At 36.6% G+C, this 144,179-nt stretch overlaps 1 pseudogene; it reads left to right on the top strand.

Annotated features, from left to right (window-relative positions):
- Window positions 1-44,676: 44,676 nt before the first annotated feature.
- Window positions 44,677-92,255, top strand: LOC130684465 (tigger transposable element-derived protein 1-like; annotated as a pseudogene).
- Window positions 92,256-144,179: the final 51,924 nt, after the last annotated feature.

Raw genomic sequence — 144,179 nt, 5'->3', positions numbered from 1 at the left:
TCTCTTTCTAGGACAAAACTTCATTTATTTAATTGAACAACCTACTTCTCAGGACAATAGATTGCTCAAAGGGCTAAAAGTCACTCATCTGAAAATTAGTAACTCAGAAACACTTTTCTAAGAACATAACCTTGCTTTGTCCCCAGATTCTAAACCATTATATCAAAAACTGTGCCCAACCCTAATCAGATTCAGGCACTAAACCCTTGACTTCAATCACTGAAGCTTTACCCTTAGAAATAACTATTTACCATCTTCCCCCTTTAAGAAACTAAATGTCTCTTAAGGGAATGCCCTCCCTCACTGTAAAAAGTTCATAAACTGAGCCTTCCTTGATCAACATTTTACTTTCGCGTTCTGTTTAGGGAGTTGTCAGCTGTCACTACTAATGGCAAAAGGAACTTTTCTACCAAGGGAGTTGCAACTAGTGTATTATTTGGAAGATACAAACAAAAGTTCCTAATAGGAGTTTGATTTGTTCAATTTCCCATGTATCACTTATCTGTAAGATAAGAGGTTATATAAAGTATTTGTGTGAAACAAATCATCACAATCACCTTTTCTGATGAACCTTTATAGACACCAGTAAATGAAGCTGCTAAATTCTTCGCCTCTATTGAACCAAGGAGAGACAGGGCAGCTTTGCCTGGCTTACTCATCCTTCATTCACTCCTTTGCTGAAGGACTACTCTCCCCTCATAGAGCTGATGCCTCCTTTGACCTGCTCACTCTCAACTCAGCTACCTTCTTTGTGCCCTTGGGGGCATGAAGAGGTCCTGCTGACATCAAGAGAAGCTGAGAGTTCTACTGAATTTGAGCTCCATTTATGCAACTGCTGTTCAGGCTGCTGCTGTGGAGCTGGGTGAGGAGCTCTGCTAGCCCCAGTTCCAGATGTGACTGTGTATGGGGAGGAGCGTCCCCTCCCCTAGCAATTGTCTGAACCTACAGGACAAATACTGTACTTTAAGGAAGAGAAGGAAGATGATGACACACCTCTAATCAAATGCCTTCCCTAAATTTTATCTTCCTTCTTCACACAGTCCATCAGGATCAGAAAAGACAGACTCAGGGCTGGCTTCATGGACACGTGAAGTGTGGAGCTGTACAGGGCCCTACACTTGGTTTAATGCCCTATTGTTGCTGACCTGATATTCTTACTGATTTGAACAAGAGACCTGAGATTGTTATTCTGTAAATTACATGGTTGGCCGTGGGCAGACTTCTTTTTAGCTTTTTTCCTAGACACCATGTCCCTATGCAGAGCTCCATAATCCAGTATCAAATATAATATAAAGAACTCTCTAAAATCCTCTCCTGACAATCTTCCTTTCTTGATGCAAAATATTGCTACTTGTTTGCTGCAGAATAAAAAAATCCAAATTTGAGTAACAAAATTTGAACAGCTTGTTGCTGGGCAGCTGCATCTGGGAGGTCTCTCCCTGCCCACCAGGTGAAACTTCAACCTGGATGGAGGAAGATTCTTAACTCTGAACGAGAAAGAATTCTCGAGCAGGTCAGATGAGTGTAGGTAAGGAAGGAACTCAGTAAAGCAAGAGCAGCAGGGAATGGCAGCTGCTTTGCAGGCAGCAGAGAACAGGAAAGTGCAGAGGGAAAGAGGGAAAGTTCTCGGCCTAGGGCAGATTCCCTTGCCAATTCTTAAGACCTGGGTCACTTGGGGTCCATGACCACTTCGATCTGCACTATGTGGGGACTACCTCCACCGCCCGAGGATCTGGGGGAGCTGCAGAGCACAGGATGGAGTGAGACTGCTCTGAGAACTTCCCAAAAAAAGGAGATTTTCAGGCAGGCTTCTGCAGCTGCCATTCTGTCTGGGCCACCCAGGTGACAGGAATTTGCAGGCTCTAATCTGAGCTCTCAGCAGCCCCTCCCTACATATCAGGAATAAAGCAGAGAGAGTAAAAATTTGGAAATAGAATGAAATAGTAAAGAGACAAAACACAGTAATATCATCAGTGAGAAAGCTATTCAAAAGCATGAACTCAAAGGAAAGTGCGGGTGTCCTCAGAGGGGAGGCACACTGAAAGGCTGGGGATTCTGTCTTTTTAAGGCTTTCAAGAAGGGGCAAAAAGTGAAGGGGGGTTGTTGGGCATAGGCTTGACTTGTGGTCTCATGATGTCTCTCTCTAGTGAAGGGCATTATGTCCTCATCCACAGTCAGTCCTCTAGATAATTCTGTAAGATAAATTTAACACAAGGGATTTATTGATCCTGTTCTTCTCCAAGACAGTGGTTTCCCTCAAGACTGCTTGCCCTGCCTTAAGGTGGGCTGTTGGGTTACTGTCTGATTATCAGAGAATGTGTTGGGGATTTTACTTCTCAACTCTCTGCTTTTTAAAATGGAATCTTAGCCTTAAGATGGAGTTCCTCCTATTCTTTCTGTACTGCTTATATCTCTGCACTTTTCACCATAGGTAGGAAAAGTTAATCATGATGCTTGTCCCATGTCTCTGCCCTGCCTCAAACTATTCCTTTTAAAGCCTTGTTTTAATCTTTTTAACCTCCCCTCTAGCTGATCCAAAGCAGAATAAATCTTGGACTGTTTGGGGACAATGCCATGTACCTATAAATTCAAAATGGAAAATCATGTTACTATACTTTTCATTGTATACACTTTAAAAAAAATAAAATTATCAGGTTAAATATTGGTAATAAATATGACAAAGTTTCGTCTTTTGTAACAAGCACAGATAATAAAAATAATATAAATGTGACAACAGAAGAAATTGTGAAAATGTATACAAATACTCAGTTAATATAATATAGAGTAATAGTCAGGCTTGATGAAAATAAAAGAAATGCAAATTAATAAAGGGGCTATTTTATTTGCCAATCAAATATAGAATAATTTCAAAATATAAAAATCTCTTCAATATTGCCAGTATCCATCTCATCTGCTGCTGCCAGTGGAACTGATTACAGTATACATAACCCAAACCTATGTGTTATTTATTCATTTCATCCACTAATCCCACTTGCACTGTTATCCGACAGGCATGATGAAATAATCAGATGCGGTCCACAATTTATATATAAAGATGTTCACTGCAGTGTTATTCATTATAAAGACAGTTCCTACCTTTGTGTATTATGCCTTCTTGAAAATATGTGTGTATTCTGAATGTCTTTAGGATGAAAAACAGGCTTTCCTAGAACAAAGAGGTTTCTATTCCATGAGAACCAGAAATATCATAAATCTTGAATAAAACCTTGCCAAAGTTACAATTTCAGTAAAGTATTTCCAGTTATCCTGTTTTATATTCTTCATTTCCATTTTATCTTAATAATGAATTTATTAGTGTGTATTGTTTCAGTCTTATGTTTTCATATAGTAAAAAAGTGATTCTAGAATACAATAAGTTGTACAAACTCAGTTAATTGAAAATGCCTCAATTAATTGTGCAGACTTGAAGAACTAAAATCAGATAGCCTACTGTGTTTGTTCATTATGATTCACTCATATGAAAGATTCAGTTTGGTGTATGAGAGGAACTTTAGGGGAGTAGCACATATTTTATGCCTTTGGATTTTTGAAAATGAAATATATTTCTCCAGGACCTCTTGTGGTTAAAAAAATACAAGTACCCCCAAAGTACTCACATAAATTTTGAAATAGGAGAATTGAAAATACTTTACAGGAAAGACTTTCAATTCTTTGGATTTTTTGGAAGAGCTATTCCAGGTGGAGAAAATTTCAGTTACAGGCTTTCTGGACAGTATATACAATGTTGGCTTTTTTAGGAGCAACTGAACTGTCGGGGAGGAAAAAGTTTTCCTTGACTCTCAGGGTTGCTGGCTGGGTCTGAAAATTAAACTGCCAAACACAGTTTAAATGGGAGAAAGTCTACACATTTATTTACACAAGTTGCATGTGACACAGGAGCCTTCATAAAGACATGAAGACCCGAAGAAACAGTTAGGCCTTAGTATTTTTATGCTAAGTTTGATGAAGAATGGGCTGTCCTATAGAAAAGTAAAAATAGTAAAGTCAGGAATTTGGAGAGGCCTGTTTGTTAGGATCCGTCCTAGTATCTCTTTGTCTTCAGAGATAAGGATGTTCCCTTTCCTCTGATCTAGAGAAGGCACCTCTCACATGAGGACTTTGTGACCTGTTTCAGGGGAGGGGCAGAATGACCTCCTTACTTCTGCTGTAAGCTGAAATTCCTTCAGCTTAAAATATGCAATATGCCAAAGTGCCATATTTTGGGGAAGTGTATCCTGGACTCCATCAGGACCATAATGGCCATGACACCTGGACCTGGAGGCTCATGATCAGGGAGGAGAAAGTTCTACAGCTTTCCTTCTTCACTCCTTCACAGAGTTGCAGAGAAAGTGTGTGATGGAACCGGCAACCTGTGATTCAATCTGTTGGGCCAGAGTAAGGCAAATTTTTCTCCGGGGGCTGGTAAAATTAATTTATGCTGCTTTGTATTAACAACACACACTGATAAGTCTTAGATACAGATAAGAAGATGAATAATGAATATGTTTCAAATGACTGGAAGTTATCCTTGGAATCTCTATTACCGAGATACTAACATAAATATCAAGCTCTTGTATATTCCCTTGACATTTCATGTTACAAACAATACTATCAACTTTCTATAAATGTTTGTTAGTCCTTCTGATTTATTGAAAGCTCCTTAAGGGCAGGGAATTTGTGATATTTTATTTTATTCTCAGTACCTAAAAGAGTGAGAGGCACATAAAATGTGTCCAGTAAGTAGACATTAAATAAACAAATAAGTAAGTAAATATTTGCTTAGCAAATGAATGATTGCACTCCAGGCTGAGAAGATCTACAAATCTCCTTAAAACCAAATTCTATATTACAAGGTTTGCCATGCTCCACCTCATGAATTTGTCAAAACTATTATCCCTGATGCTCATGAATTACAGTTTAGTCATGCCAAACTACCACTGGTAGTTACAGCATTCTCAAAATGAATCATATTCTTTCAGACTTTTTCTTTTGTGTACTCCTAGAGTAGATAAAAGAATAAATAGAAAATAATTGTTTAATGTTGAGTTGACTTGAAATGTAAGGAAAGGAAAACTTTACCCTCATGTTTTATACTAGCGGTGTGTGAGTTAACTTGACAAAAGGCAAATTAACAGGAGAAAAAGCATACAAATTTTATTTGATGTTATCATGTTTTATATATACAGGTAGTTCACAGAAAAGAAGTGAAAAACCAGAAGAAATGGTTGTACTAGACGTCTTATAAACCATTTTAACAAAAAGGTTATAAATTGTGGTAAGGTGATTAGGAAATAAATGGCAACTAAGGGTTTCTTGAGTAGCGTTTGCTATGCAGACTCAGTCTTAGAGTCATCTCCAGTCTTCCTGGTATGGGAGAGACATCTTCATAAATGAGAGTTGTTGTCACATACACAAAGGGAAATGTATGCCCTACTTGCAGGCAGAAAAGGTCAGAGAGTTCCTGGTGTTACAGGAACAGCAGGAACTACGAACAAGGAGTCGGGACACCGAGACGCTAGGTAAGGAGCAGCATTTATTAGTGCAGGCCCTGGCTCAGCAGATTCCTATCCAAGACTGAGCCTGGAGCACAGCAGGACCATGCCTTTTATACATTTTCTACAAAGTTAGCGGGGCGTCAACACCCAGGAACCGTTGAGGTGGGACCTATTAGATCACAGTAGGTGTATTTAGGATGCTAGTTATATTTTAATCTATCTCTGTAAAGGTTACCCGGATACATATTATAAACTAATGGGCTTCCATGACTATGATCAACAAGCTGCTCCATAACAGTGAGTCCCGGTGGGCGGAATACATTGTTACATTGTTTCAATCTCAAGCACCCAAGCACCTTGTGATTCCTCTACATTCCTGAGGCCTCAACAGAAACTTTGTGTCCTTGGCTTCCTTGGCTTCCTCCCACACTCCTGTGTCTACTGTTTCTCAATTACCTTCAGCTCACAGCAATACTTACTACAAAGTGGCACATTGTGGAGTGGCTTATTCTAACCTAGTGGGAAGGAAGAAATTTCCCCAACCCCTCAATGTTCTTATAGCTAGTCTAAGGATCAAATTGACATAACACAGATTAACAGGAGAAAAAAAACAAAACAGTTTAATTACATAGTACAGGGAAGTCACAGACACAGGTTCAAAAGACAGGGACAACGAGTATATGTCATCCTGACCCAAGGTGATGAGAATAGGAGTCTGGGACTTCAAAGGAAAGGGGAAGCGTCTTAGAGGAATATGAAAAGAGTAACTGTTAATTAAATATTCACTGGGCCACACATTAACAATGAGAGGGCACAAAGAGGAATTTTAACAGATTTACCACATCCCTCCAGTCTACCAGTTTTAGTTTACATTATAATGTAGCTATCTAAGGTGCTACCCTTCTCCCTGGAGCATGTCCTATGTCTAAATTCTTTTTACACAGTTGGGGGTTGGGTGGTCAAAGTTTCTTTCTGAGTCTTTTGGCTCTGATTATTCTCAACTCTGAAATAATCTGCAAGTCATAATGGCAGCTCACCCTTTGTCCTTCCAGACCCCATAAAAAATTTCTCCTTTTTTGAACAGAGATGTAAAAAGATGTAAAACACTTGGGGTGTTAACATTTAATTGAAGCTTGTTTTTTTGAAAGATCAGAAATGAATCCTAGCATTTGATCATATACTGGTGTTATATTTGTACTTGATTGGTGTCAGTCCCACATCCTTCAAAATAAATTATAATTATAGGGACCCATTACATTTTATATTCCCAAATCTCTCATCTGTCTCTTTAGCATAATGATTACTCTTGGTCTCCATAATCCAAGAGAAAAGATTTTAGCTACTCACAAATCCTGTTCTGGAAAAATTCTGTGGATCAATAAAAATGCCTTGTTTTAGAAAAATGAAAAACAAGTATAAATCACTTTCATGGACAAATGAAGTGAGAAATGATTTGAAAATAAAATAAAATTATACCTCTAAGCTATATTGGTTTATTTTTCTCTAAACCTTACTATGTCAGTATGCTGCATTTATTTCTTGAAAATTAAATTTCTTATGAGTGTTGTACCAGTCCTTCTTCAGTTGTCCCCCAATATTTGCATATATCTGCCATTCCAGTGTATATGGGTTTTGCTTAGCAATTAATCAGCATCAGGATTCTTCCATTGTAGAAAGTAATTCACATGCAGATAAGTTTCCTTAACTTTCTCCACTGAATTCCAAAGGAAATGTATGAAGCATCCATATTTTTGACATACCTCTGTCTCAAATAACTGAAGTGATAATGTTTTCATTGAAGAGATGTAAAACACCTGGGGTGTTAACATTTAATTGAAGCTTGCTTTTTTGAAACAACAGAAATTAATTTGTACTTTGTCATAATCTATTTCCCAGAAGATGCAGTTACTCCACAGAAATCACACTATAGAACTGGTACCTCATTTCATTTTTAGCCAAATGATCAGAATGTTCATTATCTAATGAATACTAATGCTAAATTGCAAACCCTGAAAGTAAGAATAAATAATATCTTGTGATAAATGTATATTTCATTCAAAAATATATATATTACAGAATAATTTTAACTTTTATTCTCTTCACTCTATAATAACATGTGGTAATATTTAAAGACAAATGTGCCCCAAATAATATTTTCTCAGTGAATTTGGAAGAATGTAAGTTGTGCATACAGATGAAACATGTAACAGCAAAGAACAATGCAATTGGCTAAGTGTAGAAATTTTCAGGAATAATAGTTTTGGCAGATGTTACTGTTGCGGGGAGTTCGGTTCAGAGATGCTGAGAAGTCAGAGTATAAGGTGATTAGAATGAAAAAGCAAAGTAATAAAGACACTTACCATTGGTAAAGCACAGAGACAAAACGTTATAAGTTAGAGGTTTATTTAAAGCAAAAAGGTGCACCCTCAGAGAAGGGGAGTGCAGCCTACCTCAGAGAAGAGGCCTAAGGTTTTAAGGTCTGTGGTTTCATAGGCGGTTGAAGATTTTCAAAGGGTAGGGGTGTGGACTTGTTAAGTGGTCCTGAATGTTCATCCTTGAAGAGTCATTACATCTTTCTTTTCATTAGTTTTCTAGGTAATTCTGCAAAATTAACATAAGAACTTTACTGCCAATTTCTTCCCAGAATAGCAGCTTTTTGGTCTGGGGGGCCACATCAATTAAGACCACTTTCCCTTTCCCCCAGCGTGGGCTGAGTGATTATTTTTGCTAAATGTAATGTTAAGAATCTTACTTCTTAACTACTGGATATTTTAAAATGCAATTTTGGCTTTACGGTGGGATCTTCCTGTCTTTATTATGTTCTTTGTTAGCTGGGCCTTTTAGCAGGCTAAAGTAGCACATGATCTAATTGACACAATGAAGACATGGGTTATGCTGAGGTATTTCTCTTTATCTGGGGAATATGCAAACATTCAAGGCCAAGTTGCTCCTGATCTTTTGAGCTTTAACTGATTAACTCTAACTCTGAGTCTTTTCTGGTTTTCTAGTTTTAACTGGTTAACTGAATCCTTTCTAGAGGGCTTTACTGACCTTATTCTCTTTTCACCCCACTCATATCTATTTTCCTGCCTAACACTACCATTTTAAAGAAGGGGCCTCTCACATTTTAGGTTTAAAAAATAATAAAAATCTAAATTATTAGTCTTATTTTCTATCTTCTTTGTCCATGATACTAAATAAAAGCTACAAAATTGGAGGGTCTTTAAACTTAAAATGACATGTCTATGTAATAGTATGATTTTTAACAATTTTCATTGCTGATGAATATTTAGATACATATTGAAGAATTTTTTAAAGATAAAATTGTTGGTGTGAGCATTGTGTATTTTCCTCAGTCCTTGTCTCTGCCACAACAAAGAATTGAAGGACATAGACACAGTGGTGAAGCAGAGTAAAAGTTTAATTTAAAGTTACTTAAAGAGAGAAAAAGTGCAGCAGGTGACCTCAGGGAGGAGAGAAGCACCCTGAAAGGTTGGAAAAAATTAAAGTTTCACACTCAGAAAGTGCAGGTGACCTCAGAGAGAGGAACACCCTGAAAGGTTGGGGGTGCCTCCTTTTAAGGATTTTTCAGGAATGTTATGAAGAACTAGGGTTGTGGACTTGTTAGGTGGTCTCAAGATGTTTATCTTTGATAAGACATTAAGTTTCTTATCAGTCCTCTGGGTAATTCTACAAAATTAACATAAGAAATTTACTGTTCTAGTTCCCTCCCAAAATAGGGAACTAGTTTGGAATAGCTTCCTGGTTTGGGAGCATATCAATTAAGACTGCCTGCCCAGCCCCCAAGGTGGGTTGAGCTATTGTCTGTTTGCTAAAGAGTAAGTTAAGAATCTTACTTCTTAACTTCCTGGGTAGCAAAATGCAATCTTATATTGAAGATGGAATCCTTCCTGCCTTTTACTATGTTGCTTATGGCTGGGCCTGCATGCTAAATTAGTTGCTCAGGTTGCAAATTATTTGATTAAGGCTGAAGGAGAAAAAAACACAGCATGTAGGTAAAGTTAAAAAATAAGCTGGGCTTGCATAATTAACACAATAAAGACATGAGCTATGCTGAGGTACCCTCCTTTATCTGGGGAATATTCAAACATTCCAGGCCATGTTACTCTTGGCTTTTTGAGCTTCAACTGATTAATTCTGGGTCTTTTTTATTGGGCTTTCCTGGCCTTCTTCTCTTCCTGCCCCACTCATGTCTATTTTCCTGCCTAACAAAATTATGACATCGAAATATAAAGTGAACACATTTCACAGGTTTTATTCAACATAATAATTAATGAAGGAACCAGTAAGATGTAACAACTGGTTCAAAGGAAAATCAAAGGACACACATGTAGAGAGACAAATGGAAATACTGAAGTGAATTTTCAAATACATGCAAATTTAGGCAATATCCACAGGGCATCTTTCAATGGACAAAATCATTTGCATTTCTAACAAAAGTAATTATTTACATTATTATCAGTCTGCAATTTACAGAATTTTAAAATAGATTGAAGATCACAAAAGGCTAAAATAATTAGTTATTCTGAACAATATACTAGTAATCAGTTTTTTTCAAAATTTTTCAGTGTTTCTTGACATATGTCATTGTGAGATCTCATTTGAGAGGGAGAGTTATAGTGTATTACAATATGATGCAGTTTTCAAAAATGATTTATCAAATCTGAATGCTTACTATCTATTTATACAATAAGTAACTGATATTAACCTTTACCAAGAATAACTTTAATCTTGTATCCCACTTCCCATGACCACCTATGTAGGTGTTTTTAATAATTTTTCATGTAATATGAGAGAATAATATGAACTGTGTTAATTGAGGAATACACTAAATTAAGGATTCTTAACATGAGAATGCATGGGACTCTAGAAGTGTATGAACAAATTAGTTTTACCATTTATGGTGGGATTTAGACATAGAGGGCTTTATATGTAAACTGTCATGTGAATGTTCCCCTGAAATTCTGCCAAGTGGTAAACTTGGTATATTTGCCTAAAATTATATTTTAGGGATAATGTTCTAAAGATTTTATTGATTACTTAATGGGACCTACAATTCTTAAAAGGTTAAAAGCTTCTTCAGAAAAAATTATTTTGACCTACTTGCTTGCCTGGTATTACTTCATTTTGTCTTTTGGATTCTTGATAGCAGGAAGGGCAGCTGGGCTATCACAGAAACTCAAGTATGCTGGCATGACAAGCAGATTTGTCTGGAAATCATCCTGGGAGCTCACACTAGGTTGTCTGGACACTAAGCTATTTGGGAACCTTTATCTCCCCACTCACTCACACCTTATTCCATTAAAACTGTGGGTGCCTCATGATTGGGATCCTTATAGGAGAGATGCTTCTTTCCCCCAGCAGGAGGAGCCAGACTGACTCCTACTGGAGAACTGCAAAGCTTTGGCACCTTTACCCCATCTGTCTGTCATGTCAGTAGTCTGATTATTTTCCAGTTGCTCTATAAGGAGGGAGAGCACTGCCCTGATGGCACTCTTTCCTAGAAGGTGGACACACAGTGCACATCCTATAGAGGGCCCTGGCCATGACCAGCCTATGTGATGATATTAATGATCAGAAGATCTATACTTTCTTTTCTTGCTGAATCTTGGCCACCAAGTTCTTCAGTGAAGCCTATTCCTATTTCTCAACCTGTTCCATTAGTTCCTGTGGAATTTTGTTCAGCCTTAGGGAAATATAGGTGGTGATGCTAAACACTCATAATTTGATGAGAGCTGATGATCATAAGAGATCAAATGGATGCTCCAATCATCATCATAATGTATATGTATTCTCTGATTTTCATTACAGTTCTAAGTTGCTGAGAAAATATGTGAGCTTTGGGGTTCAGAGATATATAAACAAGTATGATGAACTTGGGGAGGGCAGCAAAACTAGTGGTAGGCAGGACTCCAAGGTCCCTGGGACATTATCCACTATTAGAGAAGAAGACAAAGTATGGCCATCAGGATTCAGTAACTGGGTTGAATTTAAAGAGGAGGATATTATGGTGGTATCATCTGAATACATACCTGACTCAACCAATATGGCAGCATATGCCATGGACAAGAAAAGACTCCTTATAAAACAAAAAAATTGTTTTACTTAAGCCTTGGAATGCTCGCATCTCTGGTGAGCACCCCTGTAAAATCAACGGGCTATTAAGTTATAGGAGACATTTCCCAGCAACACTAGAAAACTCAGCACAGGTTATCCACAGCAGAGAGGGCATTTGTCAGGTGCCAGAGGTGAGTGACATTTGTGTGAACAGCTGACTGAAGTAGATAGTCACAAGATGAAAAGAAGTACAGGTGAGTTCTGAGCCATCATGAGGAGCAGCCCAGAAGCATGGTGGGTCAAATTCAATAGCAGAACATTGGCAGTTGAAGCCAGAGATGCCAGGAATTCCAAAGGCAATAGCATTATTTGACCTGCCTATCCAGAAATGTTTGTGACCATTGCCACATAAATTTTGTGATCATTGCCAGGTATAAATTTTGACATAAAAATTATTATAATACAAATGGCATAATCCATACTAGCTACATCCAGCTTTTTTGCTTCTTGCACGTATTTTGGATACCTTTCCAAATCCGTGTCTCTGCCCCTTCAGACTCTAGACTCACAGAGCTTTAGTTTGAAACCTGGTTTTTCAACATACTCAGCACATGCTCACTTGGGGCACGCACTTGTGGCTCCCTCGGTCTGCAAAGCCCTTTCTCATTCTACATAATTTACATCATTCCTTGATGAATATTTCTTCTCAATCATCACCAAGCCCCCTTTTAATACATTTCCAATCTTCTCTGCCCCACTTTTCCCATCATTCTTTAACCACTTTTCCCATCATTCCCATGCCATATTTTATTTTTCTTGATTCATTTATCACTACTTGTTTTAATGTTACATATTTATTTCTTTATTGCTTACCTTCTTACTAAAAATGTGAGCTTTGGAGGATAAGGGCTTTATAAGTTTTATTACCTCCATATTCTCCAAGTTCTAATAAAAACTAGGTTCTTGATTAATATTGTTGAAAGGATAAATACATCTTTTGTCATTTTCCATTAATTGGGAATTACCAATGATGCGACTTTCTGATTATCAACCTTGTCCTTCATACATAAAAACAGATTAAAAATGCAACTTAGCACATATGGTAAATGTAAAGATAAAAAAGAGATTATTTTACTAATAATAATAACAGGTAATACTTAGTTTATATTGGGCAGGTTTCTCATTTCATCTTCTCTCCAACTAATTTAAAATAGACACTCTAGTTAAACCCACTGTGGATGAGTAACCTGAGGCTCACAGAGCTCAGAAGTGATAGGGATATTATTTTATCCTAAGCTGTCAGACTCAAAAATGCTCATCCCGGAACTACACTATGCTAGTAACTTAATACATACAGCACAGGCTCAACTAACGATGGTTATTGTTGTGGGTGATTTTACCATCCTTATCTTGTTCTTTTCATGACCACGTGGTATTTTATCACATGGGTATGCTATATTTTATTTAACAAGCTCCTTACTGTTGTATACTTAAGCTGCTACGACTTTTGGAAATCATTATAAGCAATGTCTCAATGGAGTCCTTGTACAAAGGCATCTGAGAAGTATAACTATAGAATGCATTTTCAAAGTGTAACAGGCAGGTCAAGCATTTTAAATTTTGACATATCTTACCAATTTACACTTTCAAGAGATTGTACATTTACTTTTTTAGTCCCTAGAGAGTATCTCACCATATTTTTGCTCATTTATTCCCTTGTTTTCATCATCTTTCATTTTACTTTAGTTTAGAAGTTACTTTTCAAAATTCACAATAATGATCTCGTTTACAAAACCAAAACAAATTGATCCTATTTGTCTCAATACCCAAATCATTTTATTTGACTTTGATGTTTTCCTTAAGAAACTGTTCTCTGTTTGAACCATTTGAGGACAAAAGGAAGTTTCAATACTTGCTTATATTTCAATTTGAAGAGTTTCCTAATGTCTTGACCACTTGATCTTGAAAGTTCTAACTGATTACAAAAGGGTCTAATAGATTATGAGCTATTCATATCAGTAAATATTTTGGGGGTTACCCTGTTCTGAGCAAAGGAACTTTTGGAGAATTTATTAAATGACCATAAATGTGCTGACTACATAATTTCACAAAATACTTAGGTAAAAACAGAATAAGAAGACCAAAGCTCACTAAGATATACACCTCTTTTAAAGGCAAGATATACAAATCACATTTGTTGTCTCAGCCCTTTAAAGGGAGCAGCACAAGTAACTAAAATCTCTTCTTAGAGATGACATACAATGACTATGTCACTTCAGAGATGACCAAATGCTTGTAAAAACACAGAAAACATTTGAGAAGTAGTTATGGCCCAAGTTTATAATTACCATTTCCAAATGGAATAGAGTACCTATAAAATGCTAACATGTATAAACAAAATCTGAAATGTGGCTACAATCATCTTAATTAACATCACTTTTCCACTGCACCTTTTCAAAAGATACTTGAGGAAGTTTGCCAACTTAAATAGTAAATTGTTTGGAAAGCCTTTCATAGCACCACTTGCAAAGAGCATGTAAATAAATGAAATATAAATTATTTATATTTTATTGTTTCTCCAACTTCTGTATGGGCAAGCTAGGAGTGTGTGTATTTGTGTGTGTGCTTCTCTGTGGGAAATTGCTTTAAATTTAGAATGGATCCTTATGATATTCCTGTTACTTATTTTCAATGACATCTATTTTAATTGAAATAAGTACAAGATATATGTGTATATATATATACATATATATATATATATATATACATATATATATATATTGCTGAAAGCCTTAAAATAATTTTTAACAAAATAGAATGTATAGAAAGGGTTATTGACAATTGACAATTGCAGGCAATTTCCCGTATGAATATGTGTGTCTATTTTTCTATGCATAGTACAAGCTTAGATCAATATGGAAGAGCACAAGGAAGAAAACAACTCTCACATCTTCGTCTTCCTTTTCATCTCCATCTCCATCCTCCTAGTACAAGCCCTGGTTCTTTGTGCTAAGTCATTTGGGCTGGCCTCCTCTCTCTTCAGAGAACTACAAATTGGTGGGATTTGACAGTAAGTCAGCTTTACCCGTAATGAAATGTAAGCCAGTTCAGTAAGTAAAAACAGAATTTTATTTGAACCATAATCTAAAAAAAGCAACAGTTAACATTCGTTATGTGCCCACATTATATATAAAGCATTATCAAGGATGATTTTTACGTGTCAGTTTCCTGAGAAATTCATTTGGTAAATTTATACACATTTCATTTTTCTGTCATATATTACTTCGATATTTCTGACACATATTCACTTTGACTTTTTTTTTTTAACTGCATGTATCTAAGGGAACTAAGGGAATACATCCTAAAAATGTAGAGAAAAATGAATTTTCATTTATAAACCTACACATTGGTCATTGTATTCAATTAGTTTGAAACATGTACATAGTAGGAAACACCTACTAAGTGAAAGACTGTGGGCTGTGCCTGGGGTAGATGGGAAGCTTTAGAAGTAGTGAGCCCAGTTCAAGAATGCTCTCAATTTTATTAAAGGGATTCTATAGAGTTACATAAAAATAAAATTCAAAGAGGTGTGTCATTTGGCAGGTGATGAGAGATGTAGACAACGAGTACTACGGAAATTCATAAGATGAAGAGAATACTTAGCACTTTGCAGCTAAAAAGCTCTTTGATTTTCTCATCTTCAACAGAATCACTCTGCTTTTCTCTCTTTAATTTGTCAATGCTTCTGGCTAAGATTTCATCCAAAGAGAGGCATATGTGGGAAAAATAAGTTTGAAAATCACTCTTTCCATAATGCAGTGGAGCAGGTAAAGATTTTGAAAACAATACTGGGTAATCTAACTTATATGCATATGATTGTTTTTATGATGCACCGGCTCTTGGGGGCATGTTGATTTACTTTCTAACCTGCCACCCTGCCATGGATTTCAGAATAAATCTAAATGCCAGTGTCTCTGCAAATCCTTCAGTCACTTGCCATTGCCTACAGAATAAAATCCGAACAATTTAGGCAAGCACTCTCTTCATTCTGGCTCCAAGTTCCCGTTCTCCATTCCATTCCTCTAATTGCAATCTAATACCTAATGCCACAACTGTTAACACCCTATGAGACTTCTATTTATAATTTCCATCATTCAAATGAGAAAACTGAGCATCAGTATGATTATTCACCAGTAGATGAGAGGCTGCTATAGAAATTTAGGTTCATCTGCTACTAAATGTGTATTCTTTTATTAATATTTTATTTCCCATTAGTCATTCACCTCCACAACTTCATAACCCTTGCTCAATATGTGTTTATTAAATGAATAAGCAGGAATTCCATATAAAAGAGAAATGTAAGGTAAAATACCACCCTCAAGCTTTCCTCCTCATGATTGGGAACATGGCATAAAATTGTCAAAGCATTTCCTAGTCTCTCAGTATATTTTCTTCTTTAGAGAAGGAATACAATGTTCCAGTCTTTGATGGTCTCTGAAAACTATTGTACATTAATCTCAGAGGCAACTATTAAACTGTAATAGCAAATTTTGAGAGTTTTTGGCATCCCCTATGAAAAGTGATATTTCTAGTGTCACAGCTTTCTAGAATATTCTATGAATGCTGTGAGGATGGTAGAAATAAAGAGACAGTGCTTAATTCACGATATCATCAAAAGGACCTTGAAGGATTTCTATTCCTTTTGTAGCTCACAAGGTACATTTCTTTACGTTGAGAGTAAATTGGGGCAGAGCAAAACCTCCTGTTAATTGTTGTGTTACTTTTCCTTAAGCTAAAGTCAGTTGATGAATAGACAGGTTTATTCATTTATTTGACATTACTTCCAAAGTGATACATTTTCATCCAGTCAAATTAATATTTAAAAAAAAATTAAAAGCAACCAAAAATCTCCTTCAGCTGATTTATTGGATTTTTAGATAGTGTTTGACAAGCTCATTTAATATATCCCAACTTCTAAGGTAGGGCTTACGACATGACTTTTATTTTGCCTGCCAACTCAGGATAATACAAGCGTTTGTAGAGAACTTACTCATCATCACCGAATTTAGAACAAATGCACATACCCTATTAAAAGAATATGTAAGAGTCCTACCTTGTCCATAATAGTACTTAATGAAATGACAACAATTAATTTCTACTACCAAGGGACATTGAGTTGATGACTGCAAAGCTTTTGTCAAAAATGTATGTGTGAGTGTGTGTTTTTGTGTGTAGTTCCCATGGAATGCAGACTTAAGATGAAACGAAGGGGAATTTTATTAAACTCTGTAAGTCAGCGAGGTGAAATGGGATAGGAGATAATCTAAATTCTCCTAATATTTTGGTTTTAGAAAAAAATTACAGTGATATAGACACACTTTAAATTGCATCAAATTAACAAAACCTTCTAAAATCTTCCTTAGTATTTCCTATTAAGAAGAGCAATTTGGGGTAGAAAAGGCTTGGAGCTGAAGTGATTTTATTCTTAGTGCAATCTTTTCTTCTGGGTGGAGGTGCTTCGTAAAACTGGCAGTCCTTCAAATGGATTCTGAAAACAGCTGATATTTGAAGATAAAAAGGGTGAGGGCATTTCCTGCATTCTGTCCTGTAAACCTTTGGGGTAAATCATTTGGTGTTCAAATGAGACAACCTTAAATTCCTTTATCTTTCTACTTTCAAAATAACCATACATGAATTCATTTTATTAATACTACATTCCATTTTCTACCCTGAATCATGGTTATTTTATATGCAGACTAGATGAAAAGTACATTCTTTTTGAATATCAATATCTCATTACATTTTTTTTTCATATCTTCACTGAGGCAGATCATTTCAGAGTAAGTGGAAATCTTGGGTATCATTTATTATGTTAGGGAATTAAAATAATCTCAAAAATTTAATACCAAAGAAATATTTAATGTCCCACCCATCAATTCATTGTCAGCCAACATTTTGTTTTCATTTGAAAATAAACAAAACTTGAAATTCTTGTTTTATGATTCTGTATGGCTGCTATTAAGCATCAGAGAATAAATATGTTAAAGAAATTATATGGAAACTGCATTGCCCTATGCTATAATCCCATTTACTCACAGAGAATGTCTGGTCTTCTGCAAAACCACATGTGTACTACCAGTAAATATTTGTGGGGTTTACTGGGAAAGTCTCATATGTGCTCCCAAACCTAACCTGCTACCCATGGTCATGGAGCTATGGCACTCAGGCGCTGCAGCAACTAATTAAGGCTGTGAAGCTTTGCCAAGCTGCCCTGCTGGGCTGCTCAGTCTTTCCCAGGGCTCTTCCAGGGCAAAGCCCTTAGTACAGAACATTGCTAGGGACTGCTCTGAAGTGCCTACATTGATTGACATTTTGAACCTAAGACATACTTTAATAAGGTCAAATATGCAAAAACTATAAAGATGACATTCTCTGTATATCTAGCATCCAGCTAGGTAAAAAAAAAAAGCAAAAAACAGTACATTTGAAGATTCCTGTCTGACCTACTCCTATGACATCCCACTCTTTCCCCATATCATTAAAATGCATTTATTTATATTTTCACTATGTGTATATATCACTAAGCAATCTATAATTTTGGTATGATTTAAATGTGGTATAAATGGTATCACAATACATATTCTTCTTTTTGCCTTTGCTCCTTCAACCTGTAATTTGTTCATTATTGAATTTGCTTACCTTTTAGTCTAGTTAATTCATTTTCATCACCATACAATTTTCCTTGTATATCCTAACAGATTTGTTACAATCTAAATGAATTTAGACATTGTGCCACCGACACAGAGATAATTGGAAGAAAGGAACCAAAATAAAGAATATATATATTACAATGGCTGTCATATGCCAAATTACCAATTACAATATTGCTGGAACTTGGTATATAACAGCAATTGTGACTTATTGGGAAAAGAAAATGACAAAAGAGGTTGGAAAAAAACTGGTTATTCTCACAGAAAAAAATATAATTTCTACCTCAATATGTATATACACACAAGTCAATTTCAAGTGAAAACAAGTACTTTAAAACTTTTAGAAGTAAATACATGGTACTCTTCCTATAACTTTGGAATCATGTTGATGGCTTTGTAATGTGTCAACTTGTCAGGCTGATCTGCATTTTCCCAAATCCTGTTCCTTGTATGCTTCCTGTTAAAAAGTTGCTAAGAGAGATTCTCTGCTCATTCACAGAGAGAGGCAGCAGCCAAGCTGGCAACTGCTTTCTCCTCCCTGAATTTTTCCTCCTGTTTCTCTGGCTACCAGGCTAGGTATGTGTGTTCCCCTCCATGACTAAGGCCCAAGCTTCTGTTGGATACCCAACAGATACTCAGTCACAAAATTTTAGAGGCAATAAAAAAGACACGAGTTTTTGTCCATTTCCATAGGTTTGTGGGTTTTCAGCCCATGCTCATGAAATTCTGGCTAGCTTGTGACCTTCCTTTCCTGACTGCCTGCCCAGCAGACATCAGTCCCCTCATCAGATGCGGAGACAGTCTCCCTATTGTCTGCTTAGACCACATGTGCCAATCCCAACTGTGGTCCTAGTTGGATTATTCTCCAGAAGGTTTCTCGGCTCCAGATCAAATAAGTTCTGTCGGACCTTGTGCCAACACTTCGCCAGACATACATAAACTCTTTGGGCTTTACAATTGCCATAGAGACATTCTATACAAATATGTGAATACATGTTCTCCATTCTTGTGGCATGATTTAAATTCCAGCTGTTAAATTACAAATATTTTTTATAAGATAAATTTTGAATTTATAGTAATGGGTGTCTAAAAATACAATCAGTTACACATATTTTTCTAAGTCTAAAATAATACTTCAATCTTAAAAAATATTCATTTTTGTCATTCATGTGTATCAAATACATAAAATTGTGCTCCACAGCTTTTTTAAAAAGTGAAATATACAAATAAGTGACATATTACTTAAAAATTAGAGTTTGTTACTCAGGAAATCAAATCTGCTGTCAGAACATACTAGAAAATTCTAGTGTAAAGTAATTTTAACAAGTATTGAAAATAAAGACTGTTCTAAGTTAGATCTCTTTCCATCTATTGGACTTGTGGACATCAAAGTTTGAAGCTGAAAGGAAGAGAGCATGATTGACCATAGATTCTAATATCCCTTTCTTCCCATACTTATCAAAGTCTCTTCCTGGTTCACGTTGAACTCTTTCTAACATGAGTAATGATGTAAGTATTGATGCAAGCAAGCATTATGCCTCACCTCATCTAACTTTTGCATTCTGTCAAGTGTAACAAGCACATCAAATTTATTTTAATTACTAGAATGGGCTCTCCTTTTCTTTCACCACCTTGATACTTTATACATGTTAAACAAATACATTATTTGCTTATTTATAGGATAGAATGTGACACTGCCTCTATCCTTCAGGGATAGGATCACATCTGGCTTCATCATCATTACATGCCCTCAGTGTCACGACTGCACAATGTCTGGTACATAATAAGTGCAAAATGAAATCTTCATTGATCAAGTCCGGATAGACTCTCCATGTTATTCTGCATGTTCCCTCTAATAAGTCACAGATTTCCAAACCCATTTCCAATCAAATTTCATAAGTCTGACATCTCTCTCCCTAACTGGTAGCAACATCTCTCCAAAAAATTATTTTCAGCTTTCTTCCTTCAACACATCCAGTAAAAACAAATTGTGTCTTCCTGCCCTCCGAAGAGCTATTTGTAAATCATTACTATAGTGATCAAGAGTAATTGTATCAACCAGGCTCTTAGCAGGAATTAGGTAACACACTTAAATTGCATAATTTGAGTACAGTTTAATAAGGAGAAAATTTACAAAAGCATAGGCAGGGTTTAGAAAAACCTAAGACATAGTGCAATATTGTGGGGCAAGAAGTACCAGTCTTAACATACCTAGGCAGGGAACAGGTTATTAGAACCTTTAAGAAAAGAGTCATATGGCAAATTCCATCTTAAAAGAGTTGTAACCTTTGGTCTAAGGAAGCAACCAGGCCTAGGCAGCCACATATGAAGTGAGCAGGGAATGACATCCTGGCATTCTCTCCACGTCTCTCTGTTGTCCTGTTAACAATTCCCATTGGCCATAACCCAGGGATAGGAGAGCCTTATTAATACAGTCCATACAGGCTAGCCTCTGACGGCAAAGATCAAGGCACAAAAGTGTAAAGAGTGGATTTGAAGGACAGATAAGAAATATCCAGCAAGATTATTAGTTCTATTTTATAAATAAGAAAATAATGTATTTATTTAACACTTATAAAATTTTAAATAGTTTTTACATACATGCATTTAACCATAAAAATTCTGTAAAATACCAGTAGTACATTAAAAAGGAGAGATCAAAAAAAGCATTAAAAATTACAGGTTGAAATCAATAAAATCTGTTTTGATTAGGACTAAATTAGAAAGCACTTCACAGTGTTCACCTACATTTTTTTCAAGTGAAATATTCTGGAATTTCCTTTATACTGTTATGAAATGTGAAATGTTCATGATAAAGCTATCTGATGTGGCCCATGAATTCTGAGTGTGTGTCCAATCTGCTTGATGTAACTGCTCTCAAATTAATCTGTAAATGAAGAAATTGCTTTCACATCTTAAGCTCCAGTCTGATACAAATAGCATTTGGGCTATACCATTCTGTACTTCAGATACATTTGGTTGGGCCTCACCCCAGAGCTTCTGATTCAGGTGCCTAAAGATTTGCATTTCAAGTAATTTCCTAGATGTTTTTGATGCTGTTATGGTGAGGAACACATTTGTTTTTGTTGTCATTATTTCTATTGTTTTATTTTATTTTTATTGATGTACAAACAATAACATGCACAAATCTTAGTGTACAGCTCTATGAATTTTGACATGTGAATACACTCATGTAACCATCACCCAGATTACAATTTCAAACATGCTCATAATTTTCCCCTTTCATCTGTTTCACCTATTCCCCCCCCACCTTCCTCCCCTTTGGCAACCACCAGTCTGTTCTATGTACCTATGAGTTGATTTCTGTTGTGTTTGTTCACTTATTTTGTTTTTTAGATTCTACATATAAATGAAATCATGTGGTATTTATGTTTCTCTGTCTTATTTAGCACAATACCCTCTAGGTCCATCCATATTGTTACAAATGGCAAGTGGACCACATATTTAAGGGTCACTGATCTGTGGGATTACATAGCATAATTGTTTTGAAAAACACCATTCTTGTGGGGTTTTTTTTCATATTTTACTCGGGTTGCCATGGCTTTTATGTGGGTTCGAAAATGCCTTTGGGAATCTAATTGATGTATGCTCTTCTCTTCTGTGCTCGTTAAGGTATATTCATTAAGAATTTATCTTGTTCTACACCATGTTTTACTTGATAAAAACAACTCTGACGTGTTGAACAGGACTTCTCTGTCTTTTTTTTTTTTTATTCCTAACACTTACCATGTGTGGGGAAGTTGGGGTTCCTATGGCCAGGATCCTCACTGAACTTACACCACCTGATATAACTGGCCTGTTGCTGGGCTGCCGCTTCCACACCTTTAGGCAATGAGCTATTATTGTGCTGTGTAGAGAGCTCCGCCCAGTGCTCTGGGCAGAGGCAGAGACACTAGTGCTCGACCTACCGCTGGAGAATGAGTCGGGTAATAAACCCTTTCACCCCAAAGAACATTTTGCTGTCAATTTCTTTGGTCACATTGAATCCATAGCGAACTTGCCCGGGGCTGAAACCCATTGGCAAGACACCATGGTACTCAGCATACAGTAGAGTTGGGATACATATATCTTGAAAATTCATTAATAAAAGGAGCATAACGTTTGTGTGTAATACAACAGATGTAACACTGACAGGAAAAACCCCAAAGAAGAAGCAGTAAGTCTAGACACCAGAGCGCCCCTGTTCAGTACAAATTTCTGCAATGAAGGAAATGTTCTGTATAAACACTGTCTAGTACAGTAGCCCCTGGCCACACATGGATATTAAACACTTGAAGTGGTTTTACCTGAACTGAGAAACCGAATTTTAAATTTAATTTTACTTCATTTAAATTTGAGTCTAAAATAGTCACATGTGGCTAGTGGCTACCATATCGTAGTAGTAGAAAGTGTGGTCATAGAGAGAGAAGAGGGGTCTGAAAAGCCTTCACAGAAGAGGTGAGCTGTACCGGGAGCTAAGTCTTAAAAACGAGTTGGTATTCACCAGGTGATTGCCTTTGACTAAGTTTAGAGTGAGGCTCCAGAAGCTACATGATTTTGTCCACCCAGGTGGATTCTAATATTCTATGTGCTTCAGAGACCAACAGTGTGAGACATACTAGCATATCCAGCTGGGGCCAAAGGTAACAGCCTAGGAAACATGGACATTTAAAAAGTAAAGATGGGGGAAAAGACTGAGAGGGTTGCCAGTTTTGGGGAATGAAAGAAGATGTGGCTTCTTGAGAGTCAAACAGGGAGTGGTGAGAGATGAAGAGTGGTCAGTTTTATTGCCAAAATTAAATGAACAGGTGGGCTGAGGCCACAACAATGGTTTGGCAATTAGGCAGCTGTTGGCAGTGCTCTTTGCGATTTAGTGGAATGCTACTAACTGCCAGAGGCTTCTTGTAACTGATACATGATAACTATAAACAGAGCAAAGATCAATTTTAATTAAGTAAAAAATTCAGGAATAGCAGAGTAATTGCAATTTGGGACAAGAAAGCTTTGGTAAACCATAGACAAGTTCAAAAAGACAAAAGGAAGTTCAGCTTTTATTAGGTTTCAGGAGAAAATTGGGAGGGTTGTTTTGAACAAAAGGTTACTGGAGAAGGATGGGAGTTTGAGGTTGTGGTGGTTTCTCATTGGCCTCAAGTGGTGACATTGTTGCATTGCTACTGGGGCTGGGAAAAATCTTCCTTCTTTTTCTTAAAGTAGGAGAAAAAAAGTCCTAAGTGAAAAGAGACCTCCCTTGAAGTTATTCTTGTCTTTCTTCCTCTTACTGGTTATGTGGGCTGCTAAAGAGGCATTGTGTGACAGCGCCCCCTTCAGGGACCCTCAGCTCCACTTTAAATGAGGTTCCGTTTTTTTTCACACAATGGAGGTGAGGGAGGCTAGTCTGAGGGTCATGCTAATGAAAATAAATGATAACACAACAATAAGGAAGGAGAATAACTTAAAAGATGACTTTCTTCTTCTTTTTTTTTTTTTAATGGGAAAAATTTGAGCTTATAGTGTAGAGTTCACAATATGCCACTTAAAAATATGCCATTTTGGCATATTGATTATTTTGAATTAAAGGTACTTGAGAAACAACCAGTGCAAGAAGGACGCTCTGACCATCCTTTGTCCCCCTGAAAGAGGGACATAAATCTCCCACGGGAAAACTACCCTTCCTAAACCAGGAGGGAAAAGGCATTCTTATTGCCAAAGACAGGGAACTTAGGGAATTTATACAGAGAAGGCTTTTAAACAAACCTCCTTACTTCGCTATTTCACTACTCCTTTGTAGTGTCAATTACTTTGTCTTGTCAATTCTTCACAAGTGTATTGTTTCTTTGTCTAAAAAGTATAAAAGCTTCCTGCTCTGGTCACTTCTTTGAGTCACATCTTTGTGGTTCTCAAATGCATAAATAGGTCATTTCATTTGTTTTCCTCCTGTTAATTTGTCTTTTTATTTCAGGGAGAGCTCAGCCAAGCCTAGAAGGTTGGAGACAAAATTATTTTTCCTCCCCTACAGTAGCCTTTCTGGAAAAGGGCTAATATAAACAGAAACAGAAATGCACTAGGGATATGTAGGAGAAATCAAGATCAGATTGGGTGAAAATCCCAGGTAATGATTCACCTCTAGTGTATGAAATTTTACTAACAGTCAACAAACATTTATTGAGCCCTTATCATGTACCAGGCAACATTCTGAGAGCTTTAATCAAACCAAGTCATTTAAACCTCACATCAACCCAATGAGGTAAGAAATTCCAATTATATAAAGGTGTGCTGATGCTCAGGGAGATAACTGGCTCACCTAAAGTTATCTAGCTAGTAGTGGCCAAGCAGAAATGACAGCTAATTCTTTTCATTCTCCCAAAGTTTTCTCTCCCCCTTTTTCCAACTTTATTGAATGATAATGGCCAAATGAAAATTGCACATATTTAAGGTATACAAAATGATGATTTGATATATATGCATAGACTGTGAAATGATTATCACAATCAAATAACAACTATTCATCACCCCACATAGTTACCGTTTTTATGTGTATGGGTGAAAATACTTAAGATTTACTGTCTTAGCAAATTTCTAGTATACATGATACAGTATTATTAACTATAGTTACCATGCTATATATTAGATCCCATAACAGAATTATTTTATAACTTAAGTTTGTACCCTTTGAGCAATATCTTTGTATTCCCTCTGCCCATGCACCTCACCAGTCCCTGGCAACCACCACCATTCTACCCTCTGTTACTATATATATATTTTTTCAATCACTTTAGATTCTACATGTATGTGAGGTCATTTAATACTTGTCTTTGTGTGCCTGACTTATTCACTTAGCATAACATCCTCAAGGTTCAGACATGTTGTTGCAAATGACAGGATTTCCTTCTTTTTTTGTGATTGATAATATTCCATTGTATGTGTGTATGTGTATATATATAACATCTTCTTATTCCATTCATCAATATGGATCCATTCATTCAACAAGTGATACATTTTTGTTTCCAATCCCCTCAATATACCACTTGGCTATTCTCTAAAGCAACTTGCCTTTGACACCTGACTCCTCATTCATGACAAGCATAGCCTAAGTTGGTCTCTCTGGTTGAAAAAAATATATATCCCTGGCCAGCAGGCCTCATCTCCCATTCCCCATCTCTACATGCCAACACAACGCCTGATTCCTTAGAAGGAAGTGTTCTAACATTCTCTAGGTACCCAGCATTAGTATAATCAGAATTTCATTCTTTTCTCAGCTCTATTTAAAAAGAATATTTGAGGTAACATAAATATAATTACTTATATGTAAAATACCATTATCACTCTATTTTTGTACTAAATAATGATTTACTTCAGCAGTAAAGAATTCAAAATAAAACTCAGTGTGAAATCAAAAGTCCTGACTATGAGCCCTGACTACCTGTGATGAATTATAAATAGGGGAACTTGGAAACGTAGCTTACCTATCTGAGCTCTCAATGAGCCTCAGAGGATTTCTTTGAGGACTGTCAAAATCCTGAAAATGGAAATCCTATATGAGGTGAAGTACACTTAACACAATACCTCCTTCCTGGTTTATTTCTGAGAGATAATTCACATACTATACAATTCACCCACTTAAAGTGTTCAATTCCTTTGTTTTGAGTATATTGAGAGAGTTGTATAGCAATGACTACCATCAATTTTAGAATAGTTTCATTATCCCAGAAAGAAACTCCACACGTATTGTCCCTCACTGTTCAATCTTCTTATTTTTCCACCTCCAGCACTACAGTCCTAGGCATGAGTAATTTATATGTCATTGACAATGACTCTATTGATTAGCCTCTTCTGGACATTTTATATAAATGGCATGATACTATATGGGGTCTTTTGTAATTGACTTCTTTAACTTAACTTGATGTTTCCAAGGTACACCTCTATTGTAGCATGTATCAGAACTTAAGAACATTCTCCGGGCAAATAATATTCTATTGCACAGATATACCACATTTTATTTACCCACTCATCAGTTGATGGACATTTGGGATGTTTTCCACTTTTTGGTTGTTATGAGTAATACTCCAAAATAAATATTCATGTATAAGTTTTTCATGGACGTATGTCTTTATTTCTTTTGAGTATACACCAAAGAGTGGAATCTCTGAGTCATACTGTAACTCTATCTTTAATCTTTTGAGAAACTGCTAGACTACTTTTCAATGCCTATGTGTTTAAATAAGTAAAGCTTTTCCTTTATCAATTTCTGTTTTGCCTTTGGGTCCTAGCTTGGATGGTGCTGAATCAGAAAGCATTATCTGAGTTAGGTTCCCCTCTTTTGTGCTTCCATGCATCCTATGATTATGATTAACAGCACATCATGCCATATACTAATTGAGCGCTTATTTTTCTGACACCTTTCCTCTTTGAGTGCCTTCTGCACTGCTAATTGACCAATGCTTGATGCTGAGCAGGAACACAGTATTTGGGGAGTACATCAGTTTTAGAATTATAAGAAATTTTTATATCTTTATAGTTCTCTCAAATTTATATTTCTTAATAATGAGCATGTATGACTTTTGCATTACTTTTATAATCAGAAAAATTACATAGTTATGTAATTATATAATTTCCTGTTAATCATTTATACTGAGCATATTTAATTATATCACCAGGTAAAAATTAACATAAAATTCTTTGAAATATATGATATCAGCTGTTTTCTTTAGTAGCATTCAATTCCTTTTGCATTGAGTTCATGTTCAACAAGAAACCTCAGAAGTTGGATTGTTTTCTAGGAGTACTGAAGATTCCCAAAGCAGAAGACATAAATACTGTAATCTTTGAAAAGGCAAATACAGCCTCTACTCTTCAATGACTAAATTGTCATTCTGGAGCTTTATTTAATAAATCAATCTCCAATAACTTGATAACTCTGAGTGCACTAACACAACTGAATTCTCATATCTGTAAAATTAGGACCTAGAGTATGTATGTGGTGACAACTTCAAGGTACTGCCATCATCCAGGATTCAGCCTAAACCTGGCATCCAGTCTTCTTCTAGGACACATTTATATTTTTATTGTGAACTTTAGTCAAATATACAATGAGATTGCAATATTTGTGGCCCAGATAATTTCAATCTTATGTACTACATGAGAATGCATTATGAAGAGAGTGAACCTCAGCAGGTTTGGTATGTGATTGCTTTTATGCAAAGTGTTCTCTTTAACATCTAATAAAAGAGTGGTTAAGATGTGGACTTTGTAGCCAGACTGCCTGAGTATGAATCTTAGCTCTGAATCTTGGCAGCTGTGAGAACTTGGATATATTCCTCACTTTCCTACCCCTCAGTGCTCTCATTTGTAACTTGGATACACAAGTACCTGCCTCATAAGATTCATATCAGGGTTAGATATTAATGCCCATATAATGATTATATATGCAGAGGACATACTTGGCACTAGGTAAGTATTGGCTAAGAGTACTGTAGCTATTCATTTTAGCCAGAGACTTGATGATTTTGAATGTCTGACTGCATTTCTTTTAAATCAGTCTATAATTTAGACATTTTACTAATTTAGACTATCACATCCTCAAGTGGTTAAAAAATTGAGACTTATATACTTTTCAAAGTCTTTACTCACATCTTCAACCAAATAGTCTAACGATGCATACAAATATAAATTGAAAACACATCAATGTTTTTGATCCATTATATTAATTAAAAATTCAAACCTGAAAAATTTAGCTATGAAACCTTAATCCTATTGAAACTGAGAAAAATGTTCCATTACTTTCGGAAGTTAGTGCTCTGGACATTCCTTCACATGTTTAGTGAAGAGATTATAATTAGAGAAAATTTTTTGAATGTACTCCTTTTTTGAATTAAATGTTGAAAGTGCTGTAACCTTCTATTAAATATGAGCAGCTTCTGGTAAAGTGAATAAAAAAGGTGCTTTAAACATCACCCCTGGGGAATTTAAGGAAATAACTTTCACATTAATAAGTTAAAGCTATCAGTGTAGAGTTTTGTCCTTTCTCCCTTGAGCTGTTATTACTCGCCCAGTGAAGGGAATAGTTACATTAAAAGCCAACTTTGGATTTTTATTTCCTCTCTTTTTATAAATGCTATGCACTGATCATTCTTTTAATCATTCTTTTTCAGTTACTATTGCCTTTAAGGAGCAATGGAATTTAGTGCTCTGCAAAAAAGGAATGACAAAATGTAGGGCAACAAAGTCAAGGCAAAAAGAGCCTGCACTCTGCCTGAGAATTTCTTGCGTGGCCTTGATAGAAGAATGCCCTCTTTGGGCTACTTTGAGCATATAATTCTCTGCTTCTACTCTAGTGATTCTCAGCTGTGACTTCACATTAGAATCAATTGGGGAGTTTTTAAAAATCCCAATGCCCAGGCTGCACCACTGTGCAATTAAATCAGAATCTCTGGGAGTGAGACCCCAGCATCAGTGTTTTAAAAAACACCTGAGGTGATTTCAATGTGCGGACACAGTAGAAATCCACCTCCTTGGGAAAATACATTAGGGGCCATTCCCACAACTAATTCTCTGGTCATTAATAATCATATTCACCCAAGAAGTTGGGGAGATACTGACGATGGCATTTTCTTTCTTCATTGTGACCTAGGAGCACTTCTTCTCACTCAACTAGTTAGATCCTACTAGTATGCTTTCAGGTGCTTCAGATGACTTGGACAAATTATGATTTAAAAACATACATAGAAAGATAGAAACTAGTGTCTGCACCTTTGGCTTTTCACTTTAAAATGTGACTAAAAGGGATTCTTTAAAGAATAATAAAGTATCACATATAACAATTATTTTACTCTGGTTTGTCTCAATTTATTATGCAGTCTGAATAACAGCATTCACCCTCCACACTATATAATAATTATAATGATAGTCGATTATTTTGCATATATTTCAAGCTTGTAGAGAGAAACCTTCACACATGTGGTCTTACAAAGCCTTCATGGATCTGAGAGCAACTGCTGTATTCTAATCTTGGTTTAGAAAAGAGAAAATCGAGCTTCAAAGCTTATTTAGCTAATAAGAGGACTTTTTCTCAGACTTCAATACCCACTTTCTTATTTTCTCTTTAGAGCACTTTATTCAGGCAGTTCTACTCAAATGGTTCTCACTGCAGTGGCCCAAAATCAACATCTTGCCAGAGCCATTGGTCAGTCACACATTCTCATCGGATTTCTTCTGACTTCATTCAACACAGCTGATCATGCCCTTCTTCCTGAAACATTTTTTTTCCTTTCTTCCTCCCTCCCTCCCCTCCTTCCTCCCCTCCTTCCTTCCTTCCTTCCTTCCTTCCTTCCTTCCTTCCTTCCTTCCTTCCTTCCTTCCTTCCTTCCTCTCTCTCTCTCTTTCTTTCTTTCTCTTTCTGTCTTATGATACCAGAATCTTCAAATTTTCTTCCTATCTCACAACTACTTCCTCTAATCTGGTTGTCTGGCTTTTTCCTCCTCTGCCCTACTCCAAATGATGGTGCCTCCCCAGTCCTTGGTACTAGACCCTCTTTAGTAGTTTATCTGAACTCTCTCCCTGGGTGATTTCACAGGTCACGTAACTTTTAAATATCATCGATATGGTGATACAACACACATTTATATTTCAGATTCTGAGCTTCTCCACTCACTTCCATCTATTCAACTCTTCTTCTTGCATGTCTACTAGACATTTCAAACATCACCAAGACCTAAAAAATCCTCTTGATTTTATCGTCAGATCTGCTATGCTACTGTCCAAAACATCTTTATTCTCATCTGGACTATAGCGGGGAGCTCTTCACTTTCTCTCTGCTTCTACTAATATCTTCCTAAAGCCTATTTCCCTGCATAGAAACCACAGTGATCTTTTAAAATCATGTTTTAGATCAAAGCACTCCCTTGCTTAGTACACTCTTATATGTCTAAATTCCTTCTCATGAACTACAAATCCATCTTTAATCTGATTTCTGACTTCCTCTTTCCCCATTCAACTACTCAGAAATACTTATCATTTACCTATCATATTCATAATGTATCTGCCCATGTGGAACTGACATACTGGTTGAAAGAGAACAACTAAAGGTAAAAGGTTTGTGTGTGTGTGTGTGTGTGTGTATGTGTAGTTGAATGTTCGTTTGAAATAGGATGTCCAAGGGAAGCCTCTCTCTGTCTGTCTGATATTAAATGAGATCAGACCAGGTCTGTCTGGAGGATGATATTACTAAAATCCTTCATTGCAATATGGTGTCCATGACTTTCAGATATTGTAGGCTTTTTTCTGTGCCTTTAAAACCTATAACTTACCCTGCCCTCGGGTATTTGTTCTCAGTTGCCTTTGTGTGGAGATCTCTGCCACCAGGTGTTTGCCTTTCTGGGTTCATGTCATCATTTGAATTTCAACCAACCATCACCTCCTCAAAGAGCAGCCCCCTGAGCACCTACCTACCTCTACACTCACTGTTGCCCTCTCTCTCTCTCTCTCTAGTTCACTTAGCAGTGTCTCATTAGTTAGATTTTAGTTTCATTTATCACAATGTGAAATGTTTAGCTTTTGGGGGGAATAGGGGCTATCATTATTCTTTTTTTGCCTAACTACTTCAATGAGAACAGTAACTTTAATAGTCTTATTCACTGCTGTGGACCCAGAGCAAAAAACAGTGACTGTAATTCAGAAAATATCTTTAATGAAAAAACTAGACTGAAAACCTAATCTTTAGACTCCATTTTTTTTTCATGATACCAAAGTAGTCAATTGCTTATTATTACAGATTTTTCACTATTTCGTAACTTTTACTTGCTTTGACTATTTTTACTCTTCCATTTGTATGAAATTTTCACCATTAGACTATATTAGCCTGTAAAAAAGGTGTGTAATTCTCAGAAAATATGAATTTAAATGTTTATACAGCTCCCTTCTCTTATTAGCATGAATTGATTTATCAGATTCCTGAGATGAAACAAATATTAAATCCTTACAAGATGAGACCTGAATGAGAAAATTTCAGTGTTGAGAGATCTGAGAGACGGGAATATTAAGTCCAGGAAGACATACAAGCTGTCATCAAATATTACTCACCTATCACATGGCCTTAAGAATCCAGTAAAGCCTTCATCACCAGATTCGGGTTGTTTGCCTCAGGTGATCAGTTAAACTGCTCTAGTCAGCTAGGTAAGCTTTTAGCCCAGAAAAAAAATAGATTGATTCCCTTTAGAATAGTGGTTCTCTACTCTGTTCCACATAAGTTTTTATAATATACGAGGGTATATCCGTTATGGGAGTTTTATAATATACGTCTATCTGCACATCCCCTCAAAGACTGCAGTATACTTAGTTCGGGGGCAGCCTGGGCATCACACTAAAGCATTTTCTCCAGCGATTGTAGCATGTAGCCAAGACTGAGAAACGCTGCTCTAGAAAACAGTAGCCCACCTAACATGAAGTGACAAAGTAAGAGAAGTGATAGCAGACAGTTTATACCAAACATTGCTCTGAAAAGTGCTTTGAGGATTATGTACAACTCTTTTTAAACTACTTCAATAAAATCGGAATGGCATATAGAATGTATGGAGCATATTATAGGAAAGCATATGAGTATTGCTATCAGGAAACAGGTTTACATACCCTAATAGGATGAGAGAGATTCTGAGCTGCTTCTCTGCAGGAGAGTAATGTTTTTTTCTCCTGGCTTCCTTTCCTCATGGCCTTGAGTTACAGCAAAGGAAAATAAAATGCACCCCTGGAGGAGCCCTGTAGGAAATCTAAAATAGAAGAATACCACACTTTATATAAGTGCAATGATGAGTAAGTAGGAGTTACAGAACCAATCTTGCACCTGGCTTTTGCTATGCTTCCAACATTTCTTATCTCCGGCATTAATTATTTAGTATATCAGCACAATATTTTAAAATAACTATCATAATATAATAAATACAATGTGCCAAGGGTCGACTATTAAATGAAGCACACAAGTAGGGATTTCACATATATTAACACATTTTATCTTCATAAAATCCTTCCAAGAAGATATTTTTTGTAATTGTTTCTCAAATGAAGAAATAGGCTGAAAAAAAAAATGAGACACTGTATTGAAAATCACAAAGCTAATAAGTGATGGAGTGGAGTGGGTAGCCAGTGTCAGGTTTTTTGGGCTACAAATCCCTACCCTCGATAACAGCACTCCACCGTAGTACATGATGGGTCTCATGTTACATCAGCCGCTGGGACAAACACTTACAGGGGGAATATTGTAACTACCAAAGACTTCAAGCAACATTTCTGGAGTGAGAAAATATTCCTGAAGGCTGTAAGTTCTCTTTTCTCTCTTTTCTCCATCTGCTTCCAACAAAATCAACAGATTGTCTCGGGATATATTTTGAGAATTATAACACAAGGAGGAACAACCTGCCTTAGGAAACAGATACATTTATCTCAAAGCCAAGTACCAAGATCATAACGGATGTGGGTCTTGGCATGGAGTTAAGGAATAGAGATGATGATGGTGTTAAAGTTTCCAACTAGAGACAGAGAAGGTGGGCTGTCTAGCTGGCAACATCATTGTCCGAAGTGGAGCCAAACCACCACAGAGTGGAACTTTGTCTGGAATGCTGGGCAATTTATCTAGTCAGCTTTTGGGATTCTGAACTCCAGGTTGAGGAAAACTGAAACTATAGCTTCTGATAAGATGATAATGAAGTACTTAAAAATGAAAGTGTGAAGATTATATACAGCCAGGTAACTCCTTTCATTTCCATGTCTTTGCTGGAGTCACCTGAAGAGAAATTCCAAACATTCATTTTACTTCTTTCAAAACCCTCTGAGCAAAACCCACCAGTAGCCTGTAAATCAGAGGGTATGTAAGAGGCTGTGGCAATGGCTTTGAGAACCCCCCTTCACCACACATATGCCATTCTTCTAACTAGATTTTTGTGCTTTTTATGTGTTCAATCAAGAATGAAAACAACATTACAAATGTTATCCTTTCCCGACTTGACAGATGCTCATCTTGAGATAGAGTTACATACATACACAGATAGAAAATGAGCTGTAACAAGTTCTTTGCAGAGGATAAGTGGGTGTTTTTTGGAATCCTTGATGAAAATCCACTGTAGCATATATTCTTTTTTCCTTATTACCCAGATTTATTCTGTGAAGCTTTCCTTCTACCATTTTTACAGGACAACTGACAATTTTCAGTGTTCCTATGTTATTACTGCTTACTTGGTATAAAGCAGAAATGATGTTTCACAGCAGCTATGTGAAGTACCATTGAGAATTAAATTACTTTCCTTTCTTCCTCATCATTGTGAATTTGGTACAGATGAAGATGTAATGTTGGTGGCCAGGGAGTCAAAAGTCCTGTGTTGCCTGTGAGATGCACATGATATGGGCAGAGGCAGCCCAGTCATCCCTCCTCACAGGCACATGCCAGCTTTCACATCTTGGAGATAAAGCTCTGTGGGAGAGTGTTTCATTTGTAAAAGATAGGCTTTCTAGATAGACTTTCTTTGAAAAAAAATTATGAAGGGTTAGGTTTAAGTTGGGGAAAAGATTTACAAAGGTGTCTTTGGGTTCCTGTTTAGTTTGAGAGCTATGTAAGTTGTACTCGTGTTTTTGTGTGTGTGTGTGTGTGTGTGTGTGTGTGTGTGTGCTCTTCATTTGTGTGTCTGTTGGCTGCTCTGGAATTCTCTGCCTGTTTTTGTTGGGTCTGAGTGGGCTGAGTTCCTGTAACAAACTACTTTACCAACCACAGCCAAGTCCCGAGGCTCCCTATAGAAAGACAGCCTGAAACTCAGGCCATGGCAGAAAGTCCCCACATGTTGTTTCTTTCACTTCCCTCTCTGTTTCCAGCCTGCCTGTTCTTGTCGAGGTGATTTAGCTTTCTCATTGCCTTGCACCTGGTCTCACCTCACAGCTTAGCTTGATTCCAGCTTTGTTCCTGGACAAAGCTTTTCTCTGCCTTCTTGCATCTGGACGGCCAGGTTCACACCGCCCTACCTGGAGCTCAGCTTCTGGAAAACTGAACCAACTTCAGGGAGTTCTGACAAGGTTCAGCACAGCAAACTGTGTCATGGGTTTCTTCCCATCCTGCCAGAAGCCTCCACTTCCCTTTTGTTTCTCATGGATTTCAAAGCGCCTCTAAACTTAAACTGTCCAGAGGTTGGCAGTGAGGGAGCTCCCCAAATGCTCAGGTCAAACTTTTGCTCTCATTTCTCCTCAATCATCCTTCCTGCTGTGCTCCAAGCTGCAGTATTTACCTCTTTTCCTCCTACTGTGGGACTTTGCAGCAGACCCATTTAACTTGCTTTGCTAAGCATAGGTTTGCATAATGCAATATTTAATAAACATTACTCATTATGGTGATGAGTTTGCTAACTGACCCCATGATTGTATTTTGTCTCAGTTAAATGTTTCATCTCCCAGTAAAAACCTGCTTCTCCTCCTATGATCCCTATTTTTGTTTATGGCACCACCATTTTTCTAGGCTCCCAGCCCTAAATAGCTTGGACTCCTCTTTGATTCCTCCCTTGCTTCCATATTAAATCTCTTTGAAAATCCTGTTGATTCTCATCCATCCCCGATATACTATTCCCACTACCAACAGCCCTTATTCACTTGGATGGAATATTGAGTCTTCTAATTTGCCCTCCTGTCTGCTGAAGCACTTGAAATTCTGTTCTCTACTTACTTGCTGTGCAGTCAGGGCAATGGTGATGAATTCCTTGAAGTTTCCATTTCTTATCTGTAAATTTATCATAATAGTACTTCAAAAATAGTATTGTATTTTTGTGTGTTACATTGTCACAGAATAAAGCACTAAACTTTAGTCTGTTTTACTAGCTTTTACATTTTAAGTTACTTACATTTATTTCCCAGCCATTCTTCATTTGCTCTTCTGGTATTCTAACACTGATACTGAGCAGGTGTTAGACACAGGCAGATAGAACTCATGGTCCTAGTAAATTGCGGGCAGAAGGGACCTGGGGTCAATGATTCTCAGTAAACAAGAAGGCTCATCCTGGGCATCTGGGAAAATTTAGCCTGAGAAAAAAGGGAGGTTTTCCTTACCTTTGATTCTAACTCAGCCTTAGCAACAGGCCCTAGCAACAACTCCCAGCCTCTTCCATGGTTTATTGAGTTTTTGTGCTTATAAACCCTAGACACTGCAGTTCTAATGGTGTCCTCCCTTGAACTACCTTCTGATAAGCAGGAGCTTTTCTTTCTTCTTTCACTCTTTCATTAAACTGTGTCGGTTGCTCCATAGCCTTGTCTGCTGGTTTCATTCTTCCTCTCCTCCAAGACACAATCCTGGGAAAAACAGCATCTCCGCCAGTAACAATGAGATGATGACAGTGTTAATATCTAATAATGCCTATGAAGCGGAACCATTTCAATCACTTTTTATATGGATCAACTAGTTTAAATCTCAAAGTATAATGTACTTACAACTATAGTGCCCTTTGTACAAATGGAAAATTAAAGCCAAAAGAAATTAAGAAATTGATTTGCACCAAACCACCCAGTGAGGAAATGGAGGAACCAGTATTTGAATGTCCATAGAATGTCCCTCAGATGCTGGGCTCTTAGACAGTGTTCTAAATGATTTATACGTATCAGTTATGTCATTTTCAACATGTGTTCAAACTTTTTTTTTTATTATGAAACATTTGTAATAGACAGAAAAGTGGAGGAATATGGATAGTTCATTGAGTCATCACCAAACAACACCTGGGTCAAATATAGAAGATTGCCAAAACTCCCTCTATACTACCTCTTTCATCTGTAAATGTTAACCACTTTCTTGATTCCATGTTTTATGGTAAACATTTCCTAGGTTTTCTTTATAATTCTGCCAGTTTAACATGTGCCCTAATTATTGAAGGGGTGTTTTAAATCTTTTATGTCTATATCTATTCAAACATATAGCATGCATTCTACTGTGCTGGGTTCCTTTTGCTCAATATTTTATTTTTGAGATTTATCCCTGTGATTGCATGTCCCTGTAACTCATTCATTTTCATTCTATATACTATTCCAATGCACAAATATGCCATTTTTTAATCTAACTTTGATGTACCCAAGGTATATTTGAATCAATGCTGATATACTTGTACATTTCTTTTGGGCTGTATGTCCATGCATTTCTGTTGGGTATGTATCTAGGAATGGAATTTCTGAGTCATAGTAAATAAGCATATTCAACACCAGTATATGCCAAACGTTTTTCCCCAAAATGCTTATACATATTTACATTAGTATCAGGAATATATGAAAGTTTCATTGTTTCATATTCTCATCCATATTTAGATCAGCCATTCTAAGAAAAATAGTGATATCTCATTGCAGTTTTAATTTGTATTTCTCAAATTACTGGTGAGTAAAAGCAGTTTCACTTGCTGGTTGACTATTTAAACATTCTGTTTGTGAAATGCCTGTTCAAGCTTCTTGACCATTTTCCTACTGGCTTCTTTATCTTTTTTTCTAATAATTTGAGTAATATTTGTATGTTCTAAATAGGAGTGCTTTGTAGCTGTATTTATTGAAAATATCTTCTTGAATTTTGGGGCTTGAATTTTTCACTTGCCTAAGGATGTCTTTTAATTTTTATTCATACAATCTAATGTAGCAAGTTTTTTCTTAATGGTTAGTGCTTTGGTTATCTGGTCTATTAAGATACATACCCTGAGATGATTAAGATATTCTATGCTATCTTCTAGAAGCTTTATTATTTTATTTTTATAATCATTTTTTACTGAAATGTAGTTTATATGCAATATAATATTGGTCTATAATATCTTTGGTGGCAAATGGCAACTACACTTATAGTGAGCATTTAGTGAGGTATATAGTTGAAGTTTTATTGTTTTAAATTTCATATTGAGATTGATAATACACATAGTATTGATTTTCTGTATACAGTTGAATTGTGGGTCATTTCATTTTTATGACATCCGATTGACTCAGCACCATTTATTGAAAAGATATTGCTTTGTAAATTGTGTCCATATTTGCATGGGTAGGGTCTTAGATCCCTATCTTTTTTGCATTATTTCATTATAAAACTTTTCAAACATATTGAGAATCTGAAAGAATTGCTCATTATTCACTCATGTACCCATCCCCTGGATTCTACACTTAACATTTTGTCATGGTTGCTTTATCACATATTTATCCATCATTGACTCTTCTAGTCCTGTATGAATACATCTTTTTTAAACATTTCAAAGTAAGTAATAGTTAACATCACACTTCATCCCTAAACACTCCAATATTCATATCATTAACTGGAATTAATATAAGCTTATGGAATTTTTTGTATGTTTGTTTTTTGAAGTCAGTTTATGTAAAGTGAGATGTGCAAATATTATATGTACTATTTAATAACTTTTGACATAAGTGTACATAGATTAGTTTAGCCTATTCTCCAAATTTATACAAGTAAAATCGTATGTTGTATACCTGAGTAAAACAGCTTTCATTAGTATAATTTTTTGAGATTACCCACATAGTTATAAGAATCTGTGCTTTCTTTTTTTGCTGAGTAATGTTAAAGTAATATGTAACAGTGTTTCTTTATTCTCCTATTAATGAGCACCTGGGATTTTTCCAGTTTTCATCTACTCAGAAAGCTTATATGAACATTCGTATAAAAGTTGTTTAATGGACACATGCTTCTCTATCTCTTGGGTAAATACTTATAAGTGAGATTGCTTCTTCAAAGGGTAGGTACATGTGTAAGTTTATAAAAAGCTGCCAGAACTTTTCTAAAGTTTATTATATTCCCGTAAACAATGAAGAGTCTGCTTACTATGCTTCTTTGACAACATTCAGTGTTGTCAGGGTTTTGTTTCTTTGCCTTTGAAAGTCTAGTGAATGTTGTAATTCCATAATGACTAATGATGTTGAAACCATTTCACAACCTACTGGCCATTTATATATCTTCTTTTGTGTAGTGACTATTCAATTCTTAATGCCAATTTTTGAAATTTGGGTTTGTCTTTTTATTACTAAGTTGTAGGATATATACATGTTCTGGATTCTAATCCTACATTAGAAACATAGAAACATGGTTTGCAAATATTTTCTCTCATGTATGCATGCTTATTTATTTTCTTAGCTGTGTCTTCTTTAAAGAACCTTTGCATATTTCCAAGTTGAAATTATATTGTCTTCTTTTTTGTCCTTTAGGAACTTAAAAATTTATTTTTAATGCTAAGACCTATGATCAATCTAAAGTTAAATTTTGTTTATGGTAGAGTTGAGTTTATTCTTTTATTCAAAAGTCTGCTTTTGTCAGCAAGTTATGTAGTTTCATTCTCTCATTGGATTGCTTTAGCAACTTTGGTGAGCATTAGTTGAACATACAATTGAGGGACTATTTCTAAGTTCCCTCTTCTGTTCTCTTGATCTATTTGTATATCTTTATTCCATTTTATGTTATTTTATCTTGATTTTACTAACATTACACTAAGTCTTGCAGTCCTACAACTGTTTTTTTTTCTTTCAACTCTCTGGATAGTATAACACAAACATTTGCATTTCCTTTCCATTTTGACACAAACTTTTGACTTTTGAGTCACCTTGTCTATTTAAAAAAAAATGGTGTTATCATTATAACAATTACATTAAACCCAAACAAAAATCTAAAGATAATTTAAATCTTGACAATATGAGTCATCCAAACTATAAACATGGTAAATTCTCTACATATTTACATTTTCTTTTTTTCATCTGTGTTTTCAGACTATAGAATTTTTTTGTTGTTAAATGTAGTTTTAAGTATTTTGTATTTTATAGTGCTGTTTTAAAAGTCAACATTTTTATGCTGCAGAAGATTAGAGACTGATGAAAATTAGGCTTGGGGTGGATTAATGATTGTGCATTGAGCATTGACCCCCTGTATACAGAATGTTACTGTTGTTAACAACCATTTGATCAATAAATATGAGAGAGGCCCTCACAAAAAAAAAAAAACATACATATATATATATATATATGTATATATGTATATATATACATATATATATATACACACTTCCAATTGTAAAATAAATAAGTAACCGGGATGTAATGATGTAATGTATAGCATAAGGAATATAGTCAAAATATTGTAACAACTTGGTATGGTGATAGCTGGTACCTAGAATTATCATGTATATAAATGTTGAATCACTGTGTTGTACACCTGAAACTAATGTAATACTGTGTGTCAACTACCCTTCAATAAAAAATAATTATCTAAAAAAAAAAAAAAAAAAGTCAACATCTTCTTTATCTATTCATCTACTGATGGACATTTAGGTTGCTTCCATTTCTTGGCTATTGTAAATAGTGCTGTGATAAACATAGGGCTGCATGTGTCTTTTCCAAACTGACTGCTGCGTTCTTAGGTTAAATTCCTAGAAGTGGAATTCCTGAGTCAAATGGTATTTCTATTTTAAGCATTTTGAGGAACCTGCATACTGCTTTCCACAATGGTTGAACTAACTTACATTCCCACCAGCAGTGTAGGAGGGTTCCCCTTTCTCCACAACCTCGCCAACATTTGTTGTTGTTTGTCTTTTGGATGGTGGTGATCCTTACTGGTGTGAGGTGATATCTCATTGTGATATTAATTTGCATTTCTCTGATGACAAGTGATGGGGAGCATCTTTTCATGTGTCTGTTGGCCATCTGAATTTCTTCTTTAGAGAACTGTCTATTCAGCCCCTCTGCCCATTTTTTAATTGGATTATTTGTTTTTTGTTTGTTGAGGTGTGTGAGCTCTTTATATATTTTGGATGTCAACCCTTTATCAGATCTGTCATTTATGAATATATTCTCCCATACTGTAGGATACCTTTTTGTTCTATTGATGGTGTCCTTTGCTGTACAGAAGCTTTTCAGCTTGATATAGTCCCACCGGTTCATTTTTGCTTTTGTTTCCCTTGCCCGGGGAGGTAGGTTCATGAAGAAGTCACTCATGTTTATGTCCATGAGATTTTTGCCTATGTATTTTTCTAAGAGTTTTATGGTTTCATGACTTACATTCAGGTCTTTGATCCATTTCTAATTTACTTTTGTGTATGGGGTAAGACAGTGATCCAGTTTCATTCTCTTACATGTAGCTGTCCAGTTTTGCTAGCACCATCTGTTGAAGAGACTGTCATTTCCCTGTTGTATGGCCATGGCTCCTTTAACGTATATTAATTGACTATATATGTTTGGGTTAATGTTTGGAGTCTCCATTCTGTTCCACTAGTCTGTGGCTCTGTTCTTTTGCCAGTACCAAATTTTCTTGATTACTGTGGCTTTGTAGTAGAGCTTTAGTTGGGGAGCGAAATCCCCACCACTTTATACTTATACTTCCATCTCAGGATTGCTTTGGCTATTTGGGGTCTTTGGTGGTTCCATATGAATTTTTGAACTATTTGTTCCTGTTCATTGAAGAATGCTGTTGATAATTTGATAGGGATTACATCAAATCTGTATATTGCTTTGGGCAAGATGGCCATTTTGACGAAATTAATTCTTCCTAGACAGGAGCATGGGATGAGTTTCCATTTGTTAGTGACCTCTTTAATTTCTCTTAAGAGTGTCTTGTAGTTTTCAGGGTATAGATCTTTCACTTCCTTGGTTAGGTTTATTCTTAGGTATTTTATTCTTTTTGATGCTATTGTGAATGGAATTGTTTTCCTGATTTCTCTTTCTATTAGTTCATTGTTAGTGTATAGGAAAGCCATAGATTTCTGTGTGTTAATTTTGTATCCTGCAACTTTACTGAATTCTGATATTAATTCTAGTAGTTTTGGAGTGGAGTCTTTAGCATTTTTTATGTACAATATCATGTCATCTGGAAATAGTGACAGTTTGACTTCTTCTTTACCAGTCTGGATTCCTTGTATTTCTTTGTTTTGTCAAATTGCCATGGCTAGGACCTTCAGTACTATGGTGAATAACAGTGAGGACAGTAGGCATCCCTGTCTTGCTCCTGATCTCAGAGGAAAAGCTTTCAGTCTCTCGCTGTTCAGTATGATGTTAGCTGTGGGTTTATCATATATGGTCTTTATTATGTTGAGGTACTTGCTCTCTATAACTATATTTTGAGAGTTTTTATCATGAATGGATATTAAATTTTGTCGAATGCTTTTTCAGCATCTATAGAGATGATCATGTGGTTTTTGTCCTTCTTTTTATTGATGTGGTGGATGATGTTGATGGATTTTCGAATGTTGTACCATCCTTGCATCCCTGGGATGAATCCCACTTGGTCATAGTGTATGATCCCTTTGATATATTTTTGAATTCGGTTTGCTAATATTTCATTGAGTATTCTTGCATCTACGTTCATCAGGGATATTGGTCTGTAGTTTTCTTTTTTGGTGGGGTCTTTGCCTGGTTTTGGTGTTAGGGTGATGTTGGCTTCATAGCATGAGTTTGGGAGTATTCCCTCCTCTTCTATTTTTTGGAAAACTTTAAGGAGATGGGTGTTATGTCTTCTCTGTATGTCTGATAAAATTCTGAGGTAAATCCATCTGGCCTGGGGGTTTTGTTCTTGGGTAGTTTTTTGAATACCACTTCAATTTTGTTGCCGGTAATTGGTCTGTTTAGATTTTCTGTTTCTTTCTGGGTCAGTCTTGGAAGGTTGTATTTTTCTAGGTAGTTGTCTATTTCTCCTAGGTTTTCCAGCTTGTTAGCATATAGGTTTTCATAGTATTCTCTAATAATTCTTTGAATTTCTGTGGTGTCCGTCATGATTTTTCCTTTCTCATTTTTGATTCTGTTGATGTGTGTTGACTCTTTTTTTCTCTTAATAAGTCTGGCTAGAGGCTCATCTATTTTTTTAATTTTCTCAAAGAACCAGCTCTTGGTTTCATTGATTTTTTTTCTATTGTTTTATTCTTCTCAATTTTATTTATTTCTTCTCTGATCTTTATTATGTCCCTCCTTCTGCTGACCTTAGGCCTCATTTGTTCTTCTTTTTCCAATTTTGATAATTGTGACATTAGATTATTCATTTGGGATTGTTCTTCCTTCTTTAAATATACTTGGATTGCTACATACTTTCCTCTTAAGACTGCTTTTGCTGCATCCCACAGAAGTTGGGGCTTAGTGTTGTTGTCATTTGTTTCCATATATTGCTGGATCTCCATTTTAATTTGGTCATTGATCCATTGATTATTTAGGAGTATGTTGTTAAGCCTCCATGTGTTTGTGAGCCTTTTTGCTCTCTTTGTACAATTGATTTCCAGTTTTATACCTTTGTGGTCTGAAAAGTTGGTCGGTAGGATTTCAATCTTTTGGAATTCACTGAGCCTCTTTTTGTGACCTTGTAAGTGGTCTATTCTGGAGAATGTTCCATGTGCACTTGAGAAGAATGTGTATCCTGTTGCTTTTGGATGTAGAGTTCTATAGATGTTTATTAGGTCCATCTGTTCTACTGTGTTGTTCAGTGCGTCTGTGTCCTTACTTATTTTCTGTCTGGTGGATCTGTCCTTTGGAGTGAGTGGTGTGTTAAAGTCTCCCAAAGTGAATGCATTACATTCAATTTCCTCCTTTAGTTCTGTTAGTATTTGTTTCACATATTCTGGTGCTCCTGTGTTGGGTGCATATGTGTTTATAATGTCGTTCTTTATCTCTTGTTACTTTCTTTGTTTTGAAGTCTATTTTGTCTGATACTAGTACTGCAACACCTGCTTTTTTCTCCCTGTTGTTTGCATGAAATATCTTTTTCCATCCCTTGACTTTTAGTCCATGCATATCTTTGAGTTAGAGGTGAGTCTCTTGTAAGCAGCATATAGATGGGTCTTGTTTTTATTACCCATTCTATTACTCTATGTCTTTTGATTGGTGCATTCAGTCCATTTACATTTAGGGTGATTATCAATAGGTATGTACTTATTGCCATTTCAGGCTTTAAGTTTGTGGTTACCAAAGGTTGAAGGTTAGCTTTTTTACTACCTTACTGTCTAACTTAACTCACTTATTGAGCTATTATAAACACAGTCTGATGATTCTTTATCTCTCTCCCTTCTTATTCCTCCTCCTCCATTCCTCATATGTTGGGTGTTTTGTTCTGTGCTCTTTTTAGGAGTGTTCCCATCTAGAGCAGTCCCTCAAAAATACCCTGTAGAGGTGGTTTGTGGGAGGCAAATTCCCTCAACTTTTGCTTGTCTGGGAATTGTTTAATCCCTCCTTCATATTTAAATTTTAATCGTGCTGGATACAATATTCTTGGTTAAGGCCCTTCTTTTCATTGCATTAAATATATCATGCCATTCTCTTCTGGTCTGTAAGGTTTCTGTTGAGAAGTCTGATGATAGCCTGATGGGTTTTCCTTTATAGGTGACCTTTTTCTCTCTAGCTGCCTTTTAAACTCTTTCCTTGTCCTTGATCTTTGCCATTTTAATTATTATGTGTCTTGGTGTTGTCCTCTTTGGGTCCCTTCTGTTGGGATTTCTGTGTGCTTCCATAGTCTGAGCAACTATTTCCTCCCCCAGTTTGGGGAATTTCTCAGCAATTATTTCTTCAAAGACACTTTCTATCCCTTTTTCTCTCTCTTCTTCTGGTACCCCTATAATGTGGATATTGTTCCTTTTGAATTGGTCACACAGTTCTCTTAATATTGTTTCATTCCTGGAGATCCTTTTATCTCTCTGCGTCAGCTTCTATGCGTTCCTGTTCTCTGGTTTCTATTCCATCAATGGCCTCTTGCATCTTATCCATTCTGCTTAAAGATCCTTCCAGAGATTGTTTCATTTCTGTAATCTCCTTCTAGACGTCATAACTTAGCTTGTATATTTCTCTGCAGCTCCATCAGCATGTTTGTGATTTTTATTTTGAATTATTTTTCAGGAAGACTGGTTAGATCTGTCTCTACAGATCCTCTCTCAGGGGTTGTCTGAATTATTTTGTGCTGGACTAAATTTTTCTGCCTTTTCATGGTGATAGCGGTGGCTGTAGGTAGTTTGTGAGTGTGTCAGCTGGGAGAAGAAAGTCCTTTCCTGCTTGCTGGATCTCTTACCCTTCTCCGCTGCCTATGTCAGTTACTGGCACTCCTGTAGCAGCCACCGGGTTAATACCTTAAGCTTCTGTGGGTGGGTTCTCTGTCAGCGCAGCACCGAGCTCTGCAGGGAGTGGCAGGCACACCAGGTGCGCTCCTCCGTGATAGCGGCACCCCTATCGGGCCACTGTATGCCAGCAGCAGCCTTTGGGTTTGGCCTGGGTGGCTGTGCACAGGGCTGGGTTTCCAGTTGGCTGGTGGGAGTGCGGCTGCTCCCTCTGGCACTGCTGCAGGTGCGTGTAGGCCTCTCCGATGCCCCTCTGGCATCACCGCTGCTGGCACACATGGGCCGTTCCCGGGCCACTCGGTCGCAGCTGCTGCGGGCTCACACGGACCTCTCCTGGGCCTGTCTGGCATGGCTGCCACCAGCACGTGCAGGCCGCTCCTGGGCTGCTCGGTCGCCACTGTGGCTCACATGAGCTGCTCCCAGTCCCCTCTGTTGCTGTCGGCACACGCGGGCCACTCCCGGTCCCCTCTGGCACCATGGTCCCCGGTGCACCCTGCCACTCTCCTACTACTGGGCCGGTGTGTCAGTGTCCATGCCAGTTGGGGAAATGACTGGCAGTCTGCTTAGTGCCATGAGGGTCTTCAGAGCTGCCCTGCCGCCCAGGGGGTTAGGGCACCTAAAGTTCCCTGGGATTCCCAGCTGCTGGCTAAGTGTGCCAGGATGACTTTGTCCAGCTGTGGGGTCCCTGTCTCTTTAAGACTTGCAAAAAGCACTCACTTTTTTTTTGTCTCAGGGGCGCTGGTTGCGGGGACCTGCCCATAGGTTTCACTTTTCTGTTTCTCTAATATCCAACACCCCATGCACCTTGTGTCTGCTCTCCGGGTGCGAATTTCTAGAGCTGGTTGTTCAGCAGTCCTGGGCTTTCACTCCCTCCCCGTTCTGACTCCTTTCCTCCCGCTGGGTTCTGGAATGGGAAGTGTTCGGGTCCTGCCAGGCTGCGGCTTGTATCTTACCCCTTTCGTGTGATGTTGAGTTCTCACAGATTTAGATGTATCCTGGTTGTTATACTGTATCCACTGGTGTCTCTTTTAGGAAAAGTTGTATTTATTGTATTTTCATAAATATATATGTTTTGGGGAGGAGATTTCCACTGAACTACTCGTGCCGCCATCTTGGCTCTGCCCCTCAATTTATCTACTTTTTAAATTAATAAACTTTATATTTAGAAAAAGTTTTGTATCTATGGAAAAATTGAACAAATAATAGAGAGTTTTCACATAATACCTACCTTCACCTGGCATAGTTTTCTCTATTTTATTAACATCCTGAATTAATGTGGTAAATGTATTAACAGTTGTTGAAACAATACTGATATATTATTCTTAACTAAAATTGAAAGTGTACATCAAGGTTCATTTTCGATATTTTACACTCCATAGGTGTTGGCAAATGTAGTTACATTTATGCACTATTACTGTATCAAACTGAAATAATTTCACTACTCTAAAAACCCCCTATATTTCTACTCATCTCTCTCACCTTTCCCTGAACATACCAGAACTACAATCTTTTTTCCGTCCCTATGGTTTTGCCTTTTCTGAAATGTCTCATTCTTTTAGAGAGACTTTCCTTTCCCACACAGAGAAGGTTAGAGGGGACTAGAGTTGGGTACTTCTCTTCCCTAAAGATTGTTAGGCTCCATTTTCCTTGGGGACAAGCTTTTGTTAAGGTAAACAGAATGCTATGGCAGCAGTCAAAAGAATTACTTCCTTTCACCTATGCCATCCCTACCTCTGCCCCGCCGTCCCTCCATCACCCTGCAGAAGCACAAGAAGATTTTTCTTCCGCCATCACTCTGGAACCTGGAGGTACTCCTGGAGGTAAAACTGAGGAAAACTTTTAACTCTCAAGGTTATCTGCACTGATCCTCCAGCTTTTCATAAATTTCAGTTTATGTTTCTCCTTACTTGCTCCAGCAGCTGGCTTTTGATCTGGGGCATGGATTTCTGCTCTAATGAACTGTGATTTTCTATATTTGCCTGTCCTTCCAGTTTGGGGGAGTAACAGTTTTTCCTGTGTCCTAAATTCTCTGATAAGTCTGTGAACAGCTATTGATTTTCAGTTTATTCAGCTTTTTTCTTGTTGTTGATGACTTCTTAGCTCCTTACATGTGAGACCAAAAACAGGAAGTCAACAGAACAATCCATACATTAAAAAAATTGTTTTCTGGTTAATTCCCTCTGAGTGAGTTATCCAAATTATATGGTCTAATATTACTTGAAGCAGTAATTAATCTACTTTAATTTTCATTTCAGTTCTGTGAATAGTTAATGCAATATTCATCAGTAGTTCCCACTAATGCCCTGTTTCTATGTCTTTGCTTATGTTTCTCCCTTACTATACAAAATGCCTCTCTACTAACCAAAGTAGTTTTTATTTTGATGCATCTAAATTTTATTATCCTTCATAACCTAGTTGAAATATCATGGAAGAATCTCTTCCATGAAGTACTGAAAGCATTAATTTCCCTCTTAAAATCTCTTAGCACATTATTTGCACTGTTCTATGGTCCATATTACTTAAAAAAATACATTAGTTATTTATGTGCAGATAGATCACTCTGTAAATTATAAAAGCTTATCTTCTCCCTGATTACCTTCTATTTACCTCCCAGAACCTAATTTAGTGCTTCATGATTATTAAAATACGCTTACTCAGATTTAACACTGTTTTCCATATCTTTTAAAAAAATGAACCCTAATGAAGTCTAGCACTGATTCCAGTCCTAGATGATCAAATCAAGACTGAACAATCACAACTAAGAAAATTCGTACCATAACTTACTCTGTCCTCATCTCCTTCTGTGGTCTTAAATCCCAATTCTATGTTGGCTAACAAACATGTGATCAAAAATTACATCATGTTTCATGTCAAGTAGCTAGATATCATTCTCTTTCCCTGAGATGCTTTCATTTTTCTGTGAAGTGCCCAAATTTAGAATGTAGACTTTGCATGGCCAAAAGAACAGGAAGCAGAGGATGGGAGATGAGACCAATAGTTAGCTGTGCCACCCACTGGAGTGGATGCTCATAGGTGTATGAATAAAAAGTCTCTCTGACTCTCAAACTGGGAAGTACTGGATCAAGCAAAAAGAAGAAGTGAATGTTTTAAAATATAAATTGGGAATCCAGAAGATGAAGTGATAGTAAGTTTATTTATGCATAGAACCCATTTCTAACAGATACCTTGAGGGTCTAATGGGCTTAACACGTATTGTGAAAAGCTTACCTGGACATTAAACTTTCTTAGAAAGTGATTGTTCAGGACTTAGAAACTAGCTGCTTGCAAATTAGAATAAGTAAATGGGTAAGATAATGAAGGTAGGAATCTTTTTTCTTATGTTAAAGGAAAGTTAAGGTTTCTCCGAATGATGGGAAAAACTGAGTTGCAATGTAATAATAGGAGTTTTTTTTTCTCAAATGGAAACATCTACTAGAATTTGCACTAGTCATGCCTTTACTAGAATACTGTACCTATTTTTGGTTTTCACACCCTAGAAGAGATTTAGAGAAATAGGAGAGGGTCAAGGAAAGCAATAAAAAAAGTAATTAGTGTAAATCAAGAACTTTGAGAAAAAGTCAATGGTACCATATTGCTTAATGTAAGTAATTTAATTCCACAAATATATTCCAAGTGTGACTCTCCACTTTTCATGATTATATCTTATATAAGAGAGAAATACAAAATGAGTTATGCACTGAGCAAGTAGCTTTAGTGTTTAGAAAGATAAATTTTTTTACGTCAACTGTTTACTATATCTTTTAATTGGAATATTGCTTCACTGTTAGGTTGTAGAAAAAACTACATATGTTAGCCTTTGATCTGTTTCAAATATTGGCTTTAAAATATTCTTACCATAAGAATTTGGATAAAACATTATTAGTTTCTTTGTGCCTTGGTTTTCTCTGTAAAATGGGAAATATAATAGAACCTAATTTAAAGGATTTTATGAGTATATATCTACTATATGTATACTACACTGTCTTTCCCTCTTCACTGGCATATATTGAATACTTAATAAAATGTGTTTTTTCTATAATAAATTATGTTGAAAGCAGATCATATGGAATGCCACATTCTATGGGACTGTAAAGAAGTTATTTGCATCTCCTCTGGACACCAAAATGTGAGCAACAATTAACATGGATTAAAAGAAATGTTTATTATTGGGGAAAAAACCCCAATACATCCACAATAGTAATAGCCAATAATTGTTGAGCACTTGTTATATGACACTTTCTATTATAAATACTTCACATGTAATAACTCTAACCTTCACAAAAATTCCCTGAGGTACATGCTTTTCTAATGCTCATCTTAAGATGTGAGAAAGAGAAACACCCTAGTAGCTTTTGCTACATCATGCCACTGATAACAGAAGAGCTGGGATTTGAATCTAGGGAGTTTGGACCCACTGATACACTGTCAAGGATAACAAGGCAGATATATTTATGAATTCATTTATACTGGTATCCCTATCTACTGTGCTTTAATATGTTTATTTCTACACTAAGTTTTGTGCATATTAGTGCAAGGGTGCACATTGACAAAGGTCTGAGAATTCTTTCAAATTTTAGGATACCAACACAAGTATCATTCCTAATGCACAGCCTAAAAAAACAACACACACACACACACACACACACACACACACATACACACAGTCTATTTTTAGTTTATTGGCAATAAAATAAAATTGTTATTTCCCACACCAACTGTGTATTTCATCTCGGCCAGTTTGTTTTGGCTCTTTCATTGTGCTGAGTATTACCTTAACCAATGCCAATTTCTTTTTTTCAGTATGTTGACTGTCATAGCATTCTGTAACCCAGAATGCAAAAATTCAAAGGAACTTCAACAGCAGAGAATAGTCCCAGAGCAAAATCCATGTATCCTGTGTTTGCTAATTTGAATACAGTTCATAAGAAAGGAACCATATAAGTATTTCAATCCTGCATGCATACATAAATATTCTCACCCCAAGATGTGGTTTAGTAACAAACTGATGAAAGAGCACACCACAACAATACAAGCTCATCATTCCTGGTGTAATGTCAGTTGTAATTTCCCTGCTTGATTATATTATTTGGGCCTGAATGACAGAGAAAGGTGAGATAGAAAATAATGAAGTAGCTAATGCTAGAGATGTTCTTAGCCCTGAAGATATCAGCCTTTGCCCAGATGCTACAGAAATCATTTTATGCAGAAAAGGTAGAGCTTATAATGACTTGAGGCCCACTAAACAAGAATGGGAAGTGGAAATGTACCACACTTTATCTGTGTTTTTTTGTATGTTTTTTTTTTTTTGCTTTTTTGACATTTGATTTGTAGGTATGTACTTGAAAGTTAGGTTAATGTACATGTGAAAGTTATGCATATTTTGTTTCTTTTGCCTTCTCATAAACAGTATGTAATTTAAACTACCTGATTCTAAGTGAATGATTTTTTTTTCTTTAGTTGCTCTTCCTAGTACAATTAATACAGGCTTGATTTTTATATCTTTAATAATTACATCTTTATATATTTAATTTTTATGTATTTATTGCCTTTTTGGTGTTGGCTGAGAAGCATAATGCCATCAAACAAGGGGAGAATATTCCATTAAAGAAAGAATATATAGACCATTGCTGGTGATCATGACCCTAAGCACATTATTCTTAAAAGTGTGAAGTGTTTGAAAAAGTACTGGTCATTTGTATCTGTTTTTTGTTTAACTTCTGGGCTTGTATTGGTGGCAATGTCTTCTTCCAAATATATTGATTGGTTACTAAATAAACAGTGATTAACTCCCACATCACTTGACATGAAAATTGTGATAAGCTATTGGAAATGTATTGAACCAAAAGAAAATAATAATCCACACTGAACAAAAATTCATTTGCATCTATAAATCATAAGAATATACTGGTTCTTACTCAGTACTATACTAAATAAAAGGGAAGGTTACCAGTAGTTTTACAGAGTGTGCCACTTATCAATCATTACATTAGGTGCTTGGCATACCCTACCATAGTCCTTTCTCAGAAAGCTCAAGTAATTTGGGTCTAACTATATGCACTTCATGTAGAACATAACTGAAGTTACTACAGGTTATTTGACCAAGGTCAGACTGTTAGATAGAGAGACAGACATAAGAGGTATGGAGAGAGAATAAAGTCAGTAAAGCCCACTAAAAGGGACTCGAAGGGTTAACCAGATAAAATCAGAGAACTAGAAAGGACCCACAAAGTTATTGAGTTAATTAGTTGAAGTTCCAAAGGCCAAGAGCAACTTGGAATGTCCGGATATTCCCTAAAGAAAAGTATCCAAATGCAGCCCATGTCTTCATTGTACCAATTAGATCATGCCATTGTAAACTTTACCTAGCCTGCAAAAAAGGCCCAATTTATTCTTTAACTTAACCCATATGTTGTTGTTCTTCTTCTTCCAGCCCCTTATCAACTGACTTCGTAGCCAGATCAGGAGACCAACCTCTGAAGTATAAATAAACTATGTGGACAAAAAATGCTGAAGTCTGAACCAACACAGTCACCTAAATAATGCTATTCTTAAGACAAAACTTCAAAGGAATTATGAATCACCTGTATACATAATGGCTTATGTTAACCCTTACCTTATAAAATCCCAGACCTAAACTGTTAAGAGCCTCTCCTCTCTGAGGTTGCCCACACTCCCCTTTCTTCGAGTGTATCACTCTACCTGTTCTACTCCAGATAAGCAGAGAAGAGCTACTGAGAGTTCTGATTTGGGCTTGCAAGTTCCCATTGCTTGGGTGACCTGGACAGCACTGCAGCTATACAGTCATGCTCTTTATTAGCCTGCCTGAAAATCTTCCTTTGCCTTTGGGAAGTTCTCAGAACATAATCTCACTCCATCCAGTTCTCTGCAGCTCCCCCAAATCCTGGGGTGGTAGGGACTTAGTTCCCACACCATGCAGATTCAAGGGGACACTTGATGCCAGGTGACCCTGGCCTGGCTTTAGGAGTTGGCAGAGGATTTGCCCATTGTCAAGCAGGAGTTAATGAGGTTCGCTTTCTTACCTTTGTCTACCTTGACTCTGGCCCCCTCCTCCCTTGGAGTATTCAAGTAAAACTTTCATTCTGCTTGCTACTGTGTCTCTACCTTTCAATTCTTTGTGGCAGCAGGGATGAGAACCAAGGAGAATAAACTCAACCCCTAACAAAACTACTTGGAAATTGTGAAGTCAGGATTTTAATCTACCATCACATGGCTCTAAAGTTTATACTATTTTTACTCATACCAGTTCAGTTTGCCTTTGGTTTGGTGGTGAGAAAACAAAAAGAAGTTAGATAATGGGTAAAAAAGATAAAGCAGGTATCAGTGAGAGTCAGAAATTTGGAAAGGGAATTAGAACTGTGAGAAAATGGGTGAGGACAGATGTATTCCTGTATTAATTCTACATTGTGTGTTACAGGCTAATGATACCTACGAAGTCTGATGACTGGGTACACAGTGGAATCATGTTATATGCTCATAAATCTTGGTCATTCACAATTATTGGATTATGTTTGGTAGATTCTGGTGAATCTTGGTGACCTACAATAGTTAAAGGTAGGTGAGAATTGCACCTACCAACCTCACTATCCCTTTTCAACTTCACTACCAAGTAGAAAAAAAAAAGCGAGTCTCAGAATGAATTCTGACATACATACAGGCGTTGGTCAGTAAACACACGCAAATCTATTCATTAAAACTCATCCTTTCAACTTAGTGGAATGCCAGCTGTCTCTCAGCTTTCAAGTAATGCACTAAGAAATTGCATGAAAAGTTCACTCAGGGTTAGAAAACTTATATTGTATTTCAAGTGAAAATATCTTTTCACAAGTAGATTGACATGGCACCTGTTCATACTCCACATGTAAGGTACTATTTCCAGAGGTAGAGTTATTAAGTTTCCTACATTTTTGTACCCTGTTCCTGGAAGGGTGGGAGTGTGTAACAATATTTCTGTCCAATCCATGCACAATCCCCAATGGTTAATGATGTCCTGGATTCATTATGCTAAAAGGCCAAGTTTCTGGCTTTGATCTGAGATAAAAATTGCTTCCACCTTTAAATGAGAACAATACGTTCCTAAAGTGTGTGTGTGCATACACGTATTTCAATCAATTCCTCATTTGAATTGTTTTAAGGAAAATTACAGAAAAACATAACAATTAGTCATGCAAAGCTTGAAAATGAACTTGAGGCTTGACCACAACCCAGAATTCTAATAATCTGTCCAGACCAAGGTGCGAAAGGAGGGAATTCTGTAAGAGAACTGATATGCTTGAGGATCTGGAGGTAAGATGGAGCTTTGTGTATTTACTAGCTAGTGACACTAGAGAGAAAATAATTGTTTTTATAGTCTCTGATCTTGCATTCCAAATTTGGCTTATGTGCCTATATTGATAGAAGTACTCTTTGGAGGGTTACCGGAAGTGGGAGATAGAGTTGCATGTTAAGTAGGGAAAGCCCATTTGAAGAAGTTGGGGATAATTCCAGGGGGGACTCCCAGGTTTTCAAGTGACTTTATCGCCAGTGAAGTTTTTAGCAAAGGGAAAAATCTCTTCAGGTCTGTATTGGGATTCTTGGGCTTACATTGTCTAGTTTTTGTTTCCCAGGAGTCAGGAAGATTGATTATGTTGCCTTTCTACTAATGCTCCTCTCAACCTCTGTCATTCTGTAAAAGAGGTTGACTTTGAAAATAAAAAAAAACTTTTTAATCTCTTTCAGTAATTTCTTAGTAACACATTTCTAAGGAGGGGGGCCTTAGGCCACCTTCTGGAAGATACTACTTTATAACAAGTTTCCTTTACTAATTCTTTCTCCTTAATGATTTTGTTACTCTAAGCAAGGTTGATGATTTAAGGGCAAGTCGTAGAGAAACTGAGCTCTGTCTGCCTTTCCTTTGTGTAAGAGTTGCTTCCAAGTGATTGGTGGTTTTGGTTATAGTACTGTAGGCTCAGCAGTAAAATTATTTCAGGTACAGATTTTTTTAATTTATTTTTTTCACTGAAGCTTCAAATAAATTGTCCCCTTAGCCATCAATTTCCAAAGATCAGTTTTAGATATCTATTTATTTTTCCCAATCTTAAAGCCTTTGAAGTGCCTTTGATAAAGGTTATGTGTAATATTACTCCTTCATAAGAAAGGATTAATAAATAAAAGAATAAATGAAAGAAAAAACCCTACTTATCAAATGCTTATTAAATAACTATTAATGAAATGTAAATTTTATACATTATGTCATTTATAGTTCCTGAAATAGATATTTCCATTGTATTAATGAGAATATGGAAACTCAGAGAAGTTAATCAAATTCTATAATATTTCACAGCTAAGTAATAGCAAACTAGAATTTGAACATTGTAAATTATCTGTTTTTTTAATTTCAGGAAAAATATATAATTTAACCATAATTCTTATCATCTCATTCCCCTCCTCACAAATATCTAAGGGTTTATGAATGTTTCTCAGTAAAGGCTTCCTGACAAAAGATGACTTGGAAGCACATGGTTTTGAGAACTTGCAGGTTAAATGACATTATTCTGCTCTCAATTTTGATGGATAATTTGGCTGACTTATAATCTGGGTTGAAAATAATTTTCCATCAAAATTTTGAAGGCATTGCTCCATTGCTGAGAAATTAGGAGACTTGTTAAATACTTACCCTTTCTGTGTGACTTTATTTTATTTTTATTGTTTATTTTTGCCCTTTCCAAGAATTCATATATCTTCTTTTTATTCCCCAGTGTACTGAAATAATTGCATACTGATGTGTCTTAGTGTAGTTATACTTTTGGCCATTATGCCCCTCATTTTGTGGGCATTTTCAATCTAAAAATTTGCATTCTACAACTCAAAATTTGTATTAAACTGTCATTGATCACTTTTAATCTGTTTCCTATTGACTCCTTCTGGAACTCTTAGGTTTTAAAATACTGTACTTTCTGGATATGTCTTGCAACTTATTTTTTTCTCTTTGATTTGTTTATTTCTGTATAACAAACTTCTTCAAAATTTAGTGGTATTAATAAAATAATAAATTGATCATATTTGATGATTTGGAGGACTGGAGATTCAGGCTGGGTTAAGCTGAACAATTCATATTCCTGAGTCACCGACTGAGGAAACTTCAATTTACCTGATGGAGTGAATGACCCAAGACACCATCACATAACTTGATGCCTTGGTGGGAAAGGATGAAAGGCTGGGTTTAGCTCGGATTATTTACCAGGGTGCCTACACTCGGTTTCTCATATAGGCAACATGAGCATAGTCAGACTTCTGGTATGGTCCTCTGGGCTCCTGGAGAGATGATTTCAAGAGACAGAAAGTGAAAGCCTGGGCCCAGGAATTAGCACACTGTTGCTTGAACTATATTCCACTGGTAAAGTAAGTGGTCACTGAGCTCAGAGTCAAAGGAAGGGGAGTTAGACCTCCTACATGGCTTCTCAGAGATAATACTTAAAGAGCCAGGAAGGGGAAGATGTCAATATCCTATGGCCTGGGCCTGGATACTGGGTCAGTGTCTTGAGCTAATACACAGGATCAAGCTATCAGATGAGAATTGCATAAATCAAAGAACTTACCCAACATTGAGCTTTATTAATCATATCAAGAATACAGGCAATTGGGAGGCTTACACAATGTAGAGAGAGATCTGGGGCAGCAATAGTACTTGTCTACTTCATTTTTCCTGCATCAGAAATGCACCTCTAATGCAGAACAGAGAAGATGCTCTCATCTTGGGCAAGAATGCAACATGTTCATGCTGTTATTACCCGAAATTCAATAGTCGCTGTGAATATATTATCCACTTGTTACGTACCTTCGGCTGATTTCCAGGTGGTGAAATGGTTGTTTTGGACAGTTCTAGGCAGTTTATACCCAAGAGAGCTGTAAGGTTTATTTAACCTTCTCCAAGAAGTTATACCTCAGATTTTGGGTTTTGTCTTTTTTTTCCTTTTTAATATTATGAATGATCCTTTAGTTAGAGAACATCCTGATAAGGGCTTTCCAAAGATAAGTTCTCCTCCTCTTAGTAAACAGTACTAATTCATGCCCAGAGGACTGGACATTAGACCAAGTACACTGCGTTCATTTCCCCACACAGGATATGGTAAAGGAGGTTAGTGATCATGAATGAGCTCTGTTAACCTTTTCTTCCTGTGCCACTTCTGCCACACATTCTGTCGGCCATCAAAGCAGTCATCACATCTAGCCAAGATTTAAGAAAAGGGAAATTATGTTGTGTTTTTATGTGAAGAGCGCCCCATACATTGGCAGCCATCTTAACTCTATCATTCTCTTCTTATCTATTTCTTTATTTTTTGACTCATTTTTTAAGAGAGCGGCCTGATTATATTTTTCAAATCTTATAATGAACATTATTGCCATTCCATTTTTAATTTCTAGGAAGTCATTTTGTTTTCTGGATGTTCTATTTTTTTTAGCACCTTTTTTTGTGTAAAAGATATAATGTATATTCTTATCTTTCTGTGAAGATTGATGGTAGGTTCACATATGTATGTACAAATAAGTATATAGGTTTATATATGTATATGCATATAAATTTTTACATATATATGCATACACACATACATATAATGTATGTCAACATTTTCTTTCTTAATGATCTCAGTTTCTCCTGATTTTGTTTATTGTTCTGGTTTCTGATATGCATATAATAGCCTTGGTTATCTGCCTAGATTAAGGAATGGGGAATAAAAAGTTGACTGCAAGCTCTGAGCATGTATATAGATCTTACCACATTTGAGATTGAGCACACAGCAATCATTTGGGACATTTTTTGGATATTACAATGTTAAAAATTTTAGGTCTTAGGTTGGTCAGGTTTCGCCAATCTTCTGCAGCATTCTGGGAGTCTGAGTTAAGGAAGAGAACTGGGGACCTCAACACTCCACAGTCAGAATGTAGACAACTTAATCTCATCTTTTGGTATTGTACTGTAACTCTGGGGAGGGGAAATCCCAGGGCAACGTATCTTTGAAACCTGAAATCAGTCAAAGGGAGAAGTAAAGTTTAAAACCCATTTATTGCTTACAAGCAGTTGTCCCATGTCTCTCTCTCTCTCTCTCCTGTTGTGGCAGAAGTGAGTGAATTCTCCTCACCAACCTCCCTGATCCAGATAAGACCTTGCTTGCCCATGTATGCATTGATATGGAGATGGACTACTTCTCTACACCCCTTGGAAACACCTGTTGACATGGAGATGCACTAAAACCAGGTGAGAGATTATGGAAATATTGCAATTTTACCCACAGGTCTCTCCTCTAGAAATCTTACCTTAACAATCTACTTGTTCCCCTTCTTCCACAATGGTCCCTGGGTGAGAAAACTGGAGCATTGTGACCAGACTAATGACATAGCAGTAGCAACAGCAATAAAAATCATGATAATCCTCAAGCCAGAGGATTCAGTTAGGTTCAAAGTCCTATGCAGACTAAGTCCATAGCTTGCCCATTCCACAGGCAGATAGTGGCTGAAGAGGTACAGAGCTCAGAGCAATCATCACATGGCAGTGGCAGTCAGGGGGTCCATCCAGGCCACAAGCACTGTAAAAGAAAATAAATGTAAGGGTGATAAGATACATGTTTTAATGATACCAACATAGGTAAATCTTGTCCGTCAGGTAGGATGCATGCAAGGGAGTGGTCCTGTGATAGGACAGTGGCAGGAATGGGATCTTGTCCTGGCCTAGTACACCAGACTTTCATCCCCCTCCCTGTGGGAGTTACAGATGGGTCAACATATAGGGCTACAGGAGGTACACGCACTGGCGATAAAGATAAAACAAAACTTCCCCATAAGTTGCTTTTACCTCCTGGACGTTTTAGGTACACTGCTGTAACCTTTGGTGGCCATTCAGCTGTTACTCCAGGAATACACATGAAGCCAGCTTCCAGACCTTCTCCCCAAGGTGCCAGAAGGGCCAGCCATTGCTGGGCTGTGTGTCGAAATGTCCGCATCCACTCAACAGTGTCTCCAGGATTTAATGCAGTAGGGCTGGCAGCAGGATGTTGCTCTGCTGGACATATCCTGGCTTCAATAGCTCTTCTTTGGTTTGCATATACAGTTAAATAGGAGAGGCAGCAAGGTGTGTGAGCATATCCACAGGGCTCAAGGCTTCTTTTTTGGTGTCGAACTTGAGGCCAGATTTCAACAAACCATTGTACCTCTCTATCATGCCTGCCCTGGTAGGGTTATGAAACTTCCACTTTATTCCTAATTGCTGCACCCATTCTTGTAATGCATGTCCAGTAAAGTGGGTGCCTTGATTGCTCTCAGTCACCTGTGGCCAGCCATAGGCTGCCAAGAGATGCTCTTGACCCCCCTTGGTGGTTTGTTGATCTGTAAGACATGCAGGAAAAGCAACAAACAGTCCAGTAGCCATGTCTACACAAGTCATGGCAAACCAATATCCTTCTGATATGAGCAGAGACCCAATATAGTCTACCTGCCACCTGACAAGGGGTATCAGCCCCTTTACTATTGTCCCATGTTGCTGTGGGATTTGGTGTAAATCCTCTTAAAGCACATAAGGAATTCCTTCTGGGCTCTGCTGACTTCTTGAAAGGTCAGTGGCAAACTCCACTAATGGGCTACAGCCCACATTATCTTCTGCCCCGCATGCAACAAATGCTGATGCAGTCATTGGGCCACATCAGAGATAGGCTTTCCTTCTAGCCAGGACACCTGGGCCAATGTGTCAGCTTTATCATTCCCTGAGGATGCCAAAGGCAAAAGGCCAATCACATGATACATGGTAACAATCTTAGTCTGACCAGAGGTCCGTAGGTCTTGCTACAACTCTTGTCCCGAAAGGGTCCAGTGACCAACCATTCAGTTGGCATGGTACCATGTTGCAGCCATGGGGTCAAATCCCAATAGACCTCCCAGCTGTCAGACAACTATGGGGGAGGGCTCCTGGGTGATAACCAGTCATACTGCTTACAACTCAGCCCAGTGGCAGCTCTTCCCCTCTCCATCCTCCGTCCATATTGTCTCAGTCTTAGGATGGAAAGCCACAGCCCTACATTTTGGGGCCTGCTCACAACTGGGGCTGTCTGTATACCAAGCATCTTCAGGTATAGGGGCTTTCCCTCCTGATAAAGATTGTTGGCTACCAACGGATCAAAAGCAAGTTCTTCCTGCTTTCTTCTGGTATAGGTCACTGGCCCCAATAAATGTTGGAGTTCTCCACTTTAGGGGCTAGTAGAAAGGTCACTACACTGCTGCAGATATGCACCCCATTTGGTCAGTGTAGGAGTCTATGCCATGCCACTCTGCAGCCTTTGGGTCCAATCTTGCATCCACTCTGTGATGGCATAAGTGCTTATTACCTTTGTTGGAGCTGTTCAGGCTATGGCCTCCATAGTCAGCAAGGCGTGGTAGACAGCAGCCAGTTGCCTCTCTATCAAGGTGTATCGGATTTCTGCTCCTTTTCATAGCTGTGACCAGAATCCAATGGGTTGGCATGTCCATTCAAGCCACTGCCAATGGTCCCACCATAACTATCTTCGGTTACATGAACATCTAGCTCACAGGGCCTTGATAAGTCCATTACACTCAAGGCCTGCATGGCCTTCACTGCTTGCTTACAGCAGTAAAAGCAGCTGCACTTGTTTCATTCTAGTCTCACCTGATGCCTTTTCATACCAACCAGTATAAGGGCTTCAGAACTTATGCATGTATGGGATAAACACTCTATAGTATCCTAAAAGACCCAAAAGCTCTTGTAATACTGCCACAGTGGTACAGGTAGGTAAAGCCTGGACCTTATCTATGACTGCTTCAAGAATAACTTTAGTTTTACCTGACCAGACAACCCCCAATAATTTTACAGACAAAACAGGTCACTGAACCATGCTTTTCACAGCCTATCCTTTCTCCTGTAGATGTTACAGCAATCTACAAACCTCCTCTTCTAAATCTGCAAGACAGTCATATGTGAACATGATATCATCGATATAATGACACAACCGCACCATTTGTGGTTTCTCCTATGTGGCCAAGTCCTGGGCTGTAAGTCTGTGATAAACAGTGGGACTCAGGAGGCACCCCTGTGGAAGGACAGTGAATGTCCACTGCCAGCCTTCCCACATGAAGGCAAACTGTTCCTGACTCTCCTATGCTATGTCAATAGAGAAGAAAGCATTAGCAAGGTTTACAGCATAATGATACATCCCCAGTTCATGACTGTGTCCATAATAGATATTATTGAGGGGACAGACGCATGCAACGAGTATGGGACTTTATTCAATTCCCTGTAGACCATAGTCATATGCCAGGAGCCATCTGGCTTTTTCACTGGCCACACTGGGGAATTAAAAGGACTGTGAGTGGGCTTCATGATGCCCTTCCTCTCCAACTCCTGTAGAGTTTCTCTAATTTCCCTGTGTCTCTCAGGGAATTTATACTGTTTAGTATTTGTCATCCACCGAGGTACAGGCAAAGCTACAGGTGGGTGCTTAGCATGTCCCCTCAGAACTGCCTTTACCACATGTACCCTCAGTCTGAACTCACCTGCAGTGGTCTGTAACCACAGGCCCTGCAGGATATCTATCCCCAAATTATATCCTGGGATGGGAGAAATGTACACAGTATACTCCTTTGGGGGTAAATGCCCTATCCCCAATGGGATTTGGGCTTTCTTCACTCTAACTGCCTTACCTCCATAGCCGTCCATCACAGCAGGGGTCCTGGGAAAACACTCAGGGTTGCCACGAATCAGAGAACACTCAGCTCCTGTGTTCACCGCTGGCAGGACACATTGTACATTCACAGAACCAATGAATTGCTAATTCTACATGTGGCCTCTGGTCCCCATCACATCTCCCAAAGTGGGGACATTAACCTCCACTCCCCAGTCAAACCACGATGCTCAATCATCCTCCTGCGGGGCTGAGGGCCCAGGCGTATGCTGAGTACTGTCCCCCATGAAGTTTTGCAGGGACACAGGCCGGGCATGAGGCTTTGACTTCAGTTTCCATGTTCTGGATCTCAGCACCTGGAACTGCTGCTCTGGCTTTAATTGGTGCCACAAATGTAACAAGACCCTATTGGGCTGCCCATCAAGTTTTCTTTCTCTGCCTTGGCCTTTATCAGACCAACCCACATCTGGGTCCTTGAGACCTTCCACAGGGCTTTTTGCACCTCTCCTTTCAGTCATAGCCCATATTTCCTTCCATGCCCTTATTGTTTCAAACTCACTCAAATCTGCTAAAGTATGAGTAGCCTCACTTATGGGTTGCCCTATGAGATTCTAGAAATACTGAAGTTTTACCCACATGTACCCATACGTACCACTGAACCCCTTACTCCCACAGCAAATCTCCCCTTTAATCCTCTTCAGATGATAATCCTTCAGTCATCTGTCAGGGGGCACTCATAAAGTAAGTGAGATAGAGTGTAGAAATCTGTTTCACAACTCTTTTGAACCTATCCTCCTGTTTTTAGCTCTTCATTTCATTCCTGAGCTCTTTGAAGGTTTTATCATGTGAACTCAGTTGGTTCTTAGCTTCCTCCTCTGCTGGTTTAGGAATAGTCTTCCTTGAGTTGGCTAATTAGTTATTACTCCTCTACCATTTTCTAGTTTCTCAAAATTTCTCATTATTGCTTGCTTTCCTGGTCTCCCTCTCCTTATGGACTTAGGCATTTTAAAGAGTATCTTTAGAAGTGCTTTGCTGAGGCCTGGAACTGGTGTAAAATTAGTTTTGTATGTTTGATCTACTACCCTAACCCTGAAGTTCCCTATTACATAAATATTTCCTGAGTTCAGTGTCTCTTATGAGGATAAATTACTTACTGAAATGTTAACGTATATAATTTAGATGTATCTGAGTTGGTTGAACTGATTATAATATGTGAAATAACCCATTTAATTCTTTCTTTTAATCGATACATTTTCACTCTACTAGGGGAAAATTTAGCCAAATATTGGAGTTTCCCACATTTGTTACTGGCTTTTTGCATCTCCTAAATTTTTTTCCAAAAGAGAGTCAACTGATATAATTCAAAATGAAAATAGTCTTATAAGAAACCTCTCTAGACACTTTACATCTTCAAAGTAAGAAAAATTAAAATATATTAAGCTCAGCTGACATGAATGATTTGATATGTCATAATTCAAGAATGCATATGAATATCACTGCTTTTTACAACTGGTAAAGAGTTAACCATAGAACTTGCATTGTTTTAATAATAAGAGGAATTCAGAATTTCATAGCCTTTTTATTGAATATCAAACAGATACCTTCTATCTGAATATCTCAAGATATTAAAAACTTCAGGAATGCAGCACCTGTATTTATTATTATGTTCTTATTGTCAATACATTTCGAAACTGAAATATTTTGACATGAAAAGTGAAGAAATAATATAAGAGATACCCAAGGCCCTATCACACATATATAGCACTGTCCCATGTTTCCTTGAGATCGTTTAGAGGAAAAAAGGATGTGGTTTAAAAGAGTTGAAACTTCCCACCTCTTCCCTCCTCTCCTGCCCACGTATACCATCATTCTGAAGTTTCTAGGTTCTATTCCTATGCAATTTCATTTACATGTATGCATCAGTGATATATAGAATTATTCTGTGATCTGAAATCTTGAATTATACTTTATATCTTATCCTATAATGCCCTCCCCCTTTTGGGTCAATGTTACTTGATTTTTTATGTAGAAATATTGATTTATCCATCCACACATATTTCAATTACTTTTTTTAACTAATAGTCTTCCAACATATGATTATGCCTCAAATTAGGTATCCACTCCCCTTTGGTATAGGTTGTTCCATACTCACCCCTCTTTTTGTCTATTAAATATACTTCAGTTGACATTCTTGTGTATTTCTCCTTGGACTTAAATGTATGAATTTCTCTAGGATAAGTACATGAAGACTGATTGCTGGAACATATAGGATATTGCAAATGTTTTATATAACTTTACCTTTACTAGATACTGTAAGTGTTTTGCATAAGGCAGTTTCACACACTTACACACCCTTGAGTGGTGTATGAGAGCTGTCAACTGCTTCTCATTTTCATAACCATTTGGTGTGCTGTGCTGTAGAATGTTTCAATGTGAAATGTGGCAAATTGTATTTCATTTTGGTTAAAAATTTCATTTTTGTATTTATGAGATTGAACCTCTTTTCATGTTTTATTGGCCATTTAGCATTCCTCTTCTGAGAAATGCCCATTAATATCCTTTACTCATATTTCTTTTTCTTTCTCTCTCTTTTATATTGATTTCCAGGTTAAACACTAGTATTTCATCAAATATGAAAGTTACACGAATAATAATTTACCAGATCTATAGCTTGTTTCTGAAGCTTGTTTTTAAAATAATACATTTTTCATTGAGGCACATTTACCAATCATTTTGCTTATGGTTTGGCCTTTCTGCATCTTAAGTAATTCTTCCTTAATCTACACAAATTCTCTTCCAAAGCTGTTAATATTCACAAATCAATTTCACATTAAATTTTCACATATAAATCCATCTGATATATCCTTAAGTGTGTGAAATGAGATATGAATCCAATATTATCTTTTCCATGTGGAAAACCAACATTACCATGTATTGAATGGTTCAAATTTTACATGCTGATGTTCTAGGCTAACCCTTTCTTACACAGTTTTCAGAAGTGAAAAGGTCAGTTTCATACTTTGAAACTACTTGTTTATTTATTTGTTAGTATCTATTAACCCTATTTGTTTATCTCTTTGCCAGTACCATACTGCCTTATTTACAGTGGAATGATAGTAAACAAGGATTTGGTTGCACAAGGGTTCCTCAGAAGTCCTTAGTATGCCCTAGGTAGTCCAATCCACTTCACCTTCTATATGAATTATTGTGCCCTGCTTGTGTAGATGTATAATAAGCCTTGTTATAATTTTGATTTAAATATATTAAATGTATAGATTCATCTACTCTGGGAAAATTTTATATTTCTGATGGTGAATTTTTCCTCCCAATTGACATTTACCCTGGTATTTTAGTTCTTAATACCTCCAAGTTTTGTAAATTTCTTCATCAAAGTTTTACACATAATTTTAAAATTTAAATTAAGAATATTATTTTTTGCTTCCATTTTCAATTACATTTTTATTTTTAAATCAAGTGTATTTCCTATTTGTTGTGGGTATATCAGCAACCAATCCGTTTACATATGGTTCTTTTATCTAACAAATTTTCTGGATTCTTTTATTAAATGTAAGGAAGTTTTCCTTCTTAGGGTGTCTAGCTGTGTCTGAAAGTTAAACTGACAAACAGAAAAAAAAATTCCAAAATTACTGAATATAAGTTTTACATGACACAGAAGACTTTATGAGGAAAAGGAGACGGGAAGAAATAGTTAAACTTTAGTATTTTTATGCTAGGTTTAATGAAGAATGCACAGTCATGTAGGAATACAATAGCTCAAAGAACAGAGGTATGTATAGTAAACTGGGGAAAACTTAGAAAGGCCTGTTTATTCGGTTTCTTCTTGGAGTCCCTTTGTCTTTGGAAGTAAAGATGCTCGTTCCTCTGAGCAGAGAGCACTTCTCACATAAAGGTTTAGGACCTATCAGCGGAGAAGTGTTGGGGTTGAGGGTCAGAATGCTCTTCTTGCTTCTGTTATTTTCCTAAAGTCCTTCTGCATAAAATATTCAATATAGTAAGGTGCCATATTTTTGGGGTGGCCTGTCCTGAACCTCAGAAGTCATTTTTCTTGAATTTTCTAAACAGATAACCATATGACTGCAAATAATGCAAAAATATATTTCTTTCCTATCCAAGACTTGTTTGATAAATAAAACTAAAAGGAATTTAAAAAAAAGATCTTAAGGGGGAATCTATTATTTCAGCATTAGCATAAAATGTATTACTGGGCTGAAAAAAATTTTCCTGTGTGACTGAATTGCTGAGATTTTGCATTAATCAGTGTTGAATTATATTATTGTTACTGTCTATTAAGGTGCTATTTTTGACATTTGCTATTTTAATGCAGGAAATTGCATTAGTAAATGTTTTATGTTAAAACATTGTGTTCTTTGAGAAGCATAATCTGATTATGGAGATATTTTATGTATATCATTGAATTCACTTTGCTATTATTTTAGTGTTTTTTCATTTAGATTTAAAAAATTGTGCTGATAATTTCCTTTCTCATACTCTATTTGATTATGAGTATCAGATTATGCTTAAATTTTGAAACAAATAAGGGAGAATTCTTTCAATTTCTATTCTGTGAAACAGGTAAAATAACATTGAATAAACTTGTCAGTGAATTGTTTTGTAGAACTTAAAGTCTTTACTTGGCCGTTGTTGGGTATTTGGGTCTAATGTGCAAAAATTACCACTGACGAATTCACTTCTTTAATTGCTATGGAACTAGTCAATCCCTTACTTTCTTCTTGATTCAGTTACTTTTTCACCCAAAAAATACTGACATGAAGATGATTATAATATTCATGTATATTGTGTGTTCTCTTCTCTTTTTTACATTATATTTCATTAATAGTTTTAACATCTTTACAACATTTTAACATCTTACCTTACTTTTTTTTTTTTTTTTTTGAAATAATTATTTTTTATTGAAGGGTAGTTGACGCACAGTATTACATTACATTAGTTTCAAGTGTACAACACAGTGGTAGAACATTTATATACATAATTCTAGGTTGCAGCTATCACCATACCAAGCTGTTAAAATATCTTGACTATATTCCTTATGTTATACATTACATCCCGGTTACTTATTTATTTTACCATTGGAAGTCTGTCCTTTTTTTTTTTTTTTTGTGAGGGCATCTCTCATATTTATTGATCAAACGGTTGTTAACGACAATAAAATTCTGTATAGGGGAGTCAATGCTCAATGCACAATCATTAATCTACCCCAAGCCTAATTTTCGTCAGTCTCCAATCTTCTGAGGCATAACAAACAAGTTCTTCCATGGAGAACAAATTCTTACATAATGAATAAGTTACATAGTGAACAGTACAAGGGCAGTCATCACAGAAACTTTCGGTTTTGCTCATGCATTATGAACTCTAAACAGTCAGTTCAAATATGAATACTCATTTGGTTTTTATACTTGATTTATATGTGGATACCACATTTCTCTCTTTATTATTATTATTTTTAATAAAATGCTGAAGTGGTAGGTAGATACAAGATAAAGGTAGAAAACATAGTTTAGTGTTGTAAGAGAGCAAATGTAGATGATCAGGTGTGTGCCTGTAGACTATGTGTTAATCCAAGCTAGACAAGGGCAATAAAACATCCACGTATGCAGAAGATTTCTCTCAGAACAGGGGGGGTGAGGTTCTAAGCCTCACCTCTGTTGATCCCCAATTTCTCACCTGATGGCCCACCTGCGACTGTGCCTGTCTTAGGTTGTTCCTCCCTTGAGGAATCTTACCCGTCTCTGGCTAACCAGTCATCTTCCGGGGCCATACAGGGAAATGTGAAGTTGGTAAGTGAGAGGGAAGCCTTATTGTTTGAAAAGGTTAGCTTTTTACTTCTTTGCAAATTAATGCCCTGTGGCTTCTATGCCCAGCATTTGTCTTGAGGTATCTTTACCACTTGGAAGAGTTATGATACTCGGTAAATTTGATATGAGGCACGAATTCTATTTAAGGGTTGTAATTAGGAAGGAAGAAGAAAAGCTATAGAAGTAGCAGACGGAAGAAAACATGGGAAGATTGATTATTTCTTTGACATATCTTCTTGTAGAGTAACTTCAGCATATATAGGTTTTAAGCTACTACTTAAATTGCGCACACACATTAACATAATAGGAGTATAGTTACATAACCAAAGCATATCTGTAATTACCAGCCATCTCCAGTGAAACCAAGAAAACCATTAAGGCACCTTAGGCATTTGTGAAAACTTATCTATGATATGGTGGATATTGTCCAACTGAACTTGAACAGTCTGAGAGAAATCAGACAAATTAAAACAACCCATTCCTGGGGACTGTTCACATGCCATATGTTCTTTTAACAGTAAATAGTCTGTAGTTGTAAGAGTTTGGAGCGCTACAATTTGCACTTCTCCAAATTCTTGGTTGAGTTCCAACAGTATAGATCCAGTCAAATTTGTTGTTTTACTGTATGCACAGGCCAGCTTAGATATCTCCTTCCTCATTCCCATGGCAAGTCCAGGAACTGGTGGGATGAGTGCATCTACAGCTGTAGCAGTGCGTGGATTTTGTTGGGGTTTTTTGATGATCATCTTCTGGCATGAGTCTTCCAGAGAGTGCAGATGTTGGAAGTTCTTTTTTATATCATATCTTAGTTCATTTTTGGGGTAGCCCAATTAGGCTTTGATCCTCTGTATAAACACAAACAGACCCTTTGCCTACACTTTTATATGCCCTTTATACCCTTCTGTAGAACTCGTTGGAGGTTACCACACAGGAACTGCCCTTTTTTTTTTGCTTTGTTTTTGGTATCACTAATCTACACTTACATGACGAATATTATGTTTACTAGGCTCTCCCCTATACCAGGTCTCCCCTATAAACCCCTTTACAGTCACTGTCCACCAGCATAGCAAAATGTTGTAGATTCACTACTTGCCTTCTCTGTGTTGTACAGCCTTCCCTTTTCTCCTACCCCCCCATGTATGTTAATCTTAATACCCCCCTACTTCTCCCCCCCTTATCCCTCCCTACCCACCCATCCTCCCCAGTCCCTTTCCCTTTGGTACCTGTTAGTCCATTCTTGAGTTCTGTGATTCTGCTGCTGTTTTGTTCCTTCAGTTTTTCCTTTGTTCTTATATTCCACAGATAAGTGAAATCATTTGGTATTTCTCTTTCTCCGCTTGGCTTGTTTCACTGAGCATAATACCCTCCAGCTCCATCCATGTTGCTGCAAATGATTGGATTTGCCCTTTTCTTATGGCTGAGTAGTATTCCATTGTGTATATGTACCACATCTTCTTTATCCATTCATCTATTGATGGACATTTAGGTTGCTTCCAATTCTTGGCTATTGTAAATAGTGCTGCAATAAACATAGGGGTGCATCTGTCTTTCTCAAACTTGGTTGCTGCGTTCTTAGGGTAAATTCCTAGGAGTGCAATTCCTGGGTCAAATGGTAAGTCTGTTTTGAGCATTTTGATATACCTCCATACTGCTTTCCACAATGGTTGAACTAGTTTACATTCCCACCAGCAGTGTAGGAGGGTTCCCCTTTCTCCACAGCCTCGCCAACATTTGTTGTTGTTTGTCTTTTGGATGGCAGCCATCCTTACTGGTGTGAGGTGATACCTCATTGTAGTTTTAATTTGCATTTCTCTGATAATTAGCGATGTGGAGCATCTTTTCATGTGTCTGTTGGCCATCTGTATTTCTTTTTTGGAGAACTGTCTGTTCAGTTCCTCTGCCCATTTTTTAATTGGGTTATTTGTTTTTTGTTTGTTGAGGCGTGTGAGCTCCTTATATATTCTGGACGTCAAGCCTTTATCGGATGTGTCATTTTCAAATATATTCTCCCATACTGTAGGGATCCTTCTTGTTCTATTGATGGTGTCTTTTGCTGTACAGAAGCTTTTCAGCTTAATATAGTCCCACTTACTCATTTTTGCTGTTGTTTTCCTTGCCCGGGGAGATATGTTCAAGAAGAGGTCACTCATGTTTATGTCTAAGAGGTTTTCGCCTATGTTTTCTTCCAAGAGTTTAATGGTTTCATTGTCTAAGAGGTTTTCGCCTATGTTTTCTTCCAATACTTTTGTATATGGGGTTAGACAATGGTCCAGTTTCATTCTCCTACATGTAGCTGTCCAGTTTTGCCAGCACCACCTGTTGAAGAGACTGTCATTTCGCCATTGTATGTCCATGGCTCCTTTATTAAATATTAATTGACCATATATGTCTGGGTTAATGTCTGGATTCTCTAGTCTGTTCCATTGGTCTGTGGCTCTGCTCTTGTGCCAGTACCAAATTGTCTTGATTACTATGGCTTTATAGTAGAGCTTGAAGTTGGGGAGTGAGATCCCCCCTACTTTATTCTTCTTTCTCAGGATTGCTTTGGCTATTCGGGGTCTTTGGTGATTCCATATGAATTTTTGAATTATTTGTTCCAGTTCATTGAAGAATGTTGCTGGTAGTTTCATAGGGATTGCATCAAATCTGTATATTGCTATGGGCAGGATGGCCATTTTAATGATATTAATTCTTCCTAGCCACGAGCATGGGATGAGTTTCCATCTGTTAGTGTCCCCTTTAATTTCTCTTTAGAGTGACTTGTAGTTTTCAGAGTATAAGTCTTTCACTTCTTTGGTTAGGTTTATTCCTAGGTATTTTATTTTTTTTGATGCAATTGTGAATGGAGTTGTTTTCCTGATTTCTCTTTCTGTTGGTTCATTGTTGGTATATAGGAAAGCCACAGATTTCTGTGTGTTGATTTTGTATCCTGCAACTTTGCTGTATTCCGATATCAGTTCTAGTAGTTTTGGGGTGGAGTCTTTAGGGTTTTTTATGTACAGTATCATGTCATCTGCAAATAGTGACAGTTTAACTTCTTCTTTACCAATCTGGATTCCTTGTATTTCTTTATTTTGTCTGATTGCCGTGGCTAGGACCTCCAGTACTATGTTAAATAACAGTGGAGAGAGTGGGCATCCCTGTCTAGTTCCCGATCTCAGAGGAAATGCTTTCAGCTTCTCGCTGTTCAATATAATGTTGGCTTTGGGTTTATCATAGATGGCCTTTATTATGTTGAGGTACTTGCCCTCTATTCCCATTTTGCTGAGAGTTTTTATCATGAATGGATATTAAACTTTGTCAAATGCTTTTTCAGCATCTATGGAGATGATCATGTGGTTTTTGTCTTTCTTTTTGTTGATGTGGTGGATGATGTTGATGGACTTTTGGATGTTGAGCCATCCTTGCATCCCTGGGATGAATTCCACTTGGTCAAGGTGCACGATCCTTTTGATGTATTTATGAATTCGGTTTGCTAAAATTTTGTTGAGTATTTTTGCATCTACGTTCATCAGGGATATTGGTCTGTAGTTTTCTTTTTTGGTGGGGTCTTTGCCTGGTTTTGGTATTCGGGTGATGTTAGCTTCATAGAATGAGTTTGGGAGTATCCCCTCCTCCTCTATTTTTTGGAAAACTTGAAGGAGAATGGGTATTATGTCTTCCCTGTATGTCTGATAAAATTCCGAGGTAAATCCATCTGGCCCGGGGGTTTTGTTCTTTGTTAGTTTTTTGATTACCGCTTCAATTTCGTTGCTGGTAATTGGTCTGTTTAGATTTTCTGTTTCTTCCTGGGTCAATCTTGGAAGGTTATATTTTTCTAGGAAGTTGTCCATTTCTCCGAGGTTTCCCAGCTTGTTAGCATATAGGTTTTCATAGTATTCTCCAATAATTCTTTGCATTTCCGTGGGGTCCGTCGTGATTTTTCCTTTCTCGTTTCTGATACTGTTGATTTGTGTTGACTCTCTTTTCTTCTTAATAAGTCTGGCTAGAGGCTTATCTATTTTGTTTATTTTCTCGAAGAACCAGCTCTTGGTTTCATTGATTTTTGCTATTGTTTTATTCTTCTCAATTTTATTTATTTCTTCTCTGATCTTTATTATGTCCCTCCTTCTGCTGACCTTAGGCCTCATCTGTTCTTCTTTTTCCAATTTCGATAATTGTGACATTAGACCATTCATTTGGGATTGCTCTTCCTTTTTTAAATATGCTTGGATTGATATATACTTTCCTCTTAAGACTGCTTTTGCTGTGTCCCACAGAAGCTGGGGCTTAGTGTTGTTGTTGTCATTTGTTTCCATATATTGCTGGATCTCCATTTTGATTTGGTCATTGATCCATTGATTATTTAGGAGCGTGTTGTTAAGCCTCGATGTGTTTGTGAGCCTCTTTGCTTTCTTTGTACAATTTATTTCTAGTTTTATGCCTTTGTGTTCTGAAATGTTGGTTGGTAGGATTTCAATCTTTTGGAATTTTCTGAGGCTCTTTTTGTGGCCTAGTATGTGGTCTATTCTGGAGAATGTTCCATGTGCACTTGAGAAGAATGTATATCCCGCTGCTTTTGGATGTAGAGTTCTATAGATGTCTATTAGGTCCATCTGCTCTACTGTGTTGTTCAGTGCTTCCGTGTCCTTACTTATTTTCTGCCCAGTGGATCTATCCTTTGGGGTGAGTGGTGTGTTGAAGTCTCCTAGAATGAATGCATTGCAGTCTATATCCCCCTTTAGTTCTGTTAGTATTTGTTTCACATATGCTGGTGCTCCTGTGTTGGGTGCATATATATTTAGAATGGTTATATCCTCTTGTTTGACTGATCCCTTTATCATTATGTAGTGTCCTTCTTTATCTCTTGTTACTTTCTTTGTTTTAAGTCTATTTTGTCTGATATTAGTACTGCAACCCCCGCTTTCTTCTCACTGTTGTTTGCTTGAAATATGTTTTTCCATCCCTTGACTTTTAGTCTGTACATGTCTTTGGGTTTGAGGTGAGTTTCTTGTAAGCAGCATATAGATGGGTCTTGCTTTTTTATCCATTCTGTTACTCTGTGTCTTTTGATTGGTGCATTCAACCCATTAACATTTAGGGTGACTATTGAAAGATATGTACTTATTGCCATTGCAGGCTTTAAATTCGTGGTTACCAAAGGTTCAAGGTTAGCCTCTTTAGTATCTTACTGCCTAACTTAGCTCGCTTATTGAGCTGTTATATACACTATCTGGAGATTCTTTTCTTCTCTCCCTTCTTTTTCCTCCTCCTTGATTCTTCATATGTTGGGTGTTTTGTGCTGTGCTCTTTCTAGGAGTGCTCCCATCTAGAGCAGTCCCTGTAAGATGTTCTGTAGAGGTGGTTTGTGGAAAGCAAATTCCCTCAGCTTTTGTTTGTCTAGGAATTGTTTAATCCCACCATCATATTTGAATGATAGTCGTGCTGGATACAGTATCCTTAGTTCAAGGCCCTTCTGTTTCATTGTTTTAAATATATCATGCCATTCTCTTCTGGCCTGTAGGGTTTCTGTTGAGAAATCTGACGTTAGCCTGATGGGTTTCCCTTTATAGGTGACCTTTTTCTCTCTAGCTGCCTTTAACACCCTTTTCTTGTCCTTGATCTTTGCCATTTTAATTATTATGTGTCTTGCTGTTGCCCTTCTTGGATCCTTTCTGTTGGGGGTTCTGTGTATTTCCGTGGTCTGTTCGATTACTTCCTCCCCCAGTGTGGGGAAGTTTTCATCAATTATTTCTTCTAAGATACTTTCCATCTCTTTTCCTCTCTCTTCTTCTTCTGGGACCCCTATAATACGGATATTGTTCCTTTTGGATTGGTCACACAGTTCTCTTAATATTGTTTCATTCCTGGAGATCCTTTTGTCTCTCTCTATGTCAGCTTCTATGCGTTCCTGTTCTCTGATTTCAATTCCATCAATGGCCTCTTGCATTCTATCCATTCTGCTTATAAACCCTTCCAGAGTTTGTTTCATTTCTGCGATCTCCTTTCTGGCATCTGTGATCTCCTTCCGGACTTCATCCCATTTCTCTTGCGTATTTCTCTGCATCTCTGTCAGCATGTTTATGATTCTATTTTGAATTCTTTTTCAGGGAGACTGGTTAGGTCTGTCTTCTTCTCTGGTGTTGTCTCTGTGATCTTTGTCTGCCTGTAGCTTTGCCTTTTCATGGTGATGGGACGAGTGACGGCTGGAAGGACTTCCTTTCTTGTTGGTTTGTGGCCCTCCTCTCCTGGGAGAACAGCGACCTCTAGTGGCTTGTGCTGCGCAGCTGCGCAGACAGGGTTTCTGCTTCCTGCCCGGCTGCTATGGAGTTAATCTCCGCTGTTGCTGTGGGCGTGGCCTGGCTCGGGCAGCTACTCCAAAATGGTGGAGTCGCGTTGGAGCAGGAGTGGCCAGGAGGCTATTTATCTCCGTAAGGGGCCTCCCTGCTCCCTGCAGCCCAGGGGTTAGGGTGCCCAGAGATCCTGGATTCCCTACCTCTGGATTAAGTGACCTGCCCTGCCCCTTTAAGACTTCCAAAGAGCACCCGCCAAAACAAAACAACTCCCACCAAAAAAAAAAAGAAAAAAAAATTTTTTTAATTAAAAAAAAAAAAAAGTTTTTAATTAAAAAAAAAAAAAAAAAAGGTGGTCGTTCGTTTTTCTTTATTCTGCGGTGCCAGCCTCAGGCCTCTGCTCACCGGTCTTTCTGCCGTGTTTCCCTAGTATTAGGGTCCCTATCCCTTTAAGACTTCCAAAAAGCGCTCGCCAAAACAAAACAGCAAAAAAGCAAAAAAAAATGGTCGCGCGCTTTTCTTATGCCCTCTGTCGCCCAGCCTCCAGTGCCTGCTCACTGTTCTTGCTGCCCTGTTTTCCTAGTATCGAGCGCCCTGCACTCTGGCCCGGATGGCTGGGGCTGGGTGTTCGGCAGTCCTGGGCTCCGTCTCCCTCCCGCTCTGCCTGCTCTTCTCCCACCGGGAGCTGGGGGGAGGGGCGCTCGGCTCCCGCGGGGCCGGGGCTTGTATCTTACCCCCTTCGCGAGGCGCTGGGTTCTCTCAGGTGCGGATGTGGTCTGGATATTGTCCTGTGTCCTCTGGTCTTTATTCTGGGAAGGGTTGTCTTTGTTATATTTTCATAGATATATGTTGTTTTGGGAGGAGATTTCCGCTGCTCTACTCACGCCACCATCTTCTGCCCCTCTGATTACCTTACTTTTTAAACTCAATTATTTTTAGTTATTACTGCTGAAATTTTCAATGTGTCTATATATTTAATAATTTATTTGCTCACTATTCCTCCCAATATGTCTTTACCTCTTTCTAGGTTCCAATTTTTTTCTTCTCCTGGAAGTTATTTCTTTTAATAAGTATTTCTTTGGTGAGAATCTGTTGAAAGAAATTTTCAGGTACTGTATGTTTGAAAATCATTTGTTACATGATCAATCTTAAATGATTATTTACCAGGATGTAGAATTTTTGGCTTTCTTAGAAATTAAACACATCATTTTTTATCTTCTGCCTTCTTAAAGAACTTTGCTGTAGCCTAATTTTCACTACTGTGTAGGTAATTTGCCCTTTTTTGGTTTCTAAGCTCTTCCATCTGTGATTTCTGGATTAACTTCTGTATTTGCTTAAAGATGGATTTATTATATCTAAACTATTTGGTACTCATTGAGATTTCCAAAATCTGTGTATGTCCCTATTTCTTCTGTTCAGGAAAATTCTCATTCATTTTCATCCTAAATATTTACTCTTTGTCCATTCATTCTATTTATTTCTTTGATAACTCCTAATGGACTGATGTTGGACAGAGGTTGGACAGAGGTATTCTCGCTTCTGTCTCATACTCTATTCACTTGTTTTATTTTTTATCTCTGTATGCTGGATTCCAGATAACTTCCTCAAATCTATCTTGAGGTCTTCCATGTATTTCTTTTGTGTTTATTATGCTGTTTTATTATCTTTTGAATTGTTAATTAATATTGTGTTAATTTTTAATTTTCTAAAGAGATTGATTTTCTCAACTGAGAAGATTTGGAATATTCTTCTTCTTGGTGGTCCTTCTGCATCAAGATGAAGATTTGTTTTACTTTTAGGCCACGTTTATTCTGAGGATGTCATCCTTTGAGAGGACCAGTGCTTTATACAGTGGTTTGGAGTGCTGCTCCTCAGCTTTTCTAAACCAAAGGCTTCATCGCCTGTTTCTAGGTGTCCATTAAACCCCAATTCATATGTATGTTTTTTTCCCAATATCCTCACTGCCACCCCATTATGGTCCCTGGAGCAGTCCACATTCACTATTCTCATTTTGATTCTTTCTTTATGATTTTCCTCTGTTGCTTTCCTTACTTCCTTAAGAATTCAGCTGTGTATTTAAAAGTAATTTGTAACATTCTACGCATCATTTCTGGGTATTGTGATGAGTAGGATTTCCATTTGATCTGACCCGTATGCCATCATTCAACACAGGGAGAAGGGAGAGGGGTCAATATTTCTTGAACACTGCTTTCTGCACAACATCATACTAGAATTCTCACTTCTTTTAATCCTATAAGAAAAATGAGGATGGAAGTTATTATTAATAATGTTGTGATAAGATATATATTTTTGAGAGATCATTCTAGAGGCTATTTGAACAATTTGGGGACTCTCTCATGCTCTTCAATGCTTAGTTTATCTAATGTGGAAAGAGGACTTAAAAATATGTTTTATTGTAATTCACTGCAACATGGTGGAGTAATTAGTGTGCCTTGGAGAGCTGTGAAAAGTGAATAACTCTTTGTTAAACTGAAAATATATTGTTAGATAAGGAAGTGAAATTTCAAATGCTAGGTTCAATTTCTGTTTTTCAGGGATTATACTTTCTAAGTAGTGAAGGAAAAGTACTGAGGAGGGAGCCTTACCTAAAAGCCCCCCTTAAGGTCTGGATCCCAAGTTAAAGATGTTGCAAGTTAACAGCCCTGAAGTCTTCTTAGAACAAAACTGTCCTAAATCATACACAAAGGGGATTCATGAAGATAACTGTTATATGACTTTGACAAAATATTTTGTTTATATAAATAAGCCTTCACTTTTAACACCTTGAGGAGGAAGAAAAATCAGCTGAAATCTCATTCAGCAACTCATCTCTTTACTTTGATTTGTGACCACCACAGTCATGTTTTCTGTTGACCAACTCTTCTGTTCTTGGACCTTGTCTAGATCATCTCTCTTTTGGCCAGCTTTTATGCAAGTCTTTCTTGAGTCTTTCACACTAACCTCCTACTATTTGCTAACCTTACACCTTGTTATCTCAGTACAAGTTCAGCATCTTCAGAAGTCATGATATGAGCACATTTTCTTACCATAGCCTTTGAACTTTTAAGTGAGGGTAGGACCTGTCTTCTCACATGTGCTGCTACATGAATTATATTGAAAATCTTAAATCTGTAGCTGTTAACTTAAGGACAATCCAAGGGAAATGTCAGTTTCCTCTTAAACTTCCAAGGAAATTTCTTTGTGCTCTTTGTAGGCATAAGGGAGGGAGAAGATAAAGGCATTATACTAAACTGACCCAATAAATCTGCATCTTTTTAAGTCCAAAAAACCTTTCTTACTATTTTACTAAGGAAGTGAATAGCTGCAGGAAGGACATCCTATCAAAGTTTGTCATGGTTTTTCCTACCAGAATTAATGTGTATATATTTTAAAACAAGATCATTAAAAGACTTCTGACTTTTGGAGAGAAAGACACCTGAAGTCAGCTTTTTCATCCTTTAAAAAATCCTCCATAATTTCTCTTCCTCGTAATTCAGAAAGAGAGAATTTAAAAGCAAAATGAAAAATGAAAAACACATGAAAAGGGGGACATTTTCATTTTCCCCTGTCACACTGGTTTACCTGGGATATCTAATCACTATATACAATGTTTTCCATGTATGAATCACCTTTCTTTGAGGCCATTCTTAACCTTTTATACCAAAAAAAAATCCTATTAAACCCAGAACAAGCTCCATTATCACTGATAAACAATTCCACTAAAATGTTTTGAGCCACTTAAGTTACAAAAGACTAATATCATACTCTCAGTTGGTGATATGACAACCAGTGTGTTTAAATCCTTTCTCTTGGTATATACAAGCGAAGCTATGTAGTACTCTTTAATTGGTTAGAAATCATTTTATTTATAGCCTCTAATAGAATAGTCACATGTTGGGTAAGGATTGGGGATAGGGAAGGAAAGAGTAGAGATAATTGGGTAATTGTCAAATGCTCAGAACAAAATATTAGACAAATTGTACATAGTTATCAAATGTTAATTTTCCTGTTTTACAACCAGGACACTCCACAGAGCTGCAACATCTCTTCAGTTTCTCATGTAGGTGGGGAGACAATTAGAAAACTAGTGTGAGATGTCACTGGCTATACCCAAGAGGAAATCACAAAGGTGTAGGCAGCATCTTCTGTGAGCTTCAAAGAAATCTTAATAAGACTTGAACTGAACCTTTAAAGATGGGCTGTAGTTAAATTGCTGAAGGTGAGAAGCACGTGTCACATGATTATGGGGATTGTATATGTGGAGGGGTTTAAGGAACTGGGCAAAGATAAAACCTCAGCCAAGTCCCAGTGGGAAAGAAGCCTGATGAAACAGAACATCCCCATATATTTCACGAACACATAGTGAGGAAACCTTTATAGTGTCTCCCGGAATTCCACATGCAGAATTCATCATTTCCATATTATTACATTTCAAATACATTTAATCTTATAAATAACTATTTTAATCAAGGAAATACATTTTCTCTTTCCATCTTAGCTTGATAGTAGCTTCATAAAGCCAGTTACTGTACTTTAAATTCCAGTTGTTTTACATATACCTAAAATGAATTAGGTGCTGACTGAATAGCTGTTAAAGGTGGGGAGGAAAAGGAGAGGAAGAGAGAAGAATGTTTACTGAGTACCAATCATTACTCTAAGTAAAATGTTCGTAGACTACTTGTAACATAAGAGAAAATATTTTCCATTAAATAAAATTGTTTTGGCCATATAGCCTTCTCTAAAACTAAATAAGATACAGTCTACTGAGATCATGGTTTGTTCATATGAACAAACTTCTGGGCAATAATTCCTTTTACCATTCAAGTCAATTATTTTGGAGCCAGGGGCACAACATCTTTGCCACAGCTTTTCCTAGAAGGCAGCTGTCCTGTCTATGTCATGTTTATTGTGTGTCTCTTTTGATTAGTATTCTCTTGGTTTATTTTTGTTCTCAATAAATTTTAATATTGTTAAAACTTTGAAAATTTTTTTAGAATTTCATAGTATTTTGTACAGAAGGCATTGGCAAAACACATTATAATACTTCAAACTATGACAAATTTAATTGTCATTATTAGACTAGGTTTTAACTCAGTATTACAGTAGTAGTTGCACTGAAGAACTCATATTTTTCTAACCAGTCCATCTTAGAACTTGGCATATATTGAATTGCTGAAATTTCCCAGTTACCTTGGAAAAAATTAATTTCATATATGCATGGTAACTCTTACTGAATACTTTGCCACTCACCTGCACCCCCTTAGAGAAAGGGACAAAAGTGTTAATTAAAATTAACATCGGTTCTTATCAGCCCATATGCTTAACAAGCTAATGGCACCTGACAGGCACTGAAAGAAACAGGAAGTGAGAAGCTGTAGGCACCATGTCACAGACAAGGTGGTGTTCCTCTGTTTTCGTTCCATTAACAATCCAATTCCCTTAAAGAATGTTCATGGGACTGTCTTGCTTTGGGCTGAATAATGCCTGTTCCAATAAAGACAACTCAAAAGCCCTGGAGAAAAAAGAAAAATGCCTGCCTTATGACAATCTCTGATAGTCTCTCTCAGTTCTTACTTAAAAGTCAAGGGTAGATTTTGAAGAACAAAAGTGTCAAACACTGTCTTTTTGTAGTAATAGGGAAAGGTCACTGGGAAAGAATGCTTAAATTAAAATTGAAATCTAGGGCTTAAGGAGCTAAATATGGCTGTAACCTTTCACAAAGTAAGCACAGAATTTTAAGATGAGGTGTTCTCTTATGCCCTCTTTCCCTCTGTCACCTCTTCAGGGAAAATGTCACATATGATATATAGGTATTAACTCTTCTCTTTAGCTAAGGTTGAGAGCTATATGAAAATCACCAAAATGGAAAATAAGACCTGAAATAATATCCTGATTTATATCATGAAGGTACTTTGCTGGTGAGAGGTTATATCGATCCGTAACCAAGAGTTCAATAACATTAGCAAAGATGGTATAAAAGACTCAAGATTAGAGCTTCCCTCTTGCTGGTGGCCTCTGTTCTTTTACTGACATCAATTTGATATCTCAGTGTCGGGACAGGGTTCCACTGTAGCAAGTTTTCACTGAATCCCTAGCCCAAGTCTATACACATAAATCACTTATCACTTTGTCACAATTTTCAATTTGATCTTAGTTTCTCTTATGAAATTTCCTCAAGTGATTTATCTTACTAATTTTACATTAATTTGATAGTACTTTATATTCTGGACATATCATTGTTAGGAGTGTTTCAACCAAAAGTGAATACCACCACCAGCATTAATATCCTTTGAAGCAGTGGAAATTCTGAGAAAAGGATGCACATCTACTAAGCATAACCATACTTACTCATTATATATTTTATTTTTTAATGCTTAAAAATTGGAATGTAGTAAAACTTGCAATGCTACATCAATTTGACTGAGTCAATTGTATCAGAGATACTGAGTCACACCATGTATCAGGCTCCCTGAGAAATGCTGAGCATTGATATCCCAGAGGCAATTAGGCATGGAAACTGCTCTTAGGAAGTAAGAGGACCTTGGAGAATAAAAGACATGACTTGACAACTCTAAAACAATAAGGTTACAATTAAATCACAAGTACAGTGCTTGGAGAATTCATGAAATGAGACACTAATTACAGCTTTTATGCTATAAACGAGATAAGATAAAAAGAAAATTTTTTCATTTGTTCCATATCAAAATCTGTTTAAAATGATTGCTTCTGTCTGTGAAAAAATACACATATACAAATACAAAAATTAAATTTATGAACAGTTGCATGTTATTTGGAAACCAGTGTCGTGTTACTGGGAACACAAGTAAAGAACACCTGATTTATTCACCAGAGATTTATTGAGTATTTATGACATACCAGGCCCTAAGTTAGGTCAAGCATGTACTAATGAGAGCCCTCACACAGGACAGTAGAACTAGATCTTACTTTCAAAGGAAGGAGTAGCGAAGAATTTGTGGCTATATTTAACCTATGAAAATAGTGTATATATATAGAGAGAGAGAGAAAAAATTGCTTATGCCCTGTATACAGTATAGTCCATGACCTTCCAGAATTAATGCTCCTTTGTATTCAGATGACCTTCAGCAATGGCCCACACAAATGTTACAAATGTTAAACATTTATCATCATATTTCTGAGAGTATATTTTCAGCATTGTGCTTTTCTCACCTGTTCCTGTATTTTTCTATTTTCTAAATCCTACATCTAGATTTGTTCATCTAAACAAAGACCCTGAGAAGAAAAATCCTCTTCCTGGTCAAGGACTATTTAAGAAACCATTATCCATCCTGCAGAATTTGAAACTTCAAGTCAGTTTTTCTCTCTATTCTCTTTTGAATTTTATATTTTGATTTTCTGCCTCAAGATGTGTAAAGCTCCAGACCTGTTCCTAAGACTGCTAATTGGCTCCTGTACTTGTGTTTTCTATTCATGTGTCCAAATTGTGGTGTCAAGTCGTGTATATTTCTTAGAAGACTGGTTTGTCTTGCTTTTGCTAACCGTTGTGGTGACCCAGAATTCTGAGCCAGAAATTCAGTTCTGTGACAGACCCTGCTTGCTAGGTCTCTGCACCATCTATTTCTCAATTCCTAGCCAGCCTTCTGGGATAAAAGTCTGTGACTCATTCTCGATCTCCCCAGCCACAGCCTCCTCTTACCATGAGTTAACCAGGCAATGCTGCCACGGTCGGACTTGCTGCCCTTCTTTTGCATCTCTGTGGTCCCTCTGCCCCAGTTCCACTACCAACACAGACACAGTAAGACATCCCTTGGGTCTCACTCACTGCCAGGAAAGCTCATGTGTAGCCAAATCCAGAATTAAATACTTTGATATGTTGGACCTGTTTTGACATTGTAGTAATGGTGACATGACCAATTTGGTTTTATCAGATTCATTAAATCACGTGCATCATGCATGATTAATCAACAAGATGGCAGCCACATGTAAATAGCTACTGGGCACACTGCCACATGTAAATATTAGCTGATTATATCTGTTTCAAATGTTCAAGCAATAAGCATTTTATCTGAGAAGAAATGGTAAAAGGTAGTCCTTTGTTCAATACAATTCAAATCTCATTTTTTAGAGAGGTACTAAATATTGTGCAAAGAATTATCTGACTCATCGTATAAAGATTTGACAACTATTCATACAATAGACAATACATTATCCTTAATGGCAAAGAAATTACATTAGCTAGAGTACTTGAAACTCTCTGCTTATTGGTAATAGACACTAATCTAAAAAGTAGTAATCTCTCCACTTACTTTCATTTTGATATACATTCGTTTGAGCAGAAGGAGATTTTATCAAGCATGATAATGCTCCACTAGTTCTGCCAGCAACAGAGTAAACCTCCAGCTATAAAATATTTTGCCTTTACAAAAGAAACATGCCAAATGAAAAAAAATATTGCTTTTCCCAAAAAATGATTTGTATGTGTATGAGTATACTAGATAAATATTCAAAGATCTTTGAAACTGAATGTTGCTTGTTTGTGATAATTTATATTGGGGATACCTCTTAAAGTTTATTCTTGAAAAACCTTCATACAAAATGCTTTCACTGTAGCAGGGATTTTTAGACATATTGTGATAATTACAAGTTCAGTGCATCACTCTCTAAATACAGTAGTTTACCTGTGAGGTGATACATGAGTGACATGAAATAATGCATCCTGAACATTCAGATATGTCAGGTACTGTGTCGTGTCTGCATATGGGGCAGAGATTCCAGGTTGAGGTTAATACCGTTCATCTTACTGTTTTGCAAAAAGTCCTACATTTGTATTTTTTAGTACATCCAATTCTCACAGTAATTTTGTAAGTTTTGCATGACGATATTAGGATTTTCACTTTAGAGCTACCAAAAAAAAAAAAATAGAAGAGAACTGACTTGTATCTAGCATTACCCATTCTTGGTATACAAAGAGCTGTGATCAAGATTCCCTGAATCAGTCTCTGCACTCTATTTCCATTTAGAGAAAATATTTTCATTCACACATATCTGTAAGCTCTATTTTATAATGAGAATTTATTTAGAAGATGCAAGTAATAAGATGACTTAGATATAACTCTTTCCTTCATAGTCTATGGAAGAAGAAAACATGTAAATAAATGTAAAATAATGAGAATCAAAGTGTAGTAAACTGGAATATGGGAGTGAAGGATGGTTTCCAGGAGGAGTGATAATCAGTCTTGACATTTGTGTGAGGACCTGTTACTAGTCAAATTAAATGAAAGAAATGGAGAAAGGGGGAGAAATAGGAGAATGAGGGCACACTTAATTGCCTGGAGGCAGAGAGAGGCTAATGCGTTTGGACAACCACAGGTGGTTCAGAACAGCTGGACCACAGAGAGTGAGGAGTCAGTAACATGAGGGAGACTGGAAAGGTAAATAGAGGCCATAGGGGTGGGTTAGTATTGCTTCATTCTGAGAACAATGAGCACCACAAATTTAGTATAAGTGATTAAAAACAACGATGTTGGCTTAAAATAAAAAATTCAGATAGATTCCAATGCCTTTTTAAAAAATAACTGTGCTTCTCTATCAGCATCCTTCTGTTAAAGGACATTGCCTTAAGCAAAATATGGTCATATTTTTTGGAAGCTGTAAATATGACCTCATTTTATATTTCATTTTATATTTACATTTTATATTTCATTTTATTTCTAGAAAGGATTTTAAATAATAAATTAACAATTTAATGTCCCAACACCTGGCTCATTCTAGTCTGCTATGTGGAAAGAATTGTCTATTCAATGAACCAATTACTTTTCATCTTAATTTTATGCACTGGTTTGCACTTATAGTTTTGACTACTACAACCATGATTTAAATTAAGAAGACTAAGCATGATGATCCTTGAAGAGATCATGATATATTAGCAAAGTTAGATCACATGTCTATAGCAAGTAAGGAGAAAAAACATGTGGTGAAGGAATTCAGGCCCAGGGGAAAGACTGCAAGTAAAGAGAGGAAATCATTGATCATTGTGCAGTTGGGTCATGGGTTCTGCGGCATTCATTATATCATCCTTTCTACTTTTGTAGGTTTCATGATAAAAAATTAAAGAAAATTAATATCTTGTTTAACCTTGGCTTCTTCATGATCATCAGTAAAAGTATGAATTCTAAGCCAGCTTGGGGAAGTTTTACGTCTTCGAAACACTAAGAGGTCTTCTGCCACTACTTTTCTGATTAAGAGTCTAACTTGTATGTCAATTGTCCCAAGTCTGTACAAAACTTTAATCTGATCTCAATAAAAATTTCAACAAGATTTGTTTTTGCTTGAGGTAGAAAATTAGATTTTAGAGTTAATGTAGGAAAGTAATATCCAAGAAGAAACGAGAAAATCCTGAAAAATGAGTGAAGTGGGCAAGAGAAACAAACTAGTATTAAAAGAGATTATGGAATTTATATAATTTAACAACTTGGTATTGGTACATTAATAGATCAATAAAAGATTCTAAAAACCACCAACTAGGTGGTTTCCTCAAAATGCAAATGTCATGAATGAGAAAACACAAGGAAAATCTTGGATGGCTCTAAATACAGCTCCTTCCTTCAAGGAACTTAAATAGACATGAAAATCACAATATGCAATATCTGATTGGATTCTGAATATATAAAATTATATTTTGGGGGCAATTAGGTAACTTGGAATATGAACTTAACATAATACAATTTTATGATATAAATGTTAAATACTTTGGATGTTATAATGGTGTCATGGTTATGTAAGGAATGCTCTTATCTGAGAAGACAATGCTGAATTATGGAGGAATGACACTGCACCTTCTCGCAACTTTAAAAATCTAAAATGGAGGGTCCTATAGCTTAATTCCAGGATTTGCCAAAGCCCAGGGATCATGGCTGCCTGACGTTAGTGAGACTTGGTGCTTGAAGATTCAGAGATATGGACATTCATGGACAATCACCAGGCTTCCTTCCCATTTGTGCATAGATACTTAAGCTTCTGAGAAAGCAGCAAAGCAGTCAAAGAAAAGACCAATGGGTCTTACAAGTAAAAGTTCACCTTGACAACAAGAAATGTCTTTCTTTAAAAGGAAGGCAAGGTAGACTGCCAGTTTGAAGCCTATCTGGACCCAGAGTGCATAAACCCTGTTCCAGGGGACTCTGGAATCATATACCTCCCACCTGACAAACCCCAAGGATTATCTGAAGGGTCTGGACTGTGATCCTGATGGCATTAATTTGTAAATGAAAGACAGACCAATATTATGAATATCCCTGACACCATATCTATTTATGCATCCCATCAGTTCAGAATTCTTCCAAAGAATACTAATGCTGGCAAGGTATGGACGCAGAAGCTGACAGTTCACTCTGCTGTGAATATTATTAGGCACTTGACATCTTACATAGTGAAGAGAAAAGCATTTTATAACCTAAGATAAATGAAAACAACAGGGTCATTTTCCCAGGTTCTTGTCCTCAAAATAAATGGAATCTTGAGCATCTACTTTAACCTGAACTTTTTAGCAAAAACAGTTTGTTCCCGGTTTTTGCTAAGGTGATGCCTGAAGATATGACATGATCTGTCTGAATATGATAATCTTGTAAAGTTTTTTCACTATAAACATAATAATGTACACTTGGTAACCTTGGAATTTTTTTTTTCTTTTCAATGCTTGCTGTATTCTTTATTTGTTGAGACAGTCTTTTTAATGTCTGACTGCATATTTTTACAACCTTTTTCTTTCCTTTTCTAAATGATTTTGTCTCCAAATTTTCCTTTGACTGAGAAAAGGACTGTATTTCCCAGAGGCAGGTCACATTCTAAATTCCACTGAAGTTGGTGTTAGCAATGCATTTGTGGTATCAGCAGCCACCACACCAACTCAGGCAGGGAACAATGTCTGCAACAGAGGGGGAGAGCCAGGAAAGCTCCAGATCAGGGGGAACTCAGACTGCCCATCAATGCTAACAGTAGGAAACCTTCAGCACTGGTTTTATGTCAACAATGGTGGGCAGCAGAGCGGGTACGAATGGTGGTATAGCTGAAGAACTCCAAGGCCAGTTTAATCAACTGACTGTAACAACATTAAGTTAGTACCTTAATTGTTTATATGTCACAAAGGTTAAGAACAATGAAAGCAGGTGTCTAGTAGGAAGAAAGGCAGCAGAAGAAAAGAGGAAATTCTCAGTGAAAGAATATTCAGGATGTTGGAGGGAAGGCCACAGCAGTAATACCTGCTCCCTATGCTATTTTTGGGGGGGGTTTTAACAGTATAAATATTAGTGAAAAATAGTAAGGCTGACACATGTAAGTGTACAAGTAATATCCTTCAAGAGAGTCCACAAGGATGGTGTTCAGTGGTGAAGGAGTCAGTCATTTACCTTATCATAGGGCTTGGTCTGCCTAGAAAAGGATGTACTTTTTCTAGTTTGATAGAGGTGTCGTTTGGGTTAAAGGTGACCTTGCAAAAGAGGGCCTTAAGAGCCAAATTAAACAAGATAGAGTTAAGGTCATACAACCACAGGTGCAGAGCCAGTCAGGGGAAGTTTGACACTGGGGTTAGGTGGGTTGTATCAGGGCTGACTTCCTAGGAAAGCAACCTGCGCATTCACACAGACCTGCATTCAGTTTAGTTCTCTGCTGTCACATTTTTTAAATTCTTAATAACCCTCTCTTTGATCTTGTGTTTTGTAATTGAGGCATGGCAATAGAGCATGCACATGTGCAAAGGGGACACATGCAATATACATGCCTTTACCTCACTTATATACAGTGGGTGTGCTGTCCCTTGAGCACAGAATTCCATGGACACGTAGTGTGCAGTAGCTCAGCAAGGCTCAAGAAGACAAATTGTGTTACCATTATATCTGTGACCTTTAGGGGCCATAGATCAGAAGTTGCCTCAAACACAGAAAGAAGGCAGCAGTGTTCTAAGCAACACCTATGACCAAGGCATCTCTTCATCCTTGTTTACGCATATTACTCCCTTATATTAACCAACCTCTTAAGCTGAAAATGACAGCATAGGTGGGAAGGGAAAAGATCAGGCAACCTGCAGTTCCTTTTAATTTCCCATATCCTTATTCATCAGTAAGCGGATGGTAGAGAATGTTAGTAGATACAGGAATAGCAAGAAGCAAAATTAAAAAAAATAAAACAACTGAGTTAGCTTTGTGGAACATTTCCATTGCACTGGTAAGAATGAAATACAAATAAATGCATGAACTAAGAAATATGAATTGTGTAATTTTGGCAATTCAACCTATGATATAAATGGTTATATTTGCATTTAAAGCTGGCACTGCACAATAAGAGGAATAATAAAATGTATGCTAATAATTTAAATTTTTACTTTTTCTCAAATGAAAATAAAATGAAGTGGCTAATAAAAAAGCATCGTTGACAGACAACAGAGGAAAGGAAAAACTTTACATTTTAGTTCCTTTAGGGGCACTTTTCCTCCCCTGCTTTTTGAACAAGGAGCTCCATGCTTTCCTTCTGCTCTGACTCTGCCTAATGATGCACTGAGGAAGTCGGAGTAGAGGCTTCCACGCTTGGAGGAGAACTGAGCTGGCCCAGATGTGAGAACAGTACGCTTTCCTCTCAGAAAACCACAGATTCAGAGGATTTTGGAATGAGGCACATATACCCAAGCATGACAAAATAGGAACCTTGCTTGTGGGAAGTAATAAAAAAAAAGAACAAACAGATAAACCAGTCCTTTAACCATGTGAAACATAAACCTGAGGGGAAAAAAATACATATGGACTTTAAAATTAGGCATTGCTGTCCAAAAAACAAACATTAAAACCAAGCAAAAATCAGAAAAACGTAACAGTAACAACCAAAAAGAACCTTCAAAAATTAATGAGAAACTAGCAAACTTGGGTCAATATTATAGATAACACATTGTTTTCTCTCTTCTTTTTAATTAGGAGCAATGTAACTGTAGGCTGATGAAATTTACTATATAGGTGACTTTACATAGGTTGAAAGGGTGAAATTGTATAAAACTAGTTACCACCCACCAAGACTAATGTCACAGACACACAAATGCATGGATGGAAATGTCTTGCTTGTACACAGAACTTTCCTGCTCCCACAGAAAGAGACAGTGAGGGAAATCATACAAACTCACACTCAGACTACTGCTTGGGGAAAAGAGAGTGTCCAATATTTTCATGAAATGGTACCACAGATTACAAATGCTGAGACATGGCAATGAGTTCAGTGCCCTCGTCTGGCAGGTTGGCCAAGGATTCCTTAAGATCAGGGTTGTAATATTGTATAAGGTTTTGCAGTCAGAAAGGCATTGATTGAAATACCAGTTCTATGACTCATCAGCTATATGAATTAGAGCAAACAATTTAATCTCTATAGGTCTTGGTTTCGATATGTATAAAGTGGGACAAGAGAGTACTTACCTTTCAAGGTTGATGTAAACTTTAAATGAAGTAATAGCATGAAGGACTTAGCCTAATAGCTAATGTAATAGATAATTGCTAGTATTGATATGTAAATATACTCAATAATTATTCATACACAATTTATTATTCTATGTACTCAATAAATGCTTGTTATTATTGCTGCATGATTATTGTATAGTTAAACAGCATCTAGGATATATTCCTACAGAGAATAGTTACACATTTGAAAAATATCTCCTACTATGTAGTTAAGGGCACTGAAATTACACATTTAAAATATTTTCATTTGTTTCAGGAAAATGACCCAGAGGGTAGCATGTATGAATCAGTTTAATGTCAGAGCACATCTCACCAAGAAAAGTTAACTTAGAGAGGACCCCTTCAAAAATACATCAGAAGAAAAGCAAGCTTTGACTTACAGAAGGGGGGTGGGAGGGAATGAAGAGAAGAGAGAGAGAGAGAGAATAAATTCTCAGAGAGTTCAATCTCCAAAAAAGGTAGAGTGAACCCCAAGAAACCTATTGATTGTTTCAGGGACCTGGGGACCTTCAGCAACATTGTACTGTTAGGTGGAAAAGGTAGAAATACAGAAAGTAGAAGGGGCAAACAACAGGTTTTGAAGTCATCTTTGTTTATTTCAGTTGGATATAGAATGGATTTGAGAATAAGAATTAGATGTGGCAGAAAAGAGTAAATTTATATAAAAAATGTGAGGGGTTCTATTTTTATAAAAATGAGAATCAAATTTAACCTTTGGTGAAGTTGTTTCCTCCTTTCCTTCCCTCTTACTTTTCTTGCTCCCTTCCTTCCTCCCTTATCACACACCTAATAGATAGTAATTGTTGTACTACGTATTGGGCATATGCACAAAAAAAACAGTCCCAACACTGTAAGAGCTCATAGCTTAAAAGGAAGAATCAAAGACAAGCAAAACTATAGACATACAGCCTAGAGTGGAGACACAGAGGAAGGACTATGGACTATCAGTTTCTGGAGTGCTAAAGAGAGGCTTTAGAGGAACTAAAGATCAGCTCAAATATCCAAACTGAGTTTTAGATTATTGTTTTTCATATGCACATGGGAATAACTGGTATTTCAAAGAGAAAGAACACCATTAAGAAAACTAACAAATCGGTGTCCCAGCATAACATATATGGAAATACCTACATATAACATGGCTGAGTTTGGGTTGGAAGGGGATTAGTTGCAAGGATGCTTTAATCAGTTGTGTCTTTATCATGGAGGGCCTCATTTGTCAGGTTAATGTGTTTAGAGAAATAAAAAATAATAATACCTATGATAAATTTTTTGGAAATATTGGCATCTTTCAAAATAATTACTGCCTTCTTCTTCTGCCCTCAGTTATAATGTGTGCACATTTCTTAAGCCATAAGGGAAACTTGCCCCTGCAAACTATTCTCTTGGCACCTAAATACAGTTACTTCTAGGGCTTGTGTATAACGATTTGTTGTGTTACAGAGGACAGAAGTGGCTACTGTAATTATGGGCTCAACTCAGTAGCATGGATGACACAGGCAATACAGTTACCTAAGAGTCTGTCAATATTTTGCTGTGGTCCAGGACACACACACAAATGCTGTAGGTTGCTTTCATAGAAACTAAAATTGTTATTTAGGTAGTTGGCCTCCAAATTTTATTGAGTTCATGACTCATAGACCTTTACAGTTGCTTATTTTGTCTAAGTACTTAAGGGATATATTTTATATTTAATTCATTCATATTGACTTAAAAGGAGATCATATTGTCTTAAAGGAGACGTTCTGCAGCAGTATTACAGAAATATTTCTTTGCTGGTGTGGCTGATTTTTATACATGGGATAAAATACTCTCTAAAAGGTTGCTTTGGCAGTTACAATAAAGAAGTGGACTATTTTTGATGTTTGACCATTGAAAGCTTTTAGATCTCCATTACTCTTCCATGTCTTCTCTTTATCTGGAAAACTAGGATGAGAAGATCAACTTAGGCCCTTTATCTCATCAGGTCAAGGGAATTTTAAGTAGTATAACCTCTAGCCCGCATGGGAATCCCCCATCCCAGCAACACTCGCTAAGCACAATGATAGCCCAGCCATCCTCCATCTTTCAACCTCATCCTTGACTTGACTTCTCATCAGACCTCTCTTGTTCTGAAAATCCCCACCTCTCCAAGGAAACCCCAGCTTACCGTGAGTACTAAATACATGTTATTCACTGTGTCATCTGTCTGGATATCCAAATAAATTGCTGTATAGGCAATCATGCCAGCCTCTGGACAGACTTATCAAAACAACCATACTGAAACTCATTAGTGGTTTTTAAGCTTTTTTCTAACCAAGTACACCCAAAGGATCTGATACCTCCATTAATGAGCAAAGCCAACATTAACAAGATTCCCATAGAGTGAAGACAATAGGGAAGTTGTTCATGTGAAGACCTATTATGAATTGCTGCCCTTCTAGATAATTCTTTCATGTCTTTGAAGATTTCACCATGGATTCCTGCAAAAGAATGGTCAATGGTATCAGAATTTTTTTTGTCCTATTCCTAAAATACAAAATAGCAAAAAAATTTTCTATATGATAATGAAAAATTTTAAAAATAACCTTTATATGCAAAGATAGAACTATATATAAACGGTGATTACTTGTGCCTTGTTGAAATTGCAGTCAGTTTTTAATATGAATTTTCCAGATATTCTACAAATTTTTTTTAATTTTTAACAGTTTATTAAGACATGTTTCACACACCATACAATTCACCCATTTGAAAATATATACTCAATATGTTTTTAGTATATTTACAATGTTGTGCAATCATTACAATCAATTTTAGAACATTTTTTCTGCTCCCCAAAGCAACTCAGTTCCATGAGCAGTCAGTTTTCACTGTTCTCTACCCTTGTTACAGCCCTAAGCAGCCATGAATCTACTTTCTGCCTCCAGAATTTCTTTGTGGACATTTCAGATATAATAAGTGGCTTTGGTGTCTGGCTTTTTTGACTTCGCGTAATAATTTCAACATTCATCCATGTCGTAGCATGTGTCAGTATTTCACCCCTTTGTATTGTGAGTAATTTTTCATTGTATAGATATACTATATCTTGTTTATCCATTTATCAGTTGATAGATATTTAAGCTTTTCCCATTATTTGGCTATTAAGAATAATGCCTTTATACACATTAATGTACAAGCCTTTATATGGACATATGTTTTCATTTTTCTTGGATACATACCTGGGAATGGAATTAAAAAAATGGAACCCTCATACAGTGGTGGTGGGAATCTAAAAAGTACAACCACTTTGAAAAACAGTTTGTCAATCAAACAGTTTGTCAATCTATCAGAAATTTGATAAAATTGTCAAAAGAATAAAGCAGTATTAATATTATACAAATATTAAAATATGATTATTACCATGTAATTTTATCGATAAAACAATGTCATTTTAGTGATATAGAAAAACTTTCCCTATTTGCAAAGCTTGATTAAGAAAATGTGAATTTTTAATTCAGTCCATTTATCTAATATCTTATCTACCTATGTCTGTGTATCCATCTAACCATCTATCTGTCTAGAAGCTATCTTCCGACATCTTTCACCTTTTTCTCAAAATTCTACCCTTAAATGGAGTTAGATCAGCATAATCTGATATGGGATTATATTTACTTGGAACATGCAAAATTGCTTCCAATAGGTAACATTTTAATGCATTATTCTTAGCTTTTATAGGAGATTCCCAGTAATCTGCCATTTAAAGCATATTATAGGCATACCTTGTTTTACTGTACTTGTCTTTATTACACTTCAAGGATATTGTGTTTTTTACAAATTGAAGGTTTTTGTCAACCCTGCGTCAAGCAAGTCTGTCAGTACCATTTTTCCAACAGAGTTTGATCAACTTTGTGCCTCTGTGTCAAATTTTGGTAGTTCTTGCAATATTTCAAGCTTTTATTATATTGATTATAGTTGTCTGTGGTCAGTAATCTTTGATGTTACTACTGAAACTATTTAGGTGCACTATGAACAATGCCCACATAAGACAGCAAACTTAATAAATGTTTTATGTGTTTTAATTGCTCCACTGACTGGCCACCCCCATCTCTCTCCCTTTCCTCATGCCTCCCTATTCTCTGAGACACAACAACATTGAAATTAGGCCAATTAATAACCATTCAAAATCAAGTGAAAAGAAGAATCAAAAATTGAAAGCTAGAAATGATTAAGCTTAGTGAGGAAGCCATGTTGAAAGTCAAAGACAGGCCAAAAGTTAGGCCTCTTGCACTAGTTAGCCAAGCTGTGAATACACAGGAAAATTTCTTGAAGGAAATTAAGAGTGTTACTCCAGTGGACACATGAATGATAAGAAAACCTTACTGCTGATATGGAGAAAGTTTTAGTGGTCTGGAGGAGATCAAACCAGCTACAATACGCATTTAAGCCAAAGCCTAAGCCAGAGCAAAGCCCTAACTCTCTTTAAATCTATGAGGCTGAGAAAGATGAGGAAGCTGTAGAAGTAAAGCTGGAAGCTGGCAGAAGTTGGTTCATGAGGTTTAAAGAAAGAAGTCATCTCTATAACATAAAAGTAAAGGGTGAAGCTGCAAGTGCTGATGTAGAAGTTGCAGCCAGTTATCCTGAAGATCTAACTCAGATAATTAACGAAGGTGCTACACTAAACAACAGATTTTCATTGTAGGCAAAATAGCCTTCTCTTGGAAGAAGGTGCCATCTAAGATTTTCATAGGTAGAGAGAAGTCAGTGCCTGGCTTCAAAGCTCCAAAGGCCAATCTGACTCTCTTGTTAAAGACTAATAGAGCTGGTGACTTTAAGGTGAAGCCAACGTTCATTGACCATTCTGAAAATCCTAGAGCCCTTCAGAATTTTGCTACATCTATTCTGCCTGAGCTCTGTAAATGGATGACAGCACATCTGTTTACAACATAGTTTACTGAATATTTCAAGCCCACTGTTGAGACCTACTGCTAAGGAAAAAAAAGATTCCTTTCAAAATATCACTGCTTATTGACAATGCACTTGGTCACCCAAGAGTTCTGATGGAGACGGATGGTGAGATAAATATTATTTTCATGACTGTTAACAAAATATCCATTCTGAAGCCCATGGATCGAGGAGAAATTTTGGCTTTCAAGTTTTATTATTTAAGAAACTTATTTCATAAGGCTATAGCTGCCATAGATAGTGACTCCAATGATAGGTCTGGGAAAAGTAAATTGAAAACCTTCTGAAAAGGATTCACCATTGTAGATACTATTAAGAACATTTGGATTCATAGAGAGAAGTGAAAATATCAACAGTACGGGAGTTTTGAAGACATTGATTCCAACCCTCCTAGATGGTTGTGATGGGTTCAAGACTTCAGTGGAGGAAGTACCTGCAGAGGTAGCAGAAAAAGCAAGTGACCTAGAATTAGAAGTGGAGCCTGGGGATGTGACTCATTTGCTTCAATCTCATGGTGAAACTTGGACAAATGAGGAGCTGCTTCTTGGTTAGAAGCAAAGAAAATTTCTTGAAATGGAAACTACTCCTGGTGAAGATGTGAAGAATGTTGAAACGACAACAAAGGATTTAGAATATTACAGAAACTTAGCTGATAAAGCATCAGCAGTGTTTGAGAGAATGAACTCCAGTTTCAAAAGAAGTTCTACTGTGGATAAAATATATCAAACAATATTTCACCCTATAGAGAAATTTTATTAAAGGAAGAGTCAATTCAACAAAGTGTCATATTTTAAGAAATTGCCATAGCCATTCAGCCTTCAGTACCTACCACCCTACAGTGATCAGCCACCAATACAGAAGCAGGACTCATCACCAGCAAAAAGATTATGACTTGCTCAGACAATAGCACATTTTAACAATGAAGTATTTTTTAATTAAGGCATATATAATTTTTTTAGATATAATGCCATTGCACTAGAAATAGGCTATGTAGGAGTGTAAACATAGCATTTGTATTCATTGGGAAAGCAAACACTTCATTTGACTCACTTTATTGTGATACTTGCTTTAGTGCAGTGATCTGGAATCAAACCCACAGTATATGTGAGGTATGTCTATACTGTTTGATGTGTAGAAATGCAAATTGAGAGCTCATTTACTACATTGTTCATATTGCTGCCTCTGAGGATATTACTCTGCTTGGGCTGCCATAAAAGAATACCACATACTAGGTGGCTGAAATCGTAGACATTTCCTTTCTCACAGTTCTGAAGTTGGAAGTCCAAGTTCAGGGCCCAGCAAAGTTCGTTTTTGATCAGGACTGTCTTTCTGGTTCACCAGCGGCCACCTCCCCACTGTATCCTCATACGACTGTTTTCTGTGTGCACATGTCATCGGTACATGTATGGCATCTTTTACTTTTCTTACAAAAATATCAGCCCTTTTGGATTAGGTCCCAAGCCTTATGACTTCATGTAGTCTTAATTATCTCTTTAAAGACTCAGTCTCCAAATACAGCCACACTGTGGGGTTAGAGCCTCAACATATGGATTTGGAGGGACAATTTGACCACAATATTAAAGTATCCTGCTTTTGCTTGTAGATCTTAGTGTCATAATGCAGCTTTGATCACCTAAAGAATGACGTAGCTCTGCTCTGTGATAACCATGGTAGCTATATAACTTGTTTTAGTCACAGAGTCTATCTTCAGGTTCAATGACCACAAATATATGGCCAGTATAACCTGAGTGCATGGGTGGGGTTGTCTCTCTGCCATTCCTTTTCTTCCACCTCCTCATTTCACCAACCTTACCCAGGGATGACTGTCTACTTCCATTTATGTTTTCCTCTATTTTTGATTGCTGCTTCTTACTTATTTTTTGCCAGAATTTTATTGTTCATGTTCTGGTTGTTGGACGCATTGAATCTTTTCTGAAACAAGGCAAAAATACATAAAGAAAAAAATGTATAGTCGATATAGTCAGAGGACTTGAATCATTTCAGGGATAGAACCTGAGTCCGTTATATACATGCCAACCATGTACCTGTACCTGTAATGCTAGTTTACTGTTTCCACTCTTTTTCATTTTTTCACTTTCCTTTTGAATCTCCTTTAAAGCAGAAAGTTAAAAGGCTTTTAAGGGAATATATTTCCATTCATTATAGCAAAAAACATGTTGTGAGTCTTTTATATGCAGGTATCAAAAGAATCACACTGGTGCTAACAAGAAAGAATTGCATTATAATGTCATTTTTCAGTATCTACATATTCTTTTCCTAAAAGAACAGAGTATTTTGGGGAGAAGGAACAAAAATAAAAAGACAGACCCCTCTCACTCTTTGCATACCTTATCCATATTCACCACTGTGCCTGAAAGATTTCCCAATTCTTGAAATAAGACTATTGTGCCAAGAATTTAAAAGTCTCTTTCCCTTAACTTCATTAAGTATCTCCCAAGGATATATAGGGCAGTAATGGAAAGAGAAAGAGAATACAGATAAAAAGTGAGACATTTCTAATGGAATTTTAAGCTCAATAATATGTACTTCCAGGTGCAACTAATGTTTGTTTAGAGAAGAACAAGGTGATTAGGGAAGATGATCTCTAATAGATGGTTGTGGATGTGAGAGATCCAAAACACCTTTAAGAGATGTACGAGACTCGTGTTTGTTCTGCACTTCATTGGATAAATTAACTCATTTGTGAGTATCTAAAAGAATGTAACTTACTGAAAGGAATAAACTTATTGGCCAAATCATGATCTATTGTATTTTTATAAAAATAAATTGTATTTTTATAAAAATAAAAGGTGAATATGGTTCCTTGAAAACAAATTTAAAATTTCTCCATGAAAGGGAAATGTACAGTGAGACTGGGTGTAAGGAAAAGAAACAGAAACACATGTAGCAGTTCTGTCTAGGTCACTAATAACTAGGACATTTCTAGAAGACAACTGTGGATTTTAAATACTGATTTTATCAACCACAGTAATATATAGTCCTATTACTAGTTGAAGACACCTTACGATAAAAAGTATACTAGAATAGGAAGTAGAAATGAAGGCTTGAGCCAAGGTCCAAATTTTGTTAGCTCTGTGACCTTAAACATTTCATTTTAGTTTCCCAGATCCCCCAAAATATCTGTCTTATCTATCTGGCCCAACTGTTTAACAGTCAAATGGACAAAGGAGCGAAGGACAGATATGCAGTTATCATATATTCACAAGATGTTACCACCACTGTTACCCTATTATTTAACATTACTAAGCTCTTATTTTTCAAATGTTCTACAATTGGCACATTCAACACCTGAAATATTTCTATTTTGATTTTAAGGATGACACAGAGCCATCAGTAATATATAAAAAGCTGACAACAAGGAACTTCATTATAGGCATAAGTAAAAGAGCATTTTATGTGTTGATGTGTTATATTCTAAGGTTGTGAAGAGTAAAGCATGCCCTCATGTGTGCTAGGACTGCACGACACAGGAGAATGACTATGTAGTAGCAGAGGCCATGTGCCAAATGACAAATAGAGAATTGCAGATTACGAAGATTTTAGAGAAGTGACAAATTCTATTCTTTAGCTGCCACTGTCTTATATTTAGAAGAACCATTCCATAGGACAGTGTGGGTGAAATTGAAACATTTCCAGAATATCTTGCCTGGCTTTAGTATATCTGCATATCAATAGGCATTCAGAGGTGGAAAGAAGTATGGCTTTAGTGCATTTGCATCTTTCCTCAGGGGTGGAGAAGTTCATCTCCATATCAGTGGGTGATTACCTGGGCAACAGAGGGCTTATCTGTACCTGAGAGGTGAAGGGGAGGGCCGGTGTGGTTGCTGCTTGAGCAGAGAAGAAAGACGGCCTGGGACTGCAATTTGTGAGCAATAAACGGGTTTTAAACTCTATTTCTCCCTTTGACTGAGTTTGGTTTTTAGGGGTATTTTGCCCTGGGATTTCCTCTCCCCAGACTTACAGACAGTATTTGGAAAACTATGACCTGTGGGTCAATTCTGGCATGCTGCCTGTTGTTGTAAATAAAGTTTCATCAGAACATAATCATGCTCATTCTTACGGCTATTTTTGTGGTATACTGGTATAGTTGGATAGTTGCAAAACAGACTGTGTGGCCTACAATATTTATTATCTGTTCCTTTAGAAAAAGTTTGCTGATCCAGATCTAGCTTACTCTCTCATTTATGTAATTAGAAACCTCCCAGAAGTCGTGTAAGGATGATTGAACCATTAAAATCATATTTGTAATCATAGACTTGGGTATTAACTTGGGTTGCTGATCTAACATAATGCTTGTCGAATGTGAATATGAACATCAATTGTGTAGTGTAATGGTAAAATGTTGAATTTTTTTTTTCTGGAAAGGGAGTCTGTTAGTTTACTGTGTCTCCTTGAGAGCACAAAAGGTCTGATGAAAAGACTTAGCCTTTGATTTTTACAATGCAAGTTCCTGGGCCCTCTGATGCTTGGAACTATGTACATTTACCTCCAGAATTAGCTCAGGTTTCTCTCACATGCATAGATGACACAGTCACAAAATTTGTCCTCTTGGCTCTTATGGAAGAAAAGTTGTAATGTTCTCTCTTCTGTTGTTTATATAAATCTGTGTAAAATTCTGTCCAGATATTCTTTCACATGAAGAATAGCAGAATATGCCTCCCCATAATATGCTTCTTCGGCATAAGTATTACTTTAAGGGGATTATTTTTGAAAAAATGTAGACCCAGGAGAATCTTTGAAAACAGAGTAGAAGTTACCCTTTTACAAGGGAAATCTCTATTTTAAGGTTTCGCTATACCAGGAGGAGGAGAATGAGTAATCAAGAGAAAGTTTTTTCAATGGGAAAAACCTCCCATAACTGGCCTCCCTACCCACCAACATCTTTTGTCTTCAGCTGAAGATAGTATTTAAGGTGGTGGCTTGGGCCATTTCTGGGAGTTTACTCATTTTGCCTGGCTATTTCCCATGTACGGTGAAATGTACATGTGATTAAATTTCTGCTTATTTTTCTTTTGCTAATCTGTCTTTCATTACATGGGCGTATCAGCAAAGAACTTATTTGTCATCTGCTAGACACACTATCTTATAGGCATGAACTCTCATAATGCTTACCTGATATTAAAATGATGTTTTCCATCTCTCATTCTACATTAATATGGGAGGGGGGTGAGGGAGTGTCTTATTAGTAAAATTATTTTTATTTCCCTCAGAGTAAGGATTTGGCTAAAATGTAGATTCTTTTACATAGATTTGGTGTTATACCCAAAATGCTGCATTTCTAACAACACCCAGGTGATGCTAATGCTCCAGGGACCACACTCTTGAGTTATTAACTGCGTTTCAAAAAACCATGTTTTAGATCTTCTAAAATTAAAGGTAGTTTTTAAAACCCCATTTCTATTCACAAATATTTCCAATTTAAAATTCAGTCTCTTTTGGGTAATATAAGGAAGGGAAAAATAAAATTCCCTCTATTCTTATTAGTTTTCATCTGGGAGCCCTGTAACAAAGAAAAGAAAAACAAGTAGAAGTTCATTAACACATATACCTTCTGTATCCATGGGAGAAACGCAGGGGAAAAATGAGTAACTCTCAGAAGTGACTTAGAATTCAGGCTTAACTATCATCTTCAGCTGAGGACAAGAGAAGCGTGCTGCGGAAGCCAGTTACAGGGAAGTGAGCAGGAAACTGTGGTAAATAAGTGGAAGATTTGTTATGCAGATTTATATCCATGCCTTCTACATTGATGAGACTTTCTCTTGATTAAGTTATCTTCCTCTTTCTGCTACAGAGAGGGAGACACCATTACCAATGAATAGTTCCTTCACCAATGTAAAGTTCCCTTATAAAGGGGTGACTTCCATTTTGTTTTCAGAGCTTATCCTGTGTCTGCTGTTTCTCAAATAAGGCAGCTCAAAATAATCCTTAAGTCAAAGAGACATATTTTGGGGTGGCATATTCCGCCATCCTTCAGTAACAACTGAGTCAGATGCAAAGCTCTCCTTTATTTCCTTGTTGTCAAGGTGGTTTTACTTCTGAGGTGCAGGACAGAATTACATGTGTATCTTTCCATGCCTTTTCTGTGTCCCCTGATGGCATCTGATGAGGTTTGATTTTTCTCCTTTGTGTTTGTATCAGTGTGGGTCCCATGCAAGTCTTCCTTATCCCAGGCTCAGAACTTCTGTTTCATCTGGTCTTTCTCAACACTTCTGAGCTCATAAAATCCCCAGCTGTTTGCCCTCCATGATGATGCAGGTAGGGACTCGAGGAGCTTTCTTTGAAATCAGCAAGTAAGCCCTGTGTATATACATGCGTCTCCAAAACCCTTCTAGTGTCCTGGGCTGTGATGGGAGTGAAAGGGGGGATGCAAGGCAAGAGCGTACGGCTCCCCAGTCCACTCTAAACCGGTCCCGGGTTTCCATCATGAGCACCCCTCTCCTGAGGCTCCCTTAGGATACGTTCATGATCTGTGGTCCTTTCAGAGACATGTGCTGGTCCCTGCTGCTATTTGAAATGTTTTTATTTTGTTCATCATGGGTTTTTTTTGGAGTATTTTTGACTTTTTGAAAACATTTTTTTTGTATTAAAATATTACCTATTTTGATTACTGACTTTTTTTACTGTCCACTTAAATTTTATTTATGGAAGCTGTTTTTATGTATGTAGTGACCTATTCTGCCCCTTTTGGGGATAAAATAACAATCAATGCTTCCCTTGTAATTAGTAAATTCTGGCTCCCTAGAAAAGAAAAAAACGATCCCCATGTGAGTGTCTTGCTTACCTCATTCAAATCCCAGCCATATGCCTTTCCAGTTTTTTCCTTCCTCCCCACAGTCAATGAACTGTAACCCAGTTTGAGTGGAAAACTAGCACTTAAATTATCGTGTGTCATTACCTACATTTGTTATGGATGATCTTACTGCTCTGCTTCCTTTGGAGCCTGCTTTTTTGACTCTCAAATGCCTTTTTCTTCATTCAAGAAACAAAAAAATAAAAAGAAAAGGCCTATCCCCATGAATTAAATGTAATGACTTCATGACTGTTGTTCTCTTTGATGAATTTAAACAACATATTTGGGAACTCAACTGACTTTATTATTATTATTACTATTAGGGTTTGCCTGCATTCACCTGCATCCAATCTCTCTCTACATATATAAATAACCATGATTTTTATCAATATATATAAATAAAGCCATGATTTTTGCCAGTGAATGAAAGTACAGTTAATATCTCAAAATATTCCCTTATTATTGTTTATAATAACTAAGATAAGGTTAGAGTAGGTAGCAAACTGAGTAGTTGGTCAATATTTAGCTGCTACAATGGAGATGAACAGGTAATAAAGTGCCTTTTTAAAAAGATAGGATAAACAAAGATTTAGTTGACTGTAAGCTCCTGTGAAGGTACAGATGGTGTTTCATGCATTTTGGGGGAGAGCTAACTTATTTGGTAAGTAAGTATAGGATCATATTTGCATTTTAATGATGCCGTGGTTTATTCCCTACTTATCACATTTCTTAGCATCTCAAAAAAAAAAATTGACCAGAATAAGAAAAATCAATAAAGAGAATGCATGTTTCTCCAACTACTTTATGCAAATGATATGGATTATTAAAAACTGGAAATAAAAACAGTTAAAGTGAGGAATTTCAACTCAGGCCTCATTATGAAATAAAAAATGAAGTAGAATGGAAGTGGGAAGAAGGAGCAGTAGTCCAGATAGGGAAAATAAACTTTCTGAATTGATTTAGAAAAGAGATAATAAACTGGACAGAGAGCATAAAAATCTGCTGGATATGGAATAACTTGATGCCAATTTCAGAGGAAGGAAAAGTCATATACAGTCTGCAAAAGATGTGTGGGAGGCAAAACCGTCCTCTGGGAGCCATGAGGTTAAGGAAATAACTGTGCATGAAGCCAAGTGACAGCTGACCTCTTGCTCATTGAATAAAATCAGCATGAAGGAAGATTTTGGAGAATGTCCTGAATTTCACACTGGGTTCTTCAAATAGCTATCAGCTTATTTTTATGAGAGCCCTGAGACCTACTTTCAGTGATCATTTATCCAGACAGTTGAGTTTCTTTAATGAAATAACATGACTCCTCTGGGAAAAGGATTTGAAGACAGGGAACCATCAGGCCCACTAGCAACTCTCACTATGTGAGGTGTTCCCTGAGAGCTGCCTGGACCTCTGCACAGAAATGAAGCCATTGCAATTATATCATGATGCATTTCTGAGAGGTAGGAACTTCTTTAAGATACTTATTTTTAAGATGGCCTACCCCTCACTTTCACCTAATATTAAAATAAGTTTTAAGTGACTGGGAAACCAAAATGATGGTGAATAAGGACAGTGTCTTATCTATATATTTTAATACTATAATATCAGCTTTCTTGATGAAAAAGAGAATTTCACAATGATTATTTAGTGTAACTAACTGAATGTGACTAGTCTTGTTCTCCTATTTTAGGTTACAATTTTCACATTGTTCAGTTATGTATCATTTACTTAGGGTCACGTTAGTAAATGACTCAGAGCCCCTCCCCCATCACATCATCTTCATTTTTCCCTTAAAATGATGGATGAACTCAGGATCAGACAGTAGATGGTGCTATTATTTCAAAGACCGTATAGTCGTAAAGATTTCCAGATTATTTTAAGACTACCAAAACAAGAGAGAGAAAGTGTGGGAAGTTGAGATAGTTTTCTGGTTTACAAAGGTTATGGAGTAGGAAGCTGTTTTTATGTATGTAGTGACCTATTCTGCCCCTTTTGGGGATAAAATAACAATCAATGCTTCCCTTGTAATTAGTAAATTCTGGCTCCCTAGAAAAGAAAAAAACGATCCCCACATTTAATACTCTTCTGAAGCTGCAGCAGTCACCACGCTGTCGCTCATGCCGACTGCCATTACAGAGAGAAAGCAATTCACAAGTGCTCAGCAAGGCAGAAGAAAGTATTAAAATGTAAAGCACATGAATGTGAAGTTGCTTTAAAAATACTGAAAAAAAAGATTTTTCTAATATAAAGCAATTTATATGTAAAACATCTGTAATCACAAAGCACCTTAAATACAATATTCAAATGCAAGCAATAAAATCCTGTATCTGACAATGATAAATCAACATATTAAAAGCTTGCCTCTACTGGCAGCAGATGCTCTCTAACAAGGGAATTGCTAACAGATGCAGAGCATAGAGGGGGTTCAAACAGTGGAGGCACAGGCAAGGGGCTGCGTGGAGCCAAAGCTACACAGTTGGATCATGGAACCTGCAGATGAAGCACAATTGCTGTCGAGGTTCCTAAAGAGAAACACTACAAGTTGTCTTTTTAAAACCCCATTACTCAAACTTAATGGCCATTGATGGGAACCCTTTACCTGTCTCAGTGGCAAAGGTTTAGTTTATTCTCATTTTTCATGCCCAACAAAACATATGGTGATAGACTGTCTAAAGGGTGATCCACATGCCCTATGGGAATTTGCAACTCAGAAAACCTAAAAGTAAAGAAAAATTTAAACCGAATCACTGGTGATATTGTGAAAGTAATCACAAACACTAGCATTTGAAAATTAATCTGAATAATTGATTGCATCATTTTTCATCTGTCTGATTTTTGCATTTGAGGGACAACCATGTTTAAAGACATGCACTTCTAAGAAATTTCAAATAGTCTTTTAAATGGTGTCTCTTTTATCCCTTGAGCTCCTAACAGGATCATTTTGAATTAGAAATATAGTTTTTAATGCTTAATTTTCTTCCTGTTTCTGTTCCATCAGCATTGCTATAATGTCTCGTGTCCATTATATGCTTCCTAACTTTGCCTATTATAGAATTGCTTGAATAGTGTAAAAAATAGTGTGCAACTGTTAAAAAGGAAATCCTATCCTTACTATCTACAATCCTGTCTTCTGGTATTTCTTCTTAGATTATCTGAGTCAAATTCTTTTCCTGATAAGTAGTACTTACATTTCTTGTACCTAGGTATTCTTCCTAGGATTTAGAGATGATGTTACTAGATATAATATATTAATCACTCACTTCATACCAGGCACTTTGCTTAGTTCTTTACATATATTATATCATTTGTCACTCCATTTTCTCAAATGCTTTCTATACCAATCATTTGGCAATTGCCATATCTACTCTTTTCTGCTGTTTATCTTTTTACCTGTTATGGTCTCTACTATTATCTACTATTGTTTTCTTGAATGTTCAATATGACCTTCTAAAGACAAAGATCTTTTTGGCTGCAGATGTGTTTAGATAACCTTTCTTCTTCTTTTTTAAAAAATTTAACTTTATTCAGCAGTAAAAGATAAAATGCTGCAATGGACGAGTAATGATTTTGTTCAAGCTATTGCAGTAGGGAAAGCATTCATTAGTGAGGAACATCTCTAAAGAAAAAGAGACGGGTGGAAGGAGACCTGGGGTTTTAGGCACATGTGAGTTTTGTGAAGGTCATATAAATGGCTGGAGATACGGAGATGAGCTATTGAGGGAGGGTAGAGGTGGGTCTCACCCAAGAAAGGAAAGGGAGGATGGCACTTTGCTCTTAGCCACTAAATGGAACACGAAAGGGTGGAAGCACAGGGATAGATAAATTTCAACATTGTCTTGGGGAAAGGGGATGGGAGAATGCTAAAAGTTAATGCACCCAAATGGGAAGGAATTCTGATGATTCGTGGGAGAAAACAAAAGAGATGACCCTGTGTTTAGAGCATAATGGAAAATTATGTCTGGAGGAGGAAGCGATTTTAACTGTGTAAGTTGTACTGTGGAGAATGTGTTTCTAATTCTTTTAGCTTCATTTTTTTCCAACCTCAACCCCCACTCCCAACTGGGGAAATAAGGTTACGGTTCGCTTAGAACAGGAGAAGCCTCCGAAATGGGAAATAGAGCAAATGAAGACATGAAGAGGAGCCATGGCCTAAGAAGTTCTGAAAATGTCCTTTGAAAGTGCCTGTGTTGGAAATCGTTATTGAATTTCCCATAAATGAGACTAGAATGATAAAGACAAATGGAAACATGATTCTGACCTTAAGTTACTAGTAAAGGTTTTAAGGTAATTTTCAGAAAACAATCTGTATAGTGATTATTCCCTAAGTCCTCTTTTGACTTAACATTGAGCTAAGACATCACACAGAGTCCTACTTAATGTCGGCTAACCCTTGCATTACTTATAGCTAAATGCTAATTAGCAAGGCATCTGGACTACCAAAAAACAGAACCAGCTTCACCAGATCAGTGGGTTTTGGTCTTTGGAAAGTAAATGAGAAATGGAACTCCCAGCACCCACCCAGTTCCACTGTGACCAGTAGTCTGTGTAAAATATGCTTACATGGCAATTAATATAAGAAGACAAGCTATGGACAGGTGTGACAGGATAATTGAGAAGGTCATTATATAAAACACTGGGTGAGTATATAAGATCATCTAACAGGTGTTTCTTGCTAGACGTGCATTTTTAATTTAGCTGATCCATCTTCTCCTTTCAGAAATACTTTATTTTTCACTACAACTTTCTTACTGGCTTTCTCTACCCCACCCCTCTCTGCCCACCTCTCCATTTCTTTCTCTCCCACACGTGATTTAACTAAATGTTTTGAAGACCTTTACTAAGGCCAATTTGTTCTTCATAGCCTCATCTTCACATCTAACATACCATAGATGAAGAAACTGAACTATATTAGAACTAATGAAATGCTTTGTTCAAGATAACTTGGTGACATTCTGAAACTAGAACCTGGAGTTGTAAACTACTATGTCTAAGTAAAAAGCTCAAATTAACATATCAAGTAAATGCACCACAGAAGAAAGTGAATAAAGTGATAAACGGAGACTCTCTATTCATAAAGATAAAATTCAGGGGAGTGAATCATTTATTTGGTATTATTTATTTTAACTGCTTAATGATGAGGCAAAACAGATGGTGCCTGAGGCAATTCCCAATTGTGGCAATTACTTTTATTTAATTATTATTTGTGGTCTCTACTTATTATTTTATTAATGAAAGTACTGTATATATTACTGTGATTTATGTGGAGTGTAAGCATGGCAGCGTTAGCATTATTGAGACTAAAGATGGAGTTTTCATGGCAAAACAAGACTTTGCCTTCTCAGAGTATACTCTGTATTCAGCATATGTCTACTACCATTTTCAAACTTCAAACTCAGTTCTAAAATGTAGAAAGCAACCTGCTTTTTAAAATATGAATTGGGTTGTATAATCAGGCAATTTTATTGTTATCTGAAATAGATTAAAGGTATAGAAATCTGGAAACATTACATTGTAGATATCACAATGTATCTATATCTATATAGCATCCTTAAATTTCATTCCCTGAAAGTTCCACATCAATATCTCAAAACTAATATATTTGAGAAAATAATTTATAATGAACTATTGATTGTAATAGTATAAGGTTCCAGGGAGAGATGAACTATCCTTACCCTTAAAGTGCTTTTCAAATCAGAACATCCATTGTCGACTAATTTGTAGTATGGCTCATTGCCACTTTGACCAAAAAAATATTATATTTTCACTGTTCAAAGTGAATTTAAGAAAAAAAAATAATTTATTCATTTTCATTCAATGCACTAAGCACTATGATGGGGTCAAAAGTATATGACTGTCAAAAAGATTTAATTAGGTCTTGGAAGATGAGGGAGGTGTGATAGAAAATTATGAGGAGGGCTAAGGGAATAAAACCATATAAGAAAGTAACATAAATGAAACCAGGAAGGTAGAAAATTAGGTGCAACTTGAGGGATAGTAGTTAAAGACTCTGATGACTGAAGTTAGGTAAACGGAGATTTTGGTGGCCCGATGAGGAAGAGCCTTGAATGCCAGGCTGAATAGTTTGTATACTTCACTCTCTATAGAACAGAAGACAGTATAAGCATTTGATAAAGGAAATTGTCAACTTCACTCTTTATTAAAGAAGGAAAGCCTGATGGTGATGTGAATCATAGATTGGAAAAACAAGAGATTGGAAGTCAATACACCAGTTAGGTGCAAATTGGCACATAGATCAGGACCGTTGGTTCAGCAGCACTGGGAACTGAAGAAAGATCATTGAAATAAGTGTCATGGTTCATACAGAAGTGACAGAGCCTAAGAGTGAGTTAGACAGAATAGCAGATGGTGACTCAAAACTGAGGAAAGGGAGAAAAGCAGCCTTGGAAAAGGAGGTGATGAGGTGACTTCTGGGCTGTGATTGTATTGCTGGCAGCTTGTTTGAACTGAGATACTCAGAAACTTGTTAAACACTGAGGCTTGATGATATGGACTTGGGAGTCATGAACTTAATAGTGAAAGTTGAAACTGAAGGTAGATGATACTTAAGGACAAAGTATTAAGCAAAAATAGGTTGATATTCAAATAGTGGATGAACTTATGAAGCAATCAGAGGAAGAAACAAAAAGGCCTTCACAAAAGAATATTCACAGTAGTAGGAAATAATAGATGAGAACAGGTATTAAGAAAGAAAAAGAAGAAGGTGGCGTTTAATAAATTTATGACTTAAAATCATAAATATATCAATTAGAAGACACCTAGTTATCTCTAAGAGAGTATTATTAGTTGAGTAGAAGTGTGGGAAATGAGACTGTGGGGTACAGCTGAGTGTATTGTAAAACCATGAAGGAATAGACACTCTTATTTTGAGATACTAGCAATAAAGGGGAAGGCAATTTGGAAGTTAAGTAGAGTCAGGAAAAGGGATCTTTTAGCACAGAGAAGTCAGATTCCAAAAGGCTTTGTGTCTTAGGTCAAGGAGTAAGGAGCTTATGGAGAACAAATTAGAGGAAAAATGGAAAAAAAAAAGAGAGAGAGAGAAAATTTTGTGGAAAAATATCAAGAAAAATATAAGCTCCACCTGTGAATCAAGGATATTAAAGATTATGGATGGTCATAAGGCTTGGCTGTTCATGTCTAATTTCATGAATGGTAGGCAACTAGTAAATGCAAACTGTTATTATCATCACTATGAAAAAAGGACATAGGTCATTTACATGCTGTTAGGCAATAAAAGGGTTCAAATAAGTGAATCTCAAGGAACAGAAACTTTCCTCCTGAAATGCAAAGTTTTAGCTACTTTCTGAAATATATGTTACATAATTTTCTCTTCCTTAAGAATATAGGAATGACATATTTTATTTTCTCATGATTTAGTATCATTTTGAAACTATTGATGATGTATTATTGTATCCTCCTCTTCTAGGAATGCTTGCTTCCAGATTGTTCCAGTCCCAGAAAAATGAGACGAGCAAGAGAAACATCATCACGGAGACGGGCAAGTACCAAAACAACCACTCTTTCCTGGGGAGGCAGCACCACTGAGTTGAATAAATACAGAGAACCCTGTGGTCAAGTTCTGTCTGCAACATTTTCTGAACTTACCTTGGATTCCTCTGTTTTCTCTCCTCACAGGATCAGTTTAACCAGTAGATGAAAATCCACTTGGTCAACTGACATGGTCTGCACAAAGGTAGGGGAATACAGCAATCATGTTTCCAGAAAATTCAGAATAAAGGACAAGAAGCAAACGTACATCAAATGGTTCCTCTCCTATTCTGCTTATATATATTATTTCCAGACCAGCTATTTTTGGGGAGACTTTAATTCATTTTGAAATGATCATTCTGATAGAGAAGAGCCATGCAGAATTTCAGCAAATGAGAAATAGATTATGTAACCCAAATTGATTACTTCTGTTGACAGGATTGTTTTTGGATGGTCTTTCCTGGCTGATTGGATTGGCTTCAGGCTCAACCCCAGAGTTTGCCACTCTGCCCTTTGTAACCCATTGCACACTGTGTTCACACGTGAGGCAGGCCTGACAGATTACATCTGAGTGTGGTCTGATGCAGTGGTATCCCAACACTGTTGCTCAGCATTTGAAGGTTCCTCAGGAGTGATTCAGGGGCATGCAGTTTGTACCCAAGATTCTAAGCTGTCCAAGAAGGCAGAACTACCAGAACCCTGTCCTTACTTCAATAAAATTACTCCAGCAGTATCTGTGTGAATATCAGGAAAAAGGAAAAAAAACAAGGAATTGGGAGGACAACAGTTGGTTGACAAGCATTAGGATGTGATGTCAGAGAAGATGGTTAAAAACATAGAAATATTTTCAAAATAAATGAAGCATAATTGAAAGAATTTATGTTAAATGACTTTGATTGATACTACTTGGGGAGATCAGCAATGATAGAAATTAGATTGGGAGCTATGTAAACATGGGAAATGTTTGAAATTCCCACCAGGAAGAATGGAATGAGGGCTTCATTTGAGAGAAATATTAGAATTGACTTAACAGCAAGGCTGCCTAGTAGAGGTCATGTGTTACATGAATCACAATAGTTCTGCAATTTTCCCTCATTTCATTCTTGCAGATAGATGGCAAGAAGGAGAACACAATGGAGGGCATGAAACAATCTCATCTGAGAGGTGAAAACTGGCAATATAAATACTAATCAATTTATTCACAGTCTCAATTAATATTTGGAATATAAGTAGAAAAATGATGGAAAAAAGCATAGTAAGCCTATTTCTCATGATACTAGGTTGTAGAAAAAGTTAGTGCTCTTTGTCTTACTATTGACTACATAAAATAATGGATTTGGACAACTCTTGGCATTCAAGGGTAGAATATATGCCCCCTAATTGTCCATGCCCTCACCTGTTACAAGATATTTCAGAAGGAATACTTTTTCACTTAAGATCTAAAATGACTAGGATCTGACACTTCAGGTAAAACTGGGTTAATTATAAAATACTTAGTTTTGTACATTGGTTTTGTTCCTTGTGTACTAGGGAGACACAAAGTGAAGAGATAAGGTGCACAGATCTGGAGTTCATTCTCCGTGAGTTTGGATTCTGGAGTTACTGCTTCTTAGTTGTGTGCCTATAGGCAAGTTACTTAAACTATATCAGTTTTCTTAATCTGTAAAATGGGAATTTTAAAGTGCCAAAATCATAAGAGGCTATGAGAATTAAATAAAAAGTTCCATTTAATGAGTAAGTTATGGCCCTTTGTAAGTACTAAGACTTGACTATTATTACAATAGTCTTACCACTTACAATGTGGGATCATACCTTCAACATCGTATTTTAAACTTTTACAATTCTCTTAAGAAGATCTGTTATCTTCAACTCCTTTGAGTTTATCTCCCACTTAAAAAGATAGTACCAGAATGTAAGTTTTATGAAGGAAGGAAATTTTGCTCAATTTTGTTCACTGCTCTGGAACCAAGACTTAAAACAGTACCAAGTACATTATAGGCTCTTGGTATTTCTGAATCAATTTATACAGTTTCAGTGCTTTATAATGAAAGATGTGAATAAGATTGAATCAACTTGTATCTCTCTCCTTTTATGTTTCTGTTAACAGAAACAGGAAAAAAAAAATATTACAACCACCGCTAGTTAAATGATGGGTTTATTCTGTTAGTCTGATAAAATGGGTGCCTAGACTAAGGTAGAAAATAAAAATGAGGAACCTACATAGAAATGTTATTTTAATCGACAATAAGTAATTTTATTGAACAAATACTAATGAAATAGTTTGGTTGGACACATCTTTTTAATAGAGAAGAACATGCGGCTTTGCCTCCAGGACATTTGGGAGGCCATATGTGTAAATGAAAAAGACGTGGCGATCATTCTAATGGGGGCAAATATCACTGGAGTTTCCGTGTCATCATGGCTATTTAGGAATAACAAAGGAGTTATTCTGCCCTGATTGTGATTTATGTTAATACCAAGAACAAATGTTTTTAATCTTAACTAATAGCGTTTATACTGACAATTTTTCCTTCCCCCTCTATTTCCCAAGGAGAAATACTTACCATACTGTGAATCAATCAAGAGAATAAAAAGGCATGGGGTAAAATTTCAGTGATATAGATTGATGTATATTGGAATAATTATATTCTACTTGTCTAAAGTATTTGTGATTATTTGTGAAATAGAAAAAACATGCTTCTCATTCAAAATTTAGAGTAATAGGACTCTGTATAGTTACACCTTTCTGATGTTTTACCCATTTATATAATTATATAATTGGCTTTCAAAAGTTTTTTTTTTTTTTTCTCCTTCTTCCCTGGCACCTCTGATACATCAAAATTTACCTAGATGACAGACACAGAACTGCTATGGTACAGGCTATTTCAGTGCCTTTACCCACTGAAATTGTTTTTTCTCTTTCCGTTTGTTTTCTTTAAGAAGCAAAGCAATCACTTCACTAGAGAAAGTTCCTGGAGAAAGGGAACTTATGCAGAGGACCAATATTTTAGATACCGAAGAAATTCAGTCGCAGAAATCTCATTAAAATACATTACTATCATCAAATTAGCCATTGTAAGAGTCTTAGATACACTTTCAAAAGTGTCCTGTGCTGGACAAATGCTCCTTTTTCTCCTTGATGTGCCTGCTACCTTATATCACCACCACTTAAATAAATACTAGCCCCAAATCCATCATCTCTTCCAGGTGCTCTCATCTGAAATCTGAACACTGCTGGAGGAAGGGAAAAAAAAATTCACTAAGATCTGAAATAAAACAGCCTATTTGATAATTAGCTTGATTCTTCCAAGAAGTGACTCAGGTAAATATGATGATAAAACTCTGTGGAGAAATTCTAACTGCATCCTATTCACCAGCCTCAGGGTAAATAGGATTCCTAAGTGTGGAGTGTGGAGATGGTTCATATGCATAGAGAAGTTGCCTTTGGCAATTTGTTAAGAAAATAAAGGGATGATATGACTAGGTAAAGGTTATGGGATAACAAGGAAATTCTTAATTGTCTCTGAGTAGGAATTTATAAAGGCTTTTGGTAAGGAGGAAACCACTTCTCAGCTTGAAGAAAGATTTTTTCATCTTATTTCCTCAATGGTCTTTTCTCTAAGACAGTGCTTCTAGCCCTGGATACACATTAGAATATCTGAGTAAGCTTAAAAAATTACCAGTGTCCCAGCCTCAAGCTTGCAGATTCTGATTGGACTGGAGCCAGGCCTTGCTCCTTGTGCACAGCACCCTGGTGGTGTTGACGAGCAGCACGGAGAGAGAAACGCTGGTCTGCATGCTGGTATATTTTATTATCCCCACTTGTCAACTAACATTTGTAGTTAAAACTAACTCCACGCCCCTTTTATGAGAAAGGAGTTCTTAAAAGAAGGCCAGGGATTGGTGTTTAACCCTTCCTTTACCATCTACTATACGATACGGTAGCTTTCACATTTGTCCATAACCTATCATTACGCAGACTTGGAAGTCTGTCCAAGGCACGCCTGCCTTCTGCTTCCTTCCACACGCCTCCCCTTTCCTCCTCTTGCTTCCCAATATGCCCACAGCTGTGACCCCTCCATCTGGATTTGCTCTCTTGGCCATGACGCAGGCCTCTGGATTACATGCTGTGTCTCCATCTGTCTATGCCTTTTTACTCCTACCTGAGAGCTTTGATAGTTCTCAGGTGATTCCACTTTCAGGCCTCAAAGTTTTGAAATAGTTTAGTTTGATTCATCAGTTCTTCAAGTAATGATTTATGTCAAAGAAGTGAGAATTTCAAGCACCTCAGTAGGTCATTGGAAGAGACATTTTAGCATAGTGCAGACTTTGCCAAAATTCATTCCCTAGAATCTAGTCTCCCAAATGATTCTGGAGAGATAAAAAAAATAAAGTGACAAAATAAGTTTGTAAAAGGCTGCATTATATGGGCCTAGTTTGAGAAATTTATGTATATGGTATCATGTTCAAAGCTCTGAAAGTTCTTTAAATAAACAGACTTATTTTTGCTTTGCTTTGTACCGGATTTTTCAAAATCACCTGACATCATTACTCATGGTTTTCCCATAAAACTTTCTCCTATTACATCCTATATAAAATTTATCATCAGTAAATCCTCCATTTCTTTGGGGGGGTTCCACTTGGAAGAGTTGGGAATGGATTCAACTGATATAATACCACTCAGGACTTGTGCATGAAAGAAACAATAGCAAGGAAGTAGAATGTAGTGAAGCTATCATTTATTGAATAATTATATTATTATCCTATATCACCTCATAATTTGTATATATACTGCGTGTGGGTGTGTGAGTCATTTTGTTAAGTATATGTACTAAATATTTCTGTGAAAAATCTCTTTGCATCAAATATTCATTTAGTTATACAGTAGGCTTCATTGTAATGTGTACTATATAGAAAGAAACTTTGAAAGAGTAGAGCACATACCAACATAACACAACTAAAACATCGTAAGGTTATGTGCAGCAGAAAAAAAATCTGGAAATCAAAATCCTATCCAATTTCAGGCACATCTCTGAACTCTTATGCTGGACCACCTCCTGTGATGCTGAGATAGAAGTACCAGGCAAATTGTACGATAAGGAAGTGGTGGGTTATTTTATCTAATTGCATAGTACCTGGATCACTTCACCTCAACATAAAGAGCTTATCTTATTTTAAAAATTAATAGAATTTTATACTTATTTGTACCAGGAGCAGATTATTGGCAACAAAAAAATACCTTTTTAATAAGCAAGGCAATTCTGCTGTGCTTGTTACAGGTAGACATCAAAGGTAATTCTAAGCTTTTTAGCAGGCAATGCAAAAAAAGATTCATTTAATACATTGCATGATCCATAGCACCCAAAATATAAAAACAAATGTAAACCAACACAAGCAAAATTTTTCTTCATACCGAGATAAAACTGTTTTGTTTTTCAAAGATATTCATAATTAGCACTGCAAACAATGTTCTCACGATAGATATTATTGTATATTTCATTGGGTCGTATCAACATAGACCAAGGGCAATACACCAAAAGCGTGATTCGGTAATGGCTGATCACCAGACTGTATGGTGGTGGCAGGAGGTGGGAGGGAGGGTACACAAACGCTGTCATGTAATCCAGGTGCATAGTTCTCTGTTGTTCTCTGCTAAATTCAAGGATGTATTATTTTAGAGGATCTAAGGGAATGAATGGACTGTGATGCACACAAGCAATTCTTGATAAACATTGTTTCTCATTATCCAATGAAGCCTTTGATAGTTATTGAACAGCAGTGACTTCCAGGTTATATCCTTAGCATGTACCTGGAAAATCTATTATCCAACAGATAAAATCTGATCATTAAGCATCTGTCTTCCTAGATTTCTATGAGGTCTCTTTTCACTCCATTCCCTCATCTACTTCCTCTGTATTACATAAAAGAGAAGCAGCTTTTTTTCTTTTTTCCAGTGTTCTAAGAATTTTCCTGAGGAAACTGGATAACTATAAACTGCTAGCAGCCCGAAACTGCCATTTCAATGACAGATGACGACATTTTCCAGTCTTCGTCTTTTGTTCTTGTTTGTTTTCTTGCCCCGAAGTAGAAAGGTTTAAGTGGTAATAGGGAGGCCATGCTATAGTTATTATCGACCCTTCTGGAACTGCTCCTAAGCCCCCATCCACATCATCCTCAGGAGTGCTGATCTCTTCCTTGGCCATTCAGTTTATGGGGTGGTTTGAGCCACATGGTAGAATATGTTTAGAGCCCCAAGGAAATAAATGTCTGTGTGACGATTGTAATCTAGGATGCCTGGGCATTGTACAAGATGGGCTAAAAGGGCAGGCTGCTTATGAATAATACAAAGGACCTCAGACCTTGACTTTCAGTAAAAGCAAGAAGGGACTAGATTTCACTGTGACTAGGAGGATCCCCCAGACTGGAGGTACCAGGAACGGGTGGGAGGAATGCAAAAAAGTAAGAAGCAGAGCCTCTGCTGGGTAGCGGCCAGCATGGGGCCGCCCAGCTACTGTGCAAGGGGCACAGTTATTCTTGTTAAATTTGCTAGATCTGCCTATGTTCACAAGTGATTAACACATAACTATTGTATAAAAATAGTCTCATCACAACCACCAATATTAATCATAACTACTATGTATTAAGCACTTGGTATGTGTCAGGTACTTTGTAGTCAGTATTTTATTAATCTTTACAATAGCCCTTAATGTTAAATACTCTAATCATAATATGCAGTGAGGTAACTGTAGCTCTTTGAGGTCAAAGTCACTGAAACAAAAAAAACACAAGCCTAGTCCTGGTTTTTCTTGCTCCAGAACAAATCATCTTTCCAATGTTTCCAAATTGATTCCTACCTTATGATTGAAATCAATTTGTCGATTTACTCTGATAGTTCTCAAAATGTTGTCCCTGAACCAGCAGAATCACCATCACCTGTGAACTTGTTAGAATGTCAAATTCTGTTTGCCCAGACCTCCTGAATCAAAGATTCAGAAATCATTTTAACAAGACCTCTGATTCTGAGGCATGCTAAACTTTGAGAACTACTGCTTAGTCATAAATCTCTGCAGAGTGGGCAGGACATAGAATTAATACCACGTTTTCCCTTTTTGTGTGTAAACAGGATTGAGCAATTGCAGAGTGTAGTAATGACCCGATTTTCCCTGCAATTCTGAATTTCAACTTTCAGTAAAATCTTGCATGAGACAGTGTTTGGAAAACTGTCCCTCAGTTTTTATAGCTGCAATAGAGATACTCCAAGCCTCAAAAATCTATCCAACCAAGGGTTAGTTCGTAAAGAATCATAGGTCGACTTCATCTTTTACAATTCTATTAGATATTTCTCATGATATTTTGTCCATTCTTTGACCTCTATTTTCAAGTTATTTTCTCTTTCATCCCTCCAAAGACTTAGATCTGTTTCTAGGTTTCTTTTTACCTAAATGAATGGTGTATTCAAGGCTACAGTTTATTTCAGCAAGAAGCCTCAGGAAATCTTAGCAGAAAAAGGTCATCCCATCATTACCTGCTATCAGATATCTGTGTGCTGATATGAAAGTTTAGGCACTATCTTGATAAGCACTGATATTACTGGCAAACACTGTCTAGCAGATTGCAGTGAACAAATTTATTCAGTGAAATAACTTCACTGAAATAGGGTTTTAAAGGTTCTGACTTAAGGACCAGACATTTAATAAAATGACCCTGTTCCTAGTATAGGGTGGATAGTTGGATAGTCAAGGAAGGTGAATTGAATGAATGAATATACAGGTACATTTCAAGAATCAGAAATTCAGACTATGTTCTGAGAAAACAAGGCCCAAAAGCATAACATATCTTACGATAGGAGGTCCATGTGGGTATATGATCCCTGTTGGAGTAGTAAACCCTTGAAAAAGAAGATTTTTAATCAAAAATACTTTTTCTAGTATAATCAGCACCCAATAAATCTTTATGCTTGTTACTGATGGCAATTAAGAATACATTCTTAAAAACCATTGTTTTTATTTGCAGATGGAGGTATTGAGAATTAATTTTGAGTTACTACATTCTGGGATATCCATTCATTATTTATATCCCCAGAGGTACTGGGATTCCATACCTGTAGATACAGAGTATATTTTGAAGAATAGTTCATTATTTTCATTTATCAAACCTTAACTAGAATAGTTTAAATATACAAATAACTAATGAAGGGAAATATGACTCCTGACCAGGCTTTCATCCCTACTGGGCTCCTTTAACTCCCTGGGCCACTGTTGCTTCACCTGTAAAATGGAAAAAAATAAGATAGCTGTGTGCACAAAATACTGTTTTCTAATTCAGTTTGGAATTTCTTGCGCCAAAAATCACACTCAGCTTTCCTAATATAGAAGAAAATTTTACTTTCATATGTTTTCTTTTTTAGTTAAAAAAAAATCCTTATGGCATCTGTCTATGAACTTAGAAGTCTACATGCCCCAAATTGAAACAAGATATCCTTTCTCCCACACACAAGGGCCTTCTGGGTGAGCTTGGGGTCTGATTTCATCCAAAAAGGGAAGCAGGAAACTACCATTCTGATAAGCTATACTGAACCGCAATCCTTGTACCATGTTCTGTCCCATGGATTTCCTCATTTAATATCCCCTAGGAGATGCAAAGCAAATGATATATTTAGAACTACATTGTAACAGCAAATAGTATGCAAAGGAGGCATGCTTTATTATTTCTTCATAACTTTTTCAAATGTAAAAATGACAAGTTCCTAAAACAGCAGCAGACTCACAAACTCCAAGAAGGTACTAGTGGTTACCAAAGGGAAGGGGTTGGGAGGGCAGGTGGGGAGGAAGGGAGAAAGGGTTTAAGGGGCATTATGATTAGCACACACAATATAGGTAGGTCATGGGGAAGGCAGTAAGTATGGAGAAGACAAGTAATGACTCTGTAGCATCTTATCAAACTGATGGACAGTGACTGCAGTGGGGTGGGAGAGGCTTGATAATATGGGTGAATGTTGAAACCACAATGTTGCTCATGTGAAAGCTTCATAAGATGGTAATATCAATGATACCTTAATTTTTTAAAAAATGACAAGTTCTTTTGGAAAAAGATTCCAAGTGCTACTGTGTTAATTACCTACTATTTCATAGTCTGGGTCCCAAGTAATGCTTAGAGATGCAAACTCTATTGGAAAACAAATCCTTTTTCTTCACTGATAGCCAGCCATCTCAAAAGATGCTCTACTCTCCATCACTTTCTCACCTTCTAAACTTCATCTCCAAGCTCCCCACTCTAAATGGCCACAGAAAATATTCAGGACCCAGGAGGAGTAGCTATGAACAGCAACAATACTTCAGATGACACTGACAATAACTGTCAACTTTTGAGTATTTAGTATATTACAGGCACTAAGTATTTTATTTTCACTATCTCATTTCAACACCATGGAAAATAGAAAGTGTAGTGGTTAAGCCTATTTTACAGATTTAAAAAAACAAAATCTCACAGAGATTAAAGAACTGGCACAAGACACAGCTAAAAATTGGAGGTGCCAGATATTAACTACCTCAGGCATTTTGGCTGCGAGTCTGTGCTTTTACTTCTGTAAGTCTATCCAAAGGGCCCTTTAATCATACAGTATGGAAATAAATTGATAAAGTTGGACCTAGACAATTTTTAGAGCATATTTCTTTCTTTCACACTTAACAATTAAGAGGCTGTTAATATTCTTCCTTTTCAATAAAGTTCTGTATTTCTTTTTAAAATTTTATTGAAATACAGTTGATGTATAATATTATATTGGTTTCAGGTGTACAACATAGTGATTTGACAATTATATATATTACAGTGCTTACCATGATAAGTGTACTTACTATCTGTTGACATACAAAGATATTACAGTATTATTGACCATATTCTCTATGCTGCAGTTACATCCTGGTGACTAATTTATTTCATTATTGGAAGTTCATACTTCTTTATCTCCTTCACTTATTTTTCCCATTCAAAAGTCAGTATTTCTAAATTATATCTGCTTTGTAATGAACAGGAAGCTAACTTTATCCTGTCTGAGAAACATTAAGGGAGCTGTGTACTAATTTAAAATAAGCAAGGATATCCAATAAATATTATGTGTGCATCTTGGGGCACTGTTTTATGCTATGATTTATTTCACTATGAACAAAAAATAATAATTTCCATGATTAAAAAGAAGTATAAATCCATTATTAGGATCCTTACATCTACATATTTCCTAAGAGTAGCTTGTAAATAAACTTTGTAAAGAAATTTGCATGGTTGGAAAGAACATGGGAATGGTACAGAAAAAGAGATAAACTGGAAAATGAAATTAAATGCAATCATGATATACAAACTCAGGTACTGAAATGTACCAGGCTTAAAGGATTATGCTTGAAACTAAAGTAGTAGAACTCCCTTGGGAAACTAGTTACTAAAACTTACCTGGGCAACATGGCCACCATTGAATAGGATTCCTGACTTTCCTCAATAGAGAACAGAGTCTCACTTCATATTTACTATGTTACTTAACAACTTTCTGATCTTTGAATTTCTTATTTGATTTGATAGCTTTTTTTTAAATTGGAGTTTTGTTCCATCAGATAATAAAACAGTTAAGTGTCAGTGGAGTTCTGATTAACCTCAGCAAGACATAAGTAATTATGGAAACCTTTTGAAATCACAGTTTACCCAGGTTCTTAGTATCAACCTTGAGCCCTGAATAGATACCAGTTGAATCATGACCGCCGATCTAATCAGTTGTCCAGTTTTCTTTTGCTTTTTCACAACTGGATTTTGGTAGTCCCTAATGTACTTGTCCTACTGACTAGAAACCTTTATTCAGAATCTTATACAATTGCTTCTTAAAATTCCATTCGAGACTAAATCTCTGGAACCTAAGCTTTTATGGTCAGACAGCACTATAAGAAATGAAGTTCACTAGAATGTGTGACGGAACTTAGACTGAATTTTATTGCCACACAGCTGGATAAATGAATATTGAATGGGAATTTGCATAGGGAAAATGCTGAAACTATACCAGTCTTTCCCAGAAGTAATGAGTTTGAAAATGTTCAGCTTATTTCAAGAAAAGGGTTATTGTCAGATTTGTGGTCACTCATTTATCAAGAGCGCTGTGCCTTTACCCTGTTAATTAAAGACACATTCATTCTTCAAGACCCAGAGAAGTCAAACTTCTGGGAAGACTTCCCTGACCACATTAGTCTACAGTGATTTCTCTCTCTGCTAAACACTAGTGTCACTCTCTGAATCACACTGCTCAGTGGTATTTATATGCTTCTTTACTTTGTTCCATGTGTTCGATCTCATTTAATCAACAGAATTGTAAGTTCTTCAAGGTCAGAGATCAGACCTTAATTTGTTTTGCATATTCCCCCAGGTTTTTAGCACAAGTGTCTGCCACAGAAACACTTTGTTGAAGGGTTCACTGAATCAAGTGCCATGTTATCACTCGCTTTGATATCTAGGTGACCCTTAACCAGGGGGAGATAGGGTCCCAAAGAGGAAAGAAAGATTTATCTCAACAGAGCTGGACAAACAATTTGAACCAGACAAACCAATAAACATTTATTACCCCTCTGCGGCAGGCTGCATTGACCTCTTCCTCCTCTGAACTTCTGAGCACTCTCGTATCTAACACTCAACACACCACTTACTCATCTTCTCTCTTCTACCATGATTTAACTGTTCTCTTTGTCAGGTTATATTAGGTTGAACCAACTGATAATTATGCCCATTTAACTATTTTGATCTACACAATGTTCAACATCATGTGGATCTAAACTATTTTTTAAAGCAAGATGTCTCACATTTTGTTTACGAACCAGTCCTTTCCTGCCCTGCGAGCTCAGTAGGTGTTAAATACTTATTTAACCAATTCAAACACAAATCAAGGGTCAAAGTGTCAGAAATTATGCTTTATGATAAATGATTTAAGTGACTCCATATTTACTATGTTATGAATATTACTTTAGCATTCAAAAGCATATGTGTGTATGTAAATATATGCATTTTGTCATTATGTAATTTCATTACAATGATTGTACAGATAGATCATTATCTATACTTATATTTATATGAGAATTAGCTTTGTTAAAAATGAAGCAATCAGCCATGGATCTTGCTGTTCCAAAATCAGAATACATGAGCCCCTGTAGTAAAACGGTGTGCATTCTCTCAGCCAAAGCACAGAATCTAGTCATACCACAGAAGCTTGGATTCTAAGAAGTCTGCCATCCAAGCCAGTCAAGTAGTTAACAAACTCCTTGGAGCCTATGATCTATTCAATGTTCCATGATTTTTCCAGAATACAGTCCAGTAGCTGTACTGGTAATCTATTTGAGTGTCTAGTTTCCCTGGGCATCGAGAAATTCCTTTCTAGGTTTAGCATAAATGCCTTTTGTTTTTCTTTTGTATTTAGCCCTCTGTAAAGTTATGACAGTATTGATCACCTGTTTCCTCCTCTCCCTTCACTGGCTGGATTGTGAGAAGATCTGGAAATTGCCATCTAGTTAACAAGCACAAAAGAACCTGCCTGTATCATCTGTGTTCTTTTAATATCTACTGAGAAAAAAATCTCAGCTTAAGAGAAAGAAAACGTAATCGTGTTTCAAAGTGATGGAAATAAAATACTGATGTAGTGACTTAGGTTCAAAATACTGGCCTTACAAAGAATTGTTATTATAATTAGTGTCAATGGTGATAGACAGCCTTTTTGCAGTTCGGTCTAACAAACATCTGTGAAATATGTCCTGGAAACAGTCTGGCTGCTGACTAACTGTCAAATACCGACTCAAAGGCTGCAGATCTCAAACACAGAACTCTGCCTTCACGCATGCTTCTGCTTCCTTTGGAAACCTGTCAAGCAACCTTGCCACTTATTTCCCTCTCCCCTTCTCTCTCCCTGACCCACCATGACATGTCCTTAAGAGACAGTCTAAGACTCTCTCCTTCATGATGACTCCACTCTCCCCTAATCATCTTTTGTGCTTATAATCAGAATCCATAATGTAAGTTAACCATAGGTTTAGTTTATTTTCTGAGTGATTCATGAGATTTTGTCTCCTCTTCCCAGTTATACCTTAAAATCCTGCAGGGCAACACTACACATTAATTAATAGTCCCCGACAAAAAGATTCTTCTTTTAGATCTCTAACAGGCAAAACAGAAGAACTTATGTATAGTGAAACATACGTGCACGTGTTTTTAGTGTCTAATTTCCCTGGCCATCAATAAATGGCATGTCTTATAGTAAAACACATAGACACACACACATGAGAAACCACTGGAAATTTAGATTCAATGTTATGACACGACAAGCCAGAATTCCTCTATAGGTACCACTGTGGGCTTCTGACTTCCCTTAACTTGACATTCTTGAGCTACCAACTTGTCTGATCCAATTTTGATAGGCAGAAGAGAAAGATGGCCTGCATCCTAGATAAGCCACCACAGGTTTTGCAAGGCACAGGGAAAAGTGTTAAATCTCGAACTCCTGCCTCAGCCACATATTGAGAATGTTTGAAAGCCTACTTCAGCCATGCATTCAGTATATTTTATTGGACTTGTCACTCTGTCAGGATAGACTTTTCTTCAGCTTGTTGGTGTCTGTGCATCTGTAACTATTTGTTCTAATTCATTCTTTCAGTCAAAATCTATTAAACATTTTCTGTAACAGGTAATAAAAACAGAAACACATTGTACTGAGGAGGTAAGAAACAAGGGCTCCTGATCCAAACCATGGAGGATAAGCTCCATCACTTACCCCTGTATAGTCCTGGGTAGATTACTTAATCTTTATGACCCTCAGTTTGCTCATCTTTAAAATAGGCACAGTCATAATACTTATACCACAAAGTTCTATTTGTAGTAAGAGTAAATGATTTTTTAATATATGTTAAGAATTTAGAACAGTCCCTGGTACTTAGAAGCCCTATGTAAGTTTTAGCTATTAGTTTTATAGTATTATTAAATTAAATACATTAAACTATGTCAAACAATTTTGAAAGACTTGGTACATGTCCTATGAAACAAATGCACCTATGAAGTTTATGGGCTGATAGACACAAAGGAGGTGTGAACAAGGTGCAATAAATGCAGAGTGCAAGTGCAAGGAATGCCTCAGCTGGTGAGGACACGGAGAGTTTCATAGAAAAGGAGCTGATGGTTTTTGAATGAGGAAAAGGAGTTTTTAACATACAAAGAAAGGGGGAGCAATTCTAGGCAGAGGGAACATTATGCAATGTAATTGTACTAGCGACAACACATACATTTGAGACGTAGTCTCTACCCTTTGGAAGCTTCTGCTTACGGAAGTCGGGACACATGGTAAATCACCACATCACTGGACAGAGTGTAATGAATTTCATGTCAGCACTGAAAGGCAGGAAACTGCTATGCAACTGTATCTGTCCTTAATTGAATGTCATTTTATTCTCACACCAATTCAATATTGTGGGTATTTCCTTTATTTTACAAATAAAGAAACTGAGGCTGAAACAATCCACCCAAGGTCACTCAACTACTTAGTGGTAGAATGAAATTTGATATCTAAATTCATCTATTAAAATTATAAAATTAACAAGCCATGGATTAATGGAAGGGTAGAATCTGTATGAAGGAAATAAGGGTTTGAGGGGTAGTGTTAGGTACGTGATCCCCAAGACTAATACTTTGTAAAAGCAACTAAAATTGAGAATCAGTTTATTTCAAATGGATTTGTGTTCTCTTCTCTTAAATAAAGCATCTCTGAAGTGTCTGCTCTATCACCCAATATATACATTTGAGAAGAAATAGAAGTAGGTAGTAGGTAGGTAGGTAGGCAGATCTAATTGTTTTGCTAGCTAGTATGTCAATTTATTAATAGAATGTCTATGTGTGAACATTTATTAATCACTCTCTAAAATTTTTTATTTGACAGAGCTTATCAAAATAAAATTAAAACCTTGTTAAACATTAATAACTCCAGCATAAATTGTTGATTGAAGTCTGTATGTGAATTGTTTGCCTTATATATCCTTATGGACACTCTACAAAGAAAAGAAAATAATATGAAAAAGAGAAAGGAGGCAGAGAAAACTTGGAAAAACAGGTAGGTTATTTTTCTACCTATCACCTCAATCCTATCGACCTTTTCTTCCATTTAAGCTATTCTGGTCCATTCTGTTTGCTTTTCATTCTCTGTGCTGATATGTTTTCATCTCTGCTTTTTGTTGACTCTCGGTTCCTATTTCCCCATAGTTCACGGCTCCCTGGCTACTTTCTGCCCCAGCTCTCAACAACAGAAGGCTGGGTCTTCATGCACAAAACTAAGTGGGAACGCTAACCCAGTTATCCAAATCGTTCACATAAAAGCATTTACGAATCTGAACCATGCATCTAATTGCTTTATTCCACTTTACTTACAGCATCTGTCCTGTGAATACTGTCAGTCACATTCCAGCTGAAGCCATAATTATGCCCATGAACATTCACTCTATTCAGTCAATCAGTTTAACTGGCTTTCCCCCTACTGATTGACTGGTCAGTGGAAGTGACAGATCAGTTGTTTCCAAGTCTTACAGAAACAGCCCTTGAATTTATGTTGTAAAAGCATCTCAAGCTACTTCGGGGTGGCTTTATGATGCTTAGTGCATCCTGAGCAGTTATTAAGGACTCTCTCCCTGAATGACTGGCAGAGCAGCTTTAAAACAATTACAAGCATTTAAAAAGTAATTACCAGAGAATTCCAATGCAAACAAAATATCTATTTTGACTACCATGAACGACTGTACAAACATTTCTCCCTCCCTCCTTCTCTCTCTCTCTCTCCTTCTCTGTCACAGACGTGGCTATCCATTTCACAGAAGATTTAATTACAAAGTTGTCTTCCTTATCTTCTGGACCCACACTGCTGCTTGAGAAAAATAGAAATAGTGCAGGTAGTGGTAGCAGAAGGTTTAGAGTCAAGAGAAGTAGACAATAAAGATTTAAGGTTAGGGAGGTGTGTATTTTTTTGTTTTTTGTTTTTTTGTGTTTTTTCGGTAGAAGTACACATGGCCTTGTAACCATTAATGTAAAAATGTGTTATTTATAATTCATCTATAATTAATATATTCTGAGAGAAAAATTTAACACATTGTAACATAACAATGTTCTTTTTGTTGGTTTATGAGAAATGTTTTTTAAATGAATGACACTTTGGATTTAGTTCTTGGTCTAATTGACTTTTCTTTTTCTGTTTCTGAAGTAGGTCAAACTAACTTTTGGTACATATCCCTATAAACATGGACATTACATTTTATTGCTGATCTATTTGCTGTTTGCTTAAATTCTATGCTTTTGTGGAAGATAATTTGAAGTCATAGGATTTTAGGCATTTCTTACATGCATGTGAACACTCTTCTCCGAGAATAATGCAGACCTGTGAACCTGTGTTGTGCAACATGGAAGCCGTTAGCCACACCTGACTAGTGAGCACTTGAAATATGGCTAGTTTGAATTGAGATTTGCTGGAAGTATAAAATGCACACTGTTTTCACAGGCTGAGTTTAAAAAAAAAAAAAGACTGCAATGTATCTCTCAGTAATTTTCGTATTGATTACCTGTTGAAATGGTAATATTTGGGATATATTGGGTTATAAAATATACTGTTGAAACCAATCTCTCCCGTGTCTCTTTACTTTTTAATGTGACAACTGGAAAATTTTAAATTTCTTATATGGCTTGCATTATATTTCTGTTTGATAGCACTGGTTTAGGTAAGGAAGGGCTGCCTCATGAATCTGTAAAGACATTAAGAGAAGATACTGTTCATTCTGTAAGATTTCGGCCTCAGAGGAGATGGAAGCTAGCACTTCTGGGAGGAATGGATTTGATTACTGACTGCATTCTTAATTAATCTTGCACTTAGAAGGCTACTTATGTCCACAGTGGTGCCCACTGACTAAATTTTTGGCAGAAAAATACTGCCATTTTAGCTACAGAATAAAATATTCAGCACTTCAAAGAGAACATTTGGTTGGAGGGAGTGGAAGAGAAAAGAGAGAAGAATCAATAAAGAAAAACAAAACATTGATAGACCTTAACCATTAAATGTCAAAAATAAACAGTTGCCTCATTTGGTACTATTTAAATAAAGACAACAAAATAACATGATAAATTATGTACTTACTGCCAAGAAGAAATCTATATTTCCATTTATTTCCACAGAAAGTGTCCCATGGAGACAATTTTATAGTTTAGTATAAACTAGCCTTGTGTTTTTATACCACAATTTTTAGAAATTTTGCTTTTCTTTGGTAAGACTTTCCTCTCATTGATAACTTAATACATAGAAGCATTTTTACCACTATGATTTCTTTTTTTATCCTTCTTGTCAGGGGTAGCACTGTACTCCTTGAGAATTAATTATTCAACAGTGAATTCTCTCAACATAGCAGTTAATGTCCTGGGAGAAAGAATTTGCCAACCACACAATATAATAAAAGGTAACCTTGGAGTAAAAAACCAATGCCATATATGAATGGTAGGTGACTATTACAGTCATAGAACTTTATCTAAAAATATCTCATCCAAAAATATGCAGAAAATTACCATATCCAATCAGTCAAATTGAAAGCCTGGCTCTTGTTTAACAATTCCTTGTTTGGGGACCACCTTCCATTCTTTTGAAACACATGGGAACATGCATGTCATGAAAATGTAATGCTTCTCCTTGAAATGTTAATTCTTCTTACCACTTTATCATCCCAATACCCTCTAACTGGAATTACATTAGTGGTGTTTGAAGAGATGGCCTCTTTTGAAATAGATAAAACTTTAAATCATTCCCAAGCATCACAATACCTTGCTATGAGTCAGGAAATGACACACGTTTTCATTAGATGCAGGACCTTTACCAGTTTATTATAAAGGACAGAACTTAAGATCAGCCAAGTGGAAGAGAGGTAAAGGGCAAGGTGTCAGGGTAGGGAAGGCATGGGGTCTCCCTGTCCCTCCAGATCTTCAAGTATTCACCAATCCAGAAACTCCAGGAAAAAAATGTAGCTCTTTTTAAATATTATATACTCAAAATTATGTTCAGTAATTGGATTAGACCTTTGTTTCTTTTGTGGACGTGTCTTACTGGTCTTAATCTCAGATAGATTAGATGATAGGTAGGTACATAGATAGATATCAATATTTTTAGAAGTTTCTTTTTTTTTTTATCACAATCAGTCTCTAACTTCCATATATTCACACTACCACAGCTTCAACTTACACACCATTCTACTAAATGGCAGTCAATATAATCTCTAGGAACCTGAATTTTAGAACTGTTCTTGTCCTAACAGAAAGTACATGCCCTTTGTCTTCTGAAATACTACTTATCATGTTGAGATTCAACTCTAGGAGGTTACCCTTTTCCCTCTGATCTGTATTAAGAGGTCTTTACCCTGTATCGATTCCTTTTATTGACTTTACTACATTTAACTTGAAATTATCTTTTTATCTGACTGTCCCTTGAACTAAATTTACCTTAAAATAGAGACTATTCGACTCTGTAGGGAAAATGGAAATTCCATGGCCAGGATTCTCACCTCATCCTAATCTTGCCCATTGTTTACCTGTGAGAGATAATAGCCTACTGCACAGGTGCATACTTGTATACCCATTGGCAATAAGCCATTACTTCATGTATTGATGTAGAAAGAGCTCCACCGAGTGCTAGGGGGAGAGCAGAGCCTGCAGGAGAAATGAGAGCAGGAGAGCAGAAAGCCTGGCATGGAGGCAGAGCCTAAAGCAGAGGTAGAGATGGAGACAAGCTTGCTGCATGAAGACTTGCTGGAGGTGGATGTAATTATAGTGCTCGACCTGCCATCGCATAAATAAATAAAGCTTGGTATAAACCCTTTTACCCCACAACGTTCTGCTGTCATTTTCCCGTCTCATCAAATCCTGAGTGAACTTGCCAGGAGCTGGGAACCCCCTCTGGCCTGGAGCTACAGACTCTGTCACCAGTACATAGGACATTACTTCAAATGTAGAAGGTAACTAATATATTGATGAGCTTTTTATAAACAAATATAGGCCAAATTAGATGGTTGCCTTAAGAAATTCTCCTATGCTCTTATTCCTGGTGCTTTGTTTTGGGCTTCCAACAAAGGTTTCAATAGAAGTGCATCATACATGCATAAGATTTACACCAACAGAAAAAATGGGAAGTATAGGGAAGAGAAAAAAAAGCATTTACCTAGTGCTGATGAGGTCTTCTGATAAAGTACTTAAATCAGCATCCAATCCCAGAGTGAGTATGAGATGGCAGATGGACATTAGTGATTCTTACAGTTTCTTTACCCAAGTTTCCATGTGCTTTCTGGAATGTGAATATCTTGCTATACAGATTCTATTACTTAAAAATCTATCTACCTATCATCTATCATCTAATTATCTGAGATAAAGACCAGTAAGACACATCTCACCACAAAAGAAATAATGGTCTTATCCAATACATAGGCAATACTGCCTGGCCATTAAGTATTGAAAAATGGTGTTTTCACTCCCAATTTCACATGTTTTTATGAAAGATTTAAGGGATATTTGAGAATATATGAACTCCACAAATTTTTTCCATTGTCCTATAGTGCTTAAGAGCTTGAACTTTTCATACCAGAGCTGGAGTCAATACCTGGTTGTATCACAAATTAGTGGTTACACTGGAGAAGTTAGGTAATGTCTTTGGGCTCCAGTTTTTCTATTTGCAAAATGGGGCAATAATAGTGCTGTTGGAAGATTGGATGAAGAATTATATAGTAATAATAACTCATTCTATAACTTCAGTATATATTCTACTATGTACTGGGCACCATAATGGCAATGTATTTGACTAGTATTATTAGTATTATTATTTCTAATTGTCTTATTGTCCTACATTACTCACTTGCTATCTTTGAAATCCACCAAGCAATTCTTTCCCTTTTATCATTTTTCTGAAAAGTCCAATTACTTTACAGACACATCATTTTCTCAAGTCTACTTTTTAACTGAGCAGAGCATTCTGATTACACTGTGTTTAAATTCAAAGGAGAATTTAGACTTTTGTAGTTATTAAGCATTGCCAATATCTTTTAAAAAGTGGTTAAATGTCTTATATATATCCTTTATATCATATTCTCCATATGGACAATTTTGTAATTTTTATAAAAAATTTCTAAAATTCTGAAAATAAATAAAAGAGCAAAAACCTTGTCATCAAATTTCTCATCAACCAGCCAGCCAGAATATAAAATACATTTCATAATCACTTTGGAATTTGCACATTATTGATTTACAGGTATCAACAGAAGAAAAAACATAGCTCTAAAGTAGACTTGGAGGGAGAAAAATTTATTTTTATTTAAACCTTTAATTAGTCATTTAGTTCTTCACTATACTCAGAGTGAGGAAACTAATTTATTTCTCCTTTGTGAAAGGTTAGTATTTTTTGAAACTTGAAATTTATCAGTACATATAATAATGGATAAAAAGGTATTTGTAGATTGACTATATTTTCAAGTTCATAATGATAATTTTAAATTAGGTAAATGGTTATTAAAATGGGTAATGGCCATTTATAGAGGAACTGGTGATTGATACACAATCATGTTAAATTTGCCATACCCAATACTGCTCTAATAAGGGATTTATCTTAGGTCTTTGTTTCTAAAGTTAATGATTAATTAGTTTAATTGAGTATAATACCTCACAGAGGTCCTCTTTTCTCAAATTTCTTATTTTAGACAACAGCTTCAGCATAGGAAGAACCACTCAAGATTCAGGTTCCTGCAAATCCCCAGTAGCAATCATCGCTTATTTGCAATATTGCTAGCGTACATATTAGTTACTTTCCTATTCCAGAGACACTTTCACATATTAGCATTATCCGTTGCTGAATATGTGAAATTAATATAACATTTTTTTCATATCTTTTGGGGAAAACTTATCTTTCATCCAAAGATCAGGTATTTAGTTGAATGACATTGTACCTCACAGTCCAAAATGAACCCAATTTGAAGGTCAATTTCTTTCCTTCTTTGTTAATAACAAAATAACTCATCCAGTTTATGGCCACATCATAAATGGAATCTCAGTTAGAGTTCCTCTGATTAGTTTAAATTGATAAAATCTCATTTTCAAGAATCACCCCCTGCAGAGGGGTTGTCAGATGTCTCACTCTGTTCATCTGTTGTGCTGATGCCCTGGCATAGCAAGGGAAATGTATCTCCCAAATAAAGGTTCACACACAGTAGATTCACCCAGGTGCTAATTAAAAATGCAGTTTCCTCAGTCCAATAGCAGAGGTACTAGATACGAATCTTTGAATGTAGAGAAATGAAATCTTCAATATTTTAAAGGTGCTTTCTCATCATTTTCTCATACATGAAAACAACTGGTAAAATCAGTGGGTAGATGCCAATATTGAGAAATAGCCACTGCAAAGATGTTTAACACGTAACACCTATTTGGATCACCTATTTTTCAGTTCTGGGTTTGAGGCAACCTATAAGCTAGTTGGAAATATCGTAGAGCAAGAGTAAAAGCTGTGTTAGCCAGCAAGGTGATGTGTCCTGCTCAGGTCAAATAACAACATTGAAACTAGTTGAGGAGGAGAGTAACGCCTATTTTTAATAATTACAGGTAAAATAAACAAGTGTTCATAAAGTAAACAAGTCATAGCTTCCTGGAGACTGTCAGAATCACTTTTTGAGAAGTGACAGCTGATGCAAAGGCTTGTGTCAGTGTACAAGGAGGATTTAGGACTTAGGTGGATCCTGCTCACTGGAAGGTAAGTAACAGCAAACACTTAAGTTGGAGAGCCCCGAAGGAGGAGAAGCTTTTTCCCAAATCATTTTCCTACACATTGTTTTCTCCATTGCTTCAGGAAACATTCGCACAGTTCAAAACCTTTGCTTTGAATCTCTCTGGAATTTGCTTTGTTAAAACCAACTGTGGTCCTTGGACCAGTGGTATAGGCCCCCCATGGGATCTGGTTCCATATATACAGAATCTCAGGGTTCACCCCAGACCAGCAGATTGAAACCTGCCAATGAACCAGATGCCCATGAGATTAACATTTCCATGAAAGTCTGAGAGGCACAGGCCTCAAAAACTTTCATTTCAGATATAAAGAATTCCCATCTGCCTTCTCACTCCCTTGCTTCACTATCCTTCTGTTATCCTAGCATGCTGTCTTAATCCTATTTTTTGAATCCCAGTGTTTTACATTTCCTAGGAGCTTTCCTAGGGAACCAGATTTCAGTAAACCCTCTCTCTTAAACACCTATATGAACTTTAATTAGACACTTCCATATTAATTTCTATTTATTTGAGGAAAAAATATCACGTACATATACATATGTAGCTTTAGCACTCTACATGGTGCTTATCTTATTTTTATTTTTACATTATTTTTTTTAAGCCCTTATTTACAGTAGGAATGTTCTAAACTTTAGGAATAGGCTCAAAGATGGACCAAACATGTAATTCTCTGTATGGACAAAAAAAAAACAGTTTGAGATTTCTCAGACATAAATTTGGAAAAGAAGTCTCATGTAGTTTTGGAAGTTTGGCTTTAAACATCTATTCCAATTTTCTTCTAGTGTGACTTCTCTTGCCTGTGAAGAGCAGAAAGCTAAACCAAAAATCTCTCGATTATTTTCAGCTGGTGATCCAAGTTTGATTCAGGTTCCACATCAAATGCAATCACATGAGACTTGAAATCTGAACTGAGATAAATAGGATATTGAGCATATATTTTATCACTGTTCATGCAATTTATTTAAAGGTGGATTATAGCAACTATGGCATGGTTCTGGATAAACTCTGTCTCAAGCTTGCTGGTTTAGCAGAAATGGCTTCTTGGTAGTAGAAAAGGTGACATAATGTTGTATGGGATCCTGAAGCCAAGGGGGTAAATTCCTGATTTTGTGCATCAGGTAGGTTTCAGGATTGGAGCACAGCGATGCTGTTCCAGAAATGTTAACTGTTGCTAATTTAGCAGCTAAGACTGAGGCAGTCCTATATTTACATAATAGGGGATGGCTCCTGATTTGACAAGCAGCTTCCTTATCATGGAAGGAGAAGCAGCTCCTTTGGCAGTCTGGTTCTGCAACATAGATTTGATAATAAATTTTAGAATCTCATCCTACATATTTAATTTTGTAAGCCATCTGATGTGGTGTAATAAATTCTTTTATTCAAACTGTCTGGAGTTGCATCTGTTCTCTGCATCAGAATACTGATCAATACAAAACCTCAAGAAGAATATACGGGACACATAAAATAGTTTTTAAAAGCTCTTTTTTAAAGTAAACCAAATAATTGAGTTGAATAATAGCTGATCCTGATAATAGGTCTACCATTTTGAATTTTCTCTTTTTTAAACTCTCAGTTATTTTCTGCTTCATTCTCTCTACTCCACATCTGTTTCATTGCCATTCAGAGGAAAGGTAATAGTAGACTGTACATTCAGCTATAACATCTGTGAGGAAATGCAATGTCGTATTTCTGATTTGCATTGTTTTATTCCTCCTCAAGATGGTGTAATGATCTTAATTCAAATCAAACATGTTTTCCATTTTTTCCTCAAGTGTACATTCTCTTTTTCTTTTACTTAAAAAAAAAAAGCTTACTGGTGAGCTCCCTCCTTTCTGTCCTCATTGCCTTTTTTTCTCTCAAAATATTGCATTTTTTAGAATGTTTACTCATTTATTCAAACTAAAAAAAAGTCACTAATTTTTTCCAGCTTCCCAACCCCCACCTTTTGTAACTACCAATTCTCTGTATCAATGAATTTGGTTTTGTTTTTCCCTAAATTCCATGATAAGACAGATCACATGGCATTTGTTTTACTCTGCCATGTTTCATTTAGCATATGCCCTTAAGTCCATCCACATTGTTTCAAATGGCAATATTTCATTCTTTTCCATGGATGAATAATCTCCCATCATGAGTGCATATATTTATCATTTCTTGACAAAAACTTAGGTTGCTTCCATATCTTGGCCATTGTAAATAATGCTGCAATGAGCACAGTGGTGCATATATCTTTTTGAATTAGTGATTTTTGTTTTCCTTGGATAAATGTCCAGAAGTAGAATCGCTGAATCATTTGGTATTTCTATTTTTAATTTTTTGAGGATCCTCCATACTCTTTTCCATAGTGGTTGTACCAATTTACATTGCCACCAGCAGTGCTCAAGTTTTCCTTTCTCTCTACAATTTTGCCAAAACATTTTAGTCTATGTCTTTTTAATAGCCATTTTAAGAGGCATGAGGTAATATCTCACTATGGTTTTGATTTGCATTTCCCTGATGATTAATGATACTGAGTTTCTTTTTGGGTACCAATTGGCCATAAGTATATCTTCCTGGAAAAAATGTCTATTCAGGTCCTATGCCCACTTTTTAATCAGATTGTTTGTTTTTTGTGTTGAGGTATGAGTTCTTTGTGCATTTTTGATATTAGTCCCTTGTCAGTTATATGATTTGCAATTATTTTTTCTCACTCAGTTGATTGAATTTTCATTTTCTTGATGGTGTCCTCTACTGTAGAGAAGCTTTTTAGTTTGATGTAGACTCACTTGTTTATTTTTGCTTTTATTGCTTTCACTTTTGGTGTCAGATTTAAAAAATTACCAAAACCTATGTCAAGGAGCTTACTTTTTGTGTTTTCTTCTAGGAGGTGTATTGTTTCATGTCTAATGTTCAAGATTTTAACTCAGTTTTGAGGTAATTTTTGTCTATGGTGTGAGATAGTGCCCCAGTTTTATCCTTGGTATGTGTCTGTCTAATTTTCCCAACACCATTTATTAAAGAAACTATTTTTCCCCATAGTATATTCTTGACTCTTTTATCATAAATTAACTGATCATATATGCATGGTTTATTTCTGGGTTCTGCATATACTGTTTCAGAAATAGGTGATCTATGTGTCTATTTTTATGTTGGTGCCATACTATTTTAATAACTCTGATTTTGTAATGTTAATTTAAAATCAGGAAAGCATGATGCCTTTGACTTTGTACTTCTTTCCCAAAATTTCTTTGGTTATTCAGGGACTTCTGTGGTTCCATACAAATTTCAGGATTGTTTGTTTTATTTCTCTTTCCACTTATTTGTGCTTTCTTCAGTTTCTTTCATTAATGTCTTATAATTTTCATTACTTCCTTGGTTAAATTGATTCCTGGGTATTTTTTTCCTTTCAATGTAATTGTAAATGTATTCTTTTCTTGCTTTCTCTTTCTGATAGATTATTATTGGCGTAAAGAAATATAGATTTTTGTATATTGATTTTGTAACATTACATGTAAAAAATACCATGTTTATTTATGTACATTTGTATCTTCAACTTTCAGCAGTGTGTTTGTCTTATAATTGATGATTTATAGAATTTCATGGATTAAAAAAATCCAGATGATCTGGAAATCAAGTGATATGGTTAATCAAGTGATATGGTTCAAACAGCAGATCTTCTAAAGAGGATTATGATGACAAAGATGTCTATTGCAAATACTAAATCAACATTGAACATTAACAAAATTATATCATGATGATAATGATTATTTTGTTTTTATTTCTACTGATATATCTGTTAATTGTTTACTGTTTTTTTAACTGGCATATGAACTATGAACAGAACTCCATAGAATTAGACTAAATTTCTTTTTCTTCCCCATAATCTTTATTTTGTGCCTAAAAGGTGAAAGGACATTGAACAAATAAAACACAATGAACAAATAAATTCATGTATGTCTAAAATGGAAATAACTTGCATTTATTTTTTTTAATCTTTCCCTTCTTTTTTTTAGGTCTCCTATGTGACTATTGCTATAGCTAATATCTCTTTTTTGAAACTGCTTAGGTAACAAATGAAAAAAAAAACAGGCTAAATTCTTCAATAACTGAAAACACGGCGCTGCAATAGCTTATATATCCAGCCTATCAATTTTATTTTAAATGATACATGAGCTTATGCACAGTATTATAAAATGTCAAATTCTCTGCTAAAAATTCTTCCTCAGGAAATAATTGTATTAAAGCAATATAGTCATTTAAAAGAACCAGCCATTGGATGAAAAGTGACTTTTATTGTTCTTTTGTTTTAGCCTCTATTATAAACAAGCATTTCTTTTTTTTGATAGCATGTTTTAAATGAAATGCAACAACAAGTACCATCTAAACTCCGGGAAATATTCATTAGCTACACAATGTACAATAAAGACATAGCTTTGAGCTATGGCTGCACAGTCTATGAACGTGATTATTTTTCCTTTTTAATGGCAAACTTAATCAGATAAATATCAAAGTAGTAGGTACTTTGTAAAACCATGTTAAATGTAACCAGTTTAACTGGTTCATTTTTCCTGTTTTAAATCTATCTGGTTAACCAACACTTTTATCTTAGGTTTCAAAAATATTTAAATGCACAGGGTGAAAACAGTACAAAAGGACTTACAAACATTTGTTCTGCCATCACGCTCTTCCCACCAACACCAACACCACTGTTCTGTTTGAGTCTTTGATGATTACTGCAAAGATTTTAAAGTGAAAGCTTAAGTTACTATATACTAATTTAGATTTAAAAACCCACCTGTGTAAGGTGATAATTTATTTTTGTTATGTCTCACCTCCTTTTTCCTTCCTTCTCTTCCTTATTTATATAGTTTGTCTAAGGTCTCACATAATCAAATCTCTCCTTCATGCTCCATTTACTTTATTATCACTTAGTGTCCTACTAGGTAAGATGAAAATATTGGCACCCTTACGTTATTTGCTAGTTTATGAGGCAGACCTATTCTTTTTCGTTTCCAAAATGTGTATGTATTTATCTATGTGTGTGTATGTTTACCTAAATTTTCTTGCCATGTCTGTGTTTCTCTTGATCAAAATGTTAAAAGAATTTTTTCTAGTTTGTGACTATGTGTAAGAACTAGCTTGAATTTGACTATGCTTCCCAGGGTGGTAGTGGTGTTTTCCATCAAATTCTTCCTTTTTGGAAGATGACTGGTTAGCCAGAGACGGGTAAGATTCCTCAAGGGAGGAACAACCTAAGACAGGCACAGTCGCAGGGGGGCCATCAGGTGAGAAATTGGGGATCAACAGAGGTGAGGCTTAGAACCTCAGCCCCCGTTCTGAGAGAAATCTTCTGCATACGTGGATGTTTTATTGCCCTTGTCTAGCTCGGATTAACACATAGTCTACAGGCACACACCTGATCATCTACATTTGCTCCCTTACAACACTAAACTATGTTTTCTACCTTTATCTTGTATCTACCTACCACTTCAGCATTTTATTAAAAATAATAATAATAAAGAGAGAAATGTGGTATCCACATATAAATCAAGTATAAAAATCAAATGAATATTCATATTTGAACTGACTGTTTATAGTTCATAATGCATGAGCAAAACCAGAAGTTTCTGTGATGACTGCCCTTGTACTGTTCACCATGTAACTTATTTACTATGTAAGAATTTGTTCTCCATGTAAGAACTTGTTCGTTATGCTTCAGAAGATTGGAGACTGACGAAAATTAGGCTTGGGGTGGATTAATGATTGTGCATTGAGCATTGACTCCCCTATACAGAATTTTATTGTTGTTAACAACCATTTGATCAATAAATATGAGAGATGCCCTCACAAAAAAAAAAAAAAAATTCTTCCTTTTGATGGTAGTAATTAGGATTTGTTGTTATTGTTTCTGTCTTTCATTATTATAATAGCTTTCCTTCCTTCCAGGTTAACTGTTTTCTTTCTTTGGTTGGCTTATATGGATATTCATTCCTTCTGCTGGGAATCCTTTGACATCCATTCATATATAAGAATGAAATCATGTTATTAACACTAGCATTCTCCCTCCAGCAGCCCCAGTGGGATATGTCTGGTTCTGTGCTCTTGTTAAATCTCTTCCCTTGTTAAGAAGATGGGGAAAACACCGTATGCATGGGTGGGGTTTAACAACCAGCATGAGTTCAGTGGAAGAGAACTAACTACTAGACTACTTACTCCCAAAATTCTAAACTACAGAAAATTGTATTCTTTGATGTCTATGCTAGCGGTGGGAGTCCTAGTTCTTCACAGTTAACCGAATATGTTTAGTTTAATGTCCTCTAGTTTTTGCTTAAGGAGAAAACACCAGGATGCTGGAAGCTCTTAGTGGGATTACTAGGGAATGGTGAAGAGTGGAAGAGGAAAGTCTTAGAGAGCTGCTTCATAGGAAGCCTCCCAGTGAACCCCTTCCTCCAGATCCTTTCTCATCTCATTGCCCAGCACAGGGAGCACCAAAACTGAAGCCTTTCTAAAGGTTTTCATTGGAGCCCCTTCCTGCATTATACCAGGCAGCATTTCATTAATTTTATTCTACTTTCTAATCTTGTATCAGGCTTCCATCAACTTTCTGCCTCTTTGAATGTGTTGAAATATGCCCATGGACCTCTCTTTTTCTGTTTGCTGCTGCTATGGGTTTATTTTGTTTGTTCACTTCCTATTTGCTCTTATATCTTAAAAGTCATGTTAATTCAAAACTATAGGTTAAGATGACCTTTTACCCAGAATGTTACTAAGAATCTAAATGAGATCTAGGAGTTCCACATCCTAAAAATATTATTCCATAGCCAACAATAATCATAGTCATAATTTATTCATACAAAAATTAGGTACATAGGCATTCCCCAAAGCTGGGCAGAGTGCTTTTCCTTCTGTCCCTCCAGGGTGCCTCTTAGTATGGTTTTCATGTGATCATTATATCAGTGCAAATGCAGATGTTTTAAGATCATGAGAAAAATATTTCCAGCTGATTCTTAGGGAGACATAACTAAGTATTCTTATTTTTAGAATATACAGAATATGTTAATAGCATTGCTGTGCACGCTTTTTCCATTCAAGACAATATATTCTATGCTTCAAATGACTGAGGTTATTAATATTGACAACACCCCAACTACTATGCTGTAGGTAAAATTTTGTCCCCCTTTTTTTTTTATAAATGAGGAAACTGACACTCAGACTTTTAAGTAACTGTATCTGTTAATCCTCTAGGTGTGTGGTCTCCTCAACTCAATAGCTTTGGCAGCTATGGAGAAAATCTGAGGCTGGAGGTGACTCTTAAAAGGTTTTATAGCCTAAAAGGTATTAAGCAGAAAGGAAATAAAACCAGGTTGACAGGACAGTAGTGGGACAGCATGAGACTGAGCTCCAACAAAAGCCGGTTGTGATTCCACATCCCTTTCCTGGCTTATGGCCACCTTCAAACCAAGCACCCAGAAAGAGAAGCAACTCTTCATCCAAGCCCACACTGATGTTGTGCAGTTTATAACTCATGGCCTGGACAGACCATCCCATTACAGATATATTAAAACTGGACAAGCAAACTTTCTGAGCAGAACAGACTGGCGAGGGTGACCACACCCAACCCTGAGTTTTCTGGGCATAGGGACTAATGCAGACACAAAGACAGGTCTAGAAACAAACTATCCCAAGCTACTCTGAACATACTGGCCAATCTGCGTGCATTCCCAGCTCCCAGCATTCTAGAAGCTCCCACCTTGCTCACACTGCCTAGGTCTCCAAAGAAAACTTAAAGTTATCTGGGCTGAGATCACCTGTCGTGCGCAAAAGATAGTTGTCTATTTTCTGCTATGTAACCCACCTAGGCTCAGGCAGTCAAGTTTTCATGTTTTAAGTTTCAGTTTTCACTCTAGCCAGTACCAGTGTTCACTTGAGAAACATAAATGCAAATTTATAGTCTCATGACAAGGGAAAGACCATGATTTTATTTTTAAATATGCATGCATTTCTGAACATTAATTTAATTAATTTATTTGAAAGTAGTCTTAAATTTTCTAAAGTATGTTACCTGTCATATTTTGAAGTTAATATGTCTATGCAATTTGTATACATAATTATATATAAAGCATGTATACATAATTTGTCTGCATACCTATAAGAATTTTGTTAATTTTTACTCTTGTTATAAAAACAGATCATTTCTAGCATAATCTACTTATTCCTTTCAAGACACACATTTCATCATGTGTTTTTCTTTTAGACTTTTATTATTTCATACTGAGAAAAAGATCATTAGAAACTGCAACTGAAATATGGAACACACCTTAGCAATAAAAAGAAAAATGAACCACTGATACACACAGCAGCTTGGATGGATCTCAAGGGCATTAGGCTAAAAGGAAATAAAGCCAAAATCAAAAAGTCACATAATGCATGATTTCATTTATATAATACTATTGAAATGACAAAATTATAAAGATGGAGCACAGATGAGTGGTGGCCAGGGGTTAAGAAAGGTGGGAAGGGAGGTGGGTAATTATAAAGCAATAAGAAAAGTGGTCGTTGTAATGATAGCAATTAGAGTAGTGACAAGCGATTTGTACATTGATTGGCTTGGTGGTTACAGGCATCTACAGATGATCAAATGACACAGAACTTTATATACATAATGTATCAATGTCACTTTCCTGGAGTTGATACTATATTATAATTATATAAGATACAATCATGGGGGAAGTGAACAAAGAGTACATAGAACTCTTTGTACTATCTTTATAACTTTGCATGAATCTATAATTACTCAAATATAGAGGTTTAACAAATAAACACTGAAAGAAAATAAAAGTAAATATTTAAATTGAAAAAAATGCATTATATTCAGAAAAAAAATACAATGTTTTAATACAGCATAGGTTTGCTTGATACAACCATAGAGAGAGAGCAGAGCCAGCTGGTTAAACCCCCTGATTCCCCAAGGAAATCGTTTACAAGCTCTGTGACCTTGGGAAATTTGCTTAACCTCTCTGTCCCTCAGTTTTCTCATCTATAAAATTTACATAATAATAGTGGCTAACTCATACAGTTAGTATGAGGATTAAATGTGCTTCAATTTATAAGACATATAAACAATGTTAAGAACATCATAAGGGGCTTGTTAGGTAAATAAAAATACAGATAATAATATTGCTGTTATAAGAGCTTACTTAATTCATATAATAAATGTATGGATTTACTAATGTAAAATAGACACTGTTCTAAGTGTTTAACTTAAAGACAATGTTCTTTAAAGGGGAACCCTCCTACACTGCTGGTGGGAAGGTAAGCTGGTTCAACCATGGAAAGCAATATGGAGGTTCCTCAAAAAACTGAAAATAGAAATACCATTTGACCCAGGAATCCCACTCCTTGGAATTTACCCAAAGAATACAATTTCTCAGATTCAAAAAGACACATGCACCCCTATGTTTATCACAACACTATTTACAATAGCTAAGATATAGAAGCAACCTAAGTGTCCATCAGTAGATGAATGGATAAAGAAAATGTGGTACACATACACAATGGAATACTATTCAGCCATAAGAAAGAAACAAATCCTACCATTTGCAACAACATGGATGGAGCTGGAGGATATTATGCTCAGTGAAATAAGCCAGGTGGAGAAAGACAAGTGCCAAATGGTTTCCCTCATTTGTGGAGTATAACAACAAAGCAAAACTCAAGGAACAAAACAGCAGCAGACTCACAGACTCCAAGAAGGGACTAGTGGTTACTAAAGGGGAGGGGTGGTGGAGGGCGGGTCAGGAGGAGGGAAAAGGGGATTGAAGAGCATTATGTTTAGTACACATGGTGTGGGGGATCATGGGGAAAACACTGTAGCACAGAGAAGGCACATGGTGAATCTGTGGCATCTTACTACACTGATGGACAGTGACTGCAATGGGGTATGGGGAGGGACTTGGTAATATGGGTAAATGTAGTAACCATATTGTTTCTTCATGTGAAACCTTCATAAGAGTGTATATCAATAATACCTTAATGATAAAGAAAAAATGACAGTGTTCCTTAGCAACTGAAGTTAAAACTAGAAAGGAAATGCAAAAGAAATTCTGGCACAGTTTAGAGAGTGCTAGAGCTAAGGGAAAGACATTTGACCTGAGACACGAGTGCAGTGAGGGGAGATGACAGAGGCAGAAGCACACTTGGGTGTCCAAGGAATAGCATGGAGTCCAACAGGGCTGAGGTTGCATGAAAGAGTGTAAAACAGTAAAAGTGGGGTAATCTGCACAAACCACTGGGCCTCTCAGGCCATGGTATGGACTTGGCATTTTATTCTGAAATGGGAGATCATTGGAGCAATTCTACGGACTTTAAGTCCAATATCAGTTTCAAGGGGTAATAGCAAGGGGCAAAATATCTTTTTACTTGCCTTTTCTAGCTTCTTGAGGCCATCTACATTCCTGTACATGTGACCTCTTTCCTCCATCAATCCAGACTGTTGCTTCCATTGTCTCTTACTACCTTTTTGGACCTGCTTGGTTCCTTCTTAGGACCCTTGTGATTGCATTCAAGTTCCATCTGAGTAATCCAAGATACTCTCCACATTGCAAATCCCTTAATTTAATAAAAACTGTAAAGCCCATTTTGGCATGTGAGGTAACATTTACATGCTCCAGGCATAGAGCATGGATATCTTTGGAACCACTATTCAGACCACCACAAGGAAATTCTTAGAAAGCTTTTGCAAAGGTCTAGGTCAAATGTAGGTGGAAGATGGTGGAGGAGGTGGGGGCATATCAATAAATTATCTTTGGAATGTGGAGTAGATTTGCTGGTGGACTGGATTTAGATATTGGTAGAGAGCTACAGAGAAGTCAGGATAATGTCAATGTTTTTATAACCTGAGCAACTGAACGATTGTAGGTTCCATTGAATGGGATGGGTGTAATAATCCCTTTGTTTATTGGAATATCAAAAATGTTGATGGAAACCGTGGTAGGAAAAGAACTCAGCAAGTTAATGTAATCTTTGCCATATAAATAGCAACAACTAGAATGATGATTCATACAGCAAAGTCACAGTGTGAAGTCATCGGTCCACAAGATCTGGAGATATTTTGTTTTTTTTTCAGAGAGGATAAGAAACAAAGGTCTAGAAGAAGCAGTGAGGAGTATCTGGACAAAACCACCTCCAGGAGTAAGACACACATGAGGCAAAGCAAGGAACAGCTACCACTTGAGAGGGATATGTGGAATCAGGGGCCCCTGAGAGACAGGCTTTCTTAGGAAAAAACGTGAAAGAATGATAAAGAAAAGATTGAATATTCTGTGGATGCCCCCAGGAAGATGGGAGCAGCCCACCCCACCCACCTATCTAGAACTTGTTTGGATGCCAAGACTACCTATGCCACATGTCACCAAGAGTTATGAAAAAATTTATTCTGATACAATGGAACTTTCTAGAGAGAACAGAATGAGCACCCGAGATCCTTAGCAGCTGCTGCTGGGGATAAAGGTGGTGGCATTGTTGCCTAGTGTGGGAAGGGGTTGGGGCTGCGTGAGCGGTTCCAAGCCTGGGCTGGGATTTTCATGGTTTGCACTTCCAGGCCATTGCCCATGCTCAGGGAAGGAGTGCCTGGACTTGTGCTACTGCCTTGGCAGATGTGGTGCAAAAGGGAAAGGCAGAGGACCTGAAAGCTGTCAGCCGTGAAACACTAACAATAAATCCGAAATCCAACTTTTATTACATTGAGGATCCAGAGAATTTTGCCTTGATAGGCTATGGGTTCCATAGGGCACAGTGGGGCATTTATTGCTAGAGTCTTATTGGCACCAGTTTGAGTCAATTTAAGACATATACAGACAGAGCCATAGAGATAAAGTGACCTGAAAAGCCTGAGCTTCTTGTGGTGATTGTGGTAAATTGGGAGCAAAGCATGTTGGGACTAGTTCTAATTACAGCCTCCAATTTGGGAATAAAAATAACAACAGCTGCCATGTAGCCAGGACTACTAAAATGACACATTTTTGTTTTCAAATATAACTTTTTTAACCCTAAACAGCCTATTGAGAAATATATTTTTCCCCTCTTTGAGAGCTGAGGAAATTTAGGATCAAAGAGATTATTCATCCATGGTTTTATAGCAGGTAAGTGTCAGCTTTGGGAACCCAAGCCAGAAGTGTGTGATTTTAAAGGCTATTCCCGTTCAACCATGCCAGCCTGCTTTCTTCAGATGGGAGTAGTTAAAATCTACCATAGGATTTCACCTAGTAATTTCTATTCACTTAGCAGAGAGGCATCTAGGATGAACAATTTGCAAATACTGATTTGATTCATCCAGGAAATTCTCGCCTGAAGAACTCAATATTATTATTTTCAAAATGTTGCCTGTTGCTCTCTGATGCCAAAATATCTGAATTACAGGTAAAAAAATGCAGTCACAACCCATAACCTCCAGATATTCTCGTGACAATATAGCTACTGACTTTGACAACTACCAGATCCACTCTTTGGGTGAGTTCCTCCTCTGATTACGTATATGAAGCCAAGAGCTAATAGTCCTTCACAATTTCCTATTGAATGTTTCATTCTGCAGTGATTTATTACATATCAATCTTAATTCTTGTTAAACCCAAACTTGTCATGCAAAATTTCTATTCTGTCATACTTTTTAGAAGTGAAAGAAAAACACTTCTAAATGCCTTTTTTTCTTTCTTTTTTTTTTTAAGTTGTAAACATGAGAAGATGGGTATTGGTTGATTCCAGGGCTAAAAGTGGAATCCTACTAAGCTCCATATAGAATCAGAAACACTGTCTCCAATGATGTATGAGTTGTTACAGTTTTGAGTTGACATCTTGCGGAATATGAGTGAGCCATAGCACTATGTATACTGACACTTTTAAAAACAGGTTCTATAACATCTGAATCCATACACTGCACAAATGGATAAAAATGGTTCTACAAGAGCACTATAATAAACACTTGATTAATTCTGTCACCAAAAGCTATTAGGGAAAAGCCTGAGGATCATGTTCTGTATTCAACTCAGTTAAAACTGTTATTTTCTCTCCAATGTAAAAACTAGTCATTTAATGTAAATACATTTAGATAATAGCTTAGAGAATGTGAAGGCTCCCAAAGTTATTTAGTCTATACTGAGGGAGTAATCTTAAGAATTATAGAGAGATTTTAAAAATAAAGTTTTTAAAAATGATGGTGTTTGACAGATTGGAAATCTAATTATACTTAACAATCAAACAATGGACAGAAACATTCGTATTTGCAGGTGCTTTTCTAGCTAGACCCAGATCTTTTTAAAGTCTATGGCCACATCACATCTACCTCATTTTTTGTTTTCTGTACAGTTTTTATTAAACAGTTCATTAAAGATAATAATGAACATTTTCATAATTTTGTACATTTGGCAGCAAATATTCATTTCTCCTGTTTCATATTAATAAAGAATTATCATGATCTTTACCTAACAGTTTCGATAACTAAGGCTCAGAAATTAATAGATTTACAAAAGCTCACACACAAATCTGAGGTAATACCACAAGACACTTTCCCCAAATTCTATGCTTTTCTTCTATATTATTCTGTGAATTATCAAAGGTAATGTGTTTTTATTAAATATATATATACTCCTGTTAGCACATAAAGCAAGTACTTAGTAGGTATGTGTGATTACAGAATACTTTGTGTTTTCATCAACCCGAGATAATGTGCCAATAAAAATAGACAACTGTTTTAAAGAGACAAGGAAAAAAATGTATCTCAAAGTCATTGCATATACTGGTACATTTAATCTGTAAATTATAATCATAAAGCACATAAATTATTTGATGCATAGCTCACATTTATGTTTTAAGTTTCCCAATCCGAATGTCAGACACTAAGTCTTCTCATTCTCTTATCTCATCTACAATACCAAGAACCATGGTATACACATGGCAGGTGCTTATTGTTGTTAAGCAACATGCAGATTCAGGGCTAAATTGATGTGTGAACACACTAATGGATATTATCCTAAAATAGATTTAATTTGAGTATAATGTGATGTGCAATGCATTAAAATTTTCACTTTCATGACCTGAAGAGGTAGAGATTAGCATAGAAACTAAAAAATATAGGTAACATTTTGACAAGCTAGTACCCTTTTTTTTTTGTTTAGTTAAGGCATTTAAAACCATGAGGCATAATTAAATCTGGACTTTTCAATTCTGCAGAACTTTGGAAACTGCCCACCATTATGTTATCACCCAGGGGGTCATGAAAAGCAGCTGTCTCTGGTGGGCAACTTCTTTATTATACTCACTTCTGCTTTTTTCTCTGACTGGCCATCCCTAGCCCCTCGAGCATTTTACCTGCCCATCCCTTGAAGGCACTGAGTTTATAGCTTTGGGCAAGGGGAATGTATTCCTTGATTTATGAGAGAATAATGTGGTAAAAGGAAAGAATCAAGAAACTAGTTTATTTTTTAATCCTCAATGAAATGAAGCAAAATCTCAATAAGAATACAATTCCACCTCACTCTATCCATTTTCCATGATATAAATTTCATCTTCTTCCTCTCTCCTCCCAGGAAATAAGTATAACCATCTTAAGTAGAACTGCATAGAGTACTATCTCTTTTTTTAAATAAACAGAGTTGTAAAGAACAGATGCAAATAAATTATTCTGTAGAAGCACCCTGCACATGTCCTCAAATTTTCTTAAAAATCTCTAAAATACTCCTTGAAAGTAATGTCTATGGTTAGCTTAGCCCTCCACTTCCTAACTTTTGTTGTAATATGTTCAATGGACACCATCATTCAAGTTAGTGTTACCTTAATGATTTAATGTGTTTTAATTTAACCTGCATATTTTAAATTACATATTATTATTAATTCTTAGTGACACAGATGCAACATTTCCATCACTGGTTCATATTCAGAACATTGTTCAATTCATTTAATATCTCAGATTGCATACAATGCTTCATAGAATCTGAACTTATTTAATGATTGTTCTTAAAACTACAAACAGACATATTACCTTAGTATGTCTTGACTTACCACAATAACTACAGTTTCTGTACAACCACAAAAAACATGAGCAACTAGAATGCTGTTTTTGACTCTAGGAGAGCACAAGATGTATTATGACAAGTGTGTTAAGAAAATGGGATTGCCACAGTATTAAAGAAAAAGTTTATTACAAATAATTGCTTGCTCTGTTTACACTGCTTCTGTAGAACTAGGATAAGCAATTTAGGTTACAGAGATTTATAACAGTTTTCATGAAGATGTATGAAATCCCAAACTTACAAGCTTTTTTAATCCACCTATAAATCATTTGATACATTTAATTTCCTCCTGTATAAATTTTATGGAACTATATACAGGCAGAAAGTTTAAATTACTACATACTTTCTGAAGACGGAGTTATCTCTGGGATTTTTCCCCCCATATTTCCTATCTAATACAGGATATGAATTTCAAGAGTTTGGTTGTAAATAGTTAACAAATACTATTTTATTGGCCAAACATCTGCAGCCCCAGAAGATACTAGACAGAATCTGTCTTTGAAATAGAACTACCTTAAAGTTGGGTTTGTCTACACTACCTGAGAGACTATATAGTATTGTATATCCGATAAATCTCAACAATAACAAGTTCTAATCCCCTTCAGACCAGTGTATCGTTATCATGAGGATTTGATCTAGAACTGGGGATAATTGATTTTCAATTTGCATGCTTGAACTCAGATCATTATTATATCTACAGTGCTGTACATTGCTAGATGGAGAAACAGTGGTTCCAATTTTCTATAAACTTTTAGACAGTTTTCTTATCTCAGTTTACTAAAGGGAAGTCATAGGATTCTAAGATATTGTGCCAAGTCCTAACTGGGCTCAAGGAGAAGCATTCTCAAGGTCAGATTTATAGCTGGCAACCTAATCTTTGAAAGTACATTAAGCCCCATGGAAATTGTATTATTATTTTACTATTGGGAGTTCAAGCAGTATTTAGCTTAATTCTTTGGGACTATCTGTCTCATTCATGACAGTCTGCCTGTATATGACTTGATATGAAGTTAAGTAAAAACAGTTTATTTTGACTTCCTCTTTGAAAAAACATTAATAATCAGAGTAAGACTGAAAATCAAATTTGAACTCTTTGGGAAACCCCATGGATTTGGTTCATCTTCGAAACTAATGAATCGAGTGCATTCAGTTTTGTTCAGATGGGCTCATTGAAATGGGACCTTGCTTTATTTAGCCAGCGTCTGTGTTTTCCCCAACAACGAGACCTTCGTTGGAAAATGCAATTTCCTTCTGGCACAGTTTCAACTCTTTATAAGGGATCTGTCTCCATTCATTTCCTGGACCTTTCTTTAGGGAAACAAAGCTTTAGTACTGTGAACATTTTAATTTCTGAATAATGGCATGTCTATTCACACAGATACACAAACTAGAAAAGTACTAACTTTTATATCTGACTGAATTAGAAGAAAAAGCACCATATCAAAATATTAAATATTGTAATTACAGTGACATCTTCAAAAAGAATCAAAGCTTTAA

The sequence above is a fragment of the Manis pentadactyla genome, chromosome 8, assembly GCF_030020395.1.
Source record: "Manis pentadactyla isolate mManPen7 chromosome 8, mManPen7.hap1, whole genome shotgun sequence".
In the NCBI taxonomy this organism is placed as follows: Eukaryota; Metazoa; Chordata; class Mammalia; order Pholidota; family Manidae; genus Manis; species Manis pentadactyla.
Note: the sequence above shows the minus strand (reverse complement) of the source record. Positions and strands in the feature narration are given on the sequence as shown.